The sequence below is a fragment of the Falco biarmicus genome, chromosome Z, assembly GCF_023638135.1.
Source record: "Falco biarmicus isolate bFalBia1 chromosome Z, bFalBia1.pri, whole genome shotgun sequence".
Taxonomy (NCBI): Eukaryota; Metazoa; Chordata; class Aves; order Falconiformes; family Falconidae; genus Falco; species Falco biarmicus.
In genome coordinates, this window is record NC_079311.1 from 36,663,120 (window position 1) to 36,807,298 (window position 144,179).

Sequence of the window (144,179 nt, forward strand, 5' to 3'; positions counted from 1 at the left end):
GCATTATAACAGCATACACACTATGTCCGCATTGCTTAAAAGAGACAGAAAGCCTAACACGCTCCAGCCAAGTTTTGTCCATGGGTTGCAACAGTCTGCTGCGTGATGTGCTTACTCTAAATCTGAAACAGTTCAGAAAGGCAGTTTCAGTGTGAGCAAGTAGCACAGTGCAGCAGCAGCGGTGCAGTAGACCAAAGCACTCGGTGCACAGGACCCAGTGTCTACACTGCACACATTTTTGAGGCTTTGGAAGACAAATACAGGTGTGAAGTAATTTTAAATTCCTGAATCCTCAGTATTTTAAAAGAAAAATAATTATAAACGAAAGAGACAGTTGGAAAAAAGAAACTTCTGGAAAATATACCTGTGGCCAATTTTTTTTTTTTCCTTTGGATTATAGTTCTGCATGAACTGAGCACCAGCAGAGGCATTTTTATTTCGGTGTCAAATTGCATTGAAACAGACCATTCTGATAAAAACACGGGGGGAAAGATTTGTCTTTTAGTGGATAGCCTGGAACTGTCAGAGTGGTACCATAGCCACCCAACTGGTCATTTAACCATCCTCATCTTCTCCTTCATGATTGTTTCTTATTTGTTCTTTCTTGATTTTCATCTTGCCTGTGAGCTCCTCAAGGTAAAATCTATTTCCACATAGGTGAGAACTTTCTTGTCTTCATTTTAAATAGGACATAGGGGGGCTTTTGGATGCTGGCCCAAGGCAAACAGTAAACAAAACCAAAACTAACAGTAATCTCATTTAATATCCTGAGCTTCTGTTACATTTTCAGCCTGCTCCTGCTCCCTGTTTTCAAAGCAGTTGTCCACCTTGGGAAATGCATGAATACATACCTGTTTCCTGCTTCTGTAGATTTGCTTTGCTGTGCTTGTAAACATTGTAGCAGTCATACATGGGTGAGCTCCAAATGGACAGAAAAGCTAGAGAAGCTAGTATCTTATTCAGGCACATTGATATCAGTAGTTAAAAATTTTGAACTGAAATTTGACAGTTGTGAGATTTTCTAACATTAGTACGGGACAAATAGGCTGTGTCTTTACTGTGGGGTGTGTGCTTTGTGGCACATCCCATGTTGTGGTCCACCAACACACTGAACATAGGACCTGCTGGGGCGCATTGCAAATGCCCAGTAGAATGCTAATCCTGGTTAGCTCTGTGTAACAAGCAAGCCACGAGCAAGGGGCAAGTATGGTGTGTTCCCATATCCCTGTCTGTATCCCAACTCTATCCTGGCATAAGTGTGCACTCCTAGATTGAGACACTGTAAAGACAGTTGCGATTCGATTAATAATATATAGTGAAATGCATGTGATTTGATGGTACCAGGTAAAGATGATGTTTTCAGCAAAGCTGAGTTCTGAGACAGAATGTGGCCTGTTCCTGAGTTATAAATTTGCATGCTTGGAAGAACTGTTTGATACAGAGGGAGTTTTGGGGGGGGAGGGATGAATTTTATAGCTTCAAGAGGAGGGTTTGGGTTTTGTCTGTGTGTGTAGTTTTCGAGTCTCATTTGAGAGAAGTAGTAGTAGGAAATCTGTAAAGGAAGACCAGAGCATATTTAGTTGTTCTGTTCCCACACTATATTGTCTGGACATAATAAATGGAACATGAGTCTCATGTCTCTAATTTGATACTTTGAAAGTCCCTCATCCTCTTTTTGCCCAAGGCAGGCATCTATTCTCCTACTAAAGTTCCTTTAAAACTAACTAAGCTTAATCCAGCTTCCATTCAAGTCAGTTGGAATTTTTAAATGAATTTCACTGCAAACATGAATAGGCCTGTAGGATACATCCTTGCATTATTATTTAGTTGGTTGGGCTCTGTGTGTGTGTTTGGTCAGATTATGTCATCATAAGTACCTCTGCATTCATAAGGGAGTGGCATTGGATATAGATAGAGTTTCACTGCCCAGAAAATCTCTTTTTTTCCCAGATCTAGAATAGATTGGGGAAAGAACATGGATGACCACTCCAGATCTGTCCTATGACCCAAATGACTTAGTAAATTTTTTTATTTAAATCCCTGTTGACATATGCCTACATATTAAAACCAGTTTGCCATTACAAATACCTTGTAGATTAAGTATCTTATGATACCAATCTGTAAACTTTTGCTAGAGGCTACCAAAAGTTTTTTGTCAAAAATTTCCAACTGTTCCTGAGTGTTGGGAATCTACTGGTGAAGCATTACAGGGAAAACTCTGACAGCTATGTGGAACAGGTTTGAGCAGCATTGGTTGCCAGCAGCATGTCTTTGCTGTTGTTCCCTCTGTTATTAACATCACTGAAGTTGTCCTAGCACTGGCAAATGTGTAGGTTAAAAAATACCTTTAAACAAAAGCTTAGTGCTTGTGTGGATTTGAATGTTTTTAAACACGATCCCACATTGCGTGAGTAAGTTCTGCTAGCTGTTTTCCAGCAAGATTTTGGTTTAAGCCCAGATCTGGCTATCAGCACTTGAAGTGCCTTAGGGACAGGGTGTCAACATAGAACTACTGTATATATCCAGATGATGACAAAACTGTAAACATTTGGGGCAATCATGAAGCAGAATGTTGTTCCCAATCCTCTGCATGCCAAAGCAAGTCACTTGCTTTTGCTGTCCTGCAGACCCTCCTCTACCCAATAAAGCTACTGAAATTAAATGAACAATGGCCTGTGTGATACACTTAACGTTACTCCCTGTTTTGAATTCCTCACTCCCTGATTAGGGCAATGCAGTGTTTTGACAACCAGGACGTCTCAGCTGGTTCTGGTTTTGTCACGCAGGTAGGCTGCACATGGTCCCAGTGAAACTAGTGGTGATTGACCTGCTTCCAAATGTGTATTTGGACCAGCAGGGCTAAAAATAGAGAAACCGAAAGGGAAGCAGTCATGTGGTGGACACAAAGCACTGAAGTACCTACTGACTTTTCAAAATTATACATCCTTTTACCCTCCAGGGCACAGTCCTATTTAGGACGTGGCATACCATTGCCAGGTACTGCTCAGCTGTGGGTTGTTTCAGGAAAAGACCCTTTAGAGTTTCAGTGAGGTATTCAGCATACAAATCCTTAGAATGTTTTCCTAAATGTATAAATGGGCAGAACATTTTATCTAGTTGTTCCCTGCTGCCATCCTCCACGTTTTCACTATATATTTTATTTAAAAAAAAAATTTATGCATGCTGTAATCAGGCTCTTTGTCAGGCATTTTCAAAGTGGAAAACAATTCATTGACATTTTGCTTGGACTACTTTTGGGATGTTAGAAAAGTAAGAGTTATATTATTTAGCAAGGGCTATCCTGTCAAACTCCTGAACCTGGTCTGGTAACATGCTTGCTTTGCTTATTAATACTACCTACACTAGAGTATTTACAGAATAAACTGTTCTGGAATGAATAGCTGAAATCTACTCAGGTACAATGAAAGTCCTATGGCATTTTAATAGGAGATATTGCTGAAGTTGCTGTAAATTTCAATGGGAGTTCAGTATCAGGAGCACCTCCAAGACCTGGCTCCTAATCTGGAACCTGAATTATATTTAGTATCCATTTAAAGCCTGGATTGTTTTTAAGTTTGTCCACTTGGTTTTGTCATGCAGTGCCAGCTTTTCCTTTGCCATTACTCAGAATCCATCAAACTGTACTAAAATTGCAGGACATGGGTATGCCATTTAGCAGCGGTGTATGCTTCTATTTACAGAGGAAAATCAGGTGTATACTCCTGCAATTTTTCATGGAACTTACTTGTATGAACTAGTGTGGTTGTTTAATTACTTTTACCTCAAATATTTCCCTTAAACAGTTCCCTAACATGATGGAGGCAAGACTTGAGTACAAGTGGTGAATTCTGAATGGCCCAAGATTTCTCTGAATGATTGCAAAGGAAGATGTTTAGATGATTCTCTGCACTGCAGTCGCCTCCTGCTGTGCTACTGTGGCTGTCCCACAAAAATGGAGGTCCTAGGAATATGTGAAGTACAACACAGAGCGATAAACCTTAGTTAAATATTCTTTCAGTGCCACTCAAAGTGTTGTTTATCATAGAGGCCTGATACAAATGCTACTGTGGTGGAAACGAAGCTTTGTCCATCTCACCCTCATTACACTAGTACCAACCTACTACACTGCTCCTGATGCTGGCTGCCAGGTAAAACCGTGAAGGTGTGGCAGCAAGCTACTTCCACTGAGGGCTCATACCTCTAAAACCACTTCTTCTGACACTTCTCAGAAAGTCATACTTGATAATCTTTTAGAATGCAATTTACCAATTAATTTATACAGGCGAACTCAAACACACACCCACACACCCACCACCCCAGCATGATTTCCAAGGCATTATTTTAGTGATGCCGTAAAATTCGTTCATGGAGGAAGACTCTCAAGACTAGTTTTGAAGTTTGAGAAGGCAGGCATTTGTTATTACAGTGCTGAGAGCGTGGGGAAATGTTTCCTCCAAGAGTGCTCACCAGGTTACTCAAGGATACACATTATATACAGCAGAGTACTTGTACATTCATAGTGTATTACATATTCATTTTCATTCGTGTATAGGACTGGTTACAAGTTTCTTGCTTCTAACGCAGGCTAGTATGCATCCTCCAACAGCACTGCTGAAGCTTTTTACTAACTACTCATGCTCCCCAAGAGAAGGTTTGCCCTCTTTCAGGGGGGCTATTTGAGTCAAAGACCATGATTTCCCACTGCCACAATTACCTTTGTCTATTCTCAACCAACTTTCTGGGGATTGCAACACTTCATCAACTTGTCTCCTCTTGCGGACAGAACTTCCTCACTTGGAAGCTTCTTTCTGCATAACTTAAGATAACAGTGTTCTTTTCACCATCTTTGTTTCATCATTCTTTGTTTCCTGTCCTTCCCAAGACTGACTGCCTTGATTAGAAGTCCATTTGTCACTTCTGGCAACTTTAGAGTCTGCTTGGCCTAAACTTTGTGCACAGATTTCTTTAACGTATAGCTAAATACCAAATCAGAGTTTGGTAATTCAGGTCTTGTCCCTTTGCTTTCCCTTAACAAAATACTTTGACATAAATGTATATGCAGTGGCATCTATACAGTGGCATCAGTAGAGATATATGTATATTTACTTTTGTCTTTGGACATAGCAGAATTGTATTTAATTCAGCTTAGATATCCTGATGCTCTGACATGTTAGACAGCAATGTTGCTAGGGAGAGTTCGCCAGTTACATCTGAGGAAAGTTTCCCACGTTTCAAATGGTTTCATGAGGAAAGAAAATAAATTAAGATTAAATATAGACCAGAACAGGGAAAGAAAATGGTTGATCAAATGCTGCTTTCTCAATCTCATGCCATAGGGGAGAAAAGGCAGTCACCCAAGACAGACAGGAAATAGAGTTTCAGAGAATATTTGGATTTACAGTGCGATTAGCTGGCAGAACTTATTGCCACCACATATTGTTAAAGGCATAAATCTGGAAAAAATATTTCCTGGCTGCTTGTGGCAGCTATGATTTTAATCATGTCAATTGAGTAATTGGATAGTCCCATTTTCAAGGCCAATTCTCTACATAAATGTGCAAATCTGAGATTTCTCTAAAGCTATTTTTCTGTTACTCTATTTGCTCTCTTTTTCAGTTTTGTGCTAGGCTTTTTCTGTGTCTGTGTAAGGTTTCTCTTACCTTAGCTAGGTAAGAGAATGCTGTATATGTCTGTGTGTTTGTCAGAAAAAGGTGAAGTCCCAGCTTTGTAAGTCCCTACAAGTTTCATTAAAAGAGTTAGCCCAAGAGATAAGAGAAACCCTGCCCAGGAGATGGAAAACTAAGAATGTTACTTATTAGACTGTGGAGAAATCACATGGTAGCAACTTTGTGAATGTCTCCACTGCAAGAAAAGCTTCAGTCATTAGACTTTTTGCAAGACACCGGGGAATCAATCATAGGATAGAAACCCTAAGGAACTGGAATTTATGGGTTCCAGCACTCATGGAATGTCATACTGTTCTCTTATTGTTAGTGCATCTTAGTTGTATTTGAACCTATATGCACAATTCTGTTCTTTTCTTTTGTACTTTTGGTGCAGAGAGTTTCACTTCCCTTTGCAAATTTGAGACTAGCATTCAGAACGGGTGTTATCATCCATTTACACTTCAGAAAAACATTCTCCTACCAAATACTATGGGCAACATCCACGTGACTTGTACCGCATTGTGAATGCTATTTGCTACTTCAGTGGGTTTGTTCAATTCAGGACTAAAGAAGGCAGGTGTTTGTGCCCAGCCCTGTGCAGGCACCCATACCCTGTTGTGGCAAAGTCTACCTGGCAGTGCAGCTGGACGTGCAAAACTGCACCTTCTGCAAGAATGAATCAGTGAGGCTGATGGCATGGTGATAAAAAAAACAACTGTGTAAACTCATATATGGGTTTTCTGTGGCGCGGATAGCATTTGAGTTTAATTTTTGAGGCAACTTCATATATATCCTGCCTCTGGCTTGACCTGAGAGTTTTCTGAAATTCTCCCAACACAGCTAGCAGTTAGTGGGATTCCTGTTCTAGGAAAAGCTCGGCACATTTTTTCTAGCACACCAGCTAGTTCTTTTGTGAGCCCCACCTCTTTTGACCAGTACTATGGACATGAACAAACACTCGTACTTAATGATAATGCTGTCTGAAATCCCAGTTGCAAGCTCAAAGAGCATAAGTGTCACGACGGAGGGAAGACACAGTCACTCAATATGAGTGATCAGCAGACTTCATTTATTGTCTCTTACAGTCACCTTTTATGCCTTGTTATAATTAGCTCATACATATTACAAAAGTTAAGCTCATTATTGGTTAGTTGCCTAAATACCAAGCCCGCCCCTTGTTTCTCTTCTGTAGTTACCTGTTCCCACCTGTAACATTCTTTTCCCACCGCGATCTTCCTGTTATTGTGTAACAAGGACAGCCAAGGACAGTGTATTTTTGCTTTACTTCACATAAGCTGAGAGCGATGTGCATTTTTGTCCAGCCAGCTGGACTATGTCTATGTGACCCTTTTCAGCTAGCCAGTTATCCACACATAAGCTTCAGGCCATACAGTCACTGCTGAGAGGCTGAGGGCGGTTGTTTTTCTCATGAATATGAATGTTCTGTTCAAAACAAATGCCATCAGTCTTCAGTGGCCTAGGAAGACAATTCCAAATCAATTTAGCAGGTTGGCAAGAGATCAAAAATACCAACAATATATGAGTTGATGCAGCTTACTGCCAGTTACATAAACAAGGGAGGCATCGTAATGGAGTGGCTGATGGCACAGTCAAATACTGCTGCAAGCAGGCTTTTAGTACTACCTGTCCATCAGCTGGGTAAGATTCTGTTCACTTGCTTATAATTAAAGAGCTAAATTAGACTATCCACAATAAAGACTGTACAGTGTAGGGTAAAGAAACTCAACAAACCCAAAATAAAAACAATGGAAAAGATACACTGAAATTTATAAGGTGGAACTTAATTTGAAAGCTACTGGTACAAATTAAAAAGACACACAAGGCACTGCATTAGGAAGCTGAGCATACAATGTAAAATGACACACAAGGCACTGCATTAGGAAGCTGAGCATACAATGTAAAAAACTGGTCTCACTGAAGACAGCAGCATGTCTTCCACTAAGTGATTCAAGTTCTAAGGCCAGCATCAGATCGGCATACTTCCCTGTATTTAGGAAGCAGAGAATATTTCATGGAGAGGACAGAATTCACCTTAGAAGCACAAAATACCCCCAATACAAGATACAGCATCCTATTGTATTTTTCTGAAGTCAGACAGAGAATTACTCAGAAAGTATTAGGAATGCTGGCTTCCTTTTCGTATTCCTTTTTTTTTCTTTTTTTTTTTTTTTTCTGGCAGGGAGGGGGAACGGGGGCAGGGCAAAATGGCTTGAAGTAAGGAAAAGCTTGAAGTAGGAAAAAGCAATGAGGATTTATACTGTTACGAGATGAAGAGTTGCCATCCTGTCACCATTTTTCAGTTACACTGAGCTGGTTCTGCTGCAGGAACAGGCAGGTTAATAGCAGTGAGAATGTAAGTCCACCTGATTTGCAGTTTAGCATAGGGCTGGTACAGTCACATTCAAAAAACGGTGAGTATAAAACTTTATAGAAGGGGCAATTAGAAATTCAGAAAGAAAAAAGACTTGAAGAACAAAAACAAGGGAGCAATGCCAGCTTTCAGAGTGCTGGCTGGGTGCTATGAAGGATAATTGCAAATGGTTCAGGGACCTAGTAAGTCACTTACCCACAACTCCTGTTGACTTCAGAGGATTTTTTCCCAGATGGATAAAAGCTTCCTTGGAAAATACTTGAACCTAGCCAGCAGTACTCATGAGATAAGTCTGTAAAACTCTCCATGCCATTAGCGAGGCACCTAGGAATACTAACAGCAAAGGTGAGAAAAATTAGACATCACAGAGAATTCCAAGGGGTTTCGTCCCATTCCCAGACCATTCTACACAGTTTCATAGTAGCATGCTGCAAAGCTTGTAAAACACAAAGCCTGCCTTTTTACAGTGGCTAATGGAATGCCCCTGATCACTGGTTAAACCAATAAAACTGTATTTTCATAAAGAGGAAAACAAAGTTAATCCGTAGAGTTTCTGAAATAATAATGAATTTTAAAAGTGTAGAATTATTTATTATTTGTATCACAACAGCTAGTAGAGATGCCAAACAAATTGGGAGCTGCTTAATACCGGGCAATGTGCAAACAGCATAAACATAACAGAAACATGCAACCTATACAGACTACATGGCCAGAGGGTAAGAGAGAGAACAGAGATGCATGTTAAATAATCACAACTTTCCAAAGCCATGTACCTGCATAGAATGAAAACTAAGGGAAATTACAGGAAATATATTAGAAACCTAATCACCAGGCCTGGTCCCTGCAAGTGCAAAAACCGCTGTTGTTTGTGGGGTTGCATTTTTGTCAGAAAAGAGGACGATGAATGAAGGTATCATCCAGAGATTTCATTGCAGGCTCATGATGAAGCAACTGCATCACTGCAGCTATTTAGCAAAGTTCCTTTCTTAGAGGAACAGTAGTTATCTAAGGCAATTTCTTTGGAATTTCACTTAGATCTTCTTATTATGCAGAAAAGCTCTGAGCTGCTTTGCCAAGTTCAGGTCTTTACATGTTGAGTGAGAAGTGACTAAGTCAGGAGGACGCACATTCTTTTACATTCTCCCGACACTTTCATGATGAGTGGTAACTCTGCCTCACGCTTCTTGGTGAAAGAGCACTTCAGCTTCTACTTCAAGTCTCTGGATCTCATTCAGGAAAAGGACATATGCAACCTATAAAGCCATAAAAGAGCAGGCGTGGTGCATCAGCTTCCACACGGACAGCCATCAGGCCAGGTAGAGGGGCTTGCATAAAAAATGCATGCAGATTCAGAGAGTTTGCTGGGACTTCCAGGTGAAACTTCTGCCTCTTCTGGAAAAAGCATTTTTTCCCCTTACCTGCACTTGTTCACAGGGAAGAACCCTTTAGAGAAAACATTGGAAGTTTTCTCTCTCCTGGAAGTAGCTCTCTCTTTTAGCAGGAGAGAGGTAAGAAGCTAGCCTTTCTTCTCCAGCCCCACCACCCCCACAAATCGAGCTGAGCTCCTCTTAAAGCTGGTGGTTATGACTGGACTCACCTTCAGCACGCGTCATGAACGGACCCTTGCAACCAACTGAACAAGCAGACCATAACAAGTTGCCTCTTGTTAGCTGAAACACATTAACAGACCATGCTCCTGGTTCTTTGCCTGGGGCAACTGCAAAACAAAATACACTTGCCTAGGCTGCTGTGAGGAACAGACAAGATGTCACAGCTAAGGAGTACAGGTATTGCAGCTAACACAGCTCAGTGAATAGCTATGATAAACCATTTGTAATTGCTGGTCCACACCTTCACTGACTTGTATATGGCTACACAAGAAACAGAGGAATCCTGTGGTGTTTATGAGTGTTGTAACCACACACTGCTATTTAGTCACAGCTAACATGTTCTTTTTATTGTTCATTTAAAAAAAGGGAACAACGCATTGTCAAATTTGGATTTATAAAGTAATTTTCCCTTTTAAAATGCAATCTTTTTTTTCACAGGCACCATCAAAGCCAGCAATGATGGATTTCTATTTGTTGTGCCTGGTATGCCAAGTAGCAAGCACTCAGGCCCACAGGGTGGAAAGAATGTCAGCAAAGGTTTATATAAATATTGAGTTATTTCTGCCTGACCATTTTTTCATGCTCTGGCATGAGGCCTTGAGACAGCAGGAGAGGAAAAAAGTTTTCGAAAGATAAAGTTCCTGCCTAACTTTGGATATTGAAGAGGTAATCAGCAAAAGTAGTCAGTGATATGGGCAAGACTGTCATCACTGGGGAAAGAAATCAGGAGAATGGTCAGTATTTAGTCAGAAGAACACAAGAGAGATACTTGGAAACTGGTAAAGACAGCATGATTGCGCTTTTGAGGAACTAACTGTAATGAAGCAGAGTACTGTTGGTCAGAGCACATTTGTCCAACTGAGTTCAATGTATGGAAGGCATAATTGAGTCCGTTTACAAGGATGGCTAGCACTATACACAGTTTTTTCTCACACACAACATGATCAGTACTTTGTTAGTAACTATGGCAGCTGAATAGGTACCATTGCTGCCAGAAGCAGTCCAGCACATGACTGTCTTCTGACAAGTATTTGGCAGATGCTTTCACAATGTAGATGGATCTCCTGACTCTGCTGCTGGACCTGGTCTGGAGAGGTTGGCTTCTTACAGGTTTATGCCACTGGGCTACACAGTGTGTCTTTGGGCACTCTAGTGTCTGTTGAGACATGTGTCAGGGGAGATGCCTGAAACTGAAGGTTTCTAACCACCATTCAGAACCATCTAACACAGATGACTGTGGAAGCACACACTTGACACCTCTCCCTTCTTTGAGAGGAACTGCTGCAGGGAACAGTTCAAACCACAGGGTCTGATGAAAATGACACAAGTCTTTAGAATACATTGGTACTCCTAATGTAGACAGTCCTTCATTGAAGTTGTTAATGTATTTGCAGCTTTGGCTGAAGATTCTTGTGATGTTCCTGTGATTCACCTGGTCTGGCATTAAATTTGGCCAATAAAATCCCAAAGTTCTTACTTATATCATGTCCTAAATGCACAATATTGAAGCAACATGTTACATGGTGTTCCCCTTGGTTTGTACCCTTACCAAACCAGGATAATAATACTGCAGAAGTTGTCTGTGTCAATATGCCTACTTGCAACATTTCCACGGAACTACATGTTTTTTTGCACGAGCTCAACAGAATTTCTGTTAACATGTCTTCTTTGATATTGCTTTGCTCCTTCTCCCTAGAATTTTTCAGGATTGAATTCCTGAGAAGTAGAGCTTGAGAAAGAAAACGAACTTGTGGTTAGACTGACTGGATCTGCACCAAAACTCTAGAACAAGTTTCTGGTTTTACCAAATACAGTATATATGACCTGAGGCAAGCTATACTGCCTCTTTATGCTGGAATTTGTGATCTTGAAAGTGGGGATAATAATACTTTTTCTACATCATGGGATTCTTGAGAAGTAAAGTCCATTAACAGTAATGAGAACCTTAGTTAGAATGGAAGCAACCATCACACCTGTTTTCTGCAGGCATCAGATAAGGGTGTTGATCATCTAAACAACCTGCAGCTGAAACACCACCGCTGGGGCACTGGGACTGGTTTTCACTGCCCCTGTCTGTGCAAGCCTGATGCAGACATCGCTCACACTGTGTCCTTCTGAAGGCAAATTAGATGTAACCACACCTGGTACCTCAGTGGGCACAGATAAAGACCTCTTAGAAAAATGTTCAAAATCATTACAAAAAAAAAAAAAAAGAGAGTCAGGAAAAATAACAAAAAGCAACCATGCCGTCAGTTGTTGCAGGCCTTATTAATGACAGTAAATCTGTGCTGTTAGCAAGTGTAAATGTCAGGGATTCATACAGACTAAAAACAGATTAAGAGGTTTTGGATGATTTTTTTATATGCTTGATACCCTTTTCAGACTGTTTTATAACAGTTTGCAGGTATAGACCAGGTAATGTTCCATTCTACAGCTGGTCTTTCCAGTATCTTTCCCTGTGATACTGTCCAGTAACAGCTTACTGGCCCCTTGTTAGCACTGCTGCATTTTCCGTCCTGTCCTGTGCTGGTGAACCCACAGATGACACGCAAGACCAGGGCAAGCAGCGCATGGACGAGGTGGAGGAGGGTGGCAGCCTGTCTCTATGCGGAGAGCAGCAGCTCACAGCACCAAGGCATCCCTGGGTAAAGCTGCCAGCCGTACCCTGCCAGCAAGGAACGCCTGATCTTGTGCGTTCATCGTGTTTCTTATCTGGGTTGTTTGCCACCTTTAGCTTCGCCCCCGCCCCTTTTTTTCCTTCTTAAAAGACAGTATATGGTCCAGTGGAACAGAGTGGGGCGAGTTCCCTTCAGTGATGCCGTGCCTGTTCTGAATCAGTGAAGGGGTTATGGGCGTGGGGCCCATGATTAGCCATCACCCCTCCGCCAAGGTCAGGTTCACGTAGCTGTCACGGACTGAAGCGACTGCCGGGGGGGACGTAGGATGGGGAAGGTTACCAACGCGCGGATAAGGCTTGCTGCTCTCAGCAGATGGGGGTCAGGAGCCAGAGCCCCTCCTCTTCTCCTGGAGGCCTGGCTTTCCTGACCTGCGCTCCGCACCGCTTCGGGGCCTCTGCAACGCCGGCGCGACGCCGTGGCCAGCGGGCTGACAGCCGGTGAGCTGCGGGTGCTGCCTGCCGCCGAGCGCGCCCGCTCCTCACCGGCGGCCGCAGCAAAGCCATCGGAGGGGCGAGGCGCCGCCGGCGCCGTGGGGCGCTGCCAGCCCGGGGCCCGGTCCCCGCGGGGGGCGCGGCGCGGTGCGGGCCGGGGGGTCGGGGCGCGGCGGGCAGGGGGCGCTGCGGGGCCGGCCCCTGACGGCGGTTCAAAGCGCGGCGGCGGAGGAGGAGCGGGCGGCACATCGATAGGGCTGACGGGCAGCGGCAGCCGTCCCCGCCACCGCCCGGCCTCCTTTATCCCCTCCCCTCCCCGGCGCGCCCAGCCCAGCCGGCAGCGCGGAGCCGAGCGGGCCGGCCCGGGGATTCCCAGCCCGCGCCGCCGAGGTCGCCATCTTCACCCCCGACCTCGCCTCGGACCCCGCCGGCCGGGCTGCCGCCAGCCGGCCGGGACCGCGGGAGGGGGCCTGCGCCGCGCCGCGCCCGCCGCATGTGACCGCCGGGCGGTAGCGGCCTCCTCCGCGGATCTCGCCTGCCTTCTCCGCCCCCGGCGCGGCGGGGAGGGGGCGCGGGGCGCCCGGTGGCGGGGGACGGAGGTGCCGCGGCGCGGCGGGCAGACAAAGGAGCGGGCGCCGCCGTGGGCAGCGGTGAGTGGCGGGGGCAGGGGCGCGGGGGCCCTGGCTCCCACCGCCCCTCTCCCCCGGCGCGCCCGCGGAGCAGGTACCTGCCGGCGGGCCGGGCTTCGCCGCGGCCACTCCCTTCCCCGGGGGGGGCGCCGGCGCTCGGGCTGCCCCGGCGGAGGCGGGGGTGCTGCCCCTCCGCCGCCGCCCGAGAGCGCCGGTGTCCCCCGCACCGCCCTCCCTGCGGCCGGGCAGCGGCGAGCGAGGCCCGAGCGAGGTGCCCGGGGGCGGTGCGGGCCGGGCCGCGGGGCGGTGTGGCGGGGGAGCCTCCGGCCGCGGAGCCGCCGCCGCGGGAGCGGGCAGCGGGGCTGGCCAGCCGCGGGCGCGGCGAGCGATGCTGAGCGGCAATCCCGCCTGGGGCTGGGCAAAACGGGGCGAGCGACACATTTTCCTGGTGGGCGGCAAAAAAAAGATGGGGGGTGTGGGTGTGGGGCGGGCAGGTTTGAGGGCGGTGGGGTCTCGCTTTTTTCCCCTGGCGGGCGAAGCCTGCGGCGGCGGGGCAGGTGCTGCCGTGAGCAGGTGGGCGGGCGGCGGGAGCAGCGGGGCCGGGCCCGCCCGTGCCGGGGATGCCGCGGCGCCTCCCCGTCCGCCGTCCGCCGCCACCCCCGCGTCCCTGCAGCGGCGGGAGGGCGGCCCCCCGGCCCGCTGGGGAAGGGGGCGCCGGGCATCGCCGCCCGGGCTTCGTGGCGCAGCCAGAGCGGTGTGGGGTTTAACGCGCTTTTTTGGAATATGGCGCTTGTCTTGTGGGTTAAGCGTTGGGTTTTCAGGCAGTTACTCAAGTGTGTGTGTAACCTTGTGCGCTTACCGAAACCTTAAATCTTGCTTTCACAGGCCAAGAGAACATCAAGGCCGGCGACTTTTAACTGTGAAGTTGGATGTGCATTAAACTGTAAGTCTTGTGGTTTTGGTTTTGATCTTGGATGGATGAATGGAGTAATTCATGTTTGTGAGGCAGAAACTTCAGGAATAATTTGAATGAAACACTAAGCAAACTTCTCCCTCGCCCATTGCAAATATGGCCCTCCTGGACTGTGATAACTGGTTAAAAAATAGAAAAGTAAAGAAAATCCATAGAGCCTGAGGGGAGGGGTTGCCTTAAGCTCTTTTTTAAGGTATTTTTTTCTGGTGATCAGCCTTAATCCTCAAGGGCAGAGAGTCACCTTTTTAAGCTTAAATCAATGTATAAGAAACACCTGTAAGTATAATATTAGTATGTTTCTTTATATTTAACTGAAGTAATTGAGATTAGATGGTGCTCTTTTCCTCACTCATGAGGAATGTTTAGTCAATTAATTTGCTTAGGTAATCTGATAGTAATAGCTCAGTGAAGGTACAGATGCACCTCTGAGAGTTCTTTTATACCTTGTTGAAATAGAGATGCAGTTTTGAAAGATGTAATAAAATACTAGATTTCTACTGTAACTTTTGTTGAAGGGCGAAAGGGACTGTTGTAGATTAAATTGTAGAAAGTGATAAAGCAAATGATTATACCTACTAATGAACTAAGTAGCAGCTCAAATAAGCTAATGAGGTAATTCACTGTATAAATTTTATTATGTACCTAAACTTAATTGTGTGTCAATAGTTGCATCACTCGTCTTTTAAATTTAATGTCTCCCATTAGCTTGGGTGAGAAGCTGGAATCTGAAGTAGTTTTTCTAATGGGTAATACTTTATATGCTCTTTCTGCTTTGAGGAAAGGCTGTTATCATTTCCACAGCAGATCAGTTATTCTATGTTTAAGAAACTTCCTGGTGAAGTTTCTGTATATCTAGACCAAAGTTGCGTAGATCAGAAATGTCAGTGTACATACAGTCTATAAGACATTATATTACGTTTGTACACCAGCGGAGTGATGAACTCTGGAACTATATTTGTTAGGTATAGGTTGTCCAAAAATTGACAGTTTACTTACGGTGCCATAAAAAAGAAATCGTTTTGAAGCTTGCTAGTAGTTCTGACCTTATGAGCATGTCAGAAGTTCTGTGGTGGCTTGCAGTGTGGTGGTCCGTGGGAAGCCTTGTGGACGTGGTGACTTGTTGTGATAGGGAAAAGACAGAAATGTTTTGAACATCCCATCATAGTTTCTGTTGTCCAAAAAATGAGTTGAGTTGATTTAGAAATGGGAAGGGGAGAAGAGAAATGGGGGGTGTGTTCCAAATGGCTTTTGAAGTATGTGATGACTTTTACCTAGATATCAGAGCTTTCATTGCAGTGATAAAACATTAACCCTGGAGTAGTGTTGAGAAATCAGATCACATCCTATAGAGGCATTACAGTAAACAAGGAGTGTTAAATGTCTCATTTCATATTTTTTCCCCAACAAGAAGCATAATCACAACCTTTTACATTGCTAAGATTAATGGTTTGCGGTGGTAGAATAGTGTTAATCAGCATATACTGCTATAACTTATTGTCCACTTGGGAGGAGTTCATTTAACACCCAGGTAATTTGAGCAAGCTTTTTAGAGCAAACTTGCACAAATCCTTTAGATATTTGTGAGACGTTTTAACCCTTATAGGTGGGATGCGAAGGGGTTTATTTTTTTGTCTTTTCAGTTAAGATTTATTGCTAGAATTACAATACACAATTAGAAAAATACATTTTCTTTACACTATTGATGCATAATTACAAGGAAAACATATTTCGTTCTGTAGTATGTGACTGAGGTGACAGTTTCTTGGAGTTCAAGAATTTTTTTTAAACTGTTAAGAGTAGTATTGAAGTGTTGAGACATTTGCTTTACTTAACGTGATTTTAGACCAACCTTTAGGCATGAAGCGTAATGTGGAATTAAATTACTCAGTGTTTAAAAAAAAAAAACAAAAAAATCCCAGTAAAATACTTCTTTTGCAGGTAGTTTGGGGTTTGGGTTTTTCTTATTATTTCTTTTTTGGTAGACTTGGCTCATTGTGGAGTAGCAAATTATATGTAAGCTTAGCATGCTGTATTGCTAAAGTGAATTTCTTGCCAGTCTGTTTTGCAAACACTCTCATGCTGTGTGTTAGCATTACGTTCAGAAACCCACTGTGTTCTGGTCAGCGTTAACTGAGTATTTGTGTAGAACTAAAATACCACTGACTTTGCAGTTACTTTTGATGATACTTTGACTATTCAAATTAGCTTTCAGCAACTTAGTTGCAGCTCTTGATTATACTTGACAACCTGACTCCAGGACCTGAGCAGCAATTTCCCATGATATTCATTGCTCAACACATGTTTTTACTAGATATGGTTCTAGCTAGATATGGTTAAAGACTGTTGCTTCACATAAACATACTTCTGAAAGACCCTGTTATCTTTGTTTACCACCTTTTCTCTGGGTGTCTGTCTCACTGTACACCTCTGTGTGTGCTCAGATAGAAAGCAAGGGTGAAGACTAGTGTGGCCCTTTGTAAAGGTTTGTACCTTGCTGTGTTGTATTCATTAAAATGTGTTTGCTAGTAACTACCATGTGTTTAATATTAGTCGTCTTGTATCTCCTAATCGTAATATTGGCCTGTAAAGCAAAATAACTGAGTTTTAAAAGAACTGAGGGTGTTGTGAAAGTGTTAGTCGCTATTTTGATACAATATTTTGTCAGATAAATGCTTCCTTATATATGCTGAAGGACTGTAGGGAATTGGCTGCTGTTTACTCCACAAGTGTAGCTGGTACATGTAGGCCTGTATTCTAACGCAATTTTCTCAGTAAAGTATACTTAGCAGGGTTAATGTGAAGGAGGTTAATATTATAGCTGTCTCACTTTATTACTGTTGCGTTAGTTACATGATGATGACTGCAAAACTAAATGTTTTTTTTTCTTCCCCCCCCCCCCCCCCCCCAAGAATACATTTTTGAGTAGACTAGATAGAGTTGGAGATGCATTAGAAATGCAGGGACCTGGCATTCTTTCCTATAGTCGATCCTGGGAGGGAAATGAAGGAGGGAGGGGGAGGAGGAATGTATCTCTGAAGGGTGTTAGCCCTGAGATGGATAGATTCCTTTTTTTTAAAAAAAAAAACAGTAAATCTGAAGAGAGGCTTTTGAGCATTCACAATCACTTAAAGGTTTCAAGATATTTTGATGAAGCAAGTCTGTCTTGCATGATTAGTGTCTCCTGTTTTGTTGCATGACTAATGATGATGGCAAGAAATAATGACAAATCCAAGGAACAAGCAACCTTGAACAAATGAAAGTGGGTAAGAGAGCATGTTGAAGCAGGGGCTTCATATAAAGAGCAGACTGAAGAGGAAGTTTAGTAGTGAGAAAGCTGACCTTTATTAACAAACAGAATGTAGGAAGTTTAGGCTGGTGAGTGTCTTCCAAGAGGGTCTGTTCTCCAGTACCTGTTACATAGCTGGGTAACTCTGCCTGAAAAGTGCTTTGGTCTCTTCAGTTCAGTGTTTTGTGTGTGGTTAGAGGTGAATGTGAGATGAAATTACTAGTCCAAGGGTAATTATTGCCCCAAGGGGAACCAAGGTTTCCCTTGATCGCTTCTCGTCAGCTCCAAGAGGAAGAGGAACTCTTTTGCCTGTAATGAAGGCACAGTTAAGGGAGTGCACTACTTCAGCGTGCTCTTCCATCTTTGTCAGTCTCACATTAACAGAAGGGTTTAGAAGGGAGGTGTGGGGAGGAAGATTTAAAGTATCAATGCGATCTTCAGCAGGTTTTGCAGGCTTCCTCCTAGAAACATAACTGTCTGTATTAACTTCCTTCTCTAGTTTAGTTAGGTTTCTGTCCAATCAGATTGGTGATATTTGTCGTAAGGTGTCAGGGAGAACTGGTACCTTCTCTTTGCATGTGCAGTAGTGCTGCAGAGTGGTCCAGGGGAGAAAGCAAGCTGCGGACAGTTGCACTGCCTCAAGAGCTAGGAACTTTTTTCAACTTGCTTCAAAGTTACAGTATATTCAACATACAAGTGAAATGATCTCTGTGGGTTGTGTTCAAAGGATAACTTGTTATACAAAGTATGGATCGTGATATAGGCCAATATCTAGTAATGTCAAAGGTCTATTGGGTTGCAGTTACCTGGGCACTTGATCTGATCCTGTGGTTATTGGAAAAATGTCAGCTTAGTCCTTCACTGCACAGAATTTGAATTCTCTCCCCACAATATGTAAATTGTAGCAGAAATGTCATGACCCATCACGAGGTTTGTTTGCACTGTATAAACCATCGCCTGTATGTTGGAGGAGAGGTGCTGGAGGAGAAATTGCAGTTCATCTTTATAGTAAAAGAGAAACCTCCATCTAAACAATAAGGGGCCTCTGATGCTGTGAGAAGATTACACATGGTGATGACCACTCTGATCCAATAATTTTTCACAGCAAAACACTTACAGTACTTACAGTTGCACTTTAGGCAAGTAGAGATAAAATGTTGTAAGTATCCTTAACCGTTGAGGCTAAAACAGATAGCTGTTTGTTTTATCAGTATATAAAACACAGTACAAGGGCAAAATGATGCATGAATCAAGTAGCTGATTAGAGACTGCATCATTGTTTGCTGGGTATTTTGGTGTCTTTTGCTTCTTTACAACTTACTGTATAACTCAACATGCTTTTTTTCTAACTATACATGGCTTGAACTTTATCACTTATTACACAAAGTCTAGAAATGTATTCTTAGGAAAACTTTCTTTCCATAGAATAGAAAGTGTGTTGTCACCAAAGCCTTCCCAGTCAAAATCCCAATTGTTCTCATAGAAAAAATAAGCGTGTCTGGTTTCTGAATGAAGTTGGTGATTTCTGTGTTAAACTTAGTGCCTTTTCTGTCATAAAGTAAAGCCTTATCTTTGTATGAGCTTCATATACTTTTCCTTCACTTCCTTTTTGGAAGAGGATCTTTTGTATTGGAAGGAGGATCTTGTACTCACCCATGGAATGTGGAGACTTGGGCAGAAATAGGACTTTCATAAATTGCAGTTGGCTGCTTTGTCAGAACAGTCATACTAATAAGTGCTGAAATATCACATGGAGAAAACTGTTACACCTATTGGTTGCTTTTATCTTATGGGTCATGTTCAATAACTCTTGTGCTGATTGATAACATCTTTTAGTCGGCCCCATAAGATGCAGCTATTGTCATCAAACACCATTTGCTAAAGGAATTCCACCTGCTCCTTTAAAGCTTCCTGAGAACAATTTTTCATCTGAACTCAGCTACCTATTTCTTCTTAGCCCTTCAAGTGAATGGTATTTTGCCTTGATTTTCCATACTGAAGTTCTTTTCTAATAAGCTGAATTTTATAAGGTTTTTTCTGCGTTAAGATAATAAAAATAAACTAAAACTGATGTAAGAAAGCAGTTTGAAGTTAGCAGTAGTCCTGTTCACCTGAACTGTATAAAGAAATTGTGAGATATGATAGGAAGTGTTTTTGTAGCCAAAAGTATGTGTATTTCAGAAACAGTTTACCTGTTTTATTTAGTGGTGACATATCCAAGAAGTCAATCTACAGTAGACTGAAGTAAAGGTTTAGAAATACCAGTTTTAAGTAACCTTTAATTTTTAAGGGGAGGGAGGGGGGAGCCAGGAATGATCTTCAAATAACTGCTTTAGTTTCAGTATTTCATGCACTCCTTGCTCATCAGTGGGGTTTTTTTGTGTATTTGTTTGGAATTTTTATTGTCCTCAAGCATATAGGGGGAATAATTTGTGGAGCTAATGGAAGACTAAGGCAGTAGCTCTGTGGCATTCCTTTGTTTTCTTTTTTTGTTGTTGTCCAATCAAAAATTCATCTTACCTGAGATCTCACACGGGGAGCCTGCCACTGATCACATCATTGTTACAGCCAGGGCTTGTTGCATTTCAAGTCCGTTTTATTTCAGTGTTGAAATAGTGACTTATTCTGAAAGGTAAATCTAGGTATGTCCAGCTCTGTTACTTGATGCAATTTTAACTTGGTTTCTGCTGAGCTGTCATGATGCTCTTGAAAAGTGTTAATTGGACTTAAGACTGTGTTGAGGTGAGTTTGAAGGGGCACTGTGTCAGTACAGCTACTCTGTCATGAAAAGTGATTGATTATAACTCATTCTTTTTCCTCCATGGACTGTCCCACAGGGTCCACCATTGCCAAGCTTCCTGTGAGGGCTCTAAAGAGTAGTCTGTAAATCCTTCCATCAGCATCTCTTCTTCACCAAGTGGTGCTTCCACTTAGCACCGGCCTTTCCTGCAAAGTCAGTAGGAGTGGGGAACTCGGTGGGAGTGGTGAGGCATGCCTTTCAGTTGTGTTTCAAGTTGAACCCTGACTATGATGAATTTAAGTGAACCTTTCATTGAGATCCTAAATATGTTACAGTTGTGTTGGTGAAGAAAGTCAACTGCATCTCTGCAAGAATGCATTTGCAAGGGTATAGTCATTACCTGCAGGTAGCAGTTATGGTCTTGTCTTGTCCCTGCTGTTTCTTCATTAGAATTGCAATATAGTTGTATCCCAAGGTGCTTACAAACTAAAGTATGAAACATTATTGCTGTATATACAAGAAAACACAGATACCAGAGGTTGTGGTGGAATTGTTTAATCTGTTGTTTGGTTGGGGCACAAACAACCAAGAATTGTTGCCTTTGCTCCCAGTCCTATGCCCCCTATGATGTCAGGGTATGTACGTGTTCCCAGTAACATGATCCTCATTTCTTCAGACATATAATTAAGTTCCTCATTTCAACAGAAATATAAATAAGAAATAAATATTTCTTATTTATATTTCTGTTGGAAATTGTAATAAATAAAAGGAAAATGCATCAAGAGTGATTCCACTTGTGGGAAACTCACAACAGGCATGAACCTGTTGTAGTCCAAACAAGTGTGCATTTCAGTGAGATAGTATATAAATTAAAAATTCCTTTAAAAGAAACACGTTAGTCTGAAAGTGACACTTCCATAGATAGCTAGTCAGATGTTGACAGAGATAATGGGCAAGTCTAGGTTATGCTTTTTATACTGAATATATGCTGTTTCTTTTCTAGAATCTTTAAACTCGGCTCCCTTCCTTCCAGGGACAGAAAGCATAATGTGAAAGCTTTGTTGCGTTGTTTGTACTGATTGAGGTCATGTTAAGATGTTTTTGTCAGTGTTCTTCTGTAAAGGCAGTCTGACCAGACTATCTGTGGCTTATTGTCTCTGTAACTTTATTTGTGTTAGCGTTTATTCAAAGATGCTGAGAGCATTTCAAATACTGTACTGTTCCAAAATCCCAGGCAGCAAATCTTGCAAATCACCATGGTAATGTGTATGTGTGGGAAGAAGGTTAAAGTCAGAATCTGCATTAACAGAATCTGTTAATGCATATGCTGAGTGCCACTAGCATTGCTTGGTCTTTGATGTAGATATTTTCTTCACTTAATTAAAACCAAAGTAATACAATGCAGCTAATACTGCTTGTAGTCTGATTTCTGATTTTTTTTTTTTTTGTGATTCTGAAACAAATCCACTAAAATAATGAGATACACGGGTAATCACAGAGTCTTCTTTCTGTTCAGGAAATGGCATATAAGAATCTTGTAATCTAGCAAAAAAACTTCAAAATTTCTTTGTTGCCTCTTTAACAACTTATGGATAGGCTTAAAAGTCAGTGTTTTAGAACTAGAGCAACACACCAAGGACACTTACTACTGGTAGCTCAGGTCCTGGTGATTTCTGCCGAGTTACTGTAAATGTTTAAGGATCTTGATTTTGAGTAAGCCTGTCTGGATGCTTTTGCACATGCAGTTGTTACCTTGGACACAGAATTAGTTCTGAAGTGTAGTCAATGATAGTTTAAATAGTAATAATACAAAAAAAAAAAAAACAAACACAGGAGCTGTGTTCTTTTCTAAGGTGCTGAAACTGTTTCTTAGTAATTTACCCTTGTTTGGTCAGTGCTGACATCAGACCTTAAAGTTCCTATGAATTGCTTTGTGTGGGGGACAGGAGGAATTACATCTGGCATTTCTTGGGTCTTTACTCCTGTAGTCTAAATAAACTGAAAAAAATGGGAGACTTGGATGAAGGATTATTTATTTTCTCTGTTACTGTATTGATTGTCTCAAATTTTAATGAGTTGCAGTTACTTACTGGTTTAAAAATACTGTCCCACTGCTACTGAGAATTACAGAGGAACTGATACTGGTTCAAAATGCCAGGTTATAATGACTGCAGTGTTAGATGGCCTGACAGAATGGGTTTCTTCATTCTTTCATTGCATAGGTGAATCCTATAGCAAAGCTGCCAAGAGGAATGTGGAGCTGAAATGCTCTCTCTGTGTCAGATGTCAAATGCATGAGGGGAGGGTCATGAGAGCTGAGTGTGCCACCAGCAGAGTGGAGTAATTAGCCTGGCATGACATGAATACTCAGTCAGACTGTCCTGAACTTAGCTGTTGGTTTGAGTTACCTGTGTGTGCATTTACATCACTGAGTGTGTTTTGATTTTTACAGTGCTATTCACTTGTTATGTGCAGTCTGTCATAGTAATAATGCTTATTACTATGGTATTTTTCTTCAGAATGCCAGGCCTCCTTTCAAGAGAGTGAGTGTGGGAAGTGATGACTTTGAAAGTCTTTGCCTTGGGAAAACAAGTTGCAGTATTTCAAGGCTGATTTTGTGAAAGCTGAACTCCGCTGTGTAGACTGTGGAGCTGTTTGTATAGCTAGAGACTTCCTGGGTCCTTTCTTTGCTTGTTGATGATGTTTAGTGTCTGCTGACAAGATATCTCTCTTTCTAGTTCTTTAAAAGACAAAACTTCAGGGTCAGTAGGACTTCAAACAATGTTTTTTTGTTCTGTTGATAACCTTGATCTGTCTACTCCTGTTAGGTGTAGGATTTGCAGTAGCACACAGGTTGATTGTCACCTGTGTGATTTTAAAGCAGACAGGCAAGGGATTATTCATAGTATTATTCATGAAGCAAAAATTTAAGTAAATTACATCCTTTAGCTGATAAAACAGTTAAGCTATTCATGTCAGGTTCTCAAAGTCTGTGTTGGCAAGTATGAAAACACAGTACCTGCTTCTGAAGAATGTACTATTAATTGCACCTTCCTCCCACTAAACCCCCTGATGGCAATGCCCTCTTTCAGCTATGTCCTTATGAAAAAAGGTAAGCCTTTGCATGCAGTGAAAGAGTTATCACTGTTAGATTTAGGTTATATGGCAGTAAAATAATCTGAAAAAGAGGTATTAATGCAGATACTTTTTCTTTCCCTTTATGAAAGGCTTAGCCTCTCAAACATTGTAATACATATTGAGTGTCTCCATGCTACGAATCCAGCGTGTCTAATTGGGCTGAAATACAAGATTTCACATCTTACATAGCTGAATTTTTGTGCTCCCAGCTTCTGACCCAGGTATCTTTCGGTCTTCTCCTTAGTGTGTTCATACAGCGTAGTCCATCCATCATCCAAATAGACACACCTGTGTCACTGACGAGCCAAAGAATCTCATTAGAACAGAGAAGAATAAGAAAGCTTGATGCTAGCACAGATAAACATGACCTGGAGGTCAGCCTTCTATGTGTCTGACTCAGTAGCTTCCAAGAGGATTATTTGCCTTTTTTTCATGCAGAGATTTCTGGAGGCCACTGGAGATAAATGTAAACATAAAATGTAAACATTTTATACATTTATACATTTCAAAAATATCTAAATTTCTTAATGTTGCTATCTTCTAAGTATCTCTCAAAAATGGTGTTTGAGGTGGGGAAAAGGTATTCAGGGAGACATTCACATAGGCTATTGTATCAAGTTCTCTTCTAGGCAAAGCTGGTTAATTGAGGTATCTTCCTGCTTCAGATGGATGTAAGTGTAAACCCCATCTCCACGTTGTCATCTAAAGGACTCTAATTTTGAGACTTACGTTCCTCTGATAGGAATGGTAGAAACTAAAATGAGCTTTCATGATTCTTTGTGCCTCAATTTACATTTCATGTTATATACCTTCCAGCTCTTTTGTTTCCAGATATGCACAGCTCTGAACTCATTGACAGCTATTAACTATTTACATTTATTATGGCTCTATTAAAATAATTAGTGTACCAGTTATAAGCTTCATAATGAAATTATAAAATATTCTCTGCTGGCTAGTTTTCTGTATTTATATGACTTTGCCATTGACAGGAATGGAACAATGGTGGTAAATCTGTGTGTATATACTATATATGCCTATACAGATAAGAAAATTGTTTAGCAGGGGCAAAGTATCCTTGGTATGTTTTACATTTCTGTTTTTAATAATTTGAAAAAGGATAAAGAAGTCGGGTGTTCAAGATAATGAAACCCAATATAGAGTTTAGATTATCATTTTCTTATGGATAAACTGGTGAAACTGCTGAAGTTCAGTGTCTGTGGTTTTGTTTTCAATGGAAAGGACTGAATGTTTGTAGGCTATTTAACTCTTCATCTATTGCAAACTCATGGCCTCTTTAGCTTAGAAAACACTTTATTCTTAAGAGACAAATGCATTCTTAAATCTTACACTTACGTAGTGTCTTTAAGTTTTTTATCAAATTTCAACCTGTTCGTGTAATTAGAAAATTTAGAAAACGTTATGAGGCTGCACTAATGATTTTTTTTCTCTGAATTTGATACACTTAGTAACAGCATTAATTTTCTTAAATCTGTTAATGCTTATGACACTTCTGTAGCTGCCTTATCAGAATAGACTTCATTGGCGTTTATGTTCTTTGAAAGAATGTGTAGCTCTTCAGTGGAAGCATTGTACTAACAGATATGTTTCAGCCTTCTAAGGTGATCTGTATGTCACTTATCATATTGATTTATGCTTTGACATCTTTATTTTCATTCACAGGTTTTATACCGATCTTCTCAAAAAGGCAAATATGACTTTTAAGCTGTGATGGACTAAGTAAAATAAGAAATAATTTGAGCAGATAATGCCAAGATAATGATGAAATTCCCTACTAATGTTGCAACATTAGCGATTTCTTGTAACTGGTTAAATCAGTAATTTGATTATTACGTAGAAATACAGGAGGTATACTGAATTATTCACTCTGAAAACAAGGCTTCAGACAATCATAAAGCTTCAGATTCTCATGCAAATGCTAACACTTGCTATTTATAACTGACATTCTGAATGAATGAGGGATGTAGTGCAAGTCTGCAATAAGCTGCCCAGACTTCATAGAAAGTGTTTACACCTTGATTAGTAATGTGCCTTGGCAGTACCTGCAAACAACTGTTCTTTCCACTCTGCTGGCTCTTACTCTATACTAGTTCATTTAATAGCCTTTCAAGCCAGAAGGCTACCATTTATAGAAGTGGTTTTGTGAACTACATTGTCCATTAGGATGTGGGTTTAGTCTATAGGCTTCATTCATCTGGAACTCTAGCTGTGACACGCTGACTTTAAAACTACTGTTCCAGATCTCATTTGTGACTGACTTCTAAAAATGTTATTTTATAAGGATGGATTTCATTGTGCTGTCTTGCTTCTCTTACAGTATGGCCCTAGATTTTTAATACTACAATTTAAGAAAGTAGAAATATTTTTTTTCTACTTAGTCTTTTTTTTTTTTTTTTTTTTTAAGGAGAGGAGTGGAAGAAGACTCTTGGCTTGGAAGTTTTAAGTATAGATAGTCTTATATTTACCTCATTTGTATAAATATTGTTACATACTGAAATGGCTTATACAGAATTGGTCTCTACATACTGCTAGGGTGTTATGTGTGCTATTAATGTGTACTCTATGCTAACATCTTATAGTGTAGAATTGTCTCAGTTTTCTCTCAGTAGAATTTACTAATATGAATCTTTCTCCACTTTGATTTTAGTTGCATTGCATTCAAGTGATTAGGTCCATGTTTAACTACAGTTAAATTAGTTGGTTCTCTTATCTATATGTCAGATATTGTCCACAGAGTCTTTAACTAGAAGGCAGCCAAGTTGCAGTGACAATTCAGTTACAAGGTTGACATCTACTCTAAAAGTGCATGCTCGACTTGCTGGCTTTAAGGATTTTGCTTGCTTTCTGGTTGAACTTTAGGCAGCTAATGCAGTGTCGTGTGTTACCAGCTGTTTGCTCAGCTGTTTTGCCTGAGGACCAGTTTATTGTGTTACGGTTATTTCACCAGGTGAAAGAAAGATAACCAGAACTCTGCTCATTCTGTGATAATAATATTACATATTATTCTGAATATAGTTTATGTGGAGCCCAAGCATTATATTGAAGTGTTTTCCCTGTGTGCCCCTGCCACTACGTTGATAGCCTCCTGCTTTGCCCTGACTAGGTGTCCCATCTTTGGGAGCTGTAGCTTGCTAGCCCTTCATCCAGTAACTCTACACCTTTTATATAGTATGTCAAGCTTATTTTTCTGTCAATTCAAGTTCATTTTTGTCTCCCCTTCATTATTCTGAGGTAAGTAAAGATAAACAAACTAAAAAAACTGTTGTCTGACTTCTTAGGCAAAGGGAGGAGACTGGTCTCAGTCTTCCCACAGACTCTTCTTGTGTCACTGTCAGGGCTATGCAATCATCAAACATTACTTTCACGAAGGCGGTTATAGCCAATTCCTAATACTGTTCCTCTTAGTAATCCACTGTTGTGAAGTGTTTCTTTTTTGACCACCCAGATTTGTAGCCTAACAAAAACAGTGATCAAAGCTTTCTGTCTCTTGACTTGTGACACTGCCCAGACAGGTTTCCCCCACTTCCCTCTTTTCCTCCCCAGCATTCTTCTCTTGATTTACTATTTTTCTTCATTTGTTGTCTGTTTTACCTGCTGTCATCTACCTCTGTTCTTTGTCCATAAATTTTGTGACATTTTTTCTGAAAACTACAGGGGTAAAGATAAAAATTCCTTAATGACACTTTTTAAATCTAGCTTATGTCAGTCTGAGTAAAAGAATAGAAGACTTAGTTCCCTAGTTTGTGAGCAAGGAAGGGCTAAAGTATGACAAACAAGCCTCCAGTGAAAGTTGGCAAGCGAATGTCTTGCCATGTGGCATGAAAGACAAAATACCAGGAAGCTCAAGTGTAGAAGAGGGGGATGGTGGTTTGTTGTTTGGTTTTGTTTTAAATAAAATCTGCAAAACATTACCCTACCTAACATAGGAAAGGCATCAAACTTAATTTACTACTACTTTTACCTTATTTTATATGAACATTTGGAGTGTGAACTGGATTGTTTGGAGTTTTCAGCTTTCCTTACTGATTTCGTCTGTTTTGAAGCCAATTTCTGATACATGAATTCTGTCATGGCAGTTTGTCGTTACAGTGGATGCTCTCTCAATACAGGGGTGTTCTGGTGGTTTTTGTGTGTGTTTTTGTTTGGGTTTTTTTTTTTTTTTCAAATACAGGTTTAGCACCAGTAAATAATCTGCAGTTACTTCAACAGCAGATTCTAGAGCAGTGATTCTTCTCTTTGCTCAGAGCCAGCTCTTACGAATGTGTTTCCTTTCTGTTATTGCCTGCAGTACTTGTAATCTGCCCTTCCTTTTACTGAGAACTGCTGAACCTGCTAGCAGATGTCATGGACAATAATTCAATAACAAACTTGTTTGCTAAACCTCACACATGTCATGAGACTTAACTGTCAAGTTACACATTATTATTGGGTACTTAGTACAAACTAGTTATTTCCTGAACTACCTAGTATTGCTAGTGATCTGAAGACTGATCAGTAGAAAGGATTATCTAACTAATCTTGCACACAAAAATGGTGGAATATATATCTGGTTTAGGGCCTCTCCACCACCCCCTCCTAATAGTAACACTTGACCCCAGCAAAGGGAGCAGCCAACTGAGTAGTTATACTTTTGAATCCATGCTCCTTTATTTCCTTTAACTATGTCATATATATATATACACAAATTATATGTATATTTTTTAAACAGTGTGTAAACCTTAGGATAAGAATAAAGAGTACCTGAGAGTGCAAAAGTCAGTGAAGTTTTCTTCGAACGCTGCAGTGAACAAGGTAGCCTCTAATTCTTGAATTCATTCACAAATTACAGCAGCTGAGCTGTTCTGACATATGTGGTGCTCTGCAAGGCAGAAGAGTTGGAGAAACTCCTGACTGTTGTTGGTAGCTGTTTTCTTCATGCTAACATGAAGTTACTTTGTTCTGTGTTATATTTGCATTAGGAGCTGTAATATATAGTTACTTATACCATTTTTTCCCTCCTTCTTTGATCTCTAGAATTGGGGATCTCTTCAGTGAATAACTTGCTGCTTAAAGAAAGGACCAGAGTAACGGAAGTTCTGAAATTCAGGTAGGCAATACTCTAAGTTTACTTTTAACTTTAAATGTTGAGGGAAACATAGGTGACAGACCTGTGGATATTCATTGTGGTACCAAAATCGTCAAAGCACAATAGGGATTTTAACCTTAAGTAGATTGGGTCTGGTTTCATGGCTTTTCTCATGAATTCTAAGAAGCGTTTCAAGTGAGCCCCTGGTGAGAAGTCCAGAAGAACTATGCTATGCAAATGTCTTTTGTGCTCCTAATAAAAACAGATTGATTAATATTCATATCTAATTCAGACTGACTTTGACAGGAGGTCCAAGTACTTTGTGACCCTCAATTAATTTAACAAATTATTTTTGACACCATTAAATTGTCTTGTTGCCCCAACAGACTCTGGTATTTGTGGTATGTTCGGTCACATATACTTTTATCTAGAGGTCCTTCCCTAATTTTCTTACCAAAGTATATTCTCAGTAGATTTGCTAATTACTTTGTCAGTTTCGCATTCCTATTCCTTTATGCAAAGTAAGGCTTCTAAATCGATCTCCAATACTTCAGTTCTTCAGTAAGATGTCAAAACTCCTTTGGTGTTCTTTGTGTGATACCTTTCATGACTTTAACAAATAAACAATTGTAATTTAGTATCATATGCTATTGTTTATTGTGGTTTGCTGAGTTTTGAAGGACCTATCCAACTTGTCTTTATTACTTTCTATGTCCCATCAAGTTTATGTGCTTTGGTGTGGTGTTAAATAATGTAAATGAATGACCAGTGGCTTTAGTCAGCTGAATTTGCCTCCAGCAAAATTCTGGGATAGATTTATTCCTATTCAGCTTCAGTAAGTAATATGATTGCAGCGCGTTTATGTAGGTTTAATTTCTGTGGATTACGTGAGTAATGAGGGAACAACTAAACACTGAAATTATTGCTGGTTTCTTATGAGCTCAGTTCTGTACAGCAGCTTTAAATTTAGAAGCTTGTAAATTCTACTTCAGTGTGTTCTTTTACTGTTCCCTGTTTTACTGTCTAAAAATCCAAATGAACTGTGGAGAAGGATTCTGTTAGGTAACAGTACTTTAGGAAATGTGCATAAAAGTCTCTTACACATTCTGCTCCCTCGGAAAGAGGTGTGGCTTGTGGAACACATTGTGCAATTCTCTGCATTGAGAGCAAAGCCTGCAAAACACTGTTTAATGTCTCGGGTACTACCTAATAAATATCTTTCTATTTTACCTTCTGAGCACCATTCATGAAATATGTAATTCAAGTAGCAGTCAGACTTGATGCTTTATTCTAAAAACACTCAAAGTATGCTGAATTTCATTTAAATACTGGTAAATAGCTAAAACTACGTTTTCTGTTTCCTCCTTTCTCTCTCCCTTCCCCCATGTTCCTTTGACAACTCCAAAGTGTTCTCAATACGACTGCCTGACAATACCAGACATGTTTGGGCTTACCTTTCATGTTGCGGACTTCCTTTCTAAGAATGCACCTGCTTTTTTTCCCAGCTCTAATTTCACTATTACTTGTAAAATCTTTCTGCCAGAGAGCCTGGGGAAGGAAGAGTTTGCACAGGAATTTACCCTGGAGAAGTATGTGACAAAGAGATGGTTTTGTTATTAGCATGTGAAACTGGAAGTCAGTGGCATCCCAAAGTGGGAGCAGGAGCTGCAGCCTCCCCTGCAAGCCCTGCGGTTCCCCCTCTGGCCTGCTTCTTGCTGCTATGCCTCAGGAGCATCCCCAGACTTTCATATACCCACCCTGTGGAAAAGCATTTCATTGCAGAATGAGAATGAGGGGCGGGGATGGGGAATCTCTGCCCTTCAAACTCTCAGGAGCAGGGAGAGACGAGGAAATGCTAACTCAATCAGGTAATTTTAAAATAATAAAAAAAAAAACTGCCAACCCCATATAGCCTGACAACCAAAAAACCCACTATGTGGAGGTGGATGGGAGGGGGTGAAGAGAAGGCAGGCAGTTGGGTAGCAGATGTAGGGGTGATAAGGGCAGTACAAAGATGGTGATGACTGAAGAAGACTGATAGGAAAAGAGGAGGAATATATACTACCAGTGGAGAATAAGGACTGTACTGCAAGCAGCAGGAGGAGGGCATGGGCATGGATGAGATCTGATGCAGGAAGACTGAATGGATGAGGTTCAGGACTTCTCCTGGAGCACTGATGTCAGTCAGTGGGGATCCCCCCTGGAGCAGGGGGAGGCAGGGAGCACAGAGAACTCCACAGTGCAAAAATGTGTGTATTTCATTCTTGTGCCAGAAACAAGTGAAGTGTGATGGGTGTTCCCAGCCTGTTGGCTGCCCTTTCAGTTCTTGCTCCAGGAGTGTCTGCAGGAAGCTTCAGTCACAGGTCAGGAAGTACAGCCTTCCTGACTTGCCTCACTGGCAGCTATGAAACTGGTGAGTGTAAAATCTCCATGACATCTTTCAGTATGTCCTATTCCAGCCAAAACCAACCCTTCTTAATGTCCTGATATTTTTCTTCATTTATCTTAAGCGTTTTGAGGTTCAAACTGACAGTTTGTAAGACAGTGATGCAGGGCAGTGCACCGGGGCCATGCCCTGCTGCCTCTTTAGTTAGAACCCTGCAACTTTTTCCTCTCTTTTCCCTCTGCAGTTGTGTGGCTGGATTTGCATCTTCCTTCATGTTCCTTGTTGCATGACTTTGACTACATGGTGGATGGATATACTTTCAGTCATGTGAAGGAGAAGGCATTAAGGCTTGTGGCTCTTCATCATAGTATATTCCTCATCTGATCTCGTGATACTCTGATACTTATACTTTCCAACTGCTTATGCAAATCCAGGATAATCTGAAAGAAAAGATAAAAGTGTGTTTTCCTTAACTCTTCTATTCTAGTATTGCTACTTGTCACTTAATTCACTAAAGTTCTAGAATACTTGGCTGGGGACAGGGGGAAAGGTGGAAAAATTTCCTTTTCTCCCTTATGGAGGTGGTTTCAAAATGGTAGTGAATGTTTTATAAATGCTTTTACACCAGTAAATAACTTCAGTTTGTCAAGAAAGTTCTTACTCCTTTCCTGTCTAGCACTAAAAACTTCTGCAACACTTTTGTACTACACTCTTACAGCCAGAAGTCCCAGCCTAAAACGTTAGCAGAATGTGTTGTGGTCATGTTCGGACACCACCACAGAAAAGCCTGCATATCTTCAAAATCTGAAATATGTCTTTTCTATTACCTTGCTTTTGTAGTAAGTGATTTTCAGATTTGGTTTATGGACCATCTTTTCTAAGTAAGATTTTAATTGATTTTAGTTTTATGTGGTGGGTGAAGTCAAAACACTTCCTTACATACTTTCATCAAATCTGTATGACTATAGGTGTCAATTTAATAATCGATTTGTGAAGTTGGAACAATGGCAAAAAGGGAAGTTTTAGTTCACTTATTTAGTTGGAATTTGATGTGCTGTTCATTTCAAGGGCAAAGGACAAAAAATCACGTAAGATGTTGGATTTCAACATTTTGTTTAATGAAGGACTTTTGTTGGTCAGTTTAGCTTTAAATTCTACCCGCAGCTCCTGAGTTCTGATCACTGCATTAATCCTGTAGAATAACTCTGAAGTAACACAGGTGCAAAAGTGTGCTCTTCTGTTACTGCATTTGAGATGGCCAGTTGTACAAATAGTCACACTTCGTTACTGTTGTCTCTTGCACCAGCTGTGTTTCTGACTGTCCTCCACTTCTTTCATTGTTAAAATTGGGTCAAATCACTGATGTGCAGCTAGATTGTGTGACTGGTTCAGCTTCTTACATAGGTCTGTCTTCAGAAACAGTTTTGCTTTTTTTCCACGATGCATTTTGTTTGCATTTTGAAGTAGAACACAGCTGTTGCAATTGAACAATTAATGCAGAAGTCCACAGCACAACTTTTGCTGTCACTTTTCACAGTAAGGTGGAAGATGAGGAACAAAGTCACTGAAGCTTTGTGCCAATGGAAACTATAAACCAGAGGGAAGGTAGGAATTGAAGACCGTCAATAAGAGAATTGCTGTCATGGAAGCTAACTTTCATTACACCTGTCTATGTGAAGAGAACAGTAAACAAAAAGTGGGCTAAGAGAATGTTAGGAATATTGGTTGATGTCTAAATTAGACACTTAAACTCGTTTGTCCTCCTTTGAGTAAGCTGTCCTGCAGTGTAATGGGGAAGGGAAGGAAGGCACAAGGCCCACAAAGAGTTGATGCTAGAAGGTACACCTTCATGATGTTCAGTTACTGTAGTTTGAAATATTCAATATATACCCTAAGAGATTTTTCAGTTTTTAAGGTTTTATATTTAGGCTTCTAACTAGCTACAGAATGTTCTTTATAATGATATTTAAAGTATCTCTAACAGATTGGGTAGTTCTGTTCTGTAAGATATTTTTTTTCTTTCTGGAAGTAGTTACATGCTTTAATCTTTTCCTTAAATTGGCTAATCTTATGTACAGTGAAATATGGCATCCTGAAAAACCTGTACATGCTTCCTGTCCTCTTACATGCACTGTATTTTGCAATCATATTTTTTGGTTTTGTATGTGATTTTATGCAGGAAAAAAAAACCTGCCATTTTGTAATTAAGGCACAAAGCCTAAGAGCCTAATTCTGGCTCCTACCAACATGAATAATCATGTCTCCCCAGAAAATGCCCAAACCCCATATTATACCTAACACTTGCGTCCTAAGTGCTGTCTTGCAGTGAGGATGCCAAGGACAAATGACCAGGGACTACTTAAATGTTGGGATCCTGTTTTCTGGGAGAGCGCCAGCTGAGTGTTGGTAGTCCTTGTCACAAATTTAGTGCTTACTGTCTGACTTCTGTACATCAGATTTGTATTTACCCTTCAATGTGCAATACCTATCCATTCAGAAAAGCTACCAGACCAATGTGCATGTGTTACACAGTCAAATTTGGTTGCTATAGGTACCAAATAATTAAGGAACCCTATTCTACAGCACAAAGTGACTTCAGGTACTGGAAGTCTAGTAAGTTATGTAGCTCAGAGGCAGAGAAGAGCTCATATGAAGTCTATAATAATTTGATCTGTACAGCAGGCTGGGTGCAAAAGTGAACACAAGTGGAGCAGATCTGTTTCCCTTACCATATCTACATCTTGTTCTTGAATTCCAGGTGAAACTTCTAACCACAGCAACTGTCCCATTTTCTTCAAAAGAAGGAAAAGGATAATATCCTCTCCTATATTAATAATCTAGTATCGAGAAGGAAAGACTAAGTAACAGACTTTTGCTAATGGCCGAGTTTAACTTTCAGATTTGTCTTTGCCACAGAAAATACTTTTCCACTCAGGTGTCTTCTTTTGGACCAACGGTTGCTACAACATGCTGAAGGACACAGAATAGATCATTTTCTAACTTTGTTTTTTAACATTACATACAGCTTACTGGGTATTCCCTTAATAGGAAAAGCACTTCAAGCTATATGTCCCTTGAAGGAGGGATGTGTTCCAGTAAGCATTTATTCAGGACTTTGGCACATAGATTCAACGTACTATCCTGAAAATCTTACTAACATTCTAACTAACAATACAGGTTTGGACATGTAGGTTTCACAGATGCCTTGCCTCCATTCTGTAGTTTCACAGACACATAGTTTGCTTTGTTTACTCGTGTCCAATATTGCTGCAGTTTGGTTGAGCCATTAGGGATACTGCCCTGTGTCAAAGAGAGACTGTTATAGTTCCTTGGGTATGCTTCATTCAAATCGTAGTAGGCTTCTCAGCAGACGCCATTCTGTGATGCCATTTACTTTTTAAAATATAATGGACAAAGTAACTTCTTGCTGCTCCAGCCTCCTTAAGCATCAGGTAGTAACTGCAGCATTTTTCTAAGAATCAGTTTTCCTCTTTTGAATGAGGAAATTCAGAACACATCTTGTCTTTCAGTCTTTCTCTGTGTTGGAATGTATATCAATCTTTAATCCTTCTAGCCTTTATTGATTCCCAGTTATTTTTCCTACCAGGAATGTTACCTGTTGCTGAGTAGACTGAGGGGAAGGATAAGCAGACCAGTATTTCCATTATTGCTGTTACATGGTAGATCTGTTCCTGGCTGGCTGCCCTGTGCCTGGCCAACCGTTCTTTTGAGGCTGGTTTGTTAGACTTCAAGTATTTTTCAGCAGTTATTCTGCCACTCAAGTTGGGTCAACCAGCCTTAAGTATGAATCGTGTTTGGAGGCTGAACGGCATTTGCACATCGTGAGCATGTTGACTCCTTGGTGCAGGATTCTGAAGAACTGGAAGAGTGGCCTCAAGCTCCCTTAAATCCCATTGACTGGCAGAAGAGGAGTGCTGCCTTTGAATTGACTTAGGCAGGAAAGTAGCGGTGGGGGAGTTGCAGTGGCTTCACTGGGGTTTTTGTTTGCTTTTTAGTTAATATGAGTGAATTAAAAATGAGGATGGTAATGCCAGTCTTGCCCCCCTTTTAAGAGTAGTCTTTTCAATTTAATGCCAGTGTTGTTGTGGAAAATGCTGTTGTGGGGAGGTGGAAATGTGAAATAACTATGACCCATGCATTCTTCTTTAAGAGAAGGTATTTGATATATGTGTCTATGAAAATATGTTAATTTCCTTATGCAGAAGAAGGAGTGGAGGCATGGAGAAGCATTGTAATTAATTAGGGAGGGCTGGGATGCCAGACGAATTGTTCGATTCATAAAACAGAGAGCCAAATCTGTAGTTGAGTAGCACCTGTTTCTCAAAAAAACTGTCAGACTTTGAATGGAAACTGTTGGGTACTTGCCATTTCTCAAAATCAAGCTACCTAACTTTCCAGCTGTGTTTTGGGATGCTTTTAACATAAGGATCCTAACCTGAGATGTCACAAGAGACTAGGGTGCTGCTGTATTAAATGTTTTCTGCCTTTCAATGGACTGTGACTTAAACAAGTAAATGAAAAGCTGTACTGCAACATGTATCTCTGTAGTCCCAGCTTACTTTAAAGTGCAGATCCCCAGACTAGTTTGTACACAGATATTATCATTACTTGATTTGTCTATTGTAGGAAAAACAAACTCGTGGAAGATTGCTGACACTTCTCATTGTTAACAAGAGTTGCTGTGGAAGAAAGATATGATACACTGTGTCAAAATTTCATTATTTACCCTTAGATAAGACAGCCTAGAAAATTATTGTCAACAAGTGCTGTCTCATAAATACAATGTTTCCTTTGTTTCTGTACCCTCTTTCTTCTACTCCCATCTACCTCTTCCATTATCTTCTGCACTATCTTTGCCTCTGGGTATTTACGTGTATTTTAGCAAAGCTTCTTTGTGCAAGTGGGTTATCTGTTGTGATGTAATAGCAAGTATTTTTACTGCTGGCCTTTCCCCCCCACCCCCCCATCAACTTTTTGTTTGTTAAAAACAAACAAATCTCCCTCCCAGTTTTTTTATATAGTTTATAAACTTCAGGCCTGTTTCATGAGTATAGTTTCTTTTCCTCTGCTCTGCCTTGCTTTCTCTCTGTCTTTCTCCTTCCCCCAATATAACACTAACTTTCCCTGTTACCTTTCGGTGTCTTCCTGTTCCTTTCAGCTGCCTGCATCTCAAAGTAACTGCTTGGTCATAACTGAACTGCTGTGGTGATACTGTTAGCTGAACCCAGAATCTGAAGGCTGCTGGATAATGTTACATTATTAAATCCTTCATGGGGTGTCACGGGAGAAAACTGTAACTACTTCTGTTTAAAACACTTGGAAAAAGTTGCTAGCTCTGCAAAAACTGACTCTAGTGCCATTTAAGGACATTTGGTGTATGTTACTAATGTAGTAGTGGAGGTTTTTGGATGTTCTTGGTTAACTTTAATGTATTGCATTGCTATGGCTAGTAACCCCTTGTAAATAGGCATCAAATTCACAGATGTAAAGCTTTTTGGCAGAAAACTCTGACTTTGTTATATGTCCCAAAACAAACTGTGAAAAAAGCATGTGCTCATTCCAGCCTCTAGAGACTGATGTACTTTCGTTTCCATATAGATTTAAGAAAGTCACATAGCATTTACTTACCGGAAGCTTCTACAGTAGAGAAGCACTGCAGCTATTATGAATTTGGTCGTTCAACTTGAACTCGAGTGTGGAAGTGGTTTTTTGTTTGTTTCACTGCCTTTTTTCAGATAGCTGAGAATCCTCTAGAAGGAAGATACATTCACATACACCCAGAAATAACAGCTTGTTTTGCAGAAACTGGTTATATTCTGAGGACATGTTAAGTAAGTTTTAGTAGCAATCAGTTACAAAAAGAAGAAATGCGTTTCTTCTCTAATTAAGAGCAGTAACTTCTCAGAAGACCTTCTGAAAGGCTTTTCACTATTTTGTTGTTCTGCTATTAGTATTTGTGCATTTTAGAAAGTACTTCAGTTTTGAGATATTGCAGTAAAGTACGGTATCCATTAAGAAGTGGAATAAAGTATTTTAGACTATTGTTTTCAGAACTTCTGCAAAAATCCCAAACACTTTCTCTTTCTCCATCAAAGTATCAATGTGGAATTAATGAGTGAAGGCTGATGACCAGTACGCACTGACTATTGTTACTGGTGTTACCAGCACTGTCTAAATTTTGCAACTGTGTAGTGTATCAGTGTGTTACAAAGCAAGTTAAATCAGCATGTGTTTTGAGATCTTAGTCTCAAGAGTGATAGCTTTGTGCACATCTCACTAAAGCAATTGGAATGCATGAGAGATGCATATATAAAAATGTACACACATACTAGTTAAATTCAAGTGTTCAAAAATGAATGTACTGGTGACATAAAAAGCAAGAGTTGCTCTTTTGACAAGTTTCACTGTTATTCTTTACATTGCATGTTCAAGAATTATGGCTTTTTCAGCACCACTATGTGTTACCCTATCACTCTGACTCTTATCCCTCTTTATTCTTGTACTGCTGGCTTGAGTGCACCCTAATGTGAAACACATGTGTTGGTTTGTGGTTTTCATTTGTTGCTTTTTTTTTTTCTTGGGCTCTAGCGAATGTGTATCTTTAACACAGAAATTGAGGTTCTTCCTACCAGTTGTTCTACCATCCCAATTACAGAGCTATACAACAGGAAATGGAGAGAGGTATGAGATCAGGCTAGGTAAAAGACCAGGTCAAATCAAGTATTGAAATACAAATTACAAATTAGCATGGCACATTTACTTCTTGTATTCCTACTTTAAACATTTATGAGATATTCATGTGGAAGAAAGCCCACAACTGTAGGTATCTGGATTAGAAGAACAATTACCTTTCTGTTGCACTAGAAGTATTTGAGTCATGGTCCTTGAATAATACCAACTGTATTCTTCAGGATCATTGTTTAAACTTCTGAGTGTCTATGTCCTGTGTCCTGTCATCATCATCGTTGGTGGCCCTAAGCTGTTTCTCAAAAGGTTACCATGAAATAGACTAGACCATCTGCATGTGTCCTGTATCAACACAGGGGTAAAATATCATATTTCTGTCTAGTGTTAGATAACCTTGCCACTATGCTCTGGTAATCTTACGGACAGCAAATGCTGCGATTCCTATTACCGTCTGTGGAGGCTTGGGTTCCTCAGAGCTGGCACAAATCCCGCATGTCACTTCCACTGTTGCTAGGAGGCAGACCTTCAGGTATAGGACTGCTGATCTGGTAACATTAAGTGAAAAACTAGTCTGACCTTTAGTTAAGGCCTAGAAAAACTGATTTCCTCTCCACCTCTTGTTGTGTAATAGTCTGACTCCCCATGTCAGAATGCTTTTGCACCCATGTACTCTCTGCATATGCTTACTAGTATAAAACTAATGATCACTTCACGTTGCTTTCTATGAAATATGTTTTCTCAGTTTCTGTTGTAAACTGCTTATTTGCACATAGCCTCAAACCCCATGTTTTAGGAGTTGTTATGCAGTGATGCTTAAGGTTCTCATGGAAAGTTAATTTCTTCCTCTTCTCTATTCATTTTCTGCTGTTCAACAATGATTTTTTTTGCCCTGAGGAAGAAAGTTCAAAGTGAAAACCAATTGGTTTTGCCTGTTTTCTTTCCTCTGACACTAGGAATGCTAAACTACTTCTTTATAGGAAATTGCTGCCAATATGGTGGCATTTACAAGCAAGATGGTACCAAAACCAGTTCAAGAAACAAAAGTTATTATGAATTTTTAAAAAATGTATTTTGCTAAATTTTCTGAATGGAAACACTGCCCATATCCCTCTGGATATGGATCCATTACGGAGAAGGCCAGGACTTCAAAACATAACTCTTTCTAGAAGATTAGAAATACTCGGAGACTGTTGTTACTGGTTTTAAAAAAAGAACAACAAAACAAACCAACCCACAAATCTCATCTCACTAGTTCTTAAGTCAAACTGCAGCATGACCTTCCCATCAAGTTGTGAGTAAAGATGACTAAATCTTTTAAATGGTGTAAATAAAGACCCTTCCCTGGGGGGGAGCAACCTGTGGTGGTGGCTTTGCAGCTTAGCAAGGGCCACCCGGTGCCTTCTGCAGCTCTTCATGTGTAAATGGTCACAATGGGTCAGGGGCAGGTTGCCTGCCTGCTTTCTGGTGGGGGAAAAGGGGGGAATGCTCTATTCTGCTGGTGCTGCGCCTGCTCAGAGGAGCAGATAATGAAACCCTTTGTGCCCCCATCCAAAGACATGTGCTTCAAGAGGAACCGGCAGTGCAGCTGCACCCCTAGCAACAAGGGCCTGGAGAAAAGAATGAGGGCAGCTTCCCAATGGAGGGTGGCCACTTTTGAAGATGAGCAAATGAAACCAGTAGCACAGTATTTAGAAGAACCTGTGTGTGCCTGTTGTTCTTGCTAGGGATTTTTTTCTTCCTGTTTTTTAATTTTAACTCTTAGACTGAGATCTGTCTATGTGTTTTTTAATACATAGGTAAATCAATGACTTAAGACTTGCCTGTGACTTTGTTACTTTTAACTCTGCCTGTGTCGTTGAACATAACGCTGTAAGTCTGTTCTCATAACAAGTAGTAAAAAAATCTGATTATTTTTTTTTTTTGGGTGGATGTGATTTTTAGAGTCTTAACTCCATAGTGTATTTCCTGGAGCATTCACAGTGCTGTTTGATATAAAGAGCATGAAGGAATTCAGTTCAAGCTGATTTTTGTAGTATAGATGCAAAAAATCCTTAAAGAAGCAGTGATTTGAGAAATTAATTTATTGTAAGAAATTTATATATATCACAGGACTGTTTGCAAGATTTTCATTGGTGCTTCTAAGTTGTGCTTATTGTGCTACATGTTTTCTAGAGAAATTAATGTTAAATGTTTCATTTGTAAGATAAGGCAATCCAGTCTATTTGCATGGGAAGTCCTGTGAATGAATTGGGATAACGGTACTGATGTGAATACAATAGGCTTCATTAATTACCTAGCTGTGGATGGTGATTCATGAGCCACAGTTCTGGCTGCACGTCTGGGAGAGAGGGGGCGTTTGTTTGAGGAAGAGACTGAATAATGAATACCTTAAACCAAATGATCTGTGGCTGAGTGGCAGACAAAGAGGGCTTTGGGGAAGCGACTGAAAGGATTGCAGCTATATCTAGCCTTTATGCTGAACGTTGCATGAGAGCCATTGCCCCTTCTGTTTGGGGAGGAAAAGGGGAAATCAAATCCGCTTATGAAGCGAGTACACCTTGCCAGTGGAGATGCTGTTCTGTATCATGATCATCTAGTTACCATCATGAAGAACGGTGATGTGGAAAGTTTGGTTATTTTAGTTCTGTTTTTCAGTATTTTGACAAATGCAGCAGCCTTTTTTTTTTTTTTTTTTGCAGTACAGGTACAAATGGTTTTTTTTGTTTTTCTCTTCCACTTTCATATCTCCTATACACAGTCTCTAATGTCTGTGCTACAAGTTGATTGTAAGTCAGATACCAGAGCAAAGAGAGAAGCAGATGTGATGGTTCCTGGATGTTCTGTGATCAGGATGTGCTGACCTGGGGCAACCACAAGTCAGGAGCCCATTCCCTTCCTGTGACTCTGCTATACAGCCAGTAATGTCCTGTACAGCAGCTGTGTGGAAAGCTAGAACAATATCGACTTAAACTGTTCAAGCAAGATTTACTGGAGGTTGATTGTAGATGGGATGAGTCACTCATTTCTTGGCTTTCTTTTTTTAATTTTGTGTCTTCCTTCACTTGTTCTGTGTTAAGCCTGAGCAGTAAAAGAGGAATAAAGGTGAAAGGTAGAAATTACATGTTTCTTCATTAGGTGTATTTGTTGACTTGCTCTAAAGTGCAAAGGGAAAGGTCTGGCATCTGTTAAATATTTGGAGACACCTTGAGTCTTCACTTGTAGAACACTATTTTTATGAGAGGTAGGGAGAATGAGGGAAATGTTTTGGGGTAGGATACAATTTGAGGCTGTAGTTAAATGCTAAATTTAACAACTGTATCTTGTGCTCTTTGCCAAAGTTGCTAGTGAAAGCAAAGTTACACGTTTAAAAAGCTTGACATTCCCTTTAACAGCCTTTCCTTTATTTGCAAAAAAGCAACCATAATGGAAAAACTTGTTAAAGAGCAACTGTAACTTTTATCTAAATGCATACTTCTTACACCTTAATCTTAACTTGTAGATAAAAATTGTTATCCTAGGCAAAGGAATTGGTGTGTGGTTTTGGTTTTTTGTTTCCAAATATACAGGATATATTTGTCAGCAGATTCAAGGAAAATGTCCCCCACCCCACTCGCAGAAAAGAAAACTGATGGTTGTGTGGCATTGGAGAAGATAGGATCTTATTCAAAATAGGGAAGCTTTGTGTGATAAACTGAATTGTCACAAATGTTTCTCAATGTAGTCAAAGTAGCTGCTGCTTGCTTCTCATTTGAGTTGATTTACTTAAGTCAGTTCTACATGCAGACTTGATTGTACCCTCTAGCAAAACTGTAGTGACTCATCTTCAGCCCTTTCACTAGAAAGGGTTATACAAAGTAAATACTATAAAGTTATTACATCATTTACCAAAAAAAAAAAAAACCACCAAAAAAAGGCATCAAACCCAAACAGAACTAAGCAAAATGTGAAAAGCAGAAAAGACCTTCCCCCCGCTCCCCCTAATCCCCTTGAACAGAGAGGATTCTACTGAATTTTACATCTTTATATTTTCAGCAATAATGGAGTTTGCCAGCAGTTCCGTAGTGTGCAGACAGAATGCTCACCGCAAAGTTTGTAAAGATCAGCATGAAGATATTACCAATTATACATACTTAGAAGCTATTGCAGTCTCTTTTTCAACAGTGGCTGTGAAACTCCTTAGGTGTTCAAAGTAACTGGGGAAAAGGGGCAAAAATCTTCATAGGACCAAAGAAAAAAGTGTGTCTTCTCTCTAAATGAAGAATTCTGCCATTTTATGTCTTTTGTAAAAGGCAGTGTGCTAATGTGGGCTATTTTTGTCTTCCCTAAACTTATCTGTTTAATTTGTTTCTTGGTCAGTTGCCACAGCAGTTCTTGAGAGAAACTGAAGCAGCTGTGCTACTTACTGCTTTGTATGTCTAAATTGCTGTGATCCCAGCATAGGACAAAGTTCCACTGTGTTTAAAACATGAGCATAGGCTAATTGAAAGGGAAGCATGTACCAGTATCCATAGGTTTTTCTTACCATTGCAGTAGCAGAAGAGGTAGTGGATTTGTATGTTAGGAAATTTTAACAGTTAGTTGTGTTTCTCCCTAACAACACTTGGAACCAAGATGGTCCTTCTGAATATATCTTTACCTTGTGGTCTGGGGAACTAAGTATTTGCCAAGAGAAACAACTGATTAACTAAGTTTACCTGTCAAGAGAATAGAATAGGACAACAGATGGTGGAGAACAGAGTAGGTGGTGCTGGCAAAATGTTTTTTTTTTTTTTCCCCCCAAGCTTAAACTTGGAAGTATCTGATGTGAAATCCATCATGAGCTAAGCCTTATAATTCACTTCACTGTCTGTGTCTTATTCTGCAGTCTTCATCAGCATAGTTTACAAAAGAGGTCTTGGAGGAACCTGGCAGCCCTTCCTGGATACTAATACCTACAATGATTACTGCTGCCATTTTCCTTACAGCTTTGTCCTGTGCGTTACAAAAAGACTGCGTTGGCTGTCTGGAAAACTTCCATGGTGGATCTTGAGTAAAGGAACTGTATTTCCCTGTCTCAAATGGCCAAGTTGTTTTGATTGATGTGAGAAACACTTGAGTCTTCATGCTTATGTTAATAGAGATTCTTAGGCTGTGTGGCAGCAGCATTCTTTTCATAGTGAGAAAGCACAAGTATCGTACTTAATATTTGTTATTCAGGACGTTTCAAGTTTATCAGCAGAAGTACTAGATGTCTAGTGATTCTTTTGGCATGAGAAATACCATGGTCAAAACACTTGTTTATCTTTCAGGTTTCCATTAGGGGTTTTGTTTAGGTCAGAAGGTTGGAAAGAGGGCAGTATTTTGTGTGGTTTTGTGTTTCCCTTTCTTACATGTTTGCAAGCAGGTAACTAACTAAAATAATGTAAGAGAGATTGCTTGGAGGTGTGCCTCTGATTCATACCACAATTGCTGATACTGTTTTAAAATGTGTTTTCTTGTAAATCACCTCATTTCTTCCCTTACACCCCTCCCAAACATTTTCTAGAGCTAGGTCTTTGTACTTGGAAGTTTTCATTCAGTGCAGGTAAGCAAATACTGTTAGGTAACATGACAGTGGAACTGAAGTGCCCACTGTGGGGAAAAAGAATGTAAATTCATAGCTGTGCTGTCTTGCAGTGATAAGATTTTATTTCACCCTGCTAACATCTGCTGTAAGTAGATACTGTTTTGCCCATTACAAAATGCAAGATTTAGTGCATCTTTTTTTTTCCTTGCTGTATGTGTGCATGGAGGAGAGAAGTATAGATTTTCTTAAGGGAGGGAGCAGAAGGCAAGAAGTAGGTAGGGGCAGTGTCAGAAGACCTTGTTGCGCTAGTGTGGAGAGGGTAATACAGGACAAGGAGCATGAAGTGTGGCCTTCTCTTTCAACAAAACTTCTGGGAACCTAAGTGTAAAAAGATTCCATACGAAGAAGCACCTAGTTCAAATCTCTTTGAAGGGCTGTTTTTCATCTTCACTGTATGGAAGAGGTGGACTCGGCACAAAAGGGATACTTCGTTTGTTCTCTTTATTTTGTTTTCTAACTTCTGGCTTCTATTCTCACTGCCCCCAGGATTCAACATGCTTACTTCACAGTGCAGTACTGGAGGGAGCACAGAGGGAGCACAAATACCAAAAACAGTAGAGGCTGAGTATCTGGCAGCTTGGCGCATCTTGAGGGTGATTGCATCCTTTGTTTGAAACACTGGTAGGAAGATGAAAGGTGCACAGAACTACAGCTAATATCAGTTTCAGCCTTAATAGCAGCATAATAGTGCAAGTATCTTGAGGGGATGCTTAAGGAGGAACATGTTTACTGGTTTGGGGTTCACTTTTGTTAAATTCCCAATTCCTCTGTCACTTAGATGTATTCCTTTAAGATTTCAGCTGTACCAGGTAGATCATCCTACAAAAGCTAGATATTGACAAGACCACAGAATATTTTTTTTTAATTTAAAAAAAAAAAAAAAAACCAAACCAAAACCAAACAACTAACCCCAAATAGAATATATGTATGGCAAAAATGTCAAGGTAGATTGTGAAGTACAGAAAAATTCTAGAAACGCTTCATTAATATATTGAAAAAGAAAGCAATATAGTGTATGCCTTTACTTGGAATATCATATGTAATGAAAATAATAGTAAAAGGCAAGTGATGTGTATCTCCCCCACATGCACAGCATCCGGATGCTTACTTGTACTGCTACTTGTACCTTTCCTTTTGAAAAGTGAGGAGGTGGAGAAAATGTTCTTTGAGAAAGGATGGAAAAAAGTTAAGGGGGAGGGATGAGGGATGGTAGTGTTTTTATAACTCTGAATTATATGAAAATGAAGGGGCATACTTTTAAGACTTGGCTTGCTGTAAGCAGAATAACTTTCTAAAGGTACTAATGGATTCCCCATAATTTGTTTTCAAGTGATGTTTGAATGCCTATTTTAAAATAAAGATCACAAAAAGAACTAGAGTTTAAAGATCTTAGTTGTCATTCAGTTATGACTTTAATGTCTGTTTGTGTAGAATATTAGATAAAAACTTTGTAGAGGCCTCTTCAGACTGGAAGAACCACCAGTCCATTTATCATCATTTCTGTTGGTATCTAGAAGTTCTAAAGCAGACCATCTGCAGTTTGGCTGTCAACACAACAAATTTTCAAACTTCAGGGTTTTTTTCCCTCTTAGTTTACAAAAAAACCCCGAAAGATGATGAAAATTGGGCTTAATACAAAGCTGTAGAAGCATATTAATGGCCACAAACCAACCAAAACTATATATATTTGTTGTTTTGACTGATTAAAAATAAGAATCTGCTTCCAACTTAATAGTACTTGGCAAAGAATAGTCAAACAAAGAACAATCATGAGGAGAAATGCGGCTTTTTGGTACGGTGATGCACTAGAAAATAAATACCTCTGTAAGTAGAATGTTATTGTTTCTCCAGGTAACTTCTGTAGGCCAACATTAGAAAGTCAGTTTTCTTTCCAATCTATCTTTTTAGCTTCTAGTTTCTTTAGCTTATTGTATGTCTTGCCTCATCTGCAAGGCTTCTGCCTCTTTATTTGTGGTCTCAAGTATAAAGCCTGTATCTTGGAAAAAGATTAGGCATTTTAAAATCCTGTTCGGTCATACAAAAATCACAAAACAAAATATAAATTTCTAGTAAATTATGCAAACCTATGTATTAATAAACATTAAGAAGCACGGTGCTATTCGGCACAGTTAAGAGTCCTGTCTTGTTGCCTAATTGTAGCAAAGAAGGCAAATCTTTTTTTTTCATGTTTTTGGGATTATCTGTGCTTTGCATGTACCTGGCAAGTAATCACTGGTAAGTGTTACAACTTCATATGTGATATATTAATACCTTACCTAAAGAACAGACTTGCTGTACCCATTCAGGATTTTGGAGAAGTCTTTACAGTGTTGTTTTGTCCAAAAAAAAGGAATAAAAAAAAATACTGCTGAGTATACTGTAGAGCTTTTATAAATACAGTGGACAAGGTTGACATAGGGAAAATGAGACAACTAAAAGTACATAAAACCTGATAGGTATCATTCTCTTCCCCATATGGATACCATAATTCCACATGTCTGGTAGATCAGTAGTACCTGTGGATACAGCCACTGCAATATAGCTTTCTATCAGTCTTTCCCACTTGAAGAAGGATCAAAACAAATCTTTTCTTGAAGTGATAAGGTTAATTGAGAGCCAATATTTTGTTTGTATTACTGTGAGATCTGAAAACACCACTTACGTTTGTTCTGAGCTGCAGAGCTGAAAAACTGAAAAGATTCCCTTTAAAAAGAATGTTGTGATTTCATCATGAAACAGTCTGAATACTATAGTTACATTGCTAGAATGCAGTGAAAACAGATACCAAGACGGATGTGTCAAGGTTTTTTAAAATTTGTCAGAGATTGATGTTGTCGGCTGTGTATATTCAGTGGTTTTTTTCAAGGCAGACCATGGTGACTTCAGAGTTCTGTGAGCAGAGTTCAGAAAAAGTTTGGGTGAGAGGCATGTATGTTTCTTTATATGAAAGGATGCCATATTTTTATCTTGTTCTTTCCAATGCCTGCTCCTAGTAAAAGATTGAACGTACAGAATTCTAAAACCTAATAAACACGTGTTGGCCAGTTTTGCAGGGCTAAGTGATGCTTTCTGTCTTCAGTGTTGCAGAGCAGTTTCAATGTCTTAGCTTTGTGAGAAGACAGATATTGAAATCCATGAATTGGTGGAAATGCATGTGCTTAGAACTAGGTTGAGTAAGAAGTTGGTTATCTTGAGTTATAAAATAGCATTGGCATTATACCTCAGTTTCCCACACACGTAAAGTGGAAGAGGTCAGGAGACTTCCTCAAAGTCAGAGTGCTCATGACAGAGCCTATGCCTGCCATGAGCCTCCCTAATTGTGTCTTTTTTAAAAAAAAAAAAACAAATAAAACTAATTCCTGGTAAATAGCAATATGATTCATGATAATGGATTATACTTAAACATCTTTATGTATATGCATGATGCATATGTATAATTACCGTATGGTGCAATATTACCAGCTTTTGCTATGACAATCCTGTCACAAAGTTGACTCACAAATTATGTCAATTAAGTCACTGTGGCCCAAGGTTAAGAATTATTGCCTGTGTTAGAATACTGACAGTATATTAAGTTCAGGAAAAAAAGTTACAGTTCTTTTACCTGATTGATACTAGTTCTCAAAGGTTTTGCCCGGTCTTTAAATGGTTAATGAATCAATATTTTTTTTTTTTGGTAATGCAGTTTTTTTTACATGCATTAAAGGCCTTTTGATTTCTTTCCCACAGAATCATTAAGAAAAATGGAATGGAAAATATATGCTCATTCATTAGTTAATTTCTTTGCCAAGATATGACTTCTTGTGTGTGGAGTTTTCTTTTTATATTTTTTAACAAATGCTCTGTACAGTTTGGTACGGAATGACTTGTGCTGGAACTGCCACCACTTGGCTACTGAGACTGTTCTACAATTTAGAAAAAAACACTAGCTCTTTTTTTAGTAATTGCCTTCCTCTCCCCCTCCCTGACTTTTACATTAAGCTATGTACTCATTTAACTTGGGTTAAATTGATTAAATCTGCGTTAAAATAGGAAGGTGATCTGCAGGCTGGGTGTCAGAGTACAGAACTGCTGATTTGCAAACCTGTCTTTGAAAGTGTAACTACCCAGTTGAATCAACGATGTAGTTTATGCTTTTGGGTATAATTTTTTTTTCTAATTAAAGTTGTTGTAAAGATGCTTTCATGTATCATCTGAAAGTGTGACCAAGCAAATAAAAACCAGCCGTGTTTGATAAGCTAGATTAATTGATCTCATGTTTATTGTTTGTAACTTAACTTTGATTTTTTCATTCATTGGTGAAAACACTGCACTGGTGCCTTAATTGCTCTTGGTGATTAAAAATATTGACTTAATAGGCAGGGGTCTTTCTAGCTGGCATCAACTAAATGAGAAATTAGTGTCTATGTTCAGCAAAGGCACCTCTCTTTCCTCACAGGGGAACAGAGCCTGTGAAACTGAAGCAAGTGTTACACAGAAGTGTCCGAGTTGGCCATGTGCTCAGAGTTTCTCTTGGGGTAATATGTACTAGTTATTGACAAGTAAGTAAATGTTTAATAATAGCACTGTACCCATAAATACATTTCATGCATAAGGTTCCAAGAAAAAGAAGATGGAAAAAACAGATCTTTTAAGTCCAGATACTTTTTGTTGTTATAATAATCTGGAAAGTTATTTTAGTTCTGATATGATACAGCTTTGATTCCTTCATGCAAGGTAACAATACACTGCACTGTAGGTAGTATCTTAAAATTTGAGCTAGCTCTTGATGCCCAGCTATCACCTGTGCATAGATCAATCCCCCTTTTCCGCACAGATGCCCATGTAGGAGGTGAGGTACCGAGCACGTGAGAAGCTGGGGGGGAGGCCTTGCTCTGAGGTTAGGCCTCAACAAAATTGCATCTTGTCTTTGTTAGGGCCACAAAGCTCAGAATCCTAAGTCCTTTATAAGCATCCTCCTAGTTCACTCTGTCTGAAGTATTTTAATATATACATGTTATGTAAACATTATAGAGATTAATATATATTGATACAGCCATATTAATAATAGGTTATGTTAATAGTCTGGGTCATGGCTACACACAGAAGTTGCGGTAGCTAGTCCAGACTTACTTTCTGTAGTCTGCTCAAGAATCCTTTCTGGTGTGGGTACCACTGCTCTGCTTGTGAAAGTCAGCTCCCTTACACAGCCACACTCAGCACCTCCTGGGTGCCCACCACATGGCAGCTGGATGAAGTGCAGTGCGATGATTACACATGAGATCATATCTTGGACAACTGAGCACTGACCTCTTCTGTAGACATGTAGTGCACGTAGACAGGTAGTGCATGTGGCAAATGGCTAATCTAGTTTCATATCCAGCATGTTCTTCATTGCTTTTTTTTTCTTTCCAGAACGGATTTTCTGATTTACTTGTTAATAAGGTAGTTTGTTCTTAATATAAATCACAGATAGGAGACTTTCAAAGGCAGAAGTCACAGTGTAGGAACATAACTGTAACTGAAAGCTAATAGGAAGTAAGCAGCAAATGCTGTCTGGCTTTGAGCTAAAGAATGAAATACCCTCACTTCGGGGTGGGAAGGATTGTGGTGTAGTGGTTTGGATTTGTGGCGTGTTAGGATTTTTTGGGAAGGTCTTGTGCTGTTATGGTAGAGTCTTGCTAATGCAGAATAGAGCACTCTGGTCAGTTGTGGGAACCAAGCCTGATAAGGAGAGCTGGACAGCTTGTTAATTTTTGCTTAATGAAATCAGAGCCTAGTTAAGACTTCAGACAGCAGAAGCACTGTGATTTGTGTTTGCAACATCTGTTTCTCAACACCTGGTAGCGTGATAGAAAGTACTATTTTTCAAACTGCGTTAAATTGAGAAGCAAGTAACTTTGCTGCAAGTTTAGTTTTAGTGTACTAAAAACATTTTCTACCAACAAGAAGGTTAACAATTAAACCAGTGACTGTGAAGGTAAATCGAGCAAAAAATGTCGTGCTCTTTAAGTCATTTTTATTGCCCTGAATAGAAACACAGAGCAGATCCACAACTTTCTAAATTTTCTAACTACATGCTATATGAGTTGCTGTATGAGTATTTTTGGTCAGTTGTATGAGAATACAATTTTGAATAGCTGTATTTAATATAACTAGAAGTTCATTGTATAGGGCTCAAATAGTGTCATCCTGTGGTTATATGATGTCAGAGTACACTTTTCACACGGCCTGTTTGTTTCCTTACAGTGAGCCACAGACTAAGAACTGAGATGCATACAGTTTCTTTCATATTTAGTAGACAAGCATTTTAAGTTGCTTATGGTCAGCAGCTTTCAGTTCAGGGAGCTGAAATGAACTTGTTTAGCATTTAGAGATATGAACAACTTATTTTAAAGCTCACTGGAAAAATAACTCTTAGCCTTGACGCACCTTCAGCCTAGGTTTTTTTGATCGGTGGATACCTATCAATGTAAGTAAGCCTTATGCCACTGTATACCTGGGTTTTTCATAGGAGAGCCAAATGATTTGAAATTTACAGTGGTTTTACATTGGCAGTAAAACTCCAGGTGGCTTAACCCCCACTGAGAACCTGCAGGGCATTTTCCAAATGGGCATTTTCAGCAGTAATGGCCTTGACTTTTTTGTGGGTAAACAGGGAAGATAGTTCAGTGTTTTGTGGCAAAATAGGCGGATCATTTCTGAGGGGACAATTTAGCTTCCTGTGCATTCAGATTTCAGAACAACAGTAACTGTTCTGCTGAGAATATGTACTTTGTTAAGTTTCTGGAACACATTGAAACTCCTTGTTGTACACCACATTGTTTCTTAACTAGGTCAATAATTATGGTATCTCCATTGATACTACATTTCAGTGTTGGAGGTTTGTCTTGTACACCATGCATTTTTATTTTAAGCTGATATATGTTATGCTTGGCTATTTTTCTGCATATGTTATGGCATAGTGTCTTTTAGGTTTAAAATTGCACCTCTCTCTACCTGATTTCTTAAACTTTATTAACTTATAATTAAAGTTAATTTGCTAAAGTTGTTCATGGTGTCTAGTGTATCGAAAGACATGCGCTGCAGATGAATGTTTAAGAGAAGTCATAGAATCATAGAATGGTTTGGGTTGGAAGGGACCTTAAAGATCAGCTAGTTCCAATCTTTTGTAAAAAGTCCCTCTCCAGCTTTTGCCATTGTTATGGGGTTAACTAAAAGGGGTTTACTAATGATTAAATGATGATCAAATGATAATTAATGATCGAATGAAAATGAAATGGTGATCAATTAAGGAATAATTTAATGGTATTTAAGCAGTCATTTAACCCAATTTTCAAGAAGAGTAAGAAGGAACACCCTGGTAATTACAATCCTGTCAGTCTCATTTCAGTGCTTGGTAAAATTATGGAGATGGTTATTCTGGGAGTTATCAAAAACAACTTGAGCAACAATACAGGCATTTGTCATAGCCAGCACAGGTTCACAAAGGGGAAGTCCTGATTAACGAACTTAATTTTCTCTTTTGACAAGGTCACCCATCTAGTTGACCAAAGGAAGCCAGCAAGTGTGGGGTTTTGGATTTCAGCAAGCTTTTGATATTGCCTCACAGTATTCTTCTGGATAGAATGTCCAGCACACGCATAGATAAATTCATAATGTGTTGGGTGAACAGTTGGCTGATGGGTCAGGTTCAAAGGATTATAGTAAGTGAGGTTGCATGAGGCTGGTGATTAGTCACCGTGGGGTTCCCCAGGGCTCAATTTTAGGGCCCTTCACGTGTTTTGGGTTTTTTTTTTTTGTAAATGATCTGGATGCAGAAGTGAAATGTACCTTAAGTAATATTGCCAGTGATACTAACTTAGGAGGAGCTGTGGACCCCCTTGAGTGTAGAGATGCCTTACAGAGAGATCTGGATAGACTAGAGAGCTGGGCAATCACCAACTGTGTAAGATTTAACATGAGCAAGTGCCAGATTCTGCAGCTGGAACAGGGTAATCCTGGTAATGTATGCAAATTGGAGGAGAGCAGCCAGCCCTATGGAAAGAGATCCAAGCATTTGTGTTGGTGGCGGGTTGGATATGAGTCAACAGCATGCTGTGGCAGCCAAAGAGGCCAACCCATGTCCTGGCATGCATCAAGCACTGCATGGCTAGTCAGTCAAGGGAGGTGATTGTCCCAGGCTACACGGCAGTGATGCATTTCCACCTCAAGTACTGTGTGCAGTGGTGGGCGCCTCAATATAAGGTCATCGAACTATTAGAGTGTGACCAGAGGGGGGTGACCAAGATGGTGAAACGTCTTGAGGGCAAGACTGAGAAGGAGTGTCTGAGGTCATTTGGTTTGTTCAGCTTGGAGAAGAGAAGGCTGAGGGGTCACCTCATGGTGGTTTACAGCTTCCTCAAGGGGGGCAACGGAAGGGGAGGTGCTGATCTCCTCTCTCTGGGACCAGCAATAGGACACAAGGAAAGGGAATGAAGCTGCATCAGGGGAAGTTCAGTTTGGACCTTAGGAAAAGGATCTTCACTGTGAGGGTGGTCAGTCACTGGAGCAGGGTTATGGCACCAAGTCTGTCAAGGTTCAAGGAGTGTCTCAATGATGGTCTTAGTCTTGTGGTTTAGTTTCAGGTAGTCCTGCAAGGAGCAGGGAGCTGAACTCTATGATCCTCACAGGTCCCTTCCAATTTAAGATATCCTATGATTCTATGATAATTTTAGGACTAATGCAAAATATCTTTTACCTCATAGATAACAGATGATGGGTAAGGGTTCTCTCAGCCTTGAGAAGTAATCTTGAGAGGTGTCCCTGGTTAAGGGGGAGGTCACTGTTTTGCAGCCTGCTGCTATACAGGAGAGTTCAATGGGCTAGGGGGCTACACATATTTATAGCTGAAAGTGATTGACTCGTAGTCAAACCCTGCTTTGGTGTGTATGTGCAGGTGTGCAGCAGTAGCAGTTTTAGTTTTGTGTAGTCCCAGCTCAGGCTATTACCGTGGCTTCTGATAAAACATGGCCTAGATTCCTTAGTCCTTGTGAAGGCACAGCCTAGCATAGTTCTCGCAGTTGCACAGCTGGGCTGACTTCAGTCAGACCTCTTTGTGGGGATGCCTGAACCGAAGCACTGTTCGCTCTGGGTGCATCTGTCACAGACTTGCCAAACAACAAACTTGACCTGCACTTCCAACCAAAAAATTAGTAAGTAGATACTATTTACAAAATGAAAATCAGTGAGGATGTTCAAGATTTTGTTTGCAGTTACATCTTTTCATACTTTTGCCTTTGTATGTGAAGATAAACATTATATCAGTGTTTTGCAAAAGACATAAGAGAGTTGTCTGTAGTAAGTATTTCTTCCAAGGGGTAAGTACTCAAATTCAACTGAATATTAAGGAACATTGGCAGTGACTCTTAACTTGGGGGAAGGAAAAGAGCAATAATTCCTTTTAATTAGTGTGCGATGTCTGAATCAACCTGCAGTCTGAAAGTGGTCCCAAAATATTATACTGAATTATAGGATTTCCTCTATGAAACAACCCTGTGTAGGTCCTGGTGGTGTTGCTACTTATAAGCTGTGTCTTATGTGTGCATGTGCAGTGGCTTACTGTGAACAATTGTAGAGATAAAAAAATCTCCTGAAGAGTTTTTCCTCTATTTTTCTCTGCGCCCTAAATCTCACTCTGTTTTGCAATATGACTGTTCCTTTCAGGAAAAAAAAAAAAAAAAAAAAAAGGTGCTGTTGACCTGCACATTGTTATTTCATAGTTACTGCAACTCTAATACATGAAATGTTTCTTTACTAGCTGGCCCCAGAAACTTTTTTCAGTTTGTGGTCGTTCTTAATACAGACTAGCTGTCTGAGGTTCGTTGAGGTAAAAGCAAGTAATTTTCATATTTGCTGTATATATAGCATGATAGATTTAGTCATAGGAATGAAATACTTTGTGACTGCTGCAGTTACTGGATTATAGGTTGTGTGTGTGGCTTCATACGGACATGTACATGCACATGCCGCCATGGTGTTTGGTAGGCTTCTTGTGTGTGGAAGTGGATAGAAGAGGGGTTATCTGTGTTGTGGAAGTCTAGAGTCTCTCTGTGCATATTTCTTACTTAGTAGTTGTATTTCAATTAATTCTTTTCCGTGCAATTGTTTAAGGATTATAGAATTAGGACACTCTTCTGCATTATGGTGTATTAAAGTTATGGTACGTGAACCCAAATTCTTGATTGCCACAGTTATGTTTAAATTTTCCTTCCCCTTAAGTGACTTCAGAAATGTCTAGAGGCAGAGGAAGAAAACCATCTTTTGCTGTATACTGCTAGATATAATGAAACTTGACCCTCCTGTCCGGGTGTCACTTTCTGCTGCCTGTTACACAGCACTGTGCTAGCACATCTCTGGTTATTGATATGAGAAGAGGAAAAGCTGGGCAATTTGTCAGATCTTGCCCCCTCGCTCTGCTCTGGTCCGAAAGCACATGTAGTTGTGGTAAGCATTTTTACATTATACATGTTTCTGACTAGAGCATTCTTTTTGAGACTTGCTTTGTCAGCCTAGTGTTGCAGTTCCCCATGCTTATTTTTAGAGTGAGACCCTAACAGGTCCAATTAACACTTGCCACCTCTCACTGGCTCTAAAACTTCTGTGCTTCCTGGCTCTGCCACACACCCCAGAAACATCCTGCTTTCCTGCCTAAGTTGGGTGGTATCACTTGTATTTCTATACCATGTTCTGTCTGAATGTAGACCTCCTATGAAATAAACCAAATATTTTAATATACTGCTATAAGCGTCTAGTCAGGAAAAAGACACCGCTCCAGACCAATCATAGCCTAATTTAGACTTGCTTAAATGTGGTTGCTGTGTGAGTGCTGTTTAAATGAGCAACCACTGAAGACAGCAGGAGTTGAAGATGGCAGATGTGATCTGTGTTAAGCTGCAGAGTGGTCGTTCAGGAGAATTAATGGGAGCACTGGAAGTACGATAGACTGCACAGTAAGATAGACTGCACAGTGCAATAGACTGTACTGCTACCTGGGAACTGGTACACCTGAGATGGGCTGCATGAACTAATAGGTCTCTGCCTGTAACTTCTGTAAGTACATACTCCAAATGTCATAAATTCCATTTCTATTCTAGAGTGATAGAATTGAAATTTGAAAATGTGGTATGTGTTAATTTTTAGGTGTCTATCAAGTCTCCCATGTGCATACGTGCAGATGCGCACAGAGTTCAGGTCATCTAAAGCAGCTAATAACAGAGAAATGATAGGGGCTAGGTAATAAAGAAATTGTAGGGCTTTAAATGCTAGCAGGTGAAAAATATGCTGTTCTGTTGCACTTTGAACAGAAAACCATTGCTTGCAAGCTACAGAACTGAAAGCTAAAGCAGAAGCACAGTGCTTGAGCTGATGCACTCTTCCTGTTTGAAATATCTGATCACTGCAGACCAAGGGAGGCTTGAACAGAGGTGATTCATCTGGCTTTTTGAACAGGCCAATGTGCATCCTAGCTAGTGTTACTGGATGACTGAGCAAACTTCAGCTTATCCAGCCCCACAAAACACGATGGTGCTTTGCTTGCTGTAGTTGTTCTCATAATTGTTTTGTACTTGAATGAGCTGAGGAAGTGACAGCAATCATCTGCTGAAGTGCATTAAAATGTTTAGATACAAGGGCAGACTTCTTTTGCAAGGCTATCTTATGATAGTAAGGTAAAATGTACCATAGCAGTGTGCTGTGAAACACTTACTGTACTGGTAAGGGTTTGCCTGTGTGAACTGATGGTTTTAATGGCCTTTTCTCTGCTTGTTCCCACTTACTGTTTTCCTCTATCATAAACCTTCCTTGGAAATTGCTTCAGTATATTAGTTTTGTGTGGAAAAAGGAATATTATAAATGCTGTGAATAATGCTTTTCACCTATTGTCATACTAAAAAGCAGGTGGAGTCCCTTGAATATCTTGTATGGTCTGTCACGTAGTTTGTCATGGGTATTTTTTTCCCCCATGGACTATTCCATTCCTTTTAATGCTACGCTGTTGTTAAAATGAGGGACTCTCTGGATGCTGATGTTGAGTATTTCCTATCATTACTTTAGAAGTAATAATAGGGGACTCTTCAGGGAGGTTTTAGTTCTTTCCATTCTTTATGGGAAAAGTACCCTATTCAAAGCCTGTCTTAGACCAGTAGTTTGCCATGTTTATTTTTTCTCTCTGACTGGTATTACCTGTTAGAATCAACAAGGAGGTCAGCTGAGAAAAGTGTTCTTCTGTGTTACCTTCAATAGGGTTTGCCACTTGAAAAGATAACGTTATTGACCAATTAAAACTTTGGCTAACAGGTTATTTTTTTTTTTATGTGAATGGGCAGGCAAAATGAAATCACATTCCCTAAACCATAGGAGTGGATTCTCAAAGGCTTCTCACTTGTTCTTAACTGACTTTTTGTAGGTAGAGCAAAATATATTATGCCTAGACTATGTCCTAGGTAGGACAAAACATATTTATTTTGTCTTTAGTTTGCCTTCCTGTTACTTAATAAATACATTTGGGCCATTAGTTTTCTGTTAGCCTCTCTATATGTTCACATGCAGAACTATTAGTTGTTCTGTGCTGTGGTTTTCTGAGAAGTGAGCTCCTGTCTGCATGTATGTGTGGGAAATAGTATGAGCTATCTATCAGCTGTTTCAGAAAGCTGCATTGAATGCATGTGTATTGAAAGCAATTATCAACTGAAGACACCAGAAGTTTTGAAATGTCAGTGCTGGGGAAAAGGCTATGTGCACTGCTCAGTCACTGACACAGTATTGCCTGTTAAACTTGGTTTGGTCCCAAAAAACTATGCTTTTATGTTTCAAACTGGGAATTTTAATGGGACCGGTGTAATATTTTCTGTCTCATTTGTTTGTTTTGTGCACAAATAAGGACCTTTTGAGGGGTGGCCTACTTCGCTGAAATAATTAAATTTAACAAAATGGATAGAGAGTAAAATCCAGGCAATTGCAGGGATGGGTGTGTGTAAAAAACCCACCAAACCAAACACTAAACCAAACACAAAAAAATGGGGGGTGGGATGGAGGGGTGTTGGGCAGGATATTTGTCAATGATAAAACACACTATCAACATGCTTCAAAGACATTTAAAGGCTCGTTGCCTTAACCTCCCAGCTGGCACTTGAAAACATCATGTTTACTGTCACATTGCGTGAGCTGTTCTGTCCTTGACCGAAGGGCGTGTTTTCCTGCCTTCATCTGCTTTGCAGCTCCCTCTCGTGCTGTTGGTGATCTGGTAAGAAAAGCCTAGTACTTCACTTTACAGACTTGCTGTAAGGCTGTGGCTGCTGTGGCTCCCTTCCTGTATCTTCTGCTGCCTTCCCATGTATTATTTCTGATGGCTGTATTTGTTGTGGGGAGACTTGCTGTGGCTTCCTACAAAGTGAAAACACAAACTAAAACTGGAGGTGTTTTGGTTCCATCGAAATATGGTATCTTTCTTAAGACTAGACTCCATTCTATTAACAAGAATTAAAAGAACAACCCATCTTTTTCCCTCAAGTAAGCCATAAGAGTACCTTCATCCTATTCCACAATTTTCAAATGCTTTGAAACTTTTAATTCAGAAGCAAAGCATTCTCATAATATGTAGTCGTTCATGCCTATTAATTTATGTTGAGCTTCATTTGAAGTACAATCTGTTCCTAAGTTGCTTAAGGAAATATGCTAATGAAAACCATTTCAGTATAAATAGATGCAAAAAAAGGAACTGACTCCAAATGACCAATAATCCCAAAATAAAACCCTATAATAAAATCCTATAAATAGCTTTAGTCATAATGCTGAGAAATACAAGAATGAAATGGCTTTTTACAGAGTCAGGACCTATGCCTTCACAGTTTGACAATGCACAGGAAAGTCTAGCTCAAAACTTTGAAGCATCTTCTTCAATGTCTTGAAACTAAACCCTAAAGCACTTGTGGTGGGGGGGGGCAGGTGGGGGTGGCACAGAATAGGTGTGGGAAAGTTATGAGGAAGTGAAAAAGGGATTTCAGCCTTATTCGGCCTATGTCGAGGGTGAATGTTGTCCTTTGTCTGGCAAGAGTTACTTGCAGCTCAGGTTTCTCAGGGCTTGAAAGTGCCAAAGGTAATTGGTGCATTAAAAGCGGTGCCAAAGTCCCCAGAAGTGCCTGCTCTGCTAGGGGGGAAGGGAGGAAGAGAGCTTCTGCAAGTGCACTGCCCTGGTGAGATAAAGTATCTGATAAAAAAATCATGCATGAAGGCAACTATAGGTTGTGTTTGTTTAAAACCTCTATTGCTTGTTCTACAGATCAGTTTCTTTCAAAAAACAAAGCTCGGAGTGAACATTTCTCAATTCCTTTGGGAGCTGGAGAGCATCCTTCAGTTGCTACAGCTGTTAAGTGTGTGGAAATGTGCACCAGCACAACTTCTCTGTTGGTATGGACACACCTTAATCCCTCCCCCGTCATTTCTTGCTGCCACTTGACTGTATCTGCTAAGCAGCAAGAGGAAACAGTATGGCAACAGTAGAAATTTAAAGTGAAAAATATGAAATCAGTCTTAAAAATACCCTCTGAAGTGATAATTTCTGCTTACAAGCTTGCAGGATTGAAACAAGTGATAGCTGTTCTGAGCCTTTAAGGCAAAGAAAAAAAGGTGTCTTTTATGGAATGACACTCCCATATCAAAAATAATTGTGTATTTCTTTCTTATAAAGTACTTGAGACTAAAAACCTAATAGTAATCATAGTTGTGCCTCTGCTTACATTTGCATACCATGATCATATTGTGACATGCGTACTTAGTCATGACTTTTTGCATATTTCACTTTTTTTTTTTTCCTTTTTTCTTCACACCCCACCACCAGCACCCCGTGCCTTAAATAGTAGTCTGAGTTTTGGTGCAAATCTAGTTAAATTCAAATTTAACATCTGCAGTCATTTTCTTTCTCTTCCTGTGGTTTTATTTGCTTCAAGTAATTGTCAAAGCATTGTTACCACACTTCCTGTTCGAAGCTATCCTGAACGGTATGCAGTCAAAGGATATAGTGTGTTAACCCTTAAAAGGAGCCTTATAGATCTTTTTTTAAGAAAAGCCCACTGTTCTTAAGCTATATAATTAATAAGTAGCTTTCTTCTAACTGACTCTCCACAGTATGCAGTATATCCCTGTTTGGATCAGCTAAAGTAAATGTTCACTAGCCTGTTTTTTGCCAGGAAACATGAAGACCTTGGAGGGGAGATTGATTTTTTTTTTGTTTGTTTGTTTTGTTTGTTTTTACCATTCCTCCTTTCCCGCTCTGTTTTATTTCTTACAGAAAAGTTAATACTGCTATAGTAAGAAAAACTGTTGATACTGTAACAGAACGTGTTCCACCCCCACTTACCTATTAATGCAGTGTTTGCATTTGCTGCCTTTATGACTGGTATTGAACAATAAATGGCAGTTTTGTCTTTGTATTAGATCAGGTACTGTGGAATAAACTTCAGAGTAATGAAAATTACCTTAATGGTTTTCACTTTAAACAATGTGTCCCTTTTAATATCTTCATTTCTTCATACTACTTAAAATTTCTATAAATGGGATGGAATTGAAGTTGTACACGAGGTATAAAAGGCTTAAAATGTGACAAAATTGTTCAGCATGATAGTCCTGTGTGTTCTTGCAGTGTAAATCATACACTCTAAAATAAGTTGCATTCGGAGTTCATAAGGTTTAAATGAGAAAAAATAAGTTGGTGTTTCACCATTCATCACTGTGATTAGCCTTCCTGCTCAGGCAGAATCAGCACCACGTTTTTTCAACGTAAGCTGTATGGTGTTCTGCCCCTCTGAGCATCATAAACTGTAAAGAGTGAAAACAAAGAATGATGGAGCTGTTGTCTTGAACTGTGCTCTTCAGCCTCTGTTGTTCTCTTCATTTGGCAAGTCTGCACAAACAAGTGCAGCAGCACTGGCGAACAGTGCCATGCTAAAAGCTTGATCCTGTGACAGAGCAGAGAACTAGCTGTGAAGTATTGCACGTGTTTTGGGTAATTGCAGCTAGGTTTGGGGTGCAGGCCAAGCTTTGCAGGAACATTTTCTCATGATATTGCTAGTGGACTGATAATACATAATACTTGACAGGTAGCTGTATGTCAGTGTGGTGCTTCTCTCTCTCCCCCGCCTCCCTGGCTCATCCCCTCCCATCCCCCTCTCCCTCCCTTTCTTTCAATAATTTGGAAAAGAGCAGCAGAATTTTCCTGTTTCAACTTGTTCTTTAAGCAGGCAACTAGTAGTAAGTCCTAGTGTGTTGCTGTTGACATTGAAGTGCTGATATGCCTTTTTGTCTTCAGTTAAATTGCTTTTTCGTTCCATTTTGGTGCAGCAGATTTATACTTATTCTTTTACATTAGCTTGGCCACTGTAAAAATAATTTGTTTAGCTGAGTAGGGGTGTATAACTTTCCAGTGCTCTAACATAAATATGGCTAAACTTTTGTTTGCATTTTAAGAGGTTCAGTTACTTGCAGATTTTTCCAGATACATACGTATGTCCTTCCACCACCATTTTTTTTTAATTAAAAGGCAACAGATTGAAAATCTGTTTGGTACTGATTACAGAACCATGATATTAAGGGCAAATATGACACTATACAGGCTATAGAAGATAAAATGCATTTTTAAAAATTAATATGTTATCAGAGACTGTTACTCACAGTCTCTAGCTTGGCTTGGTCATTCAGCAGTTTTTTATTTAATTGGGGGCAATCGGTTTGAAAGAGAACTCTGTCCTAGAGGGCACAAGTCCTGCATGCTGAGAGTGGCTGGGTGGAGAAAGTATTCTGTACCCTTGAGTATTTTGTCACCAGGAGGAGCCTTCCAGGCTCACAGGAGCATGCACAAGCCCTTCAGGTTTGTTCCCAGGGCTCAGCTCAGCACTGCGGTGAGCTGGAGGAGTGTGCCAGCTATCAATGAGCAGACTAGGAGACAGCGGAATTTCCCTGCCCTTTCCATGTACGTCTTCTGTACACGGTGTTAACAGCAGGATGGAAGTTAACTCTCTGTGAGAGCAAGAATTTGGTATGTTACATCTGGACTTTGTCAAAAAGATTCCATGAGGAAGCAGTAATGTGAGTGTTCCAGTTTCAGGAGCTGCAAATCAGAATACTGGGTCACTTGTGTAGCAAGAGAAGCTCAGTGCAATGTATTCATGTATAGCTTTGGCAGGTTACAGTATCTTAGACTTCAAAACGTGCTGACTTTGAGTACTTGCTTTATCAATTTGTCATAATCTAAGCAGCATAATCTAATGGGGAAGCATTTCTGTGTTTCAGAAAATCTAGGAGTCTATCTTCTCAGAAGTAAAGCCGCCAAGTTAAAGAGACAGAAGCTGTGCAGGTTTTGGATTGAAATTGTCAATTGTTACATGCTTAACAGGAGTTAACCATGTTTCAATTCAGATTTTATTACATACTGAATCAAATTTAAAAAAGAATTGTGTATCATGCAAATTTCGAGACTGCAGAGAACAACAGAGCATTTTCTTACCAAGCTTTTCTATGTTACACCAGCTCTTGCTATTTGAAGTTTATTAAACTTTCAGTAACAGAAGAATTGAGAAAATTATGTGAAGCTACCTAATTATGAAGTGAGAACTTCTTTAGACTTTTAAAGTTATTGTCATTCTTGGATTTCATACCATTGGTTGATAATTCCCATGTTTTATTGCAACTTCTTGACACATACATGGGATTTGGGTCATCATCTTTGAGGTAGAAAAAAAACCTTTTAAGGATGAAAACATGTCTTATTAGCACTGTCCTAAGACCATTTTTTGAAGTGTCTGACAAAAGGAAGTTTGTGTGAAAGAGTTTTTTTATTTATGCTTTTTTGTTACCCCAGGTGTTCTGTTTAATAAAATGCTTTGCTCTGTATGGTGTTAGTGATAGGAAAAGCTAGCAGAGCTTTCCATCCCCCGCCCACACCCCCGCCAGCCCTGGTCTCATCTTTAGGCAAGAAATGCCACAAACAGGCATAGAAACGTAACTTAAATACTACGAGTAGCTTTTTCAGAGCTGAGAGAGACTTTTGCTGGGGTATTGCTATTTAGATGGTGTTACTGCACTGTTTATTTCTTGAAGAGCCTCTGTTAAAAGGTAAGAAGTGGGAAAGCTTCCCAGAGCCTTTGGATTTAGTATGGGAGAGGTGTAACTGTATTTCTGTACGTGGGTGTTCTAACCAACAGTCCTGGAAAGTAGCTGCCTGGTAATGGCTGCACAGTACAGTAACTTGGCATGTATATAGTAAATGATGAACCTCATTGCTTACGTGCTTGGCATGTAGAGAACTGAAGAAGACAGTAGCTATGTGAGGACTGCTCTGCCACAGAATGTGTGTGTATGTACACATATATATATGTGTGTGTGTGTGTAGTTGTTGTATCCAATGGAGTCTCCCAACCACTTCATATTGTGAGGAATTGCATACAAATAATGATGCGTCGTTATTCACACACTTCTATGAATGAAGATGCAGTCATATATAGAATTATTAAGGGGTATGCGTGTGAAAACTTCTGAATAGTCATTATCTCACTTTCTCTGCTAGTGAAGTTTATGATCGATGGCAAGATAAACAACCAGGGTGAAATCTCACAGGAATTTTTACTGCACTTTTACTGAAAGAAACTGGGTTGGAGATTAACCAATAAACATTATTTTAGCAAACGAATGATTGGAATCTGGAGCCTCAGTTGTTCCACATGAGGAATTTTAGAGGTTTAAGGAAACAGTTTTGTACTCTACAAGTAATCTCCTCTTTTGAAGCCAACTGTATGTGAAGCAGGAGCGTAGAGAGCGTAGAAGGAAAATAACTTTGAGTTGACCAAGTCCAGCCATTTTGCAAATTTTCCATATACAGAAATCTATTTATTTTTTGCCTCAAAATTTAGAAAAACACACTTTTACTTGACAGCTGTGCAACAGGGTTGGGGTTAAATGCTATCTACACCTTATGCTGTGAATAAACTGGGTAACTTTTCCATAGAGAAATACAGAGTGTCTGTCTACAGGCACAATTCTCTAAGAAGTTTAAAGGGGTGTATGGGCAATTGCTACATTCTAAAATGACATTTGACAATTAGATCAAGCAGAGGTGACTGCTGAAAGTTAGACACCAGTTCCTGACATCTTCATCTAACCAAAGCTGGAACATAAGCCTCATATAGGTTTCTGGTATATGCCATTTTTGCTAGTCACTGAAGGAATAAGCATGTGACTTGTTTGCAAGTGTCTTTTCAGTCTGTTTAAGATGTTACCAAGAAATCACTGATGAGGGTGGCTGTCTGGGAGCATGAGATTCTGTATATTCTTTCTTTTTGATGTAATGTACTTCTGTTTTCAGGTTCACCTAACGCTAGGGACCAAAGACGCATACATAACATTTCTGTGGTGCTGGATCCAACCTTCTGAAAGAAGACTCTAAAGTAACTTTTTGCCTTCAAGTTGTTTGTCCAGGGACTGACTTGTCTTTGGAGAAGAGCTCAACACAGAAAAGATACTCGCATTGGAACCATTATAAATAAACCTATTTAAAGAACTTGCTACGTGGAGACAGATTTACAGAGGCAGAGTCCTGCTTTTCATCTGTGTCCCTACTTCAGACTGTAAACAATGAGTGAGTTTTGGTTGTGTTTCAACTGCTGCATTGCAGAACAGCCTCAGCCTGTAAGTATGAATATTGGCACTGCTTTGTTTCTGTATAATTAACTACACTGTTCACATTTTCTGGTTTTTTTAATGGCTTTTAAATTAGTGCTGTTTGGCCAAGCTCAGTGAGAATTAAGGAATTAACTAACATCATGGCTTAGTGGGGACAAAAAATGACTGTTCTAGAGTGTTGTCACACAGATATTTTCTTGTCCTTAAGATCAAATCTATCCAAAGCCTTTGGAGAGGGTCTTTGTTTGAATTAAAGAGGAGGTTAAAGGAAGGGAAGGGCAAGGAGGTACTCATACCGTAAATCCTTTTTTTTTTTTTTTTTTTTAATAGAATGGCTATTGTGTGAAAAAGTATATAGCAGTTTGATAAAAGAACCATTTCAAACATACGTAAGAAAGAAAAAATATACAGGAATATTCTTGGGTTTCGTATACTCTTAAGCACCGTTAGAGTATGTTCCTGGGTTCAGTGCTGCTGGGAGAAAGTCTGCCTATGTGAAGGTGGAGTTAACAGGAATACGGTTAGCACTCTGAGAAGAAGCATTGTACGGTATGGCATCCAGATCAAGCTAAATGAATGTATAGAAGGGACAGTCATCTTGCAGATGTGTGGAGAAGAGCCCAGTTACTACTAAAGGATATGCTGGAATTACAGTGACCAAGAGAATCCCAGAGTGAGTAAAGCAAGCTCACTGAAATGCTCAGATGATAGTATTTGGCTTTAGGGAAGCCAAAGGACTAAAAAAATAATTTCATGTTAAGTATTGTCATTGCACAAAGCCTGAATGCCAGACTGATCCTTGGGTGGCAATGCAAATATTAAAATGTGACCATTAACATTTCTAAGAAATGAATGCAACTTTATCTCACTCTTAGTCAAGCCGTGTTGTTGGGGATGAACTCAGATAACCAACATGGGAAGCTGTGGTCCTCTCCTGTTGCTTGAATACCATGTAGTCCTTTAAAATGCTAGATAGTAGCCAAAGTTACTTGCCTAGATTTCAGAACATATATTTAAATTAAAAATGAGATAAGACTGTGTTAAAAATCTTTTGAGGTAGAAAATGGCTTATTCTGTTTATTTACAAGAATCCTGAGGCTCAATGAAGTCTTGAATCAAGCTTTGTAATACATTTCAGTTACTGCTTAAGGAATACATGATATGTTAATACAGTGGGTCACAATTCATGGAAAGAAAGGGTGGAGAACATACTTCAAAAGGGGAGAAAAGGGAAACAAGTAATTTTCGTATGGGTCTGCGATTTAGTAGTATGCATTTGCTTAGAAAATTAAAACCATCCTTGTGTTTAAGATACAAATAACACATTGCTGAGCATTGTCTTAGTTCCTGAAATCTGCCTTTCAAATGTTGTAGGAGCCTTGCTTGTTAGGAAGGGCCAAAATTCTTCAGGATGCATCTCAGAAAAAGGAGTTGTGGGCCCTCCTAGGTGTACTTGACAATAGGTGCTTAGCTGGCCTTCCCCTGCAGTTGCTCAGCTCATTTTGCTGTGTTGTGTTCAGCCGTTGCTCTGTCAAGTGCTGTTGCAGTAAGCGGAGTATTTAATCAGATACATATATATCTGAATAAGTACAGGAATGTTTTTTTTTTCTCTGACCTGTAGCAAAGCATGTACTGTTGGTGCGAGCAAACTGATAAATCAGACAAGTGATAAGGAAGCAGTTTTTCCCTGTCTCTGCAGGTGTTGTGTTTGGGAGACAGCCGTTCTGAAAAATGTGGTAGTGTTTAGCCACAAAATACTGGTACTTATTGCCCTATTGTATCAAAAGATAGGTCAAACATGCAAACTTGTGTAAAAGCTACTTGTCTGACCCCTGCTGTGCATTCAATCTGTCAGTTTAGTCCAGTTTCTCAGGAGACATGCCTCATCTGCCTGGTTTCATCTCTTTCATGTGCCTTCTTTCATTTTACCTCCTGCATCTCACCTTCTTCATGGTCTGACTAATAGCACCCCAGCCCTCACTTTTATGTTTGGCCATTACGTGTGCAGCATGGTCCTTCTGTGAAAGGACTAATGTGGTCTTGTAGCAACACTAACAGCCTCTCAGAATAGACCTTGAAAGCCGGAAGTTACCTAGTTTGCTACTTGTCTAATCAATGCTTACAATGTTCTTTTTGTTTTTAAACCTACATTCTCTGAAACGTGATTTTTTTTTTTCTCATTTTCTTTATCCAGTGCTGATGTCTGGGACACCTTTAATGTCATGGATAGTGACATAAATTTTAAGCCTCTTCACTGGAGGAAAACCCCCCTGGAACTTTTAGTAGTTGCATGTTTCTGTGATATTTATAGCTTCCATTGTGCTAAGGAGTTTTCCTCCTCTCTTGAAATCCAGGATGCAGGAATGTCTGCTTTCTTGTGGCAAAATTCTAGCATATTATATTAGAATCTTCAGTACAGCACCTCTATTCTTTGCAGCTGTAATGCATTTAAAATAAGAAATGTGTATATGCACTGAGTCCTTTCAGTCAAGTTTATAGAAGACTATTATTTAGATCGTACACAAAAGCATTTTCTAGGTTATTGCCAATACTGTGTATGCCTTTGAGACTTGCATACACTTTCCAGTGCAAAATGCTTTCCGATGCATTTTCATGGTTTTGAACCAGGTCTTTTAAGATAAGATTTGCATCCTTTATGGCAATAAGAACACATCCCTAACAGCATACCCTGGAGCGGAGCAGAGCAGTAACAAAGTTGCAGTTATATATTAGTGCGCTTAAAGAGGTTCCTCAATTAAAAGCCACTATTCAAGGATTACAGTCATCTTTTATTGAAATTTATCATGGCGCAGCTTTTTGTCTTTTGTCGGTGCCAAATGGATGCACCATGTTGCTGTGAAATACAACGCAGGCATCTTGGAAAGTAGTGTTCTACTGTTTCCTTATAGTACTTTGGTTGCTAAATATTTCACTTGGTGTTTCCAAGACTGCAGTACTTGTAACAAGATTATGGAAGAGGCATGTTTGAATATGGGTCTCTGTGCTTCTCTGAAATAGGGTGATAAATGAAATAGAGTATGCAAAGGAACAATATTAAATAGTGATACAGTTGAAGGAAGCGTGCTCCTGATGGTGACTTAGGTCTTGCTTCTTAATAGCCTGAGGTCTTTACCACAGTAGAATGCAAACAAAAATCAAGGGGAAGGTGTTTTCATTAGCTTCTAGTTTTCTAATGTCAGATTTAGATTGATAATGTATTTTACCATAGTAAAGTGTTAAAGACAACTTCAAACAACTAGTTGCTTTCATAACTGTTTTCATGATACCAAGAAGGTGGTATTAATCTCTCAATTATGCTCAGGGTTTTTTTGGTGGTGTAAGTAGCCTGAATTCAATCCTTTTTATGATCTTACCCAAACCTTTTTTTTTTTTATGTTGCGAAGAGTAGCACTTTCTGCGATTGCACCAGGTTTCTTACACCTCCCACTGATACCCTTTATACATTCTCTAAGCTCATCTTGCACTTCCCAGTGACAAGATGAGTCTTTGTTCCAGTGCTTCCTATGTGCTATCATCCTGCCCACTGCTACATTTCAGGAAACTCTGCCAAATCCATACTACCAGATGCATTGCTTGGTAACAGAAGCTGAGAGAGCCTTTAATCTTGCAGATTTTCAGAGGACATGTCTGTGGTTTCTTTCTTAGGCTGAGCTTGTCGCCTACACCAGGAATTTGTTATTTTCCTCCACTTTTTTTTCTGGTTTGTTTGGGGGTTTTTGTTTGGTTTTTTTCTTCATGTTCTGTCCATTTATAACTTGCAGAGTTAATTTTTGGGAGAAGGCTGAGAAGCCTTTGGTCATAGCCTGGTGCACTCCCACCTGGTTTGTACCTCTGCCCAGTGCAGCTGAGCTCCTCAGTTTCCCATATCTTTGCAGTAAAATTACTGCTCTGCTATAAAAGAATAAACTTGTCCTCTCATTCCTGCTCCAAGCTTCCTTCTCTAGTTAATTAGTTTCTATTTTGTTGCTTGTCTCTTGTTTAGATGACCTCCCTTTTGTATTTTGTCAAAGGGCTATTACAGTTTTGCTGCATGCTGTTCTATAAAGGTTTAAAGTGGTTTAGCAAGTGAAGTTTCCTTCATGTCTTTTTTGATGTATGAAAGAGGATTGACAGATCTGTATTTAGAGTGGGGAGGCCCATCTTAAAATACAGGCAGAAAGAACCTTGCATGTACTGCTGTATTCATCAACTGAACTGAATGCTGAATGCCACAGAAGACGTAAGTGATCGTGTTGGGTTACTTAAGGAAATTAACCACTCATGGATATTGTCAACTCTAGCTTTTTTTCTAGAGAAGGATTCGTAGATAGAGCTAAGGGTACATCTACCAGTGCAAGTCTTAGAAACATGAACACAATGAAGATAATGAAGCATTCAGTATGCATAGGCAATGCAGCATGAATCACGCTCGGTAACAGTAAATCAGGTGTTTGCTGCTGAAGTAGTGGGCCAGGCTGCCCCTTCAGTATGGCAGTGCTGTGCCAACACAGCTTCTGGCTTGAAATAACTAAAACTCAGGCTCTCTTAATCATTAATTTTAATGAGCCTACCACATTCAGTAAGCATATGAAAGACTCAAATGTAAAAGGTGACAACTCTAGACAGCCCTCAGATTTCAGAGTTGTCATAATGATTTACATGTTGAGCTGCCAGTTCAGATGTTTCAAATTCCTTTTTTTTCCTGTTCAGTGCTGTTGCAGAAGGTAGCCTGAGGGAACACCTTATCAAAGGGAGTAGAGTTAAATAAGCAGCAAAATGCTTGGCTTTTATTTATCAAACCTGATCTGGTTTTGTTGCTTTCGGTCTGATCAGAGCTGCTTTAGATTTTTCTTTTACCTTTAAATTAGCTCCCATAAGTCTTAAAATATCTGTTGTAGTGTTCGAGTATCAAAAAGTTTACAAAGAAAATAAAAAAGGCACTATTTTGGGTTTATGTACAAATATCTGAATGAAAATTAACTGAATATTTTGTATTTATTATGGCTGTGAAATTTTTAGGAGCTTTTAGCTGCATTGACACCATTTATTTAATATAATACTAGTTGATAGGATGGAATATAGCTCTCTGAGGGGGTGGAAACAATTATGCCACTTTTCTGTTGATGAGAATCTGTCTTGCCATTATGAATATATTTGAAGAAGGATGTAATATTCTTTTAATATCTACAGGTTCTACAGAGCTCAGGCTTTCTGCTTAATTGTGGGAAGTAGATTGTCTGGACATTAGTGTTGGGGCCCTTGAATTGCTTGTTTCTTTTAAATCTCCAGATTTTTCAGTGGGAGTACATTTTCAAGACCAAAACTCAATACGATTCACTGACAAAAGGAGCTACTACAAGAAATAATTTATGCTACCTAGCAAAAGTTGATAGTTTTGCAGCCGCTCTTAGAGACTGTGGTAAAGCATTTCTGAAATTAACAAATCCAATGCAATTTTTATAATTTATTTTTTTCTAAATGCAAGTTGAAGCTGCAAAGCCGTAATAGTTTAATGGTTTTGGTTTGTCTTAATTTTAATGTTTGACAGTTTAGCTGTTTTTTCGCCTGATATGCTTTTTGTGTCAGAGCAGGGGAGATGGGGAAGCATGTTGGTTTAGGGGCATTTCTGCTTGTCAGCAGGCAGAGGCAGAGGTAACTTGGACATAGTCTGAGGTGCACTTGCACTGACTCCATATGGAAGTATGTTTTGTGTTAATGAATAAAGTCAGTCATTGCCCTGAAGCTAAGCGTTCATCCTTTTACCTTTAACTGCCTTTGATATGAAAGACAGTATTGAGAGTAGAAGCTTCCTCTGCCACTATCTTACTGTATTTTTATTGTAACTTTTCTGTAATGGATCTGTGATATTCTGCTGGAGATAATTCGTAAGACCAATGTGCAACTCACAAAATAAGCATTTTAAATGGCTGTTTTAAAGGTCTCTGCCTGCACTTACGTTTTTACTTCCCAACATTAACATTTCACGATGATGAAAGTTTTCCTTTTTCAGACTGTTCCTCAAACCTTTGGGTTCTGCACTTCTTATGACTCTTATGTATGGGTGAGACATGCATGATATCAAAGTTCCTGTTGAATTACATTATAAATGTTTTTCATGTGTTTACAGATATTCTGAAATTTTAAGGTATCCATTAAGCCATCGACTTTAATATTTAATCACTTGCAATGATTTTCTCACTTTCATCTTCCGAGTGGCTTAGCTGATGGCTCTGAAGTGCTTTGTAGTTCTGGGTTAGTATGCTGCCACGGAATGAGGAGAATAGAGGAGTGGAGGTTGGGCAGAAAAATCGAGGCTGTGAACCACATTCTGATGCAGATTTGGGGGAAGCAATGCCTCTTAGAACCCAACAGTTTTATTTTTGTTTTTCAAATAATTTTAGAGGGGTTTTTAGGTACGTGGGTGTACCCTCAAGAGAGCTGTAGTTTACTGTAGCTGAGGAAAGATACTATCTCTTTGTGTTTTCTCCCTCAAATAAATGTGTGACACAGTGATTTGTTGACATGTTGGGCTCTGAGAGTGACCTGACATCAAAAGGGAGAGGCTTGCGTGGATTTCTTTAAAATAATTTTAAGCTACCTGTCTCTCTTCTTGCAATTGTAAATTTAGCTCATTCAGTGTCAGAAAATAGTGTGGGTTTATAATATGCTGTCTGTAGCAGACACAGAGTCTTCATAATTATTTGTTTCTCTTGCTTGTGGTATGACTTTTTCAATGTGACTGTAACTACCCTTTATGTTCTGCTTGATGGTCTATCATAAAGGACTACCTAGTTCATAGTTTACATGTTTTGGTACTGGGATGTTCTCAAACCAGAATATTTTAATTTCCCCTTATTTTTGGCAGGCCTGGGTTATGGTGTAGGTGTTTCTAACCTACACATGATGGTTTCAAATTGCTATGTGAGTGCCTTATCTTTGGAGATTAAGAGATAAATTGGGACCAAATTGTGATTTGTTTTCCAAGTTTGCCCAGACCGACACTTCTTTGTTGGCATAGCATAGTGCTTCATGCTCTGCTGCTCTAACATGGTGGTGTTGGCTAGCTGGAGCTCTCCAGGTCTGGAGCAAAGGTGCAGAGCTGATCTCAGCACGGTGCACAGCGGGAAACACTGTTGGCCATTGGAGGCTTCCTTTCCCTCTGTTTTATGTCCATCTCTCTGGGGGAATGTGGTGCAGCACATAACTGTTTAGTTGCACTTTGTAAAAAGAAGTTCTTGTACTTAAAAACCAAATACATTTTTGATGGGCAGTGACTGTGGTGACAGCTGAGTCACCACAGAGAACACTCTGGAAATTTATGGCAGTCTTTTACTCTGGCCTCAGACTGCTTTAAGTACAGGTTAAAGTCTTGCCTCCTCTGAAACGGCAAGTTATGCCACTGATTTTGAGTTCAGCAGCTCAGGCCTGACTCATCTGAGAAGTCAGCATTGCTGTACTTGTTGTTCTACAGCTGGAAGATGTCAGGTAGGTTACTTTGCGAGCTGTATGGTGTCCATCAGTGGCTTCAGAGCCTCTGACCTTAAATGTGGAAAGAACAGAAGCATTGTTTGGGGCAGGTAGGATGATGTGGTAGGTAGAGAAAAATGAATCGGATTCGAGTAAAATGGAGGAAAAGACTTCAACAGGGTTGATTAATAGATGTTAATTGGGGATTACGCCAGAATGATGGAATTTTAGAGGTGATGGCACATCATGGTTTTCAAAAAGACATAAATTGTAGTTAATAATCTCTACCTCATTATGCATATTTGCATAAAATTTGCCTTTTGGGGTGCTTATCAGTTTCATGAAGTGAAAAACTGATGCTATCGGGAATTAAATCATCCAAAGAAAGCACACTTGGCTATGTTCAACAGGGAACTAAAATTGTGAGTTAAGGGATTATCTTATTTATAACAGGAGATTACTGTTACAACTCATAAAGTTCCTCTAAACGTAGGGGGTTTCCAGGCCAAATCCACTTCAAGTAGATTTCTTGAAAGACTTGAGTAAAATTAATATAGGACAACATGTTATTTAACTCTGTTTGGAACAAATATTGCTTTTAATAAGCTTGCCGTACTCCATTTACTTAAAAAAAAAATTAATTCCTAGGCTCTTGGATGATGGTTAAATAGCAGATTATTGTTGAAGTGGGACAATACATCCTGCTAGGCACATATTCCAAAAAAATCTGCTAGATATGCAAGCGTGCACACACATATATGTGTGTGTGCATGTGTATTACGTACTGTATTGCTTGTGTTTGCCATTGCAGCTTGGCATTGCTGCACTTCTAAAGGGAAGAAGAAATGCCAATACAAGAATAGGCATGCAGATCTACAAAATAGCAGGCAAAAGCACCTACAGGGCCTTTTATTCTCCATGGAAAAATATCAAATACATATTTCCTTCTTTTAACATCAGAATTAAGCTTTGAAAATGAAACGCCTCTTCAATTTGTAATTCAAAGAAAGGAAGATTTGGAGGAGGAAGGAAAATAACTGCAATGTATGTACTTCAGAGAATAAAGAAACAGGACTTATATGTGAGATAAAAGAACTGGGGCTACTTAATCATTGCGTTTAAAAATATTATAAAATCTGTCAAAGATTTATAATCCCATTATGCTTTATGGTTATTATCTTTTCTGTAAGCTAACGACGAAGACAGTGCAAATGTGTAAACCACTATGATAGGCTGCTGCCAGCAGTGAGTATGTGGAGAAGATGTGATTAAAGTGGCCATGGTGAAAGCAGTGTGGATTAAACTGGCTGCTGGAAGGCTAGACAGGATGTAATCAAGGACTCTTTGTATGGCCCAGCCCCTAAAGAAATAAAACGTACATACATGGCTCATGTCAGTGAGATTCAGCTGCTCTCCTTAATTCAGCAATAAAACACCAACATTTCCATTATAAAAGGAGAGTAACGTTCCTACACAGAGAATATAATCAAAAGGAAGTCTACACATTTGATCACATATGCACCTAGATTAAAAATCTGGCAAGAAATTGACTGATGTGTGAAGACAGATGTGTATTAGTTGATTTAGTTGTTAAAGAACTAAAGGTTATGGGGTTTTCTGCAGGCTGCATCTCAGTGTTTTTCTGCATAGCAGAGGCATGCAAACTAGTTTCTGTGATTGGTGATGTATGTTTTGAATGGTGGGCTGGATTTTGGTGGTTTGATTTTCAGGGGTTTTTTTCCCTGTGTGTATAGGGAGTAGTCTGTTGAATTACAGCAAACAAAACAACTGCCAGAGTATTTTTCTCAGTGCTTGCCTGGGACACTGCTAACTGTGCTGAGATCCTTTGAGGAGAGGCACTACCAAATAATGAAAAATACAAAACTCTTGGGTGTTTAGTAGGTTTTTGTCGGGCATGTGTATAAACATGATCTTTTTTGAAGGCAACACAGCTTAAATGTTAAGGCAACACTTTATCTAGATTTTAAAACCAACTATGTTAATTATAGCTAATTATATATAATATACTTATATATTCCTTTTAAAAATTTAACTATTTGGTGTTCATTGTAAACAGCTTTTCCATATCTAGAGACTATAATGCAAGAGAATTTTCTGAAGTGCACAATACTCATGTGAAGTAAATGCTTTGTAACATCTGCCATAGCATTTTACAAATGTGAAGCCATCTTCATCATCCTTTGAAGGTGGTAAAATTAGTCTCCTTGTATGCTGCTGGTAGCATGCTTCATGTCACCAAAATGACATTCTGCAGTATCTTTGTCTCTTGTTTACTCTTTCTGAACTTGACACTACTGTAAATACTAATTTCTGTTTAGTCAGAGTGAACAGAGGAGCTTACATCACTGATCTGTCTGTACATAATAGGAAAAGTGATCAGGTACTCTACCTTATATTACATAACTCATGTAATTTAGAGTTCCAGTATTAGCTAACGTTATTACCCAGTGAAAAGGAAATAAAAGTGATAAAAGTCAGTAAAAGGATTTTATTTGGTTTTGATGGTCTTGTATTTTTTTGTTTAAAAAGACAGACAAAACTTTCCCTTTGAAGCATGCTCCAAAATTCAACTTGAAAACCTGTTCTACCATACAGTTGTTTTTTGGTCAAGAAAATATACACCAAGTGATTGACTTTTTCAAGAAACCACTTTTGAAAACCGGTAAAACGTCCAGTTGCAAGGTCTACAAACTCACTCTGGGTTCAGACAGTCAAGCTGAATCTTTTTCCCACACTGGTACAGTAAGTTTTCTGCAAGTAATCCCTTTGCTTCAGCTCGCTGGAATTTAGTAAATAATTTGGTCATGCCCAAGAAGGATTAGAATTCAGCTTGGGCTCTTAGTAGTGTTGGCTCTGCAGGCATTGCAGGGGTGAGTATCACTATTTTTTATGACCAAACATAGTAGACACTTATGTTTGCAATGCACAAGACCAGAAATGCTGCAGGATGCACTGTGGTATGATTCATGCGGATACTTCCCCAGATAAAAAGAGTCACAGGGAAGTTTAGATTGTGTTTTGTGCAAGTTTACTTGTTTTAGTTTCTTAAACTAAAATTAACTGTAACTATACAATTCTCAGAACACAGAAGGGTGGTCTGAAAATGAAGCCAGCAGGGAAACAACTGGGAAGGGCAGACAGGCTTGGATTTCTCAATTTTTTCCTTGGTGATCCCAAAGAGGGAACATTGAGTGTCTTGATAATGCATAGATCTTTCTGCTTTATGACTTTTTGAGCTTTGCAGCTGGAAAACGAACCCCTTTTGTGGTGGTGTTAGTGGAGAAATTTGTTTGCTCTTGAGTTTTAAAGTGTATTAGATTCATAAAATGTACTTAAAATGTATTTGCATTTTCAGTATAATATGTTAAAATTGACACTAAAGCTTAAAAAATTGTGTAACATTGTCTAGAACTAGTGTCACTTCTGAAGCTGTAATGTTTGGCTTTGCATAAAAGCAGCTGGAGTATAACTCAGGTATACATTTTTTTATGGAGACAAGCTTTTAAGCTTCTGAAGAGCTTTAGCAGTGCCCTTTTTTCAGGAGGGATTTTAACAGATGCTACAGATGATTTAGGACAAAGAAATAGCTAGAAGCTTAAAGCAGCAGGATTTCTTAATACTGTTCCATTGTCTTCTCTCTCTACAGTTTTTGGGGTCCTTTATGAAGGTAACTGGTAAATCAGTTGTTCTTTCCACTATGAAAAAACAGCAGCGTTTGGATAAAATTTCTGCCTGGATGACTGTCAAATGACAAAGCTGACTGACAGTTTTTAGGGGAACAGGACAGAGGTGAAGGTTACTGTAACAGAGAAAAGCAAGGAACAGAGGCATGGAGGGCTCTTGAGAAGCGAGGATGCAGCAGGCTGCAAGTGCCCGTCACCTAAGAGGATGAAATTTCTCTGGGTGTCCTTGCCGGTGCATGTGTTCATTCCAGCAGGCAATGAAGAAAGGGATGTGGAGCAAACACCAGAGTGGCAGCTTTCTGATTTTTCCAAAGTATTCTTAATGCGTTATTTCCAGGCATCTGAAGTGAAAGGTTAAAGGGGCTCTCTATAGGGTAACTGTAAAGTGGCAACTGGTGTTTTACCAATTCTGCCAATGGTAGACAAATTGGATTCTGTCTATTAAAAATGAGGGCTTTCATGCTGGTGGATCTCTTCTTGTCCTAAATTATTTTGATGTGGTATGTATACCTTCTTAGTGTAAAAGTTTGAAGCTCTTGAGAAAGCACATAAGTGGCAATGTCTCTGTTCAGGACAGCAGTCTGAGGGTGGCTACTTTAATGCCTGTGTCCATGGATCTTACAGAACTTCAAGGACAGTTGGTGAAATGACAAAGCAAGGTTGAGGCATAGAAACCACGCAGGAAATCTGGGAAGAAAATGGAATCCTTGCAAATTCTGTGCCTTGATCATAGAAGCATGTTTCTGGGTGGTATAGCTTGATGATACTGTGGCATAGGGAGTACTTAAAATAATTTGGTACAATTGATATTTGGCAGTTGTCACGCTGGTGAGCCAGCTGTTCAGAAACCTTGGGGTTTTTGCATAGCTTCCAGAGTCCACTGGAGACCTGTGTCTTCGCTAAAGGCTACCTGACACTCAAGCTATGAAACAGAGTTGGTGGTAGTGATGGTAGTGGTTTAGCTTAGCTGTTTTTTTCCTTTAATTTAGGAACATTTTTTCCTACCAACAATTACTATTCAATTATGTTTTCATAGCTGTATTTGTTGGGAAGATGGAGTTGTGCACCTGTCTTTTTAGGTATCATATGGTTCCATTTACTGAAGAGTAAAAGGAAAAGTATTTGCTATAAAGAGTCTTCACTTACTGTTATGCACCAAGTTTAAAAATTCCCAGCCTGTAGCCCTTTAGAAAACCTGGTTTTGTTCTGTATGTTTATTGCTTTTTCTCCTCTTTATTCTGACTGTTTTTTTTTTAACCGCCAGTGACTGGAAATCTGTAGCCAACAGCTGCTGTTGGCTGTATCTTGTCTTCGATAGAAGCTGACTACACTCATGGAGCTGGGAAGCAGTTGCCCTAAAGTTGCCAATAATGCAAGAACCTGGAGGAGTCTGAGAGATCTCCATGGTGCTCAGTGTTGTAATGCCAAAGCTTCCCGTTTTGCTGACTGTTAGAGCCATGCTTTCCTATTTTCCCTGTCTTAAGAAGCTCTTAAATACTAGCAATACCAGTTGATCTGACACAGTAAGAAAGCCACTATATTTCCTGGATTTCAGCCAGTACTAGGCTGAAAGAATGGTGTCAAAAAGTATGCAAGTAGGACACACAATAATACAATGATAGAAATTCTGCTCTCGCAGTAATAAATTTATCATCGATAACATACTGTGGAAGATCTGCAAGACAAGGAGGGACAGGCTTCCCACAGAAATGGTTTAGTAATAGAAGGATCTTTCCAAACATTATGAGCAGCCACACTGCCTCTAAAAATTATTCTGGTGTGTTGTTAATCCTGCTTGTGAGTCTGGCAGTATATTCTGAATAATGAATGTACCTGAGACTTTGTCCTCAGCAAAATTTGTGTGTCTTAGTGCAGCTAGTAGAAGAGTAAGGAGCTATTGCTACTGCTCCTGAATCTTCTTTTCAATGAGGCTGTATTTAGAACAGTAAAATTTGACAAATAAATTAGGAATGTGGTGCACTTTCTGACTTGATTAAATTTAAATAGTTAATGATGGTTTACACTCAAGACCCGTGGCATTGTGGCATGCCTCAGCTAGACTGTGCAAAAGTGCCTGTGCATGCTTGGAACTGGTAAATCTAAGCACAGCTATTTTTTTGAACATTTCTTAAGTATTGCTGGTAGAGTACTCTTCCAGAAATGCTTCTAGCCATGCTATGTGTGGGCTCAATATCTAAGCATCCCTAAAATATCTGTTGGGCCATCCGTTGCTAAATTGTCTTGGATACTTGTTGTATTGTTTTGTTTTTTTTTTTAATCTTGTGTATAATGCTACCGTTTCCTCATCCGCTAGTGGGATCACCTTTCAAATGCATGACTGTTTTTCATAGTACAGGAAGAATATGCGAGGCTGTTCCTACTTTCTTTATGTTAGGTTGTAATACCTTTTTGCTTTAAGAGCAAGTAAAGACAGGCTACATCATGTATTTTGGGATGCACTTGTTACAGTGATTTACCTAAAATGAACTGGATGAACAGATTTCCAACACTGAAAGTCAAATCTGGGAGCTTTGCAGAAGTCTGCACAGGAGCAAGAAGTGGGATGAACACTGAAGGAGATCCGTGATTCTATGTTTATGAATACTTTTCCCCACTGGAGAGCAGGGTACCTGAGGCTGTGTGACAGCGCTTACATGTTGATGAGGTCAGGATGCCTTTGGAGTATCAAGGAGATCACAGAGATTATGATGAGTTCACACAGGTAACAAATAACTTCGCAAGGAAATGCCAATGGGAAGATTGCCAGAAAGGTCAGCAGTCAAGACTGAGTCTCATGGACCTGACACACACAAAACTGTAATGGGTTTACTTCCCTTAAAAAAAGTTTTGTACCAAAAAAAAAAAAAGGATCTTCATTCAGAGCAAGCTCATTTTGATAAAACTTTTGATAAAAAAGTAGTAGTACACCACTAGAAAACCAGCTGAATATTTAGGTATTTCATTGCATATGTACATAAGCTGTTGCTTCTAAGATGACATCTACAGAGTTAATTAAAAGCTGATGAATTCATTGTCTTGTGTTTTTTAACTCTTGAGGATACTAGGTTTTGTCTGTGGCACAAGTACTAGAGGTTCCACCCATTAATCCTGCTGATAAAAATGTCAGTGCTGTAAGTCCTGAATATCCGTCTTCTTCCAGTAAGGAAATTACTGAGAGTTGTGTGCAGAGGTTTTTCTGAAAATACCACATGCCCTGATTTGTCATAGTTGAAGGTGAATTGCAATGTGCAGTACCAAATTGCTGTTTGCAAGCACACATGGCAATGTGTTTAGAGCTATTACCTTCAGAGTAGTAGATGTTTTAACTAGCTGGGCCGGAGAAAATGTTAGACTTATTCAGTGATTGGCTTTGTATGGTGAGTCTTGAGTGAGGATCCTGTATTTGACAGTGGCTATTACCTGTTCAGAGGTAATATTTGAGTTTGGGGTTTTTTCTTCTAATTTTCTGTCATGGAATTTGGTATGTGCATATCATTCTCATTTAGAAGATTATAGAGTGTACATAGGAGTACAGAAAGCTTGTATGTAACATATCTTACACAACATTTATGCTTCCATAGAAAGGCAAATGTGAGCAGACACCTTCATATGAAGGACACAAAAAACCAGCTGTTAGCCAGCTAGCTCTAGGAAGTCTTACTACAAGATTTGTGAGCATGAAATTATAATTTCTTAGCAAAAGAATTTCAATACACAGTGTATTTAAGAACGTCCAAAGCTTTTGTTTGTGTTGTAGCTGGGAGGGGGGGGGTGGTGTCACATTCATTTGGCTGAGCAGGAGGGGCTACATGTTGTAATCCTGACACACGTCCTCTAGAGTAATACAGGTCTCATCATGCCAGATGACCTTTCAAGTATTTCCTGTGTTCTTGTTGGAAAAGGTCAGTAAGCAAAAGGAACAACAACACACTGCAAACTACATCATGTTGAGCTTTTATCAGGACTTTGGGATTTGCTGGTTTTTAAGAAGTTACTAGAAATTTCCAAAAGTTTGTATTGTGAGGTATCTGTATATCATTTTTTTAATCTGTATCTTCTAACATTATACATTTGATCACTGGGGAGAGTATACCGCATCTGTGTTACAGCAAAGTCAATTCCAGCCTGCTCTGTGGTGTTCTTCATCAGAGAATCCTAGAATAGTTCGGGTTGGAAGGGACCTTAAAGATCATCTAGATCCACCCCGGCTGCCATGGGCAGGGACACCTTCCACTGGACCAGGTTGCTCAAAGCCCCATGCAGCCTGCCCTTGAACACTTCCAGGGGTGGGGCATCCACAGCTTCTCTGGGCAACCTGTTCCAGTGTCTCACCACCCTCATAGTGAAGAACTTCTTCCTAATATATAATCTAAATCTACCCTCTTTCAATTTAAAACCATTACCCCTTGTCCTATCGTTACAGGCCCTTGTAAAAGTACCTCTCCAGCTTTCTTGTAGGCCCTCTTTAGGTACTGGGAGGCTGCTAGAAGGTCTCCCCAGAGCTTTCTCTTCTCCAGGCCAAACAACCCCAACTCCCTCAGCCTGTCCTCATAGGAGGGGTGCTTCATCCCTCTGATTGTCTCTGTGGCCTTGCTCTGGCCTCGCTCCAACAAGTCCATGTCCTTTTTATGCTGGGGGCTCCAGACCTGAACACAGTACTCCGGTTGGGACCTCATGAGAGCAGAACAGAGGGGGAGAATCACCTCCCCTGACCTCCTGGTCACATTGCTTTTGGTGCAGCCTGGGATTCGGTTGGCTTTCTGGACTGCAAGCACACATTGCCAGGTCATGTTGGGCTTTTCATCCACCAGCACCGCCAAGTCCTTCTCCTCAGGGCTGCTCACAAGCCATTCTCTGGCCAGCTTGTATTGATACTGGTGGTTGCCCTGACCCAGGTGCAGAACCTTACACTTGGCATCATTGAACTTCATGAGGTTCACTTGGGCCCGCCTCTCAAGCCTGTCAAGGTGCCTCTGGATGGCATCCCTTCCCTCCAGCATGCTGACCGCACCACACAGCTTGGTATTGTCAGCAAACCTGCTGAGGGTGCACTTGATCCCACTGTCCATGTCATTGACAAAGATGTTGAACAGCATCGGACTCAGTACAGACCCCTGAGGAACACCACTCATGGCCAGTCTTCACTTGGACATTGAGCCATTGAGCACAACTCTTTGAGTGCAAACATCCAGCCAATTCCTTATCACCACCAGCTGAAGTTAGAGACTTGGAACATAATCTAGGTGACGAGACCTCTGGATGCCATCTAGAGCCACATACCAACTCAAAACACAACCAACTAGACTGGGTTTTGCAGGGCCATGTCAGTTGTGTTCTGGGGATATCCCAGGATGGACATTCAGGTTCATTGGGTTCTTAGCCTTATGTTTGTCCACCTCTACGTAACATTTTTTTTTTTTAATTTAATGAGGATTTTCTATGTTGCCCCTTCAGGTTGTAGCTTCTCATACTATCACTGTGCACCTCCAAGTCTGTCTGTCTTCTATACTCTTCTGTTAGGCAGTAGAAGACAGTTAAGATCAGAGGCAGATGACCCTTCATAAGGGTGAACAGAGTCTTTCAGTCTTTTCTTCTATAACATGTGTGGCAGAGTTTTTGTCCCTTACCTGTGTCACAGCTCTGGATTCACTCTAAAAGGTGCAGCGATAAACTGTGTTTCCAGCTGTGTGGGCTGGCAATAAGCACTTGATCCAAGCAACAGCTAACATCTTGGAAGTTACCTAGCTTGGCAACTATAAGAAAAAGAGTGTATGGTAAGTGCTAAGTTCTGATGTTTGCTGCGATACCATAAACAAGTATCACAGACTTGTTCATCAGCTGTGCTGTCCTTATCATTGATGAATTGCCTACTCTACAATCAGACTGCATGATCTCTCTAGACATTAAAGAAGTATGGTTACTATAGTAGATAAACCAGTGTTGCAATCTTAGGTGACTGTTTTGTTTTTTAAGTTATGTTAATGAGGCATTACACACCAAAAGTAATGAAAATAAACTTACAAGAAAGAGAAGTTAGGTCACAGTATAATGTGACAGCCAAGTTACAAGTTGTAAAAGTCTTAAAATTGTGCTAATGCGCATTTTGAAAAGGACAGTACTTACTAGCTATACCAAGGAATGGATTCTGATTTACTGTGTGACTTAAAGTTGATTTAAGCATCTGGAATGAAAAAAAAAGAAATCCCTTTAATGTCTGAGCTAAACCCATTTCTTGAAAGACCTATTGTCTTTCAGAATCCTTTGACCTCGTCTGGCAAATTTTCCTGTTTATTTAGAAAACATAGGCCAAGGTTTTGTCATGTGATGACTGTTATCATCATAATATAATGGAATATTGTGTAAAACACATCAAAAAGCATACACTTCAAAAAATTCAAGAAGGTGCTGAATTTGCTAAAACCAAAGGAACTGTTTGAAATAACAGTATGCAATGCAGTTTGAGGTATTCATTTACAAAATAGGTGAATTTGAACTTAAGATCAGGCTGTAAGATTTGAAGAGGTCAGTTTTTCTGCCATTTCAGATTCTTTTATTTTCACTTTACTTTTGTCTCTTTCTAAATATAAATGGAACTGCTAGTTCCTTTGCTCAGGAGTCCAGAAAGCAATTAGATTTTCTCATTCTTTTTTTGCCACTTGAGTCAGTCAGCAAGCACCATGTGATTTTTGCCCAAGGGCTCAATCGGTGTACACTTGCTAATCAACTTATTAGATGCTAATTACAGCAGCTTACGTAATTTTAAAACTTACCTCTTTTCAATTCTTTGCCTTAATTTCCTAACTCTCCTTTCGCTAGAGAATTCAGGTAGCATTCTGGATTTTTTAAAAACTTGATGAAAGCTGAGTGTGCTGAAGTGTGCTACTTCTGTTGTTGAAGAGCTGGTGTGAAACTCCTGCTTCTGTTCTGATGAAGTGATAGTTTGTAAGATCCCTAATCAAGACTCTTCAACCAATCTGCTAGAAACTGCCCATGTAAAGGAGGGACTGAGAAATATGTGTTGGTAATGGTAGCAGCTTTGGTGGTTCGCAGTAGATGAAGGTCATAGTGCTGGTCAGAACATCATGTGGGCTTAGATACCACGTGTTGCTGGTTTAAAATAAACCTGTCACTGAAATATGGTGGTTTGGAGGGGTTGGGTAGCGTTTTAATTCATCTTGCATATTGTCGTAGTTGTGCTTCTGTGCATTTCTTCTGTATGGCAGACCTTTTGACATCAGGCATTTGAAATGTGAAGGTGTAGTTCAGGGGTCCTCAAACTACGGCTGGCAGGCCACATACGGCCCCCCACGGTCCTCAGTCCGGCCCCCGGTATTTACAGACCCCCCAGCTGGGGGTTGGGGGGGGAAACCAAGCAGCCGCAGATGGCTGCCTGCCACTGCATATCCGCGCCGGCCCCCTGGTTAAAAAGTTTGAGGACCCCTGGTCTAGTTCTTCATCCTTGCTTCTTCAGAGAGTATGTGGTCTCCTGCACTTCACCGTAGTCAGTGTCACTTTATGGTTCAGAAATTAAATTAAGTGTTAAAACTTTAAACATGTGCACCTGCCTGATTGGAATTTTAACATTACTGTGAATGATGTCTGTTTAATTTCATAAACTCTTGTATAGTACTTGCAGATTGTATAAATGTTCAAACTGGCAGTGTGTAAGTTTATAGCTTTAAAGCTGAAAAAAAACTTGGGAGGACTGCAATATTCAAGGACACGTTTAGGAAGAGTGCAGTCTTTTCTTCTTGAAAAATATCGCATTGGCTATAGGATGATCCTACACATCCAGCCATTGGTTTCACAGTACTAAGTTGCTGCATAACGATCCAGTTGCTAGAGATGGGAGTGAATTAGCATTTCAGCTTTATACATGTACATGCCTCTTGTTGTTTTTTACATGAATCCCTAGGTTCCTAATTAGGGAGGAAAGCATGGAGAAATGCATCACAAGCACAAAATGCACAAAACCAAATGCCAGGGACACCCTTGCCCCTGCAGCCCCTTTATGTAGGGTTTGCTGAAAGATGCTCTTTAAGACCTTTTTTGGTAATTTTGATGGGCCAATGCTGGTAACCAAGACACGTCACTCAGACCACGACTTGTCTTGAGAGACAGACGGCCATTCTGTGCACATCAGACTATTTTGGGAGCGGAACAGCATGTACGTGGGAGGGCAGAGAGCCACCTCTACAGGGTGATCTGATACTTCCAGTTCTGAGGAACACATTCTTCCTGTGTGTTGGTGTGTGCAGGATCAGCTGTGTGCAGCACTGCACAGGGACTCATTTGCTGCTGGTGCTCTTTTCAGAGCAGATATAAAAAGTAGGAAGGATTGAAGAGGGAAAATAAAATGAAGGGTGTTTTCCCTCTTCCATTTTCTCCTGTAACCATCAAAATCCCCAGTCTTGTGGTGGCTATCTCGTCTTTGATTAAATCCTTTCTGTAGATTTCTATCTTGGTTTAATTTTTCGCCGGCACTGCTTTTGAAGTTTCAGCTGACTTCTTGAATACAAAGCTAGCAAACAGCTTGATTTCAACAGAGACTTCTATCACTGAGAAGTTTAATAGGTCACTGTGTCCTCAGGGAAAATTTATGAAACCTCTGTCTTGATTGGTGGCGAAGATCCTGGAGAGAAAAATTAGCAGATTAAAAGAGCTTGCTTTTTGCATTGGGTTAGCTTGAAATTGATGCTAGAATGAATGGTAACAGAAGTTCTCCAAAAAAGGGTTGCTGTTTGAGGGTTATTTGTGAAATAAGATCAGATAAAATAGCTGTGAGCCTCCATATAGATATGATAGTTCCTATTACAAAAAAAAAGTTAGCAAATCACATACCTATCACTGTCTTGGTAGTGCATGTATACAGCGTGTATGACAGTGCATACATACAGGATGTATGAGCAGACTAGCTCCTAATCATAAAAAATACATGCGCCAGGCAGGTCCAGGAGAGAACCAAGACCATATTCCCTTATCATAAGAGCAGTCTCAGTGGCTCCACTAGGGAGAGTTTGGGATTTGTTGTTTTAGTATGGAAAGAGGTGTTAACTCTGCATTTTTTAGTGTGGCAAGGAGTAGATGATGTGGCTAAAAGTTATATACTTCATTATGTTCAGGTTTTCTTCCTGTTATTTAATAGTTAAGCTTGCAAAAGACAGTGAAGTGCTTCTTACTTATTGATGGCATTTTAATGACTGACATAGCAGTGACTGTGCAGTCTGAAAAACTGACCCTCATGTTGTAGAGACAGGTTTAAAAGCTGTGTAACTTTCTAATCTTTATGAACACTGTCATCTTTCTGCTTTGAAAAGAGCAAAATTTTTGGAGGTAATAAATGTAAGTGGTCATTCTCTGACTACAAGAACTCATTCTGCAAAGCAGTTCTATAGCATCCAGATGGATAATTCACTTTTCTGTTCAACAGGGAGAGCTTCCCAGTAGGGTTAGTAGATTTGTTAAGTCTTGAACTGGGCTTCAGAGGAGAATTAAATGTTCTTTAGTTATCTTCTTGCCAAGAGAGATAAGCCTGTTTTATGACAGTAATCATTTAAGATTAGCTAGATTACTGAGCCCACAAGCCAGCAGTAAGTGTTGTGGACTTGATGAAGGCAAGGCTGGCAGGTGAATGGGGCCCACTGGAGCCTGAAATGCTGGTGCAATAACCCACTTAAATGTGGAATATTATTAATACCTTGATTTACACGATCTGTAATCCTTTTAAAGAATCCTTTTTTAAAAAAAAAAGAAAAAGAAAAAAAAAGAGGAAAAATTAGAGAAGAGACTGATACAAGACTGGAAAATGAACCCTAGGAAGTTGATGCATTTACTCTGCATCAGATGAGGTGCCAAAGCATGGTGTTTTAGTTTTCCCTGATTATATATCAAGGCAGTTTTGAAGTTAAAATGCAAAAGATGTTTCTCATCATTTTATTCAGGAAGGGAAACTATAAAGCGTGGAGATTATGTCTCAATAAATGTCACTTCCTAGATTTTCTGCATTTGAGTCTTTGTGTCAAGCTTATAAATTTTGTATTGAAACAACGGAGAAGCCAAAATAATATGTCACAAAAAATAACAGAGAGTGTCTTGGGGAATAAGGAAAAATTTGAATCAAAGTTCCTCTTATACAGACAGTTAAAATGAAAGACAAAAAGAATCGTGTCAAAAAAAGGAAGGTGTATCACATGCCATTTTATATATGGATCACTTAATATTGATTTGTATCTGGTTGGAAATATGTTGCACAAGATTAGGCTAAATAGATCAGACCAGCATGCTATTTCCTTTCTAATTTAGTTTGCTGTGCCCTACATTTTTTTTGAACACAGATAAATATGAAGTGATGGGAAAATGCCTTGAAATGCAATATACAATAGATTCATATATATTGTTATGTAACACACAAAGATATTATTACTGCATATAAAATAAGACAAAATGTATATGGAACACGGTCATGAAAAGTGCCACTTGTAACTTGGTAAATGTTACAAAGTCAGCAGTAGGAAAGTGTTATCCTTGCCTTGTGGTAATATTAATAAATAATAATCACATGTTCTTCTCAATAGAAAAGGAACTGTATCTGTGTTAGATTTAGAGAACAATGATCAAAACAGAGATTAGCCACCTGTTGACTTGAATACCAGAATGTTATTCTCAACGTGAGGTGCGAAGTTCCAGTCTGCCCGTGCCACCAGTTTGTTTCCAGTGTAGATGAGCTCTGTTCCCTGTAGGAGGCTCACACTGAGGGCTGCAGGTGTTCTGTTGCCTGGTTTCTTACAGTTCACGTGACTGAGATCCTAAGATATAAAAAGCCAGGACAACAGGACACGTATAGCTGAGTAAAGAGCATTGTCGTGTGGGGAAAAGAGTTGGCAGGTTTTTTTGTGTGTAGAGTGGAGATAAATTAAATGGTAGGTGGTAGGAGAAAAGTGCCATATGTGGGAATTTTAATAAAGAAGCATTGTTTTCAGAAAATCTACATGTTCACAATATGGCAGTAACTTACTGTGCCCTCTGAATTTCTTCAGTTTCCACCATGTATTGCTTTATGCTTTGAAAGCACGTTCCTCATCTGCACCCACAGTGCTACTTCCATTTGAGGGCTGACCAGGGCTGAGGTGGAGCCTTCTGCAGGTTAAATCCATGCAGGCTTTTGTGTTGTAGGGCCCTTTGAATTGCTGTGTGTCACTTATATTTCACTCAGGCTTGGTTTTAGGATAATGTGTTCAGCAAATATCTGAAAAAAATATGGTTTAGATTTAGCAGAATGTGGTTTTCTGCTGGGTAAACAGCAGTTTTCTTTGCTTTTGATCTACAGCATACGTAGGTTGGTACTTGACTTTGGGATACCTTTGTATGGTTCTCTGGCTTCACTTGTGACTTCTGCTTTTAGCAGCTTCCAGAAAAGCAATTACCAGCTTGCTAGGATCTAAGTAACATCACCCAAATATATTTGAGACCTTGATGTTACTCTGCCTTTTTGTTTTTGGTAGGGTTTTTTTTGGTTTTTGTTTGTGTGGTTTTTTGTTGTTTTGGTTTTGGTTTTTTTTTTTTTTGAAAGGGCCTGTCACAAAGGACAGAGAGGGATGCATAACTGTGCAAAGGAGAAAAATTTCCACAACTTTTATTTTTTTTATATATGTGGACAGATATGTAGGCAGAGAAATTGTCTAATTCAGAACTGTTGCCATCACTCTGAAGTGGCTTGAGCTAGAGAAGCGCAGCCCAGCCTCTGCACAAAATTTGGAGAGTCAAAGAAGATCACTTCTTCCCTGCAAGCCAAAAATAGAGGAGAATAAAGAGGAAATTCTACGTGCCTCTGGACCCATCTTAAGTAGTTGTTTGTTTAAAGAAACAAGTTACAGTTTTGAATTTCTTGCAGTAAGTAGTAGTTTGAACTGTGAAAACAGTGTTTCAGTAAAATGCTTGTGGCTTTGCTGAAGGGCAGGTTGAATACATGGTATAATTAGTTTAATAGTTTTAAACAAGTTTTAGAATGTTTATCAAAAGATTCAAGAAACTTGAAGGTTTAAAATAATTTCTGTGTGATGCAGCTCTTGGTGGCGTTCTGAATTCTGATCTTGTACTTCAAAAGAGATGCTACTCTGTGTGGGTGCAAAGCATCACTTGCAGATTAAGAATAAAAGAGACATCAGATCTTTAATTCATTACTATGGTAACTGAAATGTGATCCAGTTTCATTGTGTATGTTCAAAGCAAAGCTGCTGAGATGGGTCCTCAGGCTGCTTCCATTCCTGCCAAACATTTAACACACCAAGCTGTATCTTTTCAACTTCCATTTAAAAATTATTTATTCTTTTTGTGGCATAAAGATTACCTGGTATGTACATTGCAGTCCAAATTCTGCAGATTTTTGTCAAGGGGACAAACTGAGTAAAGCTATTAAATGATGACATTTCATGTTCTACTTCCAGGATCCCTTTACAGGTCTTTTCTTCTCATCTCACCTTTGTTGTACTTTGTGCCACCTCTTGCTCCCTGAGTAAAGGGGGAAGTGGCACGGTACAAGGAAGGGGGTTGGGGTGGCAAAAGTTGAATACTACAATTCAGATTTAAAACTTTTTTTGCCCATTGATATCAAATGTTTCAGTTACTTGACCCAAACTAACAGGAAAGATAGCAGACAAGTTAGCTTAATTATAACATGAGCTTTCTTCTGCTTCCCCTCTGCTAAGAAAACACCCACACGAAACACAGATACAGGACATAGGGTCTCATTGCAGTTAGGCTGCCAGAGTTGGGACATGTACGTGTCCATCAGAAACATCTTTAAAACAAACTTTTAGATGGTATAAATATTCAGGTGTGTGTACGTTGAAGTCCTTTGCACTAGCATCATAGACATGCAGTTGTTTCATAGATGACCACCTTTATAGTCAGATCTCATTACTACAATGGTTAGTGCTGTATATATGTTCTAAGGCTAATTCTTTAAGGTATGTTATCAAGTGGAGTTTGGGGCATGGGTGAAAACTAGCGGGAATTCATTTTCAATGGGCACTGTCGGGTCAGGCACATGACTTGCACTACAAACGGGCATGGAAAGGTACACGTGATGCCCAGAGGGAAATGGGCATAATTGTACAATTCATTTCTTCCTATGGAAGAGATGAATTTGCTGCTTCTCAGCTTCTTTCAAATCAAATATACTAAATTTACTGAAGAATCGATCTGTGTTAATTCTTATTGTTTACAGAACAATGGTATTGTATGTCTTGCTACAGGTACCAGACCTCAGAAAATACAACCTCACAATAAATTCCTGGCAAAGCTAATGTTTATGGCGTCATCTGTAAAAGCTTTGTAACCTTTCCAGGCATGCTCCCCTACTCCTGTCTCTTGTATTACATTCCCTGAAAAGAGGTCACTTTCTACAGTGCTCCCTTCACCCAAATTGACTAGTAATTTTTGTTCTGGCTGAGGCTACGTCTATGGAAATGGCACATCCTAGTAAGAGCAGCTGTGTAGTAAAGCAAAACAGTTGATATTGGGGAAGCATAATGTGCATTAGATGTCTTTCATGGTCTGCTTTAGACTGGCTTACCTGGTCTGTTGGCCTCCATGTCCATTAGCAGTGGGAGTGCACCAGCTAGTCTACCCAATTCATCCAAAAGAAGTCTAATTTGTACACTCCAAGATTACCCTGAAATTAAAATTGAAGCATGGTAAAGGGGGACTGGCAAAGTTGCTTCAAAAGCATACTCACGATGCAAGCTGAGTGCTTTTGCAGCAAAATATGTTTTATGTGCTTTTAGAGTGAACTGCTTTGTGGTCTTAATACAGGAGAGCATTTAAATGCTGTTCCATTGCTTCAGGGAGATCACATTAGTGGGCTCATGCCAGGGCTTCTGATTAGAAAGTTGCTTAAGATAAGAAACAGGGTTTGATGGTGTTTCACTTCAACTAGTGGTTACTGAGTGACTAGTAATTAGCAGAAAACCATTTTCAGTTGTTCACAAGAACCAGCATGGTAATTCTGTTACTGGCATGCCAGCGATCTTAGCAACAAGTAAAGGAGGAAAGTAAGTTGAGTTGGCCAAAGAAAGAGTTTGGTTGTTTGCAAAACAAATAAACAAAAAATTTCAAAAGCTTTGAAATTGTCTCCATTTTCTCTGCATCAAAACCCTGCATTTCCAAACTCTACTAAACCCAAGAAATCACAGATGTCTTGTTTAGACATACAAATTAATCTGACTCTGGTTTTTATTTTTTTAAATGGGGGAGAGTGGCAGTTTCCACTCTCCAGACCTGGAACAATTTAAAATGTTTTAATTGGAGCAGTGTGTTTCATACAGCTCTCCACTGCTTCTTTCTGTGTCAGTCACAGCATATCACAATGCTATATAGCATAAACACAACAACATGCATGTAAAATACTCTTCACAGCTAGTGGGGATACTCCTTGTCCTGAATATGTCAGATGAGTAGTTACTACAATGGAAACATAAACCTGGTCTGGGGTCTCTCCCCAGAAGTTAGTCACATATGCTTTACTAGCTGATTTAATGCAAGTCTTAAGAAATCGTAAGCTGTATGTATAAGCTTGACTTCCATATCGAAATATTAATGCATTGGTGGGACATGGTAATAGATTCTGTTGTGGCTCTTTATGGCTCTGTGAACTCTAGTAATGTTTTCTGTAATTGAGACATCTCTGTTAATTTCCATAAATATTTTATCTGAAAGCTCTCAAACTACATTAAGATGTGTTTGTAGCTATGATGATTTTATGTGGTTGATCTTGTCAAATTTGTTGGGAGTAGAGAATTCACTAATAGTTTTGGCATAAATTGGGTCATTTTGTTTTGCTGTTTCTCTGGGAGTGTTTTATGTATTTCCTCTCACCCCAGCTACTTATGTGCAGTAAGGTACTGAAATCTACTAAAATCTGGTTTTAGTAATAGGGAAAAGGTACAGGAAAGGATTACATGTATTTTGTACTTGCTGGCTAAACCCCATGTTGTATTCTTACAGTCGTGTGCTCTGATTCATAAAAGATTTAATCTGTAGCTGTGTTTCAGTAGCAGCTAGCCCACTTGTGAGGCACGTACCTTCATGTCTTGAGTCTGGGTGGTTTTACGATCTCATTACAGATTAGGAATGGAGGTCCCTTTAAAAATGAGACCGAGTGGACTTTAAGATGATGGGAAGGTTTTAATTGAGCTCAAGTAGTTTCTTAGGTACTACACTGTATTTTGTACGATGAAACTTAGATTGAGATATTCACACTGTGCTTAATGGCTATTTCTGGGTTTGTTGGGGGGTTTTGGGGGGGTTGGTGTTTTGTGTTGGGTTTTTTGTTTTTTTGATATATTTTTTTTCAAATACAGGATACAGGCATACAGTGACTGAACACTGCATTGTTTGCTCTGTGTAAGCTCCCAGGTTCTGGCCTAAGAAATGACGATGGGTTTTCTTGTTTTATTCCTTTAGATGCAATGCTTAGCTGGAGGCAGGCAGTCAAAGCAGCTTCAATTAGAAGAAGTCCTTACTGCCTCCAATTTTTCGTTTGCATGTTCTTACATTAATAAAAAATGAAGCTGTGAGTGAAGAAAGGGAGGCAGAGGTTAAGGAATTCTTCCCTTCTGTCTCATGGCACAGGAACCAAGAGTCCCTAATCTGGCATCCTGCCTTACTATCACACTGCACCCCTTCAGCTCACACTCTGCAGCTATGCAGGCTGGAATTTATCTGAGTATACGGGGTTCAGTAAAGATATGTCTGTGACTAACCCCAATCAAAACTCAAGGCACTGTTCTGAACATCACCGTGAAGTGTATTGCCATGACATAAGTTCCCACGCATGCAAATCAGAAATTCTGTAAGTTAGTGGTTTCATAGACTATACTAAAGCTCTTCAATCCTTAATTCTTGAAGGACTAAACCGCAAACGTGATCTGTCACTCATGATTTAGATACAAATATAGGCAGAAGCTACTGTATGAAACATTGCAAATACTGCTTAATAAACCATGGACTGTAGTAAGGTTATTTAGAATGTAGTAAGGTTATTTAGAAATGTTTTGTTGGCCTAAATGTTAGGATTAGTGTCAGTGCTGGTCTAGTGATCTGCTATAGATCCTGCAAGTAAAACCAAAGGACAGTATTACCAATATCTTAGTTAACCTGGGAATTTGGACTCTGCTTTTTGACTCTATAAAAATATCTTACAGTGTATGAAATATTCTATGGACAGTTAACTTTTACATTTATGACACATAAGTTTTTATCTTTTCAATAACTCTGTTAGATGATTTCTTTACCTTCCTTTCAGAAAAGACGACGGCGAATTGACCGAAGCATGATTGGGGAGCCAACAAACTTTGTTCACACAGCTCATGTAGGATCAGGAGACCTATTCAGTGGAATGAATTCGGTAAGCATGAGTGGATGAAGAATATTTTGTCTTAGAAAGACTACAGGAACACTGTACATATATATTGGGGCTGAAGCAATGAGTCTTTCAACTGGAAGAATGAATCTCCTTAAAACTGAAGAACAACCTGTTAGCGTCTTCATTCTAAATCCTAAACACTTACATGCAAATTATGGAATATAATTTTTTAAATTCCTATATTTATTGACAATACATAGTAGATTCTGTATAAATTGTACAGGCTACGTGTAGAATACTTTTCAAAAAAAATCATTCTAATGGCACGTATGAACAAAAGCAGAGGTGTATTTGAAAATATACTGGAGTATTTTAGAGAAAACTTTTAAAAGTGTCTTGTAACTGACTAGATTTCTAACCTTAAATGCTTTAAACTATTTTAGGTATAGTTCATGTAAAACTTTAATTTACTTTGTTTTTATGTGCACACAAATATTCTTGGGTATTCTTATTGAGGCCTTTCTACACAGTGTAGTCCTATTTGCAGTATGAATTATTTCTACAGCAAGCAACAGTGAGGCAAGGTTTTGTGGCTTCCTGTAGCTGATAGGAGCAATAAATATTTTTGTCTCTCTCAAAGTGAAAAACAGGCTAAGATGGATACTGAAAATCAGCTTATGAGAATAGATTTCTTTTGTACAGCTTCATATTTATGTGAAATGTCAGTCTGTGTTTAAGGTCAGTAATATGCAATCTAGAAAAGGGTTGTATGTAGATAATGATGAAAAATACTTCTTGACCTTTAATAAGCCTTTTAAGAGGAAAAAAATGTTTTGAGATTAAAACAATGAAAAATAATTCTTGACACAGGAGAAGAACTGTTTCTGTCAGAGGTATCAGAATAGAGAGCAGAGCTGTAAAGGAAAGAGACAGTTTTAATGAGGTCATTTGTAGTTTCAACTACTTTATAGTTTATTGAGATCGTACAAAAACTTTTGTAATTCAGTACATATTGGGGAAGGGCAAAGCTAGAAAAATGACATGACAATCTACTACATTTTCCCAGAAACAGTGCAATGGATTGGAAGTGATTTGTACTAAAACATCTGTAAGCAAGTTAAATTGACAAACACAGCTTCAGCTTCACAAAATGCAGTTAAAGCTAATTACTTATTTAATGCAATATATTCATTAAAATTTAAAGCCATTATATATTGAAATAATAAATGACTTTTTGCTTTAAATTAAATATTTGTTGTCCCTCCTGTGAGAATCTTTCTCATTCTCACAGCTGAGCTGCCTCATATGAGGTTTGTGGTGATTGCCTGAAGCTTTGTTCTTTAACCTGAAACCTTCCCCCTGCTTGCCCTCATCTTTCCCTTGCATAATATCCTGTTCATCTTCAGATAGTAGGTAATTATTATTGTCTTTGTACATAGACTTTTTCATTTTGAATGCTCATAACTGGTGCTCTCTCTGTCTTACACACACATTTTTTCATTTGGATCATGTGCTCTGTCAGTGGTCAGTGATTTTTCTGACCCCAGATAGAAAAGATCTGTATGCAAAAAATAATGCTTTTTTCCCCGCTCTCTCTTCAGAAGCACAAATCTCTACATTTTCACACTGCTTAGTTTCCTGCTTCTTCTGTGGTTTTACTGTGGTAATATTACGTCCAGTCTCCTTGTTCATTCTTCTTGGTGTAAGTTTCAAGATTATGTTGTTAACCTCCGCATGTTTTTCTGCTGCTTAGTTTCCTTTACAGTATGGGCATTACACTCCTTCGTGAACCTCCTTGTGCCATCTCTCTTCTAAATACCTTAGGAGGGCTTCCTACAATTTCATTATCTTTTCCCATATAAATTTGGTTCTTTGTCCACTATCTGCCCTGTGCTTTTTTCATTAGCATTGTTCTTCATTATGATTCCAAGTACAGTAGTTTTCCGACTACTGAAATATTTTGCTTTTCTGGTTGCCTTCTCTGTAGAGCACCTTGCTTCTTTGTTACAGGTACATTTAAACAATAGGAGCCCTCTATGCACTGCTTCTTTCTCATTCCTGTCACTTTCTTTCTTATTTTACATTGAGATTCTATGGTGAAATCTCTCACTTTCTTCTGCTGCTTCATATTACTCAGTTCAGTCTTTGATTTCATGTATTCTGTCCTTTTTTTAGTTTTCCCTTGTTTTCTTTCTCAAGGACCATTGGTGCTATTTCCTAATTCTAAAAGGGAGGGAAAGAAAAGGGAGGAAGGAAATTAATGAGAAAGATAAACAGCACAGCAGATTGTATGATCTTTAATTGGTGTAATCCTCTTCCCCTTCCAAAGTCTTTACATCCTTATCCTATCTAAATTAGACATGAGAGAACCTTACTGTTATGTATTATCAAAGGAAGGTAATGGCATCTTTGGGGAAAGAAAAAAAAAATAATTGCATTTCATGGTGCTTGTTCTTGTAGCTCAGACTGCCTCAAAAGGAGGATGCTTCAGAAAGAATACCACCTTATAAGCATACAATTCTTAGACCTCCTTTTTGCTGTGTTTTTAACATTATATGTTTCCTATATGTTTTCGTATACAAAACAGCCACTGAACTGTTAATGCAGTCAAGTTTAATTTGCTGCATTCTCTTTGCTTTAGGTTTAACAGCCTCTGCATTTTAGGCTGATAGTTCCTTACCAACTAACACAAACATCGCATGTGACTCAAGTACCAGAGAAATTGTTCTAACCTTTAGAGGAAGTACACATAAAACATTTACACTTTAGCTTTGCAGTTTGCATTGATTTGCTGTTCTCCAAAATTCTGAAGTCATGTAGGCAAGTTGCCAGGCTGAAAATGACATGGCCTGGAGATCTTTTTCTAGCTCTTTTTTGCTAAAGGTAGGGTTCATTCAGCTGGAATTAATACTATCCTCAAGTAGTTCTTGTGAATACATTTACATGTAGATTAATTATTTTCTGAGGGAAAAAAAAAAGATTAAGTTCAAACTCCTTTTGTTCAAATGAGCAACAGAGGATGCTTGGTGAAGGTGACAACCAGATTGGTGACATGTAAAGAATCTTAAACACCACCCTGTGAATGTGGTTGCACTTATCCACACTTTCTTACAGAGTTTGTAGTTTCTGATGTCAGACCCACTAGAGTGTGGGCTCTGAACACTTTTTCCTGAAGAAAAATGTGCATATAACGTTGTTTTGCTGCAACTGTATGACTTATTTGAGCAAAACACCAAGACAGAAAATGCTTAAATACATAAAAATCAGATCTTTTGCACGGTGCTGCAATATGCCATACTGTTGAAGGCAAAAATCCTAAAACAGGCTTTCTTTTTTCACATTGGTTTGAGAAACTGTGTAAGAATTACTTGTGCTCATTCATTTTATGTGTGTGCATGTGTTTTGCTTTGCTGTGGAGAAGAATATACTTCTTTTGTCTTTGTAGACAGGGAAATAATCATGCAAGCTCCTTGGAAATATTTCTTCAGTGCTGTTTTAATACAGCTTTCTAGTGATGTTTTGAGGTCTCTCTGAAGGAGCATACATTTAATAATTGCAAGTGGTGCCCTGCAGGCATAAGCTTTGCTGCAAGTTCAATTTCAGAAGCTGCAGCCTTGAATACGTTCTATTGTGGTCACTATATACCTTTAAAGTTGGAGCTTTCTTCCCACAGGCCCATGGAGATGATTATTTTCACTCGGGCAACACAAGCAAGAAAGAACTGACTGTGGATTCCCTTCCTTTTTGTTCATAAAGGCAGTGAAATGCATAGAGGAATGCATATGTCTTGCGGGGTGGTGGTTTATGTATTTGTTTGCATCAGGCTAAAAATACCTTCAAATAAGCCATTTCCAGGGAAGTTGATAGATTGAGTATGATTTAAACAATAAGTGCCCGGTGTTTAAAGGAATAGTAGCAATTAAGGAAAGCAGCATATGCTGTTAAGTGAATAGATAAACAGAAACCTTCCACAAACCAAAACCTCCTTGTTGGTTGTAAAAGCCCTTTTTTAGTTATCTGAAGCTGGCCGTACAGTGCAGATACTATGCAGATATTTTTTAAGTTATCGATTATATTTTAACATAATAGTGTCAACTTCTCTCCCTTATCGTAGTTGGCAAAAAATATTTTCCATATAACAGGATAAACTGTGGCCTGCCAGATGCAGTGGAGTTGGATACCAGTAAGAGGTTCGATGAAAATTAATTTTTTGAGTAATCAGACAGGTCAGTGAAAGCCTGAATCAGCCAGTTTTCTTTGCGAGAGGGGAAAAACTTCTGCCTCAACACCAGTTCTTCCAGCTCTCCTGCTAAGCTGCCTGGAGGAGTGAAAATTGCAGCCAGCCTGCACTACACATCCTCATGCAAAAGTAAAGGAGTGGTAAAGGAGCACTTACAAACCAAACCTAAACAAGAAATAAAACTGGAAGCAAGAAGACACCATAGCTCACTAACTGCCTTTCTTGTTTACTCTGCTCCTCTTTCCCTTCTGTCTCCAGGTCAGCTCAATTCAGAACCAAATGCAGTCCAAGGGAGGCTATGGAGGTGGCATGTCTGCAAATGTTCAGATGCAGCTTGTAGATACAAAGGCGGGATAACCTTGGGGAAAACTTTCCCGTAAGTATTGTGCTCTGCTTTTTACGCGCTGTGAGAGTAGGAGGAAGAACAGTCATACTACTTCATGATTAGCTCCCTATAAATAGCCATATCTTTATGATGCCAAATTTTAAAAGGTATTTCTGAGTAAAAAATTCAGTATCGTCTAAGCATATTGGTGTTTTTTACACAACAAACAAGAGATTGTCCTGACTGCATCAGTCTGTCCATAAGCCTGTTTTGCCGACAATATCATCTTAAATATAAATGTTTGCAAGTAAAATCAGTTGTATAACAAACTTTAGAAGAATTTTATGATATGGTTAGGGTACCATTTTTTCAACAGTTCTGTCCATTTGGGCATAATATATATGGTGTTAAAACAATGACTAGCAATGTTACAGTAGGAAAATGATCACTCAAAATGTTCAAAACTCAGTTTAATGTGTGTTTTCTGTCTTCCAGGTTTATGTGAGTTCCTTTGTCTTCTTTCCTGTGTCCCCTCTTTTGCCTTGGTGACTGCTTTCTGTGCTCATGACAAGAGAAGTGATGGCTTATTGTTCACCCTTTGTGATTACTCCAGTGCAAAGTTGCTGTTCTGCTCTGATGATGCCATTTATCAGATTGGTCCAACCGTGCCTTTCAGTGGCATGCACACATTGGCCTCTATCAGTATCATGGACATAGAGCTGTTTAGGATTGGGTTTAGCTTTTTTTTTTGTTTTAACGCAAATTAAAGCACCAACCTTAGCATCCCTCATCCCTCACAAATACTAATGCACAGCATTCTGTTGCTTCTTAGTCTTTAAATCTTTTCTCCACTCAAGTTGATTTAGAAATGAGTGAGTTTCCATTCCATTAGTGTTTTCAATCGTCTTTTGTTTATATGCGTTTTTGAAAGGTCTGGGACCTGCAAGCACAAATGATTATTTCATACAAAATCAGCAGAGTAGATGACCGCATGCTTTGTGAGGTTGCTTTGTATGGTGGCCCACTTGGTGCTAGAAAAAAAATAAAAAATAGCTTACTGCAAGACTGCTGAAATATTTTGCTGTAGCACCAAGTCATGCCTGTTTCTGAAGGACTTGTAACTTAGCTGCTTCAGAGTTATGTCTTTATTTTAGTTTTTATCCAACTGGTCTTGAAATAATAAAGAGAAAGCTTGCATTCATGAGGCATTTGTTGTAAATGTTCAGTATATTTATTTTGGAAGAGCTGATCTTGAGACTGTAAACCAATGTAGACCGTATCTAAGTGTTGTGGAAGCGCTTTAGTCTATTTAAAAAAGAAAATATCATGTTTCGCTGCTTCTTTTTCTTTCTACAGTTTTTCTTAATTTTAGGCTGTATGGTCATTTCCAGTAGCAGCATGTCAGACTGCCTGCAATATTAGCTGAAAAGTTTAGTAGACCTCTCCAAGTAGTTTGCAGTTTCTGTGTACTAAATATTTAGGGGCCATGGAAGTTGCTAAGAGCAACATACTAATCTGGCAGAACAGATGCCAATGAAAACAACATACAGGGTGACTTTTTACTAAGTCAGTAAAATGCCTTTTGCTCAGGTTCCAAAGCATGTTTCTTTCACACATTGTGAAATTGTATTTTAATATTGCTGTTTTCAGATTATCTCTGTAAATGGTCCCTTTTTTCCTTCTTGTTAGTGGTTTGAGAGAAGTCAATGATTTGAGTCCTGGTTGAGTTAAATTTTTACGTGGAAAAAAAACCCACCCAAATAAATAAGGCATAACTGAGCCTAGTCGGATCCATTTTTATACACATGTGTTCATAAATATAGATTGCTGTCAAATGATTCTTTATTATTTTTCCATCCTTTCCCTGATTTCAAATTGCAACAGCTGTCAGGTTGATTTAAACATGTATGAACCTACCTGTGCTCTCAGTTTGCAAACACCACACAAAATGCAGGGCCATGGAGGTAGTTTGCCTTCCCTAAATTGTATTCCAGTGGTGTAGGTGTCAGTTATCTGGTTGAATAGCTCAGATTAGGTTGGAAAGCCTTCACTGATGAAAGTATTCATTCATGACAACAGAAGATCAAGATGTTCAATTGTCTGGGTGCATAAACACATGGCAGTGCAGTGATACTTTTCTTTTTAGAGGTCAGCATTTCCAATACCACTTTATCAATGAGTCTTAGGTATACTATGATTACAAAATTATTTGAACTTTGTCATTGGTAATAGCAGCCTAAATTTACTTGCCAAACCTATCTTGCACTTGTCAAAATGTTTTCAGCTCAATATCCAGGAAATAAAGAATTGACATATTTTTATAACAGACATAATTCTTTTGTACATTGTGTTCATTCTCAAAGTCAGTTCAGTGTTGGCTTGTAGATATTAAAGGAGAGTATTGACTTTGGTTCAATAAATGTTTTCTTTCAGTTGGTGGCCTACCTTTTTTTTCTTTTACATAAATTACATTTGCATTAGAAAAACACTTGCAGCCTACAGACAAATCTGTGGTGAAAATTATCCGAGTAACCTATTAGTGTCAATAAGTAATTTGCTGGCTTGATTTTTTTTCATGCCACTTGACCCTTGCCGAGTGGATTAAACCATAATTTTATGGGCAGATTTTTTGCATTGATGTAGTGTATTCTGCAAGGGTCTTCAAGGGAAGACTTCTTAAAAAATACATTGGAAACCTTCACATACAGGATTTCTTTCTTTTTGACTGCAGCTGGGGTATGTGTGTTACTTTCTTGATTGTGAGGCAGATTACTGTGGTGATCAGTAGAAGACTTAATCATACAACTAGTCATTGTGATATGCACATCTGCTTTGAATATACCTGCAAAGCATAGTATTGTCTACTTTGTATTTCACTGAATTAAGTTTTATATTTGACATTCTCAAAGTTAATTCCTTAAGTACTAATTTGCTACTTTAAACTTCATGCTAAATTGTTTTGAAGACTGATAATGAATTCTTCAGCTCATGGCATGTTCTTGAAATTGCCAGTTGAGGAAAAAAGAGTTCTAAAGGGAAAGAAAGATCAAGATAAAGCCATGACATATTGATCAACTAGAGGGTTCCTTTCTTTAATTGTTGAGGTTCTAGAAGCTTAGTACTGTCTACAAAGGTGTGTCTTCAAGAGCTGACATTTTAATATAACCATCTATAAAAATAAAGGTTTTTGACCTCTTAAAGAAGGAGCCAGCTTGTTTACGCTTAGTCTTTATTCTGTTTAGCTGCCTAAAGCAGATGTATGAGTCAGTTCATCCCTTTTGTACTTTTTTTAATTTTTGAGTGAGAAGGTGCTGCATTAGCAACCAAGTCTCTGAATTTAGTCTTGGTCCCAGGCAGCACTGTACTCTGCCATGATATGATACACCAAAAAACCCACCCAACCTTCAAATCCAGAAAATGAAGTTGTTTGGAAATTTTGCCCTGTCTACCTGACACATTCTTGCAGAGTACAGTGCATGTACCATCACAACACATTCTGATTCCAGTATTCCTTGTCCTTTGTTTGGGGGCGGGAGGGGGGATGCAGAGGGAAGAGTTAATTAACTACAGTATTGATTTTCAAAGTCTGTTCCTGTTTTGTGTGTTTGTATGGAAATAGGGCCCCTTCCTGGAGAACAGAAAGTGGGGTCTGAGCTTTGTAAAGATTCTGTATCTCTTCAGCACTTCATTGTATTTCCTGATCTCCACCTTCTATGAAGATCTCTATGCATGCCACTTGAAAGATTTCACTAATTGATTATACTGTCTCTGTATATGCCGTAAAAAAATTAAAAAGTACTACATCCCCTTCTGAAACTAGCAGTAAGCAGTATAGTGGTTATGAAAGAAAATTTATTAAGTTTTTATATTTGTGAAAACAGTTTAATAGAAGACCTCTGAGTAGTACTGTTGTCCCAAAATCAGGGTTTTTCACCCAGTGTGCAAAAGCTGATCAACACATAAGAGTCGAGGTATTTGTTTATTTCATCTCTGTACAGAGATGGTGCTAGGTGGTAAATCCACAAAGCTAGCACACCTTTTTCTGGGTTTAGGAGGTTTACAATGTCATTAGCTATAGCTCTTTACATAATATCATATACAAAACTGCTTCAGAGGTGGCAGGGGGTGGAGAGGGGTACCCTTCTACAGTTTCTGCTTCGGGGGAGTTACTTTTACTATTACATCATAATGAGGATTTGTTACTTTCAGGTAGTTCGTCTTGGCAATTAGTGGGTCTGCAAATTTTTTCTTACCCTAGTTCCACAACATTGACTCTTCGTGGTCACTATGTTAGCCTTATGAGGGTCAGTATGTCTGTTCCATTAGCCCTGTTAGTTCCTTGGATTATTTCACATTCCTCCTTTGGCTGTTTGTCATCAGTACACAATCCCACAGATCAAAAGCTTTTGGTGAGGATTTCACACTGATTGTGATCCTGGATTTTGCAGTTTGGGAATATTGCACTTATTTGACTTTCAACAGTAAAATTCCCATTCCTTATTCCCTCTTCCTTTTTCCTATGATCACAGAGAATCACAGAAGACTATGCATAATTATGCATATTATTATTACATTATACACTGTTTACTCTTTAACATTTTCTTATTCCTTGAAAACAGTTGTTAACATGATCGAATGATAAAATCTGGACTAAACTGCAGATTTAGTGGTATAATACAATTCCATAAGCACAAACCGTTATGTTAGGACACAAAACACTTTCAGGGTAAAAGACGTTACACATTCAGTATTTGGGATGAGAGTTTGAGGCTTCTTTCATATTAAGTCTATAAAAACATGTAGCCACAGGCTACAACTTCCCTATTGAAGTATTCTACTAACAGTAAGAAGATGTAAAAATTATAATCAGCACAGCACTACCTTATTTCTGAAGAAGTTCACCCACCTGAGACTGGTGGCAAATGCAATGTGTGCCACTGGGAAGCTAAGAGATGCTGAGTGAGGGAATTGCCAAGCAGTGAGCAAGAGTCTGCAGAATGAGACGTAACAAAAATTTAACCATTTCCTGCTGGCTAAATTCTGTGCATCAGAGTAGTAGGTAAATGTTAGATGGTTCTTTCAGTATTTGCTGTTAGGTGGTTAGGAGTGATCTGTGTGCATAGACACAACAAGCCAGCATCACTGAAAGTTACTGTGAACTTGAGCGAATAACGCTCTCTAAGTGCAAGCCATGTTTCTTGAATTACAACTGTGAATGTATAGCTCTGGCTAGGTTCCTTGGAAATCAACAAAACAGGTGACCAGACAAAACAATCCTTCTCACTTTTGATGGATGTCCTACCTTATGCAATAATGGCAGATATTAAGACAGTATTTTGGTAAGCATACTTTAAAAGTTTATGTAATGGAGAAGAATTGCATGTACTCTTCAGTATTTGAGAAGAAGTAAACCCATTTACTTTCACTATATTATTGACATGAAGCAAAGTGCTCATACATGTGTATCTCATCATTTAACATTGTTAAATTGGCTATAAATTATTTTAAAATGTGCACTGCTCAATGAAGAAATTGACAAATATTTAATCGTTTTTGGCATCTCAAATAATAATGATGAAGTCCTGACTGTAGATCCATACATAGTGACTGTGACATCAAAGCTTATACTGAAAATGATGTGCTGGCTCTGCCAATGATTAGTATAAGTACTTCAAAAGCATTCCAGTAAAACTGATTGGGACTGGTTCCATCTACATACTCTCACAGTCTGTGCTGGCACTGACACTGATTTGACTGCTCAGCTGACTGTTGGGTTCTGACCTACAGTAAAGGTTAGGTTTTGGCCAAATTGGTTAGTTTTAGTCTGGATCAGTTTCATAGTGCTTATCCAGAGTAAGCATGGGAGGGAGTGGCACAGGATCAGAAATAATCTGTCATGGGGAACATTGACAGCTTAACCTGGCTGTGGAAAAGCATCAAGCTTTCTGAATTAAAAAAACAAACAAACACCACAGAACCTTCAGCCTAGTGACAAAGCTTAGCCGCAGCTGGGGCTGTGAATATGTCTACTGAAAAGCTACTTCCACTTTTTGGGAGCTCTCTTTCCACGTATAGGGCTCACCAGCTTCGCCCAAGTTATTCTGTTTGGTTTACAGGCGCAGAGGATGTTGAACACATTGCCAAATGGCAACTGCATCATCACCAGGAGTCAACCAACCTTAGGCAATACAATTAATTTCTGCCATCAGTGCGAATTCCTTCTATCACCACTACACAAAACATGACTTTCTGCCTTCACACAAGCTAATAGAAATGATGAGTTCAGACTTCAGGCAGGTTTCCTACTAAGCCCAGAAAACACTAGACTGCTGTGGAGTTGGCAATAATTTACTGAATACCAAGCTTGCTTACTTAAATACAATGCAGAATGGTATAACCACATTTATGAATGATTGAGCTGTCATGCAAAAGGCACATTCATTTTTCACAACAGCTATTTAAGCATTTGTGGGAGTTTTTCATGGCATGGATTGTCTACAGCCAAATTTATCTCTTTTGTATATATTTTTACCAAAAAATGTGATTATCTGGTTTTAGACATAAGATAGTAACAGAACCTGTTAGCAGAAAATAAAAGTAGAGTGTTATGGTTGGTTTATCAGTTCTTTCAAGTTGAATTCTTCACTTTTGGACTTGACTTGTAGTAGAGCACACTTTTGGTATGCCAAGACACATGCACAGAGCGGGGCTGGATATCTGGTAGACAACACTGAAATTAGCTAACTGATTTGCCAACAGTTCAAGAAGGTGTTGGTATATATGCAAGAGTCATTGTAAGTTTTATCAGTCCAACAGTGACTTTGAGGGTAGGAAATTGTTTCAGCGTGAAACAGTGAGACACCCACTATGGATACATGTAATTTTTCCTCAAAATGCTAAGCAGTAAGAAAGCTTCATATATTGATGTCAGCATTCAGGGAGTGCTGGTCTTCTACCAGTGCTCTGCATGTCAGAGTCAAGGGCAGCTGTTTTCCAGGAATGTGCTTTGTTTCGCCCATGCCATGCCTTCAGTGCCATGAAGGAGCTGTTGGCTTTTGATTTGTTTTCTAAATCTCTCACCATTCCATCAGCCTTTGTAGGTAATAATTGATTTGAAATGTCTGCTAGGCAATACAACCATATTTTGCATTTGTGCATTTCCTGGTGGGAAACTCAGATGAGTGACTCCTGTTGATAGGATACAGCAATGGTGTGAGGAGCCTCATGCGCCACACAGGAGCTGGGTTTATCTTTTTCACCTGCTATCATTCATCAGGATCTTTCACCAAATGTGTGAAGTAGGCTGTCATGCAAGGCCAGTTCTTAAAACATCACCTTTAAGCGGAAGAAGAGTATTACTTTGAATTGATTTATTTGGGAGTCCTCAGATTTCATGAAATGTGGCAACACTTTGGAAATGGCTATTCTGAAAGAGTTTTCCTTAGGAAATCACCTTTACAGTAGCAATAAAACAAGCAAAGAATCATAATCCTTGGAGAAGGGTACACTTTCCAGGTAGTTAACGCTAATGTACATGGCAGCCCACAGCTTTTTCCACTTGTCATAATTTCACCTACTGGAGCAGTAACAGTTGTCTCGTGTATGGCATATGCATTAAGCAGCAGAGATAATGCACAGATCTGGGGGCGTCGTGCAGCATTTTGATTCAAGTTCATAATGGAGAAAAACATTTCAGAAGGTAGAAATAGGAAATAAGGAATCAACATTCACATTTCAACGAGCAACATTCTGGATTTGGAAAGATGGAGAACTGTTGGGAGGGCAGATACTGACAGTGGGTGAGTGAAAAGAAAGGAAGATAGGGGGGGGGGGGAGGGTAATCTTTGATAGGTGTCCAAGCACTGTACCCAGGCCAATTCCCCATGGTGCTCTTTTCAAGAAGGAGCTGTTGGCGACAGCCACAAAAACAGAGCCCAGTGTGGCAAGGCTTGTTCATTTTTCACTGTTTTAGGTAGTAAGTGCCACGCAAATTACTCTTTCTGTAAGTTGCAGCAATCATTTGGTTTCCATCGGGCATAAGCAGGATCCACAATAACAGGCAGGGTAGGAGCAGCCCAGGGGAACAGGGCTGCAGAGAGAACAGAGCTGGGAAATTAGACTCTGAATATTGTCAAAGTCTATATTAAATTCAAACTATTTTTCTTAATGTGAACATATATAGGATGGTGCAATGGATGCCCATGCAGCTCCACATCTTTTAAAAAAACATTCAGAAGTCTGTTTCCAAATTCATTTGCTGGAGCTGGACAACATCAGGATGGTATTGCTGCTACAGGTCCAAGTCCCAGTATTTCTTTTTACTGACTAGAACCACCCACTTCTATCTGTTTACAAGTATCCACAATTGCACAGATGCTATTTTCCTCAGAGACTGCCAAAATGCACCGTGCCCAGTCCTTGGATGGGTATTAAGTTGCCATGCCATGTGTTGGTTAGAACTCATTCTCTGAATCACAACCAGAACACTGGAAATACATGACAGAAGGAAATGCTGTGGCTAATGCAACAGCTTTGTAAGACCTAGAACTGCGAAGTCGCATCAAGGTGACTGCTTACTAAAACAATTTTAAATATGCTTTTCAGGCTCTTAAGACACACTTGCATACCCAAACACTTAAAGCAAAAAAATTAAACTCTTCTGACCTACACAGATACAGTGGCCCACATTGTCCCACATATATACGCTATAATGAGACATAATGATTTCTTCTCTAAAAATGCGTGTCCAACAGCTTTGGAGGCACAAGGCACTTCAGAGCTGTGCAGTGCATCCACCTGCCTCCTCTGCCGCGCTTCCAATACCCATCCAGCAGCAATGCGGAGGCCAGTACAGCACTGACAGGACAGACTTTTTCTCCTGACCCACAGTGCCAAAGCTGCCTGGCACAAGGGACTGGCAGCTGTTTTCCTCAGTGCTTGCAGGCGTCGCAGCCGCCAGCAGGTAAGGCCAGCTCTCTGGTGGGCCAGCGGGGTCTGCCACGGCCGGGCTCACTCAGACATGCGGGAAGGCGGCAGCCACCCTGCTCCCCACAGCCCCGGCCTCACCCCAGACTGAACAGGGTGTTTGCATCCTATTCCTGGGCAGTGCTGCTACCTTCCTAAATGCAAATTTGCATAATATTGCACTGAATTAAGAAAATCCTTCTCAAATCAGCTTCTCTAAGTAAGGGCACTTGGTTAACTGTGCAAAGACAAGTTTCCCTTCTCCCCACTGCTCTCATTCACCAGGAACATGCCAGCCCAGGCAGCTAATGGGAGGGTGACTGGAGCCAGTTATCATCAATACACTCATCACTGCTGTCACTGCTTGGAAAACTGTGATCAAATATGAGCAGCTGCTGATTTGGATAGCTTTCCTCAGTGGGAAAGCTATCCACATCCATGAAGAAAAATCCTCCTGGGACTGGCACGCCCTCTAAATTTAAGCTCCTCTCTAAGTAAAGATGTTTCCACAGTGCTGTCCATTAAACCCTGCCATAAGTCCCATAAACTACCCCCACTCCACAAAACTAGCGATCATGTTGTTCACATTATAAAACACTTAAAAATTTGCAATAAATATTTCGATAATTGGAAAGTGGGCACTGGCCTCCCTAGATGGGCAGCTGTTTTAGATGATAGCTTGGTGTTCCCAGGTAAAGCCAGTTTCACAGCACACTGGACTGTTTTCCAGTTGAGAATCCTACAGTCCAATCCCCTGACCATAAATGAACCTGCAAATGACAATGGCATTTTCTAATCAGGCCAAGAGGATCCAGAAGCAGAGGTCTGCAAAGCATTAAAAGTATTTTACAAAACTAAGAACACATTTGCATGGTTCAGGCCTTGCTTTTTCCTCTGTACATTTCTGGTACACCACATCATCTGCATTTTTATTACTTCACTATATACTTCTTATGGTTTGGGGCTTCTGAAAACTATTTCTGAAGACTTTATGTGCTACTGATGTTGGTTGTTTCCCACCTGAGGTCAGTCTTAATCGTCCCATCAAAAATGGCATCATAGCCACTTTTAAATGGATTATCAGGAATATGCAGCAGGAGCTAATGAATTTAAGTGAGGCATGAGATAACAAACATAGGAAAGGTACTCCTAAACATCTTCTAGAATGCTCTTGAAGTGTCATTAGCAGTGCTTTGCTATTTGCTTGGGGGCTAACATCCTCTAAAGGATAACAGCAGCACCACATTTCACTTTTGTAGCATTGCATCAAAGGAGGGACATCCCAGGCCTTGTCCTCACTTCAGTCAGTAACACTTATTGAAAGGTCACTTCAGAGCTTTCTCATGAGGTGCACAAGCACACAGGGTATAACAGACACTTTGAAAAAGAAAAACTAGTTTATTTTTTATTAACAATTACATAAATCAGGTAATAATTTTTCCCATAAACTAATTGCCCTGTCCCTTGCCTGTGTTCTGTACCCAGAAAGGTAACACTCCTTCAGAAGCAGCAGGGTACAAGAGAGTTTTCTACTCCTCCAAGCAATTACCGTAAGGTAAGAAAAAATAGATCTTCTGAGAAAAGCAAAAAGGGTCATAGCACTCTTGTAAAAAAGCCTCATTAGTTTTAATGAAATAATTTATTTGAACAAGGACTGCAGGAACTAAGCCAGAATAGGAGAACTTGTCTCATCAGAGGTCACTGCAGCTTACTTTTACTTTACTAACTTACGTCAGTAAGAGCACTTAGGGTCACCTGGGTGAACAGAGAGAGAACCTACAACTTCAGGCAGATACAGCCTTTAGTCATGTCTATTACAACCGTTAATTTGATGGGACACAGGAACACGACCTGACCTCTGCCAGGCTGCTGCAGAGACAATCCTGTTGCCAGCATCTTGGCATGATGGAAGAAACACCAAACCACAACAGAAAAGATGAAGAACTTTGCACAGATAGACAGGATAATTCTTCCTCTGGTTTCTATAAGCAACACCTCCAAGGAAAGTGGGGAGCAGAGCAGAAGGGGAGCTGTTGCGGTCATGTCTGCTATAAAAGAGCTCTGCCCACAAGCCTGCTCATACGGCATTTTGCTTACATACACTGACCGGGTATACCAGCTCTTTGCAAGAGGCAGAGGTCTCTGACTGTGCAACCTTACGTGGTTCCAGCAAATATCTCTTTGTAAGTGTGCCTGCATGTGATATCAGAGAGGTTGTTTACAGCACTAAGAAGCCCCCTTAGCCCCAATGACACAACATTGTCACTCTGATGTAACACCATCCTGAGCGCTTATCTCTGAGAACAGAGGTGTCAGACACACAGACAGGGTGATTAATGAAGGAATGCTATTGTGAACATAGCACCATGTCCTCATTACATCTAAATGCTTCAGGTCTTGCCATTTTGCTCCTGTAGTTAAATGCAAAGTGAATATTGATTTTGATTGCTTTTGTTTCTTTAATCAGCAAGCAGGTTTGACATTTGCATTCATGGGTTACGGGAAGCAACAGAAAAATCCCAGCCCGCCTGGAGGTGAAAGTGCACAAAAACATGTGTGCTGCAGAATCAGTGGTTCTCTTAAAAGCTGGACCCACAGTGTGGTTGCCCATCTGCTCCAAGGCTGAGCACAGTGCTCAGTACAAAAGCCCACAAATTCAAGCAGGCTTTGAGAGCAGTTCTTGGGAGTGAGAAAAGGAAAAGTCAGCAGTTTCTCCACTTCCAGGCTCCCATAGCTTTCTTTGGTCAGGTAAGACTGCCTAGGTAGAGGAAAATGCAAAAAGTCTTTAGAGTGGTCCCATGGCTGGTCCCTGAAGGAAGGAACACTTTTGGGGCAGACGCCCAGTCCTTCTGGGCTGATGAAAACATGGCAGTGTGCAAAGCCTCAGCTGGGAGATGACTCTCAGCACCAGGACTCAAGGAAGATGGTAGACTAAGTGATATTGACGTGCGGAATTAGACTCTATAACTCGAAAGTTATAAAGTAGGTATGTTTATTGCGCGCAGATGCACGGGGGATCGCTCCTCCACAAGCATGCATGCCCGAAGTGACGAACCATCTCACATTTATACAATAAAACAAATGAATATTCAATTAACGCCTATACATATTCGTTACCTAAACCCGCTTCGTATGTTAATTAGCTTATCAGTCCTTTGCCTGGAATGTGGTGGTCTTGCAGGTTTGTAGGTGATTCATGTCCTTGTGACCATCCGATCGTCTCCTTGCGTCTCCAGCAAGGAGCGGTCTTCTCCAGCAAGGAGACTTAGCACTCCCTCCCTCTAGATAGCATTGGAATATCTCTCATCCTTTTCTCATTCTTTTTTAAATAGCCCCTTTGTTAGAGGAGGAAGAGCAGGCGTCTCCCCTTTGTTAGAGGAAGAAGGGCAGGCGTCTCCCCTTTTGTTAGAGGAGGAAGGGCAGGCATCTCCCCTTTGTTAGCGGAGGAAGGGCAGGCGTCTCCCCTTTTGTTAGAGGAAGAGGGGCAGGCGTCTCCTCAAAACTGTAGGCATCTCCTCAGAGCTGTGTGCCTATGTGACCAGACATCGCACCCATGACTAGTCACCATACCCACATTCCTGGGCAGACATATACAATCACGATCGATGTCCATTGTCCCCATTTCACACTATTTCTCCATATCAATATGAGCTTGTAATTCATGGAAAACTGATAACCAGCTTTGAACTCTGCAGCAGCCTCCTTCAGAAAGGTCAAAGAGATGTGTTTTGGTGTGGAAGTGACTAAGTTGAATGATGGAGCAATGCTTGCTGATGAACTGAAAGGTTTAGTCCATTGCAGGAGCCTTTGAGTGACTCCGATTTCTTCATCAACTTGCCTCTCATCTTGCCATGTAGTCTGAGGATTCATTATGATGAAAACCAGCTTTCTAGTCCTGCTCCATGCCTACTGCATTTGACCCTTGTGTCAGTTTGCTAGTTGTGATGAGTTAACCCTGGCTGGCTGCTAGGTGCCCACCAAGATGCCCTATCATCCCCCTCCTAACACCGCAGTGGGAGAAAATACTATAGAAAGCTCATGGGTTGAAACAAGGGCAGGCAGATTACTCAGCAATTACCATCATGGGCAAAACAGACCTGACTTGAGGAAAATAATTTAATTTATTGCCTGTTTAACAGAGTAGGATAGTAAGAAATAAGAACAAACGTAAAAACACCTTCCCCCCACCCCTCCCTTCCTCCCAGGCTCAACTTCACTCCTTCTTCCCATCTAGATTTCTCTTTCTCCCACTGAGTGGCTCAGGGGGAAGAGGAATGGGGGTTGTAGTCAGTTCATCATATGTTGTCTTTGCCCCTCCTTTTTCCTCTCACTCTTCCCCTGCTCCAGCGTGGACAGGAGACAGTCCTCCACAAACTTGTCCAACATGGGTCCCTCCCATGGGCTGCAGTTCTTCATGAACTGCTCCGGCATAGGTCCCTACCATGGGGTGCAGTGCTTCAGGAACAGACTACATACATGGGGCCACAGGTCCTGCCAGAAAATCTGCTTCTTCACAGGGTCTCCACAGGGTCACAGCCTCTTTCAGAGCATGTCCACCTGGTTGGGTGTGGGGTCGTCCAGAGTATGTAGTGTAGATATCTGCTCCACCGTGGATCTCCATGGGCTGCAGGGAGATAACCTGTGTCACCATGCACCTCGCCACAGTCTTCACCATGGACTGCAGGGGAATCTTTGCTCTGGCATCTGGCACACCGCCTCCCCCTCCTTCTTCACTGACCCTGGTGTCCGCAGAATTGTTGCTCTCACATATTCTCACTTCTCTCTCCCAACTGCTGTTGCACAGTGGGGTGGGTGTTTTTTTTTCCCCTTTCTTAAACATATTTTCATGGAGGCACTGCCACAGTGCTGGTGAGTTCAGCTTTGACCATCAATGGGTCCATCTCACAGCCAGCTTAAGCTGGGTCTGTCTGCCATGGGAGCAGCTTCTGGCATCTTCTGACAGAATCCACTCCTGCAGTCATCGTTCCTGTCCATCTATCTCCTACCTCCCCCATGACCCCCCCTCCATCAAAACCTTGCACATAAACCCAACAGACCAGTACAACCCTGGTATTAATCTCTCCCTATGGCTGAGGGCTTTTTTTAAAAATGTGGTGGGCAGACATAGCCCTCTTTCACACAAGGTGGACTGGGAAGTGCTAAGCCTTATTTTAAGACACTGCACAGAAGAGGTGCTGTAAAATGTCTGCTGCCCCCATTCATACTGGCTAACAGCTGACCTCCCTCTGAGACTACACTGGTGACTTCACCTAGCAAAGCAGTGTACAAGGGTTCAGAGGTGTACTGGCATACTGTGAGTGGTACTGTTAGTCGTCGTGTAAGCCCCTGTGGTGTATTGCTGCCCGTGGTCCTCTACATGTGCCTCTGTGTGAACACAACATGAACTGGTGAGAAGCACATGGATGTGGTGTGGGTTTCTCATTCCAAGTAGGCGAAAAATAGAAACACATGAATCTAGACAAAAATAATAAAACTCTGTATGCTTTTTTCCTCCCCTTGACTCTGCTTTCTTGCCATTGCAGAACACTCTGCTGTTCTAGTGAGGGTTATGTCACATGTCAAACTCAGGGCAAGCCCATTTCTCACTGAGCACTTGGCTGTTGGTCTTTAAAAGGTCTACAGTCCTGAAAAATCATGTATGTGAATAAAAAAAACCAGCGTAGCATTGCTTATCCACTAGATCCCAAACACTCATTAAACTTGTCTCTGCTACAGGTCAGCTTACAATGGCTGGCTCAGCTGAGCTGAGCTGAGCTGAGTGAACCCTGTGTTCCCATCCACACTGGGAGCTCCTCTTCCTCTGGGATGGGCCTTTCAGCACAGCAGTCAGATTTTAGCAACCTGCTAAGACTATCTCTGTGATGATGTTCTTGGAGCCCTCAGCTCAAAGGAGAGGCAAAAAACGGCAGCAGGATACAACAATCCTTTTTAAAGGTTAAAAGAAGAGTTGCTGTTTTACACGGTTGCATATGTGCCATGTTACTGTCTGTTGTACTCTTGCTTCAACTAAAAAAGCAAATCCTAACTGGCGGTGCCCACAGTTTTCTGCTGGCAACCCCACCTCCTGCTGCATTGTATCTCCTTGCTTCTAGCTGTGAGCCTTGCTCCCGGGCATTTTAGCACCAGTTCCAGCCAGAGCCCATGACCCACCCATTTCACACGAGACAAACTGAGAATCATTTTACTGCCGTAAGTTAATTACAACCTCAGAAACACAAAAGCTCTTCTGGGTGTCCCTTAAGACTGTCCCAAATCTCTGAAGACCAAACCAAAGAAGTAACTAGAGACTGCTTTTATTCTGCCTCCCCCACAGCAAGACAATAACAAGTTCTTTACAAATACATAACTAAGGAAAAAGTTACGTGGTTTCTGCTGTGTTTGGCAGTCAGAAATAAGCACTAGTTAGCACAAAAATAGGGAGGAAGGAGAAGAAAATACGTAACTTAGACTATGATGCTATCCTCTTTCATCAAGAAGTATGGCTAAATTCTGGATCTCCTTCCCTTGCCTCTTCATAGACCTGGCAAGCAGCTGACCTGGCAAACACTCTTGAAAACCATTGTGGGTTTTGGACACCTGCCATCTCTGTTACTTCCCTAGAAATAAATTCAAAGAGCTGGTTCATGCAACCATCTTTATCCTGGCTAGATGGAAGAAAAGGCACTTCTGAACTAGGTAGGAAATACACTGTTTTTGAAGTATTGACGTACGGAATTAGACTCTATAACTCGAAAGTTATAAAGTAGGTATGTTTATTGCGCGCAGATGCACGGGGGATCGCTCCTCCACAAGCGTGCATGCCCGAAGTGACGAACCATCTCACATTTATACAATAAAACAAATGAATATTCAATTAACGCCTATACATATTCGTTACCTAAACCCGCTTCGTATGTTAATTAGCTTATCAGTCCTTTGCCTGGAATGTGGTGGTCTTGCAGGCGTCTCCTCAAAACTGTAGGCGTCTCCTCAGAGCTGTGTGCCTATGTGACCAGACATCGCACCCATGACTAGTCACCATACCCACATTCCTTGAGCAGACATATACAATCACAATCGATGTCCATTGTCCCCATTTCACACTATTTCTCCATATCGGTATGGTGTCCAAGAAGAATATTTGCAGGAGAGAATAGTGCATGTATAAGCATGTCTGGTTCTCAGGTCATGCTCCAGCCTGAGGTATTGGTTTTCAAAATGTTCGCTGGCTCTAAGCTGCTTGTGAGAGGTTACATGAGATGATATTAAGTAGTTAAACATGATCAGCTTCCAGCCTTAGCTCAAGTCTTCCTGAAGTGTGTTGTTCTCGTGTCCCTCTCCAACTTTCTTGCCCTGAAACTGATCCTAGCGTGTAGGATGCACAGTATCAGAATGGCCCAAAGCCTGAGGAGTGGGCACCATGCGGAGCACATCACATCCACAGTAACCCCAAGGGCCTTGTGCTGCTCCAGCATTGCCATTTCCCTTGGGAAGGCTCCAGTCCCTCTCCACTTGGGAACAGTGGAGCAAATGAGCCTTTCCCACTCTGGGCCCCTGCACTTCGTCTTGCAGTGCTCTGCCACAAGGACAAGCTGGTTTCTAACACCACACGTAATATAATAGTTCCCTACCAACACTGTGAAAAGAATCCCACCCCTCCTCACAGCCCTGGCAACATACACCTTGTACAACCACAAAGCTCACAGGCATGCTTCTCCAAACTGTCACAGCTCTGCAGACACCTGTTATTTTAAGAGCAGATGTGAAAACTGCCCTCCCAATTTAAAGGTCAATCACTGTTGCAATTCTTGGTGAAGCCATTTACATTTAGGGTGCTCTGGTCAGCAACAAAGGGAATAGCTGCCCTGTGCTTTGTGCAGCTCTGCTGCCTTGACCATCTCTTGCACACTGAAAATGGTGGTAATGTCACCGCTAGGTGCAATTGGTCTATCAATCTATGCACCACCCAGTTTTCCACTCCCTGTTAAACATGCTTCTGCACACCTTGGACCATTAGAGGGTGCCAGGCACATTTATCACAAAGATGAGGCCTCTGCTCCCTGCAGTAAAGAGGAAATAAAGATAACACACTGTAGAAAAAGAAGCAGAGCAATGTACCGTGCAGATATAGGGCATGAAAGATGCCACACATGCATTTAATATACCTGTAAAACTTTTTTTGTGCCAGTCTGTAGCTAGGCAAACTTCAAAGAATCTGTGCAGCAATTGGTTTCTCCCCCAACCTCCTACTAGCTCCCAACATTCCTCCTACACCAGCAAAACTGGTCCAATCTTCCTCTTGAGCCACATGACACAAAACGTGACTGAAGAGGGTGGATGAAGGCACCAGACCAGAAGCATTTTTAAAGTTCTGCTGAGGTCTGAATGACAGCTCTGAGCTTGGGTCAGCAGCATCAGAGGAAGCCTCTCTCCCCGTGCTGCCTCCTTCCCTTTCAAATCCCTCTACGATGATGCTGCCCCGTATGTCTGACACCATGGCCAAAGCTCTGGCTAGCTTGCTACTGCTACTGCCTTGTCTTCTTTATGCCTTGCCTCCTGCTCCGATAGCCTCCCGAAATTTTTCCTCCATGTGCTGCTCATGATGATTTTCCTTCCCCTCTCTTTGGTAGTATTTTAGCCTTGTGTTGTTGCAGCACCCTGTGGTGCATGTTCCTCATTCCTAGTCCTCTGTCCACGACCAAAAAGGGGAGCACAAAGCACATACTTATTTTCGCAACCTTGGACACATACGCACGCACACAAAATTTAAAAAAAAAAGCAGGAGGAATAATGAATGAGTATATGGACAACACATCTGGAACTGCAGAATGCAGCTCCCATAATCGAAGGGGAAATGGTCAGCAATGTGCTACACCACTTATACACACACACACACACACACACCCCCAGACTATGGGGTCAGGTGGGATCCACCCATGGGCACCAAGAGCTGGCAGAAGTGCTTACCCAGCCACTTTTAATCATTTCTTAATGATTTTAAATTAAATTAAAGATTACAATCCTGGCTAACTGGGAAGGTCCCAGAAGACTGGAGGTTAGCCAATGTGACTCCCATCTACAAGAAGGGCAGCAAGGAGGATCCAGGAACCTACAGACATGTCACCCTGACCTCGGTACTGGTGAAGGTCATGGAGCAGATCATCCTGAGCACCATCACACAGCATGTGCAGGACAAGCATGTGCTCAGGCCCAGTCAGCATGGTTTTACAAAAGGCAGGTCCTGCTTCACTAACAAGATCTCCTGTGACAAGGTGACCCACCTAGTGGATGAGAGAAAGGCTGTGGATATTGTCTATCTAGACTTTAGTAAAGCCTTTGACACCGTCTCCCGCAGCATCCTCCTGGAGAAACTGGCTGCTCATGGCTTGGACAGGTATACTCTGTGCTGGGTAAAAAAAACTGGCTGGACAGCCAGGCCTAAAGAGTTGTGGTGAATGGAGTTACACCCAGCTGGCAGCTGGTCACAAGTGGTGTTCCCTGGTGCTCAGTATCTGGGCCAGTCCTGTTTAACATCTTTATCTATGAACTGGACAAAGGGATTGAGTGCACCCTTGGTAGGTTTGCAGATGACACCAAGCTGGGTGGGAGTGTTGATCTGCTTGAGGGCAGGAAGGCTCTGCAGAGGGGTCTGGACACATTGGAACAATGGGCTGAGGCCAACAGTATGAGGTTCAACAAGGCTCAGTGCTGGGTCCTGCCCTCGGGGTCACAACAACCCACGCAGCACTACAGGCTTGGGGGAGAGTGGCTGGAAAGCGCCAGGTGGGAAAGACCTGGGGGTGCTGGTCGACACCCAGCTGAACATGAGCCAGCAGTGTGCCCAGGTGGCCAAGAAGGCCGACAGCATCCTGGCTTGTACCAGAAACAGTGTGGCCAGCAGGGCTAGGGAAGTGATGGTCCCCCTGTACTTGGCACTGGTGAGGCCGCACCTCAAATCCTGTGCTCAGTTTGGGCCCCTCACTGCAAGAAAGACACTGAGGTGCTGGAGCGTGTCCAGGGAAGGGCAACAGAGCTGGTGAAGGGTCTGGAGAAAGTCTTAGGAGGAGCAGCTGAGGGAACTGGGGTTGTTTAGGCTGGAGAGGAGGAGGCTCAGGGGGGACCTTACTGCTCTCTGCAGCTGCCTGACAGGAGGCTGTGGGCAGGTGGGGGTCGGTCTCTTCTCCCAGATAACAGGTGACAGGACAAGAGGAAATGGCCTCAAATTAATGCTGGTGTGTGTGTGAGTGTGTGTTAGGTTAGATATGAGGAAAAATTTCTTCACTGAAAGGTTATCAAGCATTGGAACAGGCTGCCCAGGGAAGCTGGAGGAATCAACATACCTGGAGGTGTTTAACAAACTCATAGGTGGGGTGCTAAGGGACGGGGTTTAGTGATGGACTTGGCAGTCCTGGGTTAACAGTTGGTCTTGATCTCAAAGGTCTTTTCCAACCTAAATGATTCTGTGATTCTATGATTCTACAATTACTGGTAAGCTTTCCAATAAGTGTGATTACCCCTACATATACAGATTCACACCACAGCTACCAGCAAATATATCCTCTGTGGTTCAATTACATTCTCTGGAAGAGATGTCCCAGGACTGTTGCTCATATAATGCAGTTTTTTCATCATAGCAACAAAGTACTTGGCAAAAGCTGCTCTGCAGAGGTGTGGAAGAGAAATATTTTAGTCTCTAGTACACTTTGATCTATGGCGATACATTTCCTGACCTCTGATGTTAGTTATTTCCATAGCTCATTATCTCATTTGGGAAAGCTTCTCTTGGGTCCCATCTGCTGTAAGGAACTTTCTTTGGTCTGGGAGGTCTCAGGAAGTGGTGCATCTCAGTAGGAGACTTGGGAGGTCTCTGGAGCAGTGGAAATTTATGGGTGTCTTGATCACCCATACTAAATCTATGAGTTTTTCTTTGGTGCTTGGGAAGTGGTTAAACACTTAAGGAAAGATACAAGGAAGATGAAGTTTTAGTGTTGAGAGCTCCCAAGTCCGATTCAGACCACAGAGACTGACAAGGTAACAGCAATGCAGACACTACTTTTGCACTTGAACTTCAAGCATTTGTGCAGAATATGGTGTTTTCCTCAAACACTGCAGACCTCTTCCTCAGGCAGTAGTGATAAGAATGTGCATGTCGCAAACTAAACTGCTAAGTATATAATTAACTACTTTCTTTTATTTTCTTTTTGTAGTTTTGATTCGTTAGGAAACAGTTTTACTAGGGATGAGGAAACAGCACTCTAGCAGCATACCTCATAAAAACAAATAAATGAGGCACAATGCAGTAAGCTTACAGGGCAGCTGGGAACTCAGCTGTGAGGTTGAGGTTTGTGTGAATCCTGATGACAGCTACAAGAAAATAGGGACCGAATGCAGCTAACACCAAAAACTTCCAGCATTCACAATACAAACATCCATATGTGGACACAGATAAAAGGTAATAACAAAGGGCAATATTCAACATTTCTTCCTTCCTCTTGCCATCAAGGATAGTCAGGCTTCTCAAACTCCTTTTCTGAGGTCATATATGGATGAACTGTTCATACACAATTAGTTCTGCCAATACGAACCAGGACTGAGCAGTTTGGTGAAAAGTGTACACGCATCAGCTGTTAGCTGATGATACCAAATACAGGCATGTGGTACCTGAAATGTATTTCTCCATTTGGGCTTTCTGCCTTTCATGAGGTATTCACCCACTGTATCAAGCTAAAATGAATCTGCCTATCTACAATATCCATATGCAAGCAAAAAATTACTACCAACAGGAAATCAGTTGCTGCAGTTTTGGACAGTGTGGGAGCACACATTAATTTCTTTCTTTATCATGACTCACAGCAGTCAATGCAGTAAGAAACAGATGTGCATTCTCCACAAACACTCTGAAGTTTGCTGCCAGTGCTACCATACACCAGAGGACACTAATTATAGGTGCTTCTGAAAGTGTTGCACACCTTTTGTGATGTTTTTGGACAGAGTGGCAAGAATATGCTGACAGAAAAGACTTTAATAGTGTCAAAAGAAGAGCCAGAGGATCAGGAAAATACCCAAGATGACAGAAGTGTAGTTTTGGTTTGGTTTGCTTTTTCCTTTCCTTCCTTGTTCTTACTTACTTACACTTTCAATACCTGTGCTAACAAACCACTGCCAAGTACAAACATGTACACTATAATGTACTATAATGTACTAAAATGAGAGCAGATTAAAAGGGAACAGTTGTTTTGAGGCAAAACTTGGAGGCTGTTTCTTGTTGACAATTTTGAAGACCATGGAGGAAAAAGAGAAGCTCAAAGACTGAGAAAGAACAGACCAGTATCTGGCCAGGTGAGCACAGCTCCAAGCCCCATCTAGTAATTCTAAACTTTTCTGTGTTTTTCCACTCTTCCTTTCCATTTAAAAGCAAGCCCAAAACACAAGATCTTAGTGTCACAAGCTAATAATGGGGTTGGTACACTTCTGAAGCCTCTGCTAATGTATAAATCTTCCTTAACTGCTCAAGCAAACACTAACCTTTCACTGCCAGAAAGGTAGGCTGCAATCCTGATTTACTTACAAGCCTGCACATTGCATGCACTCCCTCAAGGATAGATGATGCATGGGACAGAGAAGTGTATTAGCAGCAATCTTCAGACTACATTTTCAATATCATGCTTGTCAAATAATTAATACACTTGAAAATTACTTTCAAGGGAGAACAAGGGCTTTAGAACATCTACAAAATCATTCCTGTAGTACCCTGAACTATTTTTTTGTACTACAATTATGCCTAGAAGCTCCACCTGAGACTAAGGACCCAAATCAGTCAATGGGCTCTGCATAGTCAGAGTAGTCAGTGTACAATTTCCAGAGAAATTTGAACCAACAAAGCAAAAGGTAAAATACTACTTTTGGGTGTCAGGCCAAAAATACACCACCACCACCCCCTTTTTCCCCCTAAAAAACCCCTTGAGTGCCTTCAGGTTGTGGCAGAATCTTCTGTGAAGTAGGAAACCAGCCAAACTGAGAAGTATTTCTGCAGAAATAGTTTGTAATTTCCTTTCATCAGTCCTCAAAACATCACATTTACAGCCCTTACCCTTACTTTTCTATTCTATCACAGAATATAGCTGATGCTCATACTGAAAAAGAACTGCTGAATAAATAAGTTTTACATCACCATAGATTTTTCTCTAGGTGAGAGGAGTGCCATTCCAAGCTTTATATTGGCATTAATCTAGTTCTTTTTTTTTTTTTTTTCTCATAAACCAACTCACAGTAATGAAATAAATACAAGCCAGAGGACTTGGTACATTGTAGGTGGCATCTAATGTAATTAAAAAGCTAGTTTAAAGGAAAACCACAATGGTTTCTATGTCATTCCTCCTAGACACAGGTCCTGAGGAATTTTCCAATGAAAAGTATTTCTTAGACAAAAGCTACTAAAAAAGTAGGAGTTTGATGAGAACAACAATTCCAAGGTGCTTTCTCATATTAAAATAGCCTGCCTTCCTCAGAAGTGTATATTCTGCTCATATCTCATAGACCTGGAGTATAAAAGATGCTTTTTGCGTTCATTCCACACAGAATTTCTGTATGTTTTCTTTCCTTATGTTGCTACATAATGGTCTTGGGTTATCTTCATAGCAAACAAACCAAATCTACTTTATTTTCCTCTTCCTAGTCCCCTTACTACATCAAGAGTGCCAGTGCATCACCTTCCTCTTGGTCAGGGGCACCAAAACCAATTTTGTCCTTCCAATGCTCCTTTGCTAAAAGAAAAAGTGATTTTTGCTTAACTCATGATAGGGCCATCCATGCAGAAATAGTGCCAGTAAGGAGTTTCTGCTATAAGGAGACTAGATGAGGGTAACCGTGGCATTTCATGAGTCAAGTTCTAGGGCTGAAGAAAGGCTCAACAGTCATATATAGATTTCACTCAAATAATGGAGAATATGTACAGAAAGGCAGAAAAGCATTAACTTAATAAAGTTTTTATTTATTTTGCACCTTAAGTCAGCTGTCCTGTTGATCAGCAAGCTTGCCCCTGGCTGGAGCAAGCCTGTCAATGCTGAACCTCTCAGTCAGCAAAACAATGCTACTACAAATAACAGATGTAATTACTCACATGCATGCAAAGAGATAATTTCCATACATGTTAAAAATCCTTGATGAAAGTACATAGAGTAGGTTACTGAAACACAAGCTTCTCCATACATTCAAATATATGCCTGACTATAGACAAATGCATGTGGAAATGTACACACTTCAGATTTATCAGGGAAATTTTTAGCAACTAGTGGGGGAGAAGAGGTCATAAGGGCCATCACAGTTCATTCCAAAGCATTATATTAGGTCATTCACAAGGTGCAATTCAATATGTCAGTTTTCTTTTAAATTTTTAAGATTGAAGAGGAAAAAAGAGCTTTAAAAAAACCCTTTCTCTAATTTTATTAGACGAAATCAAGAAACTATTGAAAAAATTGCATTTTACCAACATCAAGAAAGCTGCTGTAAGTCTTGAGATGCATTAAGTTACTAGGTTTGCTGCATTATTGGCAAGAAATACCCTGAGAAGACAGAATTCCCAAGGAATCAGCTGTCTCCATGTCTGGTTCTTATATGGCAACAGAATAATAAAAAGGATATGGGTCAGAGAGCCCAAGCAATAATGGAGTTATTTATCTTGATGGACAAAGAAGATATCAACATTCTGGGTTGAAACCATGCACAACAGGTAAAGGAACAGTGATGTTTTCCCCCCCAGAATACCTTCTAATTGTGAATTCCCAGCAGACTGCTAAAAATTGAGCATTTATTTTCAGCATGAAATATAAAAAATGGGATATTAAATATGTTCTACCCCAACAGCAATTCATTTTTGTCACCAAGCATATACTGAATTCCAAGAATTGAGAGATGATTTTTGACAGTAAATTTTCTGAGTAGCCCTGAACAGAGGTTTCTGAAAGTGAAGGTGGCAGATATGTTTTTCTGTACACTGAACTTAACAGGGAAAATCTTATTCAACAGAATTAAATATTTTTCCATTCTGCTAACCAAATATACCATAATATGACACAACACCTAAGAATTAGTAGAAATTACTTAATGAAACATTAAGGAGGGACAGGAAGCAAGTTTACTCCAAAACAGCTGAAAGGTACAGAGCAAGCTCAGCAGGCAGCAAGAATTACATTTTCTTCCATGTTCAGTTACTGAAAAATAAGGTATATCCCAGCATGGAACTAGCACTGGAAATATTTTCCCATGTGATTACTGCTCTGAAGCACAGAAGTGCTATAGACAGACAATTGGGTAAGGCTTTAAAGCAAGTGTAAATGCAGATTCAAAAAGCACCTGACTTAAAGCACCAGTTTGTCTTTACATGCACCACAAGAGTTTTGTCCTTCCTTGCACTTCTTGATTAAAGAATTTGGCCTAGCATGAGGTGGGAAGCTCGGTAGCAAAGAGGAGAATTTTGCATCTCAACATGAATCTGTTTAGTCAAACAAAAAATCTGTTTACCAAACAATTTATGGTATCTGCCTCATGGTGTTACATAACCAAAGTTAATAACCCATATAGAATGAGAAAGATAAATTTAAAGAGAAAGCCTTAAAGTACATTTTAATGATTTGGAAAAGAATCCTAGAAACTTGTGAAGGAATTAAAATATTTTTCTTCAATGGAAGATAAACATTTGGAAGCATTTTGTTCTGTGGTATAGGAAGAGCACAAAATATGGACTGGTTTTAGTCACACACTGTCCTTTTTTTGCCTAAAGTCACCACTGAGGGACTGCCTAGACCATCATTACATATGCCTTTCCAAAAGTATACACAGTTCAATTATTCCACTAAAGACTGAACCACCAGCAGCACCAAAGGAAGGCTCTTGCCAAAGAACAGCTGGAGAAGATGTGCCAGAAACAACGAATTACGTGCTGCAGCAGAAACGGAAGCAGCAAATCACTGTGCAAAAGGAACCTGTCTGTTTGCATGGGGTAACAGTAGCAGGAGGAAAGCAACAGAATGAGATGTCTGCCCAAGCAAACTCCTTTCCTTTTGGTTCTCTTTTTTGTCTTTGTGGCTTCTTAAGCATCTCTGTAACTCAAATGCCCTGTCCTAAATTATTCTGAGGAATTGAGCCTCCCAGAGCTGCAGTTTGCTGGCTCCACTGATAAAAGCTACAAAAAGTATTGTTATGCTGTTTAGAATTATACAATCACAAGCCCCAGGGGTCTTTGCTTTAGAAGTTTCCTGTTGGCAGTAAATCTCAAAATACTAAATAGTGACAGTACTCTGCTGACACAGGAATTGAAACAATTTGGGAACGCTTGTCTGAGCCCTTTGACTTACTGACCTCAACATACTTCTGTCTTACAAATACAAACCTGTGAGACATCACTCTAGTCTTCCTGGATCGTCAAACCAGTCACAAATTTCCACTTAACCTGCTGACCTACCACTTGCAGAGAGGATTGAATTGCTGATCAGATACAGGCTTTGTCTGGGACAGCGAAGAGTTATTTTGTGGAACACATATAAGTGTTAGTGCTAACACTGCCCTCATTCCTTGTACCAATAAATCAAAGCTCTGGACAGGACTGTGAGTTAAGAAAGCTTGTTACCCAGCTTCTGTATCTTAAAATGCACATTCTGGGTAATTTCTGTGGTACTGCCACACATCAAGATAGCTTGTTTCCTGCCAGCAAATTTGTAGTAAGCACTATTCTTCCCGAGAGATTCAGACACCAGCAAAAGGAATCGACACTCTACTGACTTAGCCTGGCAATGGTTTTCTTGGCAGATGTAAGATCTTTGTCATCCCCTGGCTCACCTGTAGGCACAGCTTGCATAGTGAGGATGGCACATTCTTTACAGTCCTACCATTGCTTCTAGCAATGTTAGCATAAATTGCTGATTACATTACATTAGCTTACACTATGAACTGAGGAGAATAAGGAGCAGACACACATTCTTGTTGGTTGCTCCTGCAGTGCTGGGGACAACAGCCTCTGGCAAAAGCTGAAGAGCAGAGAAATCAGCCACTGGAGCTGAAGTTCCTTGTGATGGTGAGTCAGTGCTCTTGGGCTTCAAGTAGCACTATGCATGTGATTCAGTTTCTCACGTATTTATTTTTCCTTTTCAGAAATAGTAGTATTAAAACGAAATTCCAAATTTGGGAGTGCAATTCTGTGGCAAGAACTTGTGCAGAAAGCCAAGGAGACTTACTCAGTAAATTGTGTAGGAGTCTGCGGTTGTTTGCCTCTGCAAATGTTTTACTTTCTATCACTCTAGAATAATTCTGGCTTTGTGCTGAGTGGCTTTTACCAGATCTTTAATTGCTTTAGCATATGGTACCAAATTAATCTTAAGACACTCAGTGGTGGAGATGTCTGTTCCAGTTCCTATACATTCAATAATAATAACAACAACAACAACAACAACAATAATAATAATAATAATAGAAAATTATTCTTCCTCACCCTCATGACTAATCAGGAATCCCTCATTTTCACATTATTAGTTTTACATTACAGACTTTGGTCACTTAGACATTGCTCAGGCATCTGAAGTTCCTGTCCCTGGCCAACATAGGTAGGTCAGCATAATCCCCTTATGGGGGTACCATTACATTGGTCTTGCTTCTGCATCTTCTTTACATCTGCAGATGAGCAATGAAAAACAAAAAAGTGCTTTTATATTACCATTACCATGTATAGCTTCGTCAGTATAGCTATATCTATGTTATTGTCATTGTCCCAGCACTGTCCACTTGTTACTGCAAAGGACAGAACTTCTTGATAAGCACCAGAAGAGTTTTTGTTAAATAGCGTGTGTCCCTTTCAGCAAAGCCTGATGCTTTTAATATATTAAAGCATACCTTCTTTGGTTTCTTGTGAAGATCTGCTGACTACTTTTATCACACATGAAATGCCTAAAGAAGAAAAAAAAAACAAAAAACAAACCCAAATAATACATTTTGCTTGTATTTGGAACTTAAAAGTTCAAATAACTTACAAACCCTATTTTTTTACATAAAAACAAGTGACACCACAGATGTATTTAATGCCCCATATCTTATTCTTGGGAGTACAGCTTAAAAAAAAAACATCTCCCAGTGCATACTAAGCAATATCATCAGTTAATCATTTTCTGAAGTCATATAATTAAAAAGAAAGGCCTTCACTAACTAATTTCAGGATATTTACAACAACAAACTGGGTTTACTTCTGTAAAACTAAATATGCTTTGACAATGTCTCCAGATTTCCCTCTGCTGGGATAATGGCAACATTGCTCACCAGAAATAAAACACTGCAATCCATTTGTGACACTTTGTAGGTAACACTGGTTTTGAGTTTATAAATGTAGGAGGTAAGATACAACTTTCCTTATGCATGTGCAGAGAACTGCAAATAATTAGACTGATCGGGTATTACAGTCTTGTCTCTGATGACAGCTTAGATGGTGTTGGTCACGTTAGTCCTTCAGGATGTACCTTGGTGTTCAGAGATTGAGAGCAGACATAGCAGAGGAGGTGCTGAGAGACACATTTCAATGCTGCTATCTCTTTGGGAATTTTATTTTAGCTTTATGTTTTCATACAGGTGTGGCATTAGCTGCTGCCCAGCACAACACTAAACTCTTGCTGTCATGACCACAGCATCCAGTCTTCCCCATTTCCTGATCTCCCATGGGTAAGCACTTGCTCTGAAGGCCCCTTAATCATTCACATCCATGCCAGCAGAACTGGCATCAGCAGCTCTGGCTTTCATTCCTGTTAAAGCAATTCACTACTCGTACAAGAAGGTAACATTACACATCAAAAGACAGATCAATCTGAAAAAAAAATTAACAGGCTAGGTCCTGTTCTGCTCACTGGAGTAAAGTGAGCAGGGTAAAAAGGCATAGTGTTTATCTTTGCAATGTGCATTTGCTTGCTCTGTTGGAGAACAGGGTGGTTAGTGAATTCCACCCAGTAAGTCTTCCAAACTTTTTTGGCTCAACATGATCATAGAGAGTCACATGTTAGAGGATACAAATCCATGTGGGGGAAGGAGTAGCTAACAGAATTTATTAAGGCCAGTTTGATAGCTCCTAATGAGAAAAACTGTAAAAACCCTTTGTGCCTCCATGAGAAACCAAAATAGCTATGCTCTGGACACAAGCTGGGGAGCTGCTACATTAGATACTGCATTAGGTTCTCTACATGTTTTTCATGTTAGATAATATTTTGTTTCCCCTTACTTCACAGTTTCTTTCAGATACTCTTTTTTTCCCCCCTACTCTTGCATCTTCTATTCTTTCAGATACTCTTTTTTTCCCCCCTACTCTTGCATCTTCTATAGAAAAACATGCAAAACACTGACATTACTTTTATTCCAAAAAGGTCAGCATATTTGACTTGACCCTGCACTCCCACCAGCTGGAAGGTTCCTCTACAGGTCTAGACCCCAGTGCAGACTGTGGTCCTGCTCTGCTGAATGCATGCTGCATTTGCACTGCTTGGAGATTGTTTCAGTATTCATGCGTATGGACAATATTATGTTTGTACAATGAGATACCAGTTTGGTTCAGATATCATTACATTACATAACATTTCTTTTGTTACTGACTGTTATAATTTTCATATGCTTTTGCAGTTACTCCCAGACAAATAACAGAGCTTGCCCAGTTAAGTGTGGTATGTTTGATGCCTGTTGCAGAACTATACTACTCCAAGTATTGCACACAGTAAACTTTATTTTCAGCTAATAGTTTCCATTAGCTTCCATACCACGTCCTCTGCTCCTCTGTGTGTGAATTTTACAGGCTTAGATTAATTTTGGGGTTGTCTAGGAATCTAATTTTTCTCAACTGCCTTGGAGAATTCCTCTTTCACAAAACTAGGAGGGTGAAAACTAAAACAAGACTAGTTCAGGCAAGACTCCCACCACTGAACCACTACTGTATCATGAGCTGCTGGTTTATTGGGTCTGGCAGGGATGGAGTTAACTTTCCCCATAGCAGTCCTGATAGTGCTACACTTAGTATTTGTAGCTAGAAAGATGTTAATAACACACCAGTTTTCTGGGTACAGTGCTTGTATAGCATCAAGGCTGCCCTCCAACCCCCACCCTCCAAAGGCCAGTAGGCTGGGGTTGGGCAAGAGCCTGTCAGGGGACATAACTAGGACGGCTGATGCAAACTGACCAAAGGAATATGCCATACCATATGATGTCTGCTCAGCAATAAATCCGTTGTTAAGGCATTTGTCTTCTGGAGCAACTGCCACATGTTCTGAGGCCCTGATTCACTGGACATCACATGCTGATGGGAAAGAGAGAATGAATCTTTTGTTTTCCTCTGCTTCAACATGCAGCCTTTGCTGTTTCATTATTAAATGGCCTTTATCTTGACCCACGAGGGTTTTTTTCATCTTATTTTCTCCTGCACTGTCCTGCTGAGGGAGTGGCCAGCCAAGGTCAACCTACGACAGCTGGCCAAGAGCAAATTTGTTCCTAATATTGAGGTTACATTAACTTTCATGGCTTATTCAATCTTTAACCATTCTGGTCAGATCATTTCAGAGGTAAAGGCACCTGACTGTGGGTTTTACAGATCAGACATCTTGTTCAGGAGAGCTAAGTTTGCACAGCCTCTTCAATTCACATAGGTTACAGGGTGATACCCAAGATCAACACCTACCCACCTAAGCTCAGCTCATAGCAGCTTCTGATAAAGAAGCCAAACACATCCACAAAATCCTCAGAATTGGCACTACACAGTTTGCTCTGGGTATAACCTGGTCATCTTACCTAGGGCTGCTCCTTAAGTTGAAATACTATTACAAAATATTTACAGGTACCTTGTACCTGTCTTACAGGTGGATTTTACAGTCCATTGTCAAAAAACACAGTGTACACAATATCAGAGTGAAAAGACCTAGCATGATAATCTTGCTGTTAAAGGAACTGACTAAGGAAAGCAGAGAATTGAGCACATGACCAAATCCTATGGCACGCACTCAGAGATCATTTGTTCTCATTCTGCAGTTAAAGGCTGAAGAACATTCATATGTCTTTGGATTCTCTGTAGCAACATTTAACTAACATTAATACTTACTAACATTAACTAATATAAACATTTAATTAAGCTTTTAGTTGACACCATGCATAAAACTCCAGACAGATTTTTTCTGTCTGCATGTACCCTTAAAGTCTGTATTCTGTCGTTTTTAAGATGTTTGATGTAAAAGAATTAGGTCCTATAATGTTTCCACTTAGCAGACTGCAATCGACAGAGCTGCTTCCTGCCCACAAATACTGCGGCACACCATAGCCGTTAGGGTGAGTGTGGCAATCTGTAAGAGTGTGGTTTGTGCTAGCATCCCAGTGTCTGCTTTCATATATGTCAGAAAACCAGGTCCCATTTGGACTCCTATTTAAAGCTACTGAATAAGATACTGTTCTATTGTTGCCTTGTGTTCTGGAAAGAGCTCTGCCATTTGGAAAGGAGAAAATCATTCTTCCTACATGTGGATCTATAAGGCAGAATAAACCCGAGCATATCTAAGATGCTTAGTTAAGTTTTGTCTCAGCCACATTCATGTTTTCTGCACTGCTGGGTGACACTGAATTCAACAGTTTAGAGGACAAAATTCAGGAAACAGTTTCAAATAATATAATTTTATAATATCAATTTCACGCTATGAAATGGTCTTCCTATAAGGGTTTTATCCATCCAGGGGTGAGAAACAACATGATTTTATTAGTTAACTGAAAAGCAGTGAATAATATTGCACCTATGACATTCATACAAACCATTTGTAGTGATGTAGAGAGTATCACTGTCATGGAAGAAACAAATAGACACTACCTGCCTTTCTTTCCTCAGCAAGTCTACAACCACAGTAGATGAATTGTAATAGAGCTCCATAACTTTTAAGCAATATGTAACATTATCCCCAACGTAACACAGCCTACCATCCCCAAAGTAATACTGCCTACCAAGCACCTCTTTTGTAGAGAGCTAGAATTTTGCTCTACAAAACTCCAGAATCTATATCCTCAAAAAATACACAGCCCCTTAATTGTCATTAAAATCAAGTCTAAACAGTTAGGCATCATCCTTCCTTACAGACCACCTCGCCTTACTGCACCGCTATGCAGCTGAGCTAAGGTCAAGCCATACCCTAGCTGGTTATAAAAAATAATACCTGAAAGGCATCCCTCCCTCCGCCTCCCTTTTCTATTTGCTTTGGCAGGCACAGCCCCAGCCAAAGCAATTTGAGTCCGAAGCATCCTGGGCAAGCTGTAAAGCCCATCTGTGCATGTGTCTGAGAGAGAGGGAGGGAGGGAAGGAAGGAGGGAGAGGGAGGGGGAGAGAGGTATTTTGTCTGGCAGGAGGAATGCTGAACTGAATGGTACAGTGCTGGGAGGAGTGGAAGAAGAGGATTACAAGGGTTACTCCTCTGGTTTTGCTTCCACAAGGATTCCTGCACTGTGTTTGCATTTAGAGGCAAAGCTACTGGAAAACATCTCGCTATTGATATCTACAGACCATCCCTCAGTACAGTTCCTTTCCCTCTCTGGCCTCCTCTGAATGCACTTCCAAGGAAAGATCACACTCAAAATTCTCTTCAGGTACAATTATGTGGGAAGAAAAATGGCTTGGATTTTCTTTAGTTACTCTCATAAAATATTCAGAAAGACAGGCACATTTTAGTGCACTTACTAACAACATCACTTTATTTAATTCCTAAAAATACATGGGCTTGAATAAGCACGGCAAGTCTTTTCAGACATATAAAACAAAAGAGTTTTTCCCCAAACAAAAACATCTCAGGTCAAACTTATCTCCATGAGAGTAGCGACAACTTAGACTTTTGTCTTCCTCAAATTTTACATGTATTTTTTTAGATTTCATCTAATATTAAATACTACTACTAATAATAATAAAAATAAAATTAATGAGAGTGGTATATAGGTAAGTTGTATGTACAATTGGAAATATACAAGACAACTTTCTGAAAAAAATACTAAGCCAAGCAAAAACCAAGAATAACTAATGTCATTCTATACTTTTCGATATTATTTTTAAAAAGTTGTTTTCTATGTAGTGTTTATCGTTCTGAAACTATTTCAAAGTACTTTTAATGAAACCAATATAGAAAAGCCGAAGACATTATACCTGAAGAAATGTTATAGACTAGGGTTTACATATTAGAATCCCAGTTTAGCATGACACTTTGGCACTTGGGAACAATCCCCATTTCACTGTTTTGGGCACATCTCTTGATTTAGAGTGACATTACATGGTGTGGGTTTAGACTTTCTGCAGCTGGATTTTTAAAATTTTTAAGACAAGCAGTAGTCCCAGTCTATTTTGCCCTCAGACAGTAGAAAGGAAACTTTGCTTTCTATTTGGAGAGATGTTTAGCCTCATCTAAAGATGAAAAATGAGATTAATGTTAAATTTGGCTGCACTCTAGTTTTCTAACCAAACCAAGCTACCAAAACCTTTTATTTGGCTGATAAAATACAGTTCAGTATAAAGACTCAAGTCTTTAATTTGTAAGAACAAGCAGGCATAAGGGCAGTAATTGAGCACAAAAATTGAAACTTTTTTTTTTTTAAATTCCAAGATACCACAAAATGCCTTGGCGGTGGTGGCAGTGGAATCAAGGCAAATTTGTACTAATTTTCTCATATTTTCCAAATTATGGTGGAGTTAAATGCATTGCTAATATTCTAATAATAGTAGTTTACCTAACAAAAATAATCTAGAAAGGAACGTTTCTCTGTGTAAATGTTGAATTTCTCAAGCTGAAAGAATTGAACAGGATGGTAGGTAAAGGTGCATTTCAGTGTTAAAATAACCTTGGAATTTAAAAAGTTCTATTAAGTAATGCAGAGAAGTTTCTTCCTACTTTTTTTTTATTCTTTAGAAAGTAAGCTATATTGAAAATGCTACAGATTTGGGTTGAAAAAATTCGAACGCTGGGCATTATCAATGAGAACATGACAGAGTTTCCCCAAGCAGAGCTTAGAAAGGACTCTGCTGAGAAAGGAAGCCTGAGTTCTACAGTGAAATGCAAGCCAACTTTCATTACTGAGCCCACTGGTAAACAGCCAACTACTAGCTGCAATGAAAGTTCACTAATAATAAACCAAGATTTAAAAGAGTACAATAGGCTGAGGCTCAAAATCTGAGCTAGCTGAAGCTTTTAAATTTTAGACATTTGCATCAGTAATTTCAAAAAAAAATCATCCCACTTCACAACTCAGATATGAATTAATGGGTACTGTTGATTTTCATTTTGCTCCTTCATGCTTATCTAAACCCCATGGCAAGTAAGGCTTTTTTCCAATTAGGGTTTCCAACTGACATTACAATTTGGGGTTTTAAACTCCATTGGTTAAAAGAGTATTACATCGACTTTATTAAATTTGGCAGCAGGGGTGAACTCACTAACCTAACACAAAACATGTGCTTCGAGAAAGTAGCTCCTAAATAGGAAAGATTTTTTTTTTCTTAAGTTGGTTATAGGCTGACATTTTAGCAGAATAAAGCTACATCTAAAATTTGACTAGTTGACGTTTTTCATTTGGCTGAAATGCAATGAACAGCATAAGTCATGTTGATGCATGTTCATACTATTAAACACGAAGAATTTAAATTCAAGTGGATTTATTATGTAGTTGTTGAATGGTTTCAGAAATCTGGATACAAGTAGGAAGGGCTGTGCAAGTGATGTACTCAATTGCTATCTGGTCAACTGCTATCCATATGCAAAGTTTAGCACAGGCCACCTACTGGGAAGGAAGTTAACTCATGGTATGTCTGGCTAGATGACTTATCTTAACCAAAGAGACCACTATGGCTCTTAAGTGCCATAAAGGCTTAATCAAATGTTCAGAAAACATCACAGCCTCATTGTGCTGTTTGTACTCCCATTCTGCCTCATCCAGGACCTCTATTGCCAGAGGCTAGACAGTAAAGATAAGACAGGGCTCTGCTGAAAGCCAACAGACTGGAGAAAATGGATTCATTAACAGTGAATGGTCTTGATGAAACAAACGCATTTTCTACAACACTAACTATTCATGATAGAAGTTAAGAAAAAAAAATGCAAACAAACCCCTTCACATAAAAACTTTATGCACACCATGCGTTCTAGGACTGCTTTCTGTATGTACAGTCACCTTCCAGTTTCCATCCTGACAGTCTATTAGTAGTCACTGCTTCAGTCCAGCTGCTGGTGACTTCTACAGCACTTTCATGACAAAGTAAAAAATGCATAGAAACAGTGCATCACAGAGCAAGAATTCAGGCAGCAACAGATAACAGTAATTGGTAGTAAAACTGTCATTGTGGATGATGGACAACAAGAAGAGTTAACTGCTTCAAGTAAACTGGAAGATTGAGGGTGCTGCATGTTACTACAGCATAAGATGCACCTGGGAAAATAAAGCTGGCATGACCATTTAGGATGGGAATGACTTGGAAAAAATATTAAACCATCTCTCTCACGCACCAAAAAAGAGACTTTGATCAAAAACTTCTGTATGAGGAAGGGAAGCAGAAACAACAACCCTTCTCCTGCCTTCTGGGCTTCAAAGACAAGAATCAGTAAAGAATCAAATAAACTTCACATCTATTGCAGTCAGTAAGAGTAGAAATTAACTTTCCAGTAAAAAAGTGTATTTGTCTAAAAAGAGCATCAAAACACTCCAGGCAGCTAATCTCTCACAGCTTCTTACACTTCTCAGGTGGTTCAGGTTTTTAGTCTTATGCCTCTTGTTTCAGAAATTAATTTCTTGAATTAACCACCATGAACTACACTTGGCTTTTTCATTGCTTAGCTAATGACTGAGACAAAACCTAGCTCTAGAAATGGCTTTCCAACTTTTGCAACAGTCATAAGAGACAACAACATATTTCTGAATAACTGCAATTTAAGACTGGAGAAATCTTCTAGGAAGGCAAGTGTATGCTAAAAAACTGTTTTGCTTTTTCAAAGACAAATGTTTACTTTCCTTTATAATAGAATTCATTTAGCATAGTCCGTAGTTTACTGTGTAACACAACTCAGAGCCAAAGCAAGCAAAGATATATTACTCTTGAGACCAAATCAAACGACAAGGAAAGCACATCCAAGATTTTTCATTATAAGGAAACTGAAAGCCATATTTCTTTTCTCTCACAGTGCTAATGGCTAGAGAAGTTCCCTGCATCTGTTGCCCTGTGGCAGCCCAAAAGGACACTTAAACCAGACTGTTCCTCATCCGCCCAAGACTTAGGCTGGTCACATGCTGCTTTTCTCCCCACAAAGAGTCTATGTAGGAACAGCAAGGTTATAATATTGGGTCTATGTGAAGGATATATGCCCATAAAAGACTCTCCTCTTTTATGTCCCACTCACTCCCCAAAAAAAGTTAAATTTGTGAGCCCTTTGTGTTTCAGAAACTGAGACAAAGAAGGTAACTTTGGGTTCCTTCGGGTTCGGAATGCAACTCCAGCACTGTTCAGATATTTTGCAATGTTCTTTGGTGTTTAAAAATATTCAATATCTATTTTAAAATTAGATCACATTCAGTCATTAGTACTGGTACCGATTCATAAGTTAGACTAACACCCTCTTCTGGAACAAAGGATAGTTGTCAAAGATAGTTGGCCAGGTGTTTAACCATGCTACAGCTGCAGCTGATGCTTCAGCAGACTAATTGAGGATGTGTACATTTGCCTGAGTTAAATTAACATATGCTTCACTGAAATGGGAGTGGATGGACCGTGAGAAAAAGTATTTGTACACACTGGAAGTCTGTTTTATTGAGTGGTATGGTCTTTCCCAGCAAGTGGTCTCAAACATAAACCTAGTTGTTTGTGACTATTTTGAAGTCAGTAGCATTCTTCTCACCACATGAGTATTCTCTTTTACATCTCTTTTTCAGCTTTTCTACCCTTTTCTCTATTACATCTTTTGAGACAGACAGTTCATAGATCCTTTGCTTGGTCCGATTTCTACCAATTTGTCTGTTACAGCAGCTACTTGAACAGAGTACTCGTATATCAGAGTCAAGACGCCAGCCTTTTGGTGGCTGGGGATTTCTTTTCTGATCCACAATTCTGTGCTCAGGCAGTCTGAAAAATATATTCCCTATTTCCCAAAAAATCACTCACTGCAGACAAAGGCTTACTGTAGTTCAACAGAATTTCTTTCAAATTGTGTTGAAGTGTTTGTTGAAAGTAATCCATATTCCAGTAGCAGGCAATTAATTTCATTTTGTAAGGCCTAAGTTCATTCAAGGGGAATCCAAAGCTCTGTGCTCTGTCACACTAAGTGGATGTGCTTTGCCAAGATGGAAATAGTCTACATTTTTATCACTGTAGGTCATATCCAGTGTGAGAAACAAAATCCTTGGTGTGATTCCCACCCATTGCTTTAATGTCAATATTGGCACAAAGTGCACAGTTTTTTATTTGGGGAAAACCTATTTTTCCCCTTCAAAATGCACATACCAAGCAACCATCTCTACCGTGAGACTGCCTAGCTTCTAAACTAGTGTTTATAAGAGTTTGTGTTAAAAAATCACTCCTTGTAAAGGAACTTTTTTTCTCCTGATCAGACTGAGGAAGGTGCAAAGGGACTTTTTTCCCATACAATGCTATCTGATTATCTCCTGCAGCAGAACACCACCCTGTGTGATACTGAGCACTACACCTAAAATAAAAGCACTTGACCTGGGCTGTAAAAATCCAGCATTATGTTTTAGGATTTTCTTGTGTGACTTATTATCAGAAAAATAGGTGGCAGTCCAATTCTCTACCATCAGGCAGGAACTTCATTGTATTTCTTAGAAAGTGAGACATACCCATGTAAATCACCAGATCATACTTGCCAGTTAAAGGGCTTCACACACAGGACAGTGTGTGACACTAACACATCAGGATTGCCTGGTATTTGCTGGAAACTAAATTTCTTGAGAAGTGAAGGGGCTGAGGTTTGAGTTTTGTGGATTTTTTTTTGTGTGTGCATCTGAAATTTTCCTGTCTGTAGGGCATGCATCAGGTTCAGCGTAAGGCTGGTACTCCCAATCACATCCAAGATTATGTAGAACATCAGTAGTGCTGCACAGACACTCTCTGAGGCTTTTAGGCTGATAATTTTTAGGAGCAACAAAGTTGTTTTCTGAGCAGCAATGAGAATGGCCTAGGGCACAGGCAAAGGAGACCCACATTCCAGCCAGGAATTCTCTTGCCACAAATGGATTCAGGAAAGAGGCATTTCTTAACTACTGATTTCACTATTTAGTAACTTCAAAGTGGTTTTGGTTCAAGGGCTTCCTATTTACTCTTTCCTTTTCCTATTCCTTAAGCTTCTTACTAACCTTAGTGTGAAATCACTGAAGAAATCATGTAATTTTTCAAGCCAAGTATTGGTTTCCAAACTGGGCAATACCAGTTTGCAGACTTGCAGAGGCTTAGTGTCAAGTAAAGGAAAGGTGAAAGAGACAAGTACAGGACTGTCTAAAAATATATGGCTTGTATCAAGAAGTACCTGAAGGTACGGAATGCACAATTGTACCTCAACAGGTGCTATTCCCTTAGTTTTCATTGAGAAAGAACATTTGAAGATCCTAACATTTTAACAGGAACAAGACACCTGTTCCTGGACTATGTGACAGGGAGAAACACTGCAAGCTATGAATAAGGAAGCAGGATATGAAAGCAGCAATTAAAATTGCCCTTTTTCTCCGTGTTCTGTGTCACAGAGCAAGAGAAGACAGTAGCAGTTGCTCTGATTTATTCTTGGAAAGCCAAGAGACACTTGTGGAAAATGTAAAGTGAGGTAAAAAGAAACTAAATAAGTCTGAGTATAATCAGCCCACTTAAACCTGCTGCAAAATAGCAAAGACTGAAGTGCTGAGGGCAAAAGTTGCAGAACTCCCAAGCTGATGTGTGGCATAGTGTCCTTTGAGGCAAATGATATGGTGATCAGGATTGCCTCAATGCTCCAAGTACAGGAAATTTAGTGTAAAATGCTGCTGCAAGACAAAACCACCCTGATCCTGGGGGGGTTGAGTCAGTTCTACCCTTCAGGACGCCTGGGATGTAACATCAATAGGAAGCAAGCAGAGCATCTCAGTAGTAGCTCTTGAAAAACAGGTAATCACATTTGGGTGTACATATCTCAATTAACAACGAAACTGCAGTAAAACTTCCATATCACTGTCACGTGTACAAAGTAGAATAAACTCTCAACTTCTCTGAAGTGACAGGAGATCTGTATCTGAGCTACAGTTTCTGTCTCTACAGAACACTGAGCATACAAAGTATTCTCTTAACCAATTACTGATTATAAAGTGGTGTTTTCTTTTGGTAGAAAGTAAAGTACATAATCATCGCAAAGATTAGTAATCACAAAAGTTGGAAGCTTTTCTCCTTCAATAATTGCTTTTAAAAGTCTCTCTGGTAATCCTTGTAATTTTAAGTAAAAATTGTCAATCAGCCATTATAAAACATTTGAAATATGACCCCATGCAGCTGCAACTTACATACTTAAGGAAAAATATTTAATATGCAAAAAATTAATAAGCTAGTTAAAAGCTTGTATGTTTTCCTCTCAGCTAGCAGTAGTCAGCTGAAGAAAGGATTTTGCTTTGTCCTATACAACTTACCTTTAGACAGGATTAGGTCAGAAGCAACTATTTCTTGGGAGACAGATTTTAGGCAGGTTACTTCATAAACATCGTCTTTATCTTAGACCAATGTTACTTACAGAATGACAGAATCATAGAGTACTTTGAGTTGAAAGGGACCCATAAAACTCCAACTGCCTGCTCCTTGCAGGACTGCCTAAAATTATACCGTATGACCAAGGTCAGCCTTGGGCCATGACCACTTCCCTGGGGAGCTTGTTCCAGTGACTGACCACCACCTTCTCAGTGAAAAAACTTTTCTTAATGTCCAGTATGAACTTCTAAGTGATGTACTGCAGAGACGGCATCTAGTATTTGTTGGAGATGAGTGAGTCTAGGTAGAACTGAGTTTAGATACACATAACAGTTACTACAAGTTGCTCTAAGATCTTATCTTTATAATTTCTGCCTATACCAGGACATTCTGGGACACTAGTTTTGGGGTTTTTTCATTCTTTCGCTTCCCACCTTAATACTAATGATTATTTTTATTATTTTTATTTTTTGTTTATTTATTATTTATTAATTATTTATTTACTTGAGGAAAAAATCTCTTTCTGGAAACAGTAAGAAGGTATGATGTATAATTTCAAGTCAGCAGCAGTAAATTGTACGTCAGCAAAAGTTTACTTCTAGTTGGGTTCAAGACTGCAACTTTTAAGACTGCACGTATTTTTGTGTGACAGTCTAAGTGCTAAAATTCATTTAAATGGATATTTTCATTAGCACAGCCATATAACAAAGAAATTAATTCCATTCTCATAGTTCTAGCACATACAAAACTCCTCAGTTAATGAAAAGTTTTGTGAAGACAAACTGCAGGGTAACTCTAGTCACATCTTTTGTAGAGTCATCCTGAGAAGGCTAATGAAAGACATTGGGAAACTATGTATCCTGTTGGCTAAGATTATTTAAATTAACTGGTGATTTTAGAGATGATTTGAGATGATTTTCAGGAAATGCAACTAGTTGTCATTTGTATGCAAAACTATGCTGTGATCCTACATATAAACAATGCATGCACAGAATGTACATAAAAACTAAGCACCGAAGTTCAGCACCTGCAGTTTCTTACACTATATTCCAACAACAGCTCCAATTCTATGCAACTCGATGGACCTGGAGAAGAACTTCTCTGTTGCCTGCATAAATTACGCAACTAACATGCTGCCAGATCAGTACATTTAGTGAGAAGTTCTCCATTGTTCTGAAACAGAGAATTAGCTAGCTCTGTAATGATGACTGATTCAGATTCAGAAAACACCTTTGTAGATATGTAATCTGACAGCCTGCATAAACACAAGCCATAAAACTCCCGCACATTAAGTTCTGCATTGAAGTTACTAGACAGTTTAACTTTTTTTGAAAGGAAGACAAGATCTTACTGGTAACATTGTTATTATTCATATTCTACAGCCAAATGCCTAGAAAGTCTATGTGAACATGTGTGTTGAGATGGTTTTTTTTGAATGGAAAGGAAGCAATATATAAATCTATGAATCTGACCCAATAAAGTCCTTAAGTAAAACCTCTTTTTAGAAGAAAGACATTAACATATTCTGTGATGAATTCTGCCCTTCTCCTGCACCAGTCAGCATTATTGAGGTGCTGTAACTGAGACAAAAAATTGGTCCTGCTACTTACCTCCTTTATATAATTTCACCAGGTGACTAAGGGAATTATTCTTAGACAAGATCTCTCTCACTTTCTGTCTCCACTTCCTGCAAATATTACAGCAAAATGAAACAGTAAGCAGGCCAGATTCCCATCTATTAAAACATGGTTTATCTGGAATGGCTCCACTGTAGCTGACAGAAATCTTCTGAGTTCACAGATTTGTCACCAAGATCAGCAGCTGGCTGTCAGCCTCAGACCTTTTGAGAAGATGAAGCCTGAAGTCACTGGAGTCAGATTTGCACATTGGCAATTAAAATACCTAGTGGTTTGCTTAACAGAAACATCTTGGGAGACTGGCAAAACCAACCAAACAAAAAAACAGAGAGAAACATGGACAAGATGAGTAGTTGCATCACTCCTCTTTCCTCCTGCCTCCCACAGTAATTTCTGGGCAACCTATGTCACTTGCTATAGCTAAGTTACAATTTAGGATATTATTTCCACTACTAAAAATGCTGAGTCATCCTTGCTGAGACAGGGCTATAACATAATAGTAACATGATTTGGGAATAACTTGATGTAGCATTTAACCCAGCATTTCATGTGGTTTGGCTAAGATAAATAAGAGATAGACAGACAGCCTTGTTCTTTGCAGTATTTCAGGCTGTGGATTGTGCATTAAGCAGTACTTATAATACCATGCATTGCCTGGTGGGAAAGGACATGTGTGGTTTAGCTAGTATTCCTGACTTCATTCTGTGTAGGAAAAGAGCTTGACTCATCAGTACAAGCTGAACACAAGATTTTCAAGAGTGAGATGGTTAAGTTTGTTTTGCTAGTTACTGCCCTGCAGACTTACTAGGAATTAAGAATTTCTCACAGATTTCTACCGAAATTCATACTATTCTGGTGGAGTATTTTGTCATCTCCATGCAGCAATTGCTTGTGAAATTTTTAACATATAACGTAGATATAGATATAACATATAACAGATAAGAGATTTACCAACAATTTTTAATCTTAATCTCAGAGGGACAAAGGGTAATTAAATGCTGCTGCAAGACAAGATCCAGTTTCAGCCAAGTGTCCTTTCAAAACCAGCATAGGAGGGAAGGCTGCCAAACAAAACACATGTATTTGGCACCCAACAAAGGAAGAGGTCCTTCAGGTTAACAATGCAGTAAACCCACACTTTTAATAGCTTCTCAAAGGAACAGGCTAGAGGACACAAGGATGACCCTATTTATTTTTTTTTTACTAGCTGACAAGCTACTAAAAAGCAGGATGACAACCAAAACTGATTAGTTCTTAGTTTCTCTGATACGCACCAAGGCTCTAGCATGTCTTCAAGCTCACTCTGTCCTTCATAGCCCAATTTAACACTAAAACCTAATTTTGGACAAGAGGCTACTAAAAACAAAAGAAAAAACCCCCAACAAACCAAAAACAGAGCCTATAAACAGGAACCATAACCCAGGGCTTCTCACAACCAGTATTAGACAACAGTCATGATCCTTCTTGTGTTTTCTTTCGGCCATAAAACAATTTTTCCCCTTGCTTAGTGGAGCACTGGACAAGGCGGAAGAAGAATGCTCTGCCTTCAGCTTGTCCTGATTATTTTGATCTTCCAAGAACTACAGAGACAGATCTGGTCCTGACTCTCTTTCTGTTTGATGACAGCTTTCACCAAAACCCTCTTCTGGTAAGGGAAAGCAGCACCAGCAACCCATCATAGCTTCACTGCTTTTGAGTTGGCAGAATCCTCTTCCCCACTGATGGCTACAATATCTGTGCTGGTTTGGTGTATACTTCAGGGTGTGTTGCTGGGCTGGGCTTCATACATGTGCTGTCTGTGCTTAGCACAGGAGGTAAATAAGACTAGTGAGAATATTTTTGACAGTTTTAAAGTCCTGGCAGGGTGGACCTCACTATCACCAAGGTAGAAGCCACCCCTGCTTTCAGCTGGGCTGACCCTGCAGTTTCCTGTAAACCCCTAGTGCTACACATTAAATAACCTCTGAGCAGGTATACCATGCCAGGCTTCCCACTTCACTTCAACACACGACCTGAGCCATTGGGACTGGTGCATTTCTTGAATGCATGTTCTAGTTTTAAAGTACTTAATTCTGAAAATATCTAAGTGAGGTCACCTTTTCACTTGCACAGCATTCAGATGGAGGTGGCTCTGGATTTTAATTCTGTTTAACACTTACTTTAAATTCAATAAAGTGCTAAAGCATATAGCCATGGATTCTCCAAAAAACTAAAACTTCTCAGCTCTCTAGTTCAAGCGAAGTCAATGCTAAGAGAATATGGGTTTCTCTCCTTTTTCTCAGGTTTGTGTAAATGAATCATGATAATGAATCATTAACACTGCATAAGCATAAACCATTTCATTAGTAAAGGACATTAACACCCATAGGGAGCTTTTTTTTTTTTTTTTTTTAAAAAAAAGACCTTTATTTAGGGTTTTAAGCATAAGTTTTTAGTGACTTATTCAGAACTATCTGTGTAGGGACTTGTCCTTCCTCCAAGGTCTCTTCTGGAACAAGTGACCTAGGCAAGACAAAGCAGAATTGGCCCTACGACATGTGGAAATATGAGAGGTGTCTACAATAATAATAAGAAAAAAATATTTCAGATTCTAAAGTTATGGATGTACCCCAATAGGCATAAGGGGTTTATTTCATGCAATCACTCTTTTACTATACTTTTAAAAATCTAATGCATTTCTTCCAAAATACCATTACATAATACTAAATACTGTAAATCATTTGTGTTTAACAAGTGATAAAAGGAGCAGAGAGGTTATATAGACAAATTAAACTGGAATTGTTTGAAAGGAAGCTCACAGCACTTTTAAAATACCTTACTGGTTTAAAAATAACTTTTCCATTGGCCTTAAAGGAAAAAGACCATGATATCTGAGAAGTTAAATAGCTCTAAACAAAGTACCAATAACTTTGATACTATGCAATTTTTTAAGTCTAAGGTACAGAACAAAACAATGGCCTAGATTATATTTTCAGCAAAAAACATACATAATTTTAATCTCACATAAACAAGTAAATGGTGATGTGAATGAAAGTGTGCCAGAAATATGACTACTGGTGATGGCAGATCACACTACTTATTTATTTGAAATTGTCCTGGGATGGAAATATTTCAGAAATATTGCCTAGAAAGCCTGCTGTTAATCTTGGAATAAACACTGCATAGGTATACTGGTATGTCAGATAAAAAACCTCTACAATTTTCTTTTCATATACTATGAATATTAAGGAAGTTTTCAGAAAATATACAATGTGTGGGGATTTTTCTTCTCACAGTTAATTTAGGAGGCTTATTTCAATGTACTTAAACATCTACGAGGTAAACAGATGATAATGATCTTTGTTGGCTCTTCTGTGCAGGTATTTAAATTGTGCAGTTGATGTTAAATATCTTTGCTGCTTCTTTTAGCATGTGAGTTTCTCAAAGTCATATGACGGATCGCCCCCTGGAAGGAAAATTACCTGCACTTCTCTGAGAGGAAAGTGAATTGAGACACTTGGAAGTATGCAACTGTGCTGAAAATCAAACCTCAGCCTCCTGAGTTCCAGGCTAACCTACTAATTGCTGTACAGCAACTAAAAGCAGCATTGCATACATGACAGACCTTCTTCTATCTAACATCAAGATAATGTTAAAAAAAGAAGTTATCAGTACTGTAACAAAGTATTGCACTATATCAATATGCATACACCAATATTCACTACGCTTGAGGACTGAAGGTTTACCAACTCAAAGAATCTGCATAGGTCATATCAACTACAGTTTATCTATTCTGATCAAATTTGGACATCTCTAACATATTTTCCCTAGTCCAATAGATTATGCACTAATATGTTGCATTGCCACTGTATCTTTGCAGTTTGGCATTTTAACAGTAGAAATAGCTCAAGCTGTCTTGGTTTGATTATCTTAATAGTAATTATTGTTTGAAGATACTCTTGGCAACCACTAGTCCATGAAGAAAGCCAGGGTTATAATTTTTAATTGCTGTTATTAGAAGGCTTATACCATATTGTTTCACATTGTATAACTATATGTCCTACAACAGAAGCACAAAGTCAATGCTATGACATATTCCTAGAAATTTCTTGCACATAGCAAAAGCAGGGGTATTAGAAAGAATCAGAAATCCTTCAAGACTGTTCTCAGTAAGAACTAGGTCACTGGATGGTAGCTCTTGATTAACATTCAAAACTTTAAAATCACCTCTGCTATTTTTTCCCCGAATCTCACAGAGCATTCTGGAATAGCAAGAGTTGACACAACAGGAAAAAATCATACTTTCCTGCAAAGAGCGGAAGCTTCTGACTAGTTACAGATCTATTTCTCCAAAATCTGTGGGTATCTCAGCTCAGCATTTCAATTATAAACTCATTATGGGATGAAAACTGCAGTAAGGAGAACAGATAGAAGTGGCAGATGGAGTAGAAGGAAGAACAGCAAGAACTCCAGCTTGCTTCAAAACTTGCTGCACATGCTTGTTCACTTTCCATGAACCACCACATCTCAGTACTTAGCATCACTCTGCTTTAACAACCTACCTCTAAGTTGTAAATATGAATACCTAAATAGTCAGTAATCTAGGCTGTCATTGCTCTATCAAACAGTAGACGTATTCTGACTTCCACCAGCCTTAAAAAAATTGTTGTATTATGTAACCAGAAGTAAAGTATAAGGCTTATCATATTAGCTTCTGCAAAGTAGCAGACGGAAAACTCATCTGGATAGAGTAAGACAGGAAGAAGTTGTGTTTTGCTTCCTTTTTTCTGTTGTAATATGAGAAATCAGAATATCCCATTACGTTGTTAGCCATAAATAGAATTACAATTATAAAGCCTCTAATTAGAGAACACTGTCCCTTTTAGTCCTGCTTTCTTGTGATTAATGGTCAAGTGGGGAAGAAATGGTACCTCCACGTACTGTATGTATAATCAAGCACAGCAATACACCACCTACTCAGCACCATAGATTTGGTGCACAAACAAATGTTAATTTGTTAAAGAACCATTTTGACTTGATCAAACTTGATCCACTCAGTGGACTTGTGATGGTTTGTTTACTATGACCTCGAAGCACAAAAAAAAAAATCAAGGAGACCACGCCAAGGGGTTATGCTTTGATCAAGGAGCACAACTTTATTGTTTGCCAGGCGTGCGACAGAGTGATAGGAAGGAAAGAAAAGGTAAAGTAAAAAGAAAAAAAAAAAAAATAAAAGAGGATTATAGCTACCACCACGGATCCAAGGCATCCCTATGGTCCCAGGTCCAGGCAGCGTCCTGCCAGTCCTTCCAATCGTCGTGATCCTTGGTGGGGAAGATCTCCAAAGTTCAGTTGCTAAGGAGCCGTCTTTTATGCCAGTCAACACACCTTGCTTCTCCTCTGGCCCTTGGATTGTTGTCAGTCTCCACCTCCTCAAGCAAGGTTATACGCTTGTCCAAAGAGGAGTGCCTGAGGCATGGTTTGCCTTAGAGGTGGGTAGCTTCAGACCAGGAGGTGTGTTTTTGTATTATAATGATATTATAATGAAGAAAGTTCACCTGGAGTTCAAGTTTTCTGGTTCGTTGCTATGACAGTGGTTGTGATCCATCTTCTGGACAGCGGTTATGCGGCCTTAATGTAGTTGTTCCTTTCGGTCCCAGGGAGCAGGGAGCAGCACAGTACTCCTCATACCATGCAGTTCCCCTTCCCAGGTGTTTGCGTCTTGGTGTCCATGAGGACCAGATTCCATCTCCAGGCTTCTGTTGGTAATGTTGAGACAAGATCTTTCTCTTTGGACCGACTCTTCCAACACCAAACACACTTCTACTGTTACAATTATTTCAGGGCAACAGTTGGTTTCTGATGAGTTGTCTACACTTAGGACCAGTCCAATCAGTTTTGGCACAATATTAATGCAAACTACTGGTCCCTTCTGACATCCTTTGTAGTAAAGGCTGTATGCACAGCAAGTAACCGAAATCATAATTCTTAAACCATACCATCTACATCCAGTTGACAGTCCTAATACGGTTAAGTTAGACATAATGGGCATAAATTTTGCTGAGGCTTGTGTCTTTCCTTAATGTTTGTAATGGCATAGTTGCCTTACATCAGGGGTCCTCAAACTTTTTAACCAGGGGGCCGGCGCGGATGCAGTGGCAGGCAGCCATCTGCGGCTGCTTGGTTTCCCCCCCAACCCCCGGCGGGGGGGGCGGGGGGTCTGTAAATACCGGGGGCCGAATTGAGGACCCTGGGGGGCCATATCCAGCCTGCGGGCCATAGTTTGAGGACCCCTGCCTTACAGGATTAAAAGCAGCTACAACATGAGCTGCTCCATGAATTCTGCCAGCAGCTGTTGAGGGGGTCAGTTCTCTCTTCAGTGAATCCTAGTTGGCATCAGCGTGGGTTACTGTTGTGAGAGGCCAGTGCTATTTATAGAATAATCAGATCCCAGTCACAGGTGGAGAAATCACTAGGTTAGGAGAGTGATATCAGCGAGTCTATTTAAACCTGTAAGGTGTTTTACAAAGGACAGCTAGGGAAACCAACCACATGGGGTGACAAAGTGGACATATTGTTTGATGGTTTAGGAAGAAGGCAAATAAGCCATTAGCTCATTGCACCTCATATGACAGGACTGAGCCATATCCAATGACTCTTTCTTGCCTCCTCCCTGAACTGCTAAAAAGAAGAGGTTCTCACCAGTCTGTTCGGATACTCATGGTGACCTTCAACCCGGTTTAAAATGCTATTAGAATACCATCTAAACCATGATATTGAAACAGCATTTAGATAATTGCTATTTATTGTACAGCAGGCAACAAGCTGTATATTCCTGGGCAGTAGAGAGATATGCCTTTTGTTCCCAGTCATCTTGTTCCCCAGTAGCAAGAGGATATCGCAAAGGCAAGAATAGTGAGAGTATGGCTGGGAATATGGATGTGGTAAAGCAGCATGTTGGAATATCTGAGTTACATAAGCTTTTATGGTAGAAGTTTTTCGAGGACATGCATTTGAATTCTTTTTCCTAGTCATGTTTTACACATCTCAATTTAATTTGGTTTCCCATAGCAGCTTCAGCCAAAACACAGCAGCATATAGGTGAAAATGTACAAGAATATGTTAATCTATTTTTTTAGTTTAGCAGGATTACATGAACTGAATGTTTCTCATTCCCCTCACAGAGGAGATCTGTCACATAACTCAGAGATGACTAAAATTTCACTTGAAATTTTTGTGGCTCTTCACTTTTCAAGCTGTACCTCATGAACAGCTACACAACTGAAATACGGGCTAAACCCCCTATGTACTTCTTAGAATCTATAAGGTATAATGCTAACACATCATGGGAGATTTAAAACATCCTCTGTCTGTGATACAGATCTTTTTTCAAATCGTCAGAGCTCTAATGCTGCCTTTTATCACAAGTATGTGTGTTTGAGTTGACAGAACGCAATGAAGAAACTTGAATAGAAGAAAACTTCACTGCTGAAGTTCTTCAAGCATCCTGCAATGCATGATCACAGGATATTACAAATTGTGCTCCTAACCTGGTTAACAAACTGTATGTGAAGAATATGTACTGCATGTATAGAATAATGGGAGGGATGCATCACTGTTGATCTGTGAAACTTGGTTGTTACATTGACCATGTCTGTTTGTGACCTTGTTCAGCAGCACTTTTCCCCCTATGTTCTGCTAATAAAACAAGAAAAATACCTTAAAGTTTCCAATGCTACCTTTGATATCTATTAATTGTCCTCAGTTAAGGGATTTAAATAGGTGTAAAGATATTTGTCCCCCAGTAAAATCTGGGTTTACACCTATTTCAGACTTGGGATTATACCCCAGATATTACAGTTTTGTGGTGCAGGTGGACAACAAATAGGATTGCTGAGCTTCCCTTTCTGGCTTTGCAAAGCCATTGTTCCTTTCAGATGGGCAGAATGCTTGAAAACATACTATGAAAACCCTCCTCCCCCCCCTCCCCATTTTGCAATACCTCAATAGCCAAGAGGTGTTTCCAGGCTGTTTCTAAATACAGCTTAATGGAATGTCCAAGTAAAGGAAGGTTAACTTAAGGAAATGAAACATTTAAGTATTAGATATAAACTAAGATAGGCTGATCATTTTTCATCACTTCATACAACATTTACCAGGGTAGTATAGAACAGCATGAATGTTGTGTTCTTTCCTGAATTTCAAGTTAACACAAAAAGAATTGTAGAGTTCCATTGAAGTCCTCAAACACACACAAATTTTAACCGTTAAATTTTCTGAAAGAAGCAATTTATCATAATCAGGGAAGAGTCTAAAGTCCATTTCAGAAGATGACAGTCATACATGCATATTACCATGTGACTGTATTTGAAAGTTTTATTTACAGGATGCTGTTCCCAGCCCTTCGACATGTCTGGTGAGGACACACTACACTTTATAGTGCAAATCTGCTCTCTAGTGGCAAAAAATTACTACATCAATTCTACAGAAAAATCCTTAGTTAATCCTGATGTAATGAAGTCAATTCATTGTTGTTTTGCAAGATTGGGCAGTAAGTAAAAAAATAATTAATGAAATAAAAATTTGAGCAACGGAAACTGAGAGTATGTAACCCTGTTTATATCTGATAATTTCAGTACATTTCTCCCGCAGTAGAGGATCAGTGTTTTGTAATATAGAGATAAAATATATTTGAGGTAAGGTGGGTAATCATAAGAAATTTAACAAAAAATACCTAATTTACTGCTGGTGCGAACTGTGCAGGGTTTTACCA

The 144,179-nt window shown here is 39.8% G+C and overlaps 1 protein-coding gene across 1 annotated transcript; it reads left to right on the forward strand.

Annotated features, from left to right (window-relative positions):
• Nucleotides 1-13,066: 13,066 nt before the first annotated feature.
• CDC42SE2 (CDC42 small effector 2) lies at nt 13,067-97,542 on the forward strand. Its single transcript, XM_056324269.1, has 7 exons — nt 13,067-13,427; nt 14,292-14,349; nt 28,575-28,647; nt 62,695-63,017; nt 90,486-90,587; nt 95,044-95,161; nt 95,606-97,542. The coding sequence occupies exons 4-6, from the start codon at nt 62,964-62,966 to the stop codon at nt 95,140-95,142; spliced, it is 255 nt and encodes an 84-aa protein (XP_056180244.1). The 5' UTR covers nt 13,067-13,427; nt 14,292-14,349; nt 28,575-28,647; nt 62,695-62,963; the 3' UTR covers nt 95,143-95,161; nt 95,606-97,542.
• Nucleotides 97,543-144,179: the final 46,637 nt, after the last annotated feature.

Bases quoted from the DNA above. Each gene is read 5' to 3' on its own strand.
- CDC42SE2 (XM_056324269.1), top strand. From the start codon at position 62,964: ATGAGTGAGTTTTGGTTGTGTTTCAACTGCTGCATTGCAGAACAGCCT. The intron at 63,018-90,485 runs GTAAGTATGAAT...CCTTCCTTTCAG, and splicing joins TTGCAGAACAGCCTCAGCCT to AAAAGACGACGGCGAATTGA. The intron at 90,588-95,043 runs GTAAGCATGAGT...TTCTGTCTCCAG, and splicing joins TATTCAGTGGAATGAATTCG to GTCAGCTCAATTCAGAACCA.